At 42.1% G+C, this 124088-nt stretch overlaps 1 protein-coding gene and 1 non-coding gene across 6 annotated transcripts; one reads left to right on the top strand and one right to left on the bottom strand.

Moving 5' to 3' along the window:
• Positions 1-4473: 4473 nt before the first annotated feature.
• Positions 4474-93930, top strand: Erich1 (glutamate rich 1). 5 transcript variants are annotated; one of them, XM_047550175.1, is made up of 6 exons: positions 4474-4588; positions 19095-19241; positions 48905-49054; positions 75581-76045; positions 78810-78914; positions 93653-93930. In XM_047550175.1, the coding sequence occupies exons 1-6, from the start codon at positions 4567-4569 to the stop codon at positions 93715-93717; spliced, it is 954 nt and encodes a 317-aa protein (XP_047406131.1). In that variant the 5' UTR covers positions 4474-4566; the 3' UTR covers positions 93718-93930. The 5 variants fall into 5 exon arrangements, with proteins under 5 accessions (XP_047406131.1, XP_047406128.1, XP_047406129.1 ...); XM_047550172.1 differs by having other exon boundaries at positions 78720-78914; positions 93653-93880; XM_047550173.1 differs by lacking the exon at positions 93653-93930 and adding an exon at positions 82519-82943 and having other exon boundaries at positions 48905-49039; positions 78720-78914.
• LOC124984170 (U6 spliceosomal RNA) lies at positions 84555-84661 on the bottom strand. The gene has a single exon (XR_007108625.1). It is a non-coding gene; the product is annotated as a U6 spliceosomal RNA (small nuclear RNA).
• Positions 93931-124088: the final 30158 nt, after the last annotated feature.

The following is a 124088-nucleotide window of genomic DNA, read 5'->3' as shown; positions in this document are numbered from 1 at the left end:
AGAGGGCCCCCGCAGGTTGGTCGCAACGCACCGCCCCTACTCGCCCTGACGGGTCTCGCTGTCCTGCGCCGAAGTCCCGATTCCCACCTCCCCAGGCCCCAGGCGATTCGCACCTTCCTCAGCGCGGACATCCTCAGGCACTCCTAGTTCAGCAGGTGCGGGGCGACATGACTAGGTGGCCACCCCTCAAGCCAGGCGGCTCGTGCGGCACCGCCGCCGGCTCCTAAGCTCTTAGGTCTGTGGGTCCGCCGTCGGTCCGTGGTCCTCCAGTCCTTCGCCTTCGCCACCGCAGCCGCCGCGCGCTCGGACCGCGCTCCAGCACCGCGCACTGTCGGTCCTCAAGGCCGGCGCCTGCGCACTCGGAGCCCGGGGAGGCACCGGCGCACTGGGGGGCGGCCGGCGCGCGGCTCCATCTGGGGAAGGGCCCGGCGCCCGCGCGCCTCGGGGGAGCGCCCAGGCCGCGGCGCGGCGGCTACCCTGCAGCCTAGTCTCCTGGCGCGCATGGCCCGGGAGCGCGCGCACAGCTCGACTGCAAAGGTGGCAGCACCGCCGGACCCAACTGTTGCGCCGGGAGCCGTGGGTCACCCGGGGACGACGAGGGCGCGGGGCGCGCACTCAGGGCGCTTGAAAGTAAGCCTGGGAACCTACCTACACACGTCCCTCGATACCTGGGAAGGTTCAGCCAGTTCTTGACCGAGATTAGGGACCCGCCTGCGCGGTCGTTAGAACTGGTATGCAGTATGAAGTCTTCACCACCACCACAGGGCTCCTTGGCTGAGAAAGCCAGTGCGGGACAAGACACGTCCTCTAGTGTTTTCAACTCACCTGCGAGAGCATGCGTGGCTGTGGTCACTGTGAAACGGAACTTCCCACTATCCGCCGGCCACTGTGCCTGGTCAGTGTTCCTAGGAAAGAGGGATCCACCCATGGCGCACCAGGACCGCACGAACAGCGCTTTTATTAATAAACGTGGTCCAGGAGCGATAAGCGTCATCAGATGGGGGTCCACTTCGCCTGCTGTGCTTGATAAGGCTGAAGACAGATGGCAGGATTCAGGGGGAAAGAATTCATCCCCTTGGAAGTTGTGCTGACGACCGGCAGCAGCCTGGCAAATTCAGCAACCGTGACAACATAGGGATAGACTCCGGTTAGATGCATGAGATGCCCTTTCGAATGTTTGCACAGAACAGAAAAAGAGACACTCACTAACCACATGGATCTTCCAGTCTAGGTATGGAGTCCTGTTAAAAGTCACAGGAGTAATGTGTAATCATGAATACAACTGATAATCTGGAGGAAAGATAAAGAGTGTTGCTAGTGAATGAAAAGTGTGGTTAATAGTTTGTGATGTCAGGGAAGAACTCTTAGAGCAAGTATTAAGTTAAATCTTCCTCTAGGTTCTCCCCCAAGGAGGTCTTAGGACAAGGACTTGAGTACAGGTACTATATTTGAGAGATGGATCCCCAGAAACTAGGCAGGAAGTAGAGACAGGGAAGAAAAGAAAGCTAATGGAAGATGCATTAGCAGGTTGGTCGTTTCTACAGACAACTAGGCTAAATCCCGCCAGGAATTCTTTAAGGCACAGCGTGGAATGTACCTCAGAATGGGAAGGTGGAATATGTTTTCCGATGAGTTCCATCCTCCAATGATTAAAGGTTACTCTCTCCACCCCCCACAGCCCCATAGCATCAAAGAAAACTACCAGCAAGGTTCTAAGTAAAAGCAAGTAGATGGGGTGAAGCCAGAAATTGGCACCTGTCAGAACTTTAAGGAAGGGATTTAGGCAAGAAAAGAGTGGGTGTGAAAGGGTTCCTGCAGAAGAGCAGGCCTGAAGACCCAGGGAGACAGGACTTGGTGCTTTTTCTTCTAAGTGACCAGTTAGAATAACCAGAACTAAGTGAGTAGGGAAAGAGTAGCATTTTTATAGGACATTCTAAGGTCTTAGAATTGTGTCATATACACAGTGAGATTTAATGTAGGATTTTGAGCAGAGCAATTTTGCAGAAAAAAAGAAATTTTATTTCTCTTTCCAATTTGTATACCTTTTATTTCCGTTTCTTGTCTTATTATATTAGCTAGACTTTCTAATATGGTATTAAAAAGCAGTGGTGAGAGGGAACATTCTAGTTCCTGATCTTAGTGGTAAACCTTCTAGCCTTTTTTTACACTGTAGAGTTTTTATAGATGTTCTTTATCCAGTTGAAGAAGTTACTTTCTCTTTGCTGTTGGCTGTTTTTTTTTTTTTTTTTTTTTAATCATGAACAGGCATTACAGTGTTTCAAAAGTTTTCTCTATACCTGTTAAGATTGTGTGATTTTTCTTTTGTGCCTTGTTGCCATGGTGGATTACAGTGAACTTTTGAATGGCAGTGGAATTTTTAAAAGATCTTTTTGGCTGCAGTGGGAAAAGAAATGATGGGGTGGGAGTGAGAAAACAAGAGTAAGACCAGGGAGATCAATTTTTAAATGCCTGCAGAAATCCCAGTGAGAGATGATGAAAACACAAACTTGGCAGTGAAAGTAAAGGAATGTTCAAGGATAACGTTTGAGATTTTTCTGGATGGGTCGTGTGGGAAGAGAGAAGTGAGGAAGCAATGATGTCTCTGAAGCTGGTGGCAGCTGGGTTTATGGTGCTTCTGGGAACAGTGTTACAGGAGGACCAATAAGTGTACACTGGAGTTGGTGACATGGAGGTCCCTGGGGACTGTAGCTGGAGCAGGTTCAGTGAAGGGATGAGGGAAAAGATGGGCTAGGCCACAAAGTCAATTGAAGAGGTCAAAGGACACTGGCTCTGTGGTCAAGTCTTTCAAGAAGTTTGGGTATGAAAGAGATTGAAGAAGTAGAGCTGGAGGAAACTACATGGTTCCTGGGAAGATTTCGCTGAAACACAGGAAGTCCAGAACAGGCCTGAATGCTGGTGAGAATGACTGAAGTGAGGAACAAGAATCTGAGGGTGACCTGAGGAGGGGCACCATCCCAGCACTATTCCATCTCCCCTCAGCACTCATTTTTCAATATCAATTTGATCAGGCCAAATTGGCACACAAACTTGGGGTTAAAAACCCCTCTAGCCACCAACCACTTTCCTGGCCCTGCTAGAGGGTAGTCTGCATCCAGCGTCTTCACTGTTTCCCCCACAGTTCTCTTTGTGAATATCCATCAAGTTTTTGCCTCTACCATTCTGATAAATCACTGTAGTCAGTCATCGATGGCTTGCCCTTGACAAATCCAACTGTACATGGCCAGGTCTCATCTTGACCTATCGGCATCATTTGGGAAAAATGAGCTCTTCTTTGACTTGACTTTGTGTTAACTCCGTGTTCTTCCCTCTCCTCTGGTCACCCCCTCTTTGGGGCTGCAGCTAGGACCTCCTCATCTCCCCACTTTCCAAAGATTTGGGCCCGGGGGCTGTCCTTGGAAGACACGTCTGCCGCGGTGCTGCTGGTGACCACGAGGGTGTGGGCATCCTGCGCGCATCTGGAATTCCACCTGTCTGAAGCTGCACACCATCACCCAACAAAGATCCCCCAAGGGTTTCACCTCTTCTGGGCAACTCCAACTTTCCAGCTTCCAGGAGGAAAATTTCGGGGTCATCCTAGACTTTTCTGTCACAGCCCACTTGATCGGTCAGGAAACTTCCTTTATTTTGCATCAAACACATCCACAACCCACCTCTTCCCACAACCTCCAAGGACCACTCGGATGCAAGCCAATGGCCTCTTTATTACTGCATTTAACTCGAAGTAGCCTCCGAACGCCTCCCACAGAAACCCACTCTCAGCAGCGCTAACCGCCTCCAGACCCTACACTGCCCACTTCTCTTGGCCGTCGCTCCCCAAGGCTGACTCGAGCCGCCCGCGGCTCCGGGGCAGCCGAGCTCGTGGCGACTCGCCGCGCGGCTTTCACCTTCCCTATCAAGGCGCCTCCTCCGGCCTTGCTTTCCCCGGAGCACTCGTGGCGGGGCTGCGCCGGGTCCCGGCCGCGGTCCGAGGGAGTCCTCCCGCGAGGCGGCTCGCGGAGGTCGCCCGGCATGCAGAACGTGCGGTCCACTCTCGAGAATCTGTCGAGCAGAAGTCGACGAAGAACCGGGTCCTCGCTCGAGTGCAGAGCAGCCGGGAAGGGTTGGCGGACTCAGCAGAGGCGGCGGGCGGCGCCGCACAGAGGCGGTGCTGCAGCGGAGCGCGGGTGGGGCGACCCGGGCCCGGCTCCCTCCGGCCTCGGATGCTGACCCTCCAGCCCACACCTCCCCGGCGCTCGCGCCCCGAGCGGCGCCCAAGTGCCAACCTCGGCGGGCGCGCACCCGCCCGGGCCGAGACCGCGCCTCCTCCGCCCTCCGCGCAGGCTCCGCGGCCAGGCAGCGGGGGCGGGGCCTCAGGCTCGGGCACGCCCTGGACCTTGGAACCAGCCAATCCGAAGACGGAACGCGGATGGCGGACGTACCAGGCAAGCAGCTCGGGCCTGGATTGGACAATCCGCTGGCGTGGGCGGGCCTAGGCTGGCGGACTCCGGAAGCGCCGGCGCGCGTCCGGGCCCCTGGGCAGGCAGCGGGGTCGCAGCCGGTTAGGCCATGTCAGCTCGCCGGAGGCACGGTAGGCGGGCGAAGGGAAGGGGCGGCGAGGGGAAGGGGCGCGATGACGTGGGGAAGGGGCGTGGGGAAGGGGTGGGGGGGGAAGGGGCGTGGGGAAGGGGTGGGGGGGGAGGGAAGGTGGTGAGGGGAAGGGGCGCCGGGACGGGGGGAAGGGGCGTGGGGACGAGGGGAAGGGGCGCCGGGACGAGGGGAAGGGGCGTGGGGACGTGGGGAAGGTGGTGCGGGGAAGGGGCGCCGGGACGTGGGGAAGGGGCGTGGGGAAGGGGTGGTGAAGGGAAGGGGACGCGGGGAAGGTGGTGAGGGGAAGGGGCGCCGGGACGTGGGGAAGGTGGTGCGGGAGGGGCGCCGGGACGAGGGGAAGGGGCGCCGGGACGAGGGGAAGGGGCGCCGGGACGTGGGGAAGGTGGTGCGGGGAAGGGGCGCCGGGACGTGGGGAAGGTGGTGCGGGGAAGGGGACGAGGGGAAGGGGCGCCGGGACGAGGGGAAGGTGGTGCGGGGAAGGGGACGAGGGGAAGGGGCGCCGGGACGAGGGGAAGGGGCGCCGGGACGTGGGGAAGGTGGTGCGGGGAAGGGGACGAGGGGAAGGGGCGCCGGGACGAGGGGAAGGTGGTGCGGGGAAGGGGACGAGGGGACGTGGGGAAGGTGGTGCGGGGAAGGGGACGAGGGGAAGGGGCTCCGGGACGAGGGGAAGGGGCGCCGGGACGTGGGGAAGGTGGTGCGGGGAAGGGGACGAGGGGACGTGGGGAAGGTGGTGCGGGGAAGGGGACGAGGGGAAGGGGCTCCGGGACGAGGGGAAGGGGCGCCGGGACGAGGGGAAGGTGGTGCGGGGAAGGGGCTCCGGGACGAGGGGAAGGGGCGCCGGGACGTGGGGAAGGTGGTGCGGGGAAGGGGACGAGGGGACGTGGGGAAGGTGGTGCGGGGAAGGGGACGAGGGGAAGGGGCTCCGGGACGAGGGGAAGGGGCGCCGGGACGAGGGGAAGGTGGTGCGGGGAAGGGGACGAGGGGAAGGGGCTCCGGGACGAGGGGAAGGGGCGCCGGGACGTGGGGAAGGTGGTGCGGGGAAGGGGACGAGGGGAAGGGGCGCCGGGACGAGGGGAAGGGGCGCCGGGACGTGGGGAAGGTGGTGCGGGGAAGGGGACGAGGGGAAGGTGGTGCGGGGAAGGGGCTCCGGGACGAGGGGAAGGTGGTGCGGGGAAGGGGCGCGGGCGGAAGGGAGCTGGCGGGGAGAGGCGCGGAGGCGCCTGGAGGGGCGTGGCGGAGCGAAGGGCGCGGGTGGCGGCTGTGCGCCTCTGAGCACTGGAGAGACCCCGGGTGCGGGAGCGGAGCGGCCGTCCCGGGACCACCCGGAGAAGCCAAGCGCTCGGGAGGTGAGCCTCCCCTCGGGTGGAGGAGTTGGCGGTGCGCCTGAGTTTCTCCAGGGCTCCGGGAAGAGAGGTTGGTTGTGACGAACTTTTCCCTCTGTGTGGACCTCGGTTTTGCCTTTGAACGCTAGTGGCTATTTGCTTGGAGCCACCATTCTCTCTTCCTGTTCAGGAAACACTAGGGCTTCCCCTTCTCTTGGGTTCCAGTGAGTTCTGACTTTCTACTCGGCTGGCTACAAAAACCAGATCATCTCACATATTAAAAATGACTTAACAGTCTCTGAACAATCAGATGTTAGGCTCCAAAACAGACATTAACATACTTTAATTAGTATCCAAACTATTTTTACAGCTCTCCACTGGGAGAGGTTGGACTGTGCTCCGTTGATTGAATGTTAAGGTTTGCAGAACAGACCTGGAAGCTGTCTCCTGCTTTCTGGGTTGATTCCACACCCCAATCTTCTTGCATTCCTACTTATATTTGTGACATTCTAAATATAAAATTAAATGGTGTTTTCTACACAAATTATTATATCATTTGTAGTACTCCTAGTCAACTTTAAAAACCTTTCTGAAATCCCTAAATTAAAATGAATTTGTTTAATCAGTTCTTAAATCTTTTGAAATAGCCTTCTTTTCTTAGTGAATAAGTGACACAAGCATCAGGTAAATCATATTAAAGAACATTGTGATTTGGAAGGATGGATTAATAAATCCTGAAATTATAAAATGTAAGTGAAAAACAATATTATTTTTCTGCATCACAAGAAGATCACTGAAGAGCTCTTCTGCTGGGAAACACTTAACCTATGAGAAACACTTTTGGGAGATCTGAAGTGAAATAAAATTTCTATGCACTTATAATTTGTTGAAACCTGAAACCAGAGCTGATCTCTTCAGCAGTTTTCCCCTCTTGTGTGGCTTGTGGTGAGTGTTACAATTAGGAAAGTGTATGACTGATGGAGGAGACTAGGCTGGGTGTGGATTTTCATTGACATCTCTCACTGTCCAGCTGCTCTTCAAGAACCTTGGTCCCTGAAGGTGGGAGAGGTGAGGGAGGCTTTGTGTGTTTATGGGAGGAAATGAGCAAGGGTACTGTGCAGCCCAAGTGGTCTTCATTGAGTAGAAGGTAGTAAAACTCTGAACCAGTGTTGTTTATAAAGCCAGCCAGCATCTGCTGAGTGTATCAGCTGCCTCAGACAATAGACCACAAAGGGATCAAAAAAAAAAAAAAAAATCCCATTCCTCTTATGCTGAGACTGGTGCAGTACAAGGTCATACCCTGATTTATGGTAGGGGTCTGAGGGAGCCAGACTGTTCTCTCAGTGGGCGTGGGAATGGACCTTGAAAGCTTGAAATGATTAAGGGATGAGTCATTCTGAAGCAGTGATTCTAAGGTTTTGTTTTTGTTTTTGTTTTCCTGAAAGTAGATTACTTTGGCTAGGAAATGTAATAGAACAATTTCTCCTATTACATTTTAAAGCAGAATTCTGCAGGATTAATGGGAAGGATGTTAAAAAAATTTTTAGATGTATTCTATTTTATGCTGGAAAAATGTCTGAACAGTGGTGGAGGGATGTTTCTTGAGCCTCTGAGCGTTACCATCATTTTTAACAATGAATGAACCTCAACTGAAGAGAATCACATGAAGAGTACCATGTTTGAGATATGATTGGAAGTGACTATGATTCTACTTGGTGAGATTGGGTGAATGTTCAACATAGAACTCAATGCTAACTCTGGTAGGGCTGTGGCAGATGGTCAGAGTCACAGTGGACTGGGAAAGGTTTGAGGACTGCAGCTCCCCTAAGGGCCATGTGCTCCTCAAGGAAGGATCCCAGCTGCAGTCATCTTTTGATCCTACCTCAAAAGCTGCTCAGTTAAGTGGGAATGAATGCCTTGTGTCCCGTTGCCTGTCCAGTTGAGCATTCCTGCCCTTTCCCTACCAGATGACTCCCCAGTGCCTGTCTGGGCACATTTAGTTACTGGGAGTAGAATATGTCATGAAGTAACTTGTAGAAATCTACCTGTTTTACTTCTCCTTGATGGCAGGGTACAGGGTGACCCTGATGGGGCAAAGCTTTTGTTCTGGTCAAGTTAGTAGCTTCTGTGTAGTTAAATGGATTGTCACTCAGTTGCCTGCAGAAAAAGCCCAGCAGTGTTTGTGTTACTGTGATTTCTTTGCTTGGTATGATGTATTACTTTCATCCTGGGAACAGGAATTGTTTCCCTTCCAGAGATCTGTAAGGATTGAGAGTATGCTTAGGAAGTGTTTCCTGTAGGAAGGAAGGAGCTTTATGCAAACAGGGAGTTTAGAGAATGCTGGCAAAATGAGATGCTGTGTTGGATCCTAGTCGTGGAGACACTCTGGTCTGTGGGGGTAGACAGTATTGTGGTTCTGTCTACAGACTAGGGAAAGTGCTGAGTTCCTGAAAGATAACCTTAAAAGTGGGCAAATAAATGAGGGAAGAGACTGGGGCAGCTATGGGAAGGCTAGCTAGTGTGTGGTGAGGTGTTTAAGTGGGAATGGTGACAGCTGGAGGAGAGAGAGGATGGGGGATGGATGTAGAAGGATCTCCCAGAAGAGGCTGGGAGTGGTGATGAGCAAGCTGCTAAGACTTGGAGCAGATTTTCAGGGGCAGCTGCAGATAATTTCTAGGTAGAGCAGAGTCAAAGTTGGGTGTGGGTGGAGACTGTAGAAGTAGAAGAAGCTTGAGAAAAGGGGGTGAAGTGCCATGAGGATTTCCTTCTCTGGCGACCTGTTTATCAGGAACTCAAGGCCAAGCTCATAGTGGGAAATGGACCCTGAGTTCAGTCCACTTGATGCAGGGCCTTAGAGCTAATTCCCAGTAATTATTGGACACCTCACCTGTAAAACAGACAGTAACAGTGGTAAGTTGTGAGGATTCAGTCAAGTAATGTACATCACGTGTGGTCTGTAGAGGCAGCCAGCTGTTACTGTCACTGATTCTGTTTCCTAAGGCATGGGAGGAGACAAGAAGGCCCTGGGGTCTGCTTTGCCTGTAAGGAAAGAACAGTGCAGATAATGAGAGAAGTATTAAGCAGGTGATGCCTGTGTTACTATGCTTAAGGTGAGGGAGATGCTTGTGTTTGAGGTCGAGAGCCGGCGCCCAGAAAGTACAAGGTCCTGCATTAAAGACATAAAGGAGTGTGATTCCATAAAATATGAGGGGTTTGAGGATGCAGACGTAGGCAGCTGTACTGTATCTTCCTCTGGAAAACATGGCAAGGCAGGGTAGGTGCAGAGGTGACAGCTCTTTGCGAGCATTTGTCTTCTGCCTCAGCTTTCTCCTCTGTTGAGCCATAGAACCTGCCTGTGAGAATGAGGTGGGTCTTGCTGGTGTAGAACACTTTTGTCTGTCACAATCCTTTGCTTAGAAGTTAGGATCTGTCTAATGGAAAGACCAATGTTAATAAAACTGGAAAAAAATCATTGGAGTGAAAATTATAGTTTGCCCATCTTTGAATTATAATAAAGACAACTTTCTGAATTACTTTCTGGCTGGCATTTTTTAGCCTGACCTGTTTTGGTGAGAAAATAGCCATGATAACACAAGTGGTTTGCCTAGGGTTCCATTTTGGTCTGTAGCAGTACCCACAACCAGAAAGTGCTGCTTGCTCCTCTGTTAAGGCATTTTACCATCTGTAATGAAAATAATTGCAGCCTCACACAAATTTAAAATGCTTATGAACAGTTCATAAGACAATAAGAATTACAGAAAAACTATGAGGAATGCTTTGGGCAAAATTTGCTTAGAATTGTTTTTTTGTTGTTGTTGTTTTTTAAGTACTACAGTTTGGGTAGAAAACAAAATATCTAATGTATTTCTACTACTTACATGAGGATACCATGTCAGATTGGTCATGATTGAAGATTCTAAAAATGTTCTCGAGTTATTTGCAGTACTATTTTTTAATTATTGTTTCAGAAAACTTGCCAACTCTTGCTTAATTCTTAACTAATTTTTCCATTTATAATTCTATCATGAAACTCATTAAGAATTTATCATTCATCAAATTAATATACTTCACTTATTTCTTATAAAGTGACACAATGCTATTTTCAGTTTATTCCTTTTTCTGCCTCATTATAAGGATAAAATTGAAAAAACAGTGAATGTCATTTTTAATATAATCAGTGAGAAGGCAGGCATGTATTTAATCAGCATTTAAATAATTTTTGCTGAAAAGAGAATTCAAAATATCAGATTTTCAAGAAATTCAATAACCCCAGGAAAATTTAAAGTGCCTTCTCAAACAGAATAAATGTCAGGATGAAAAAGGGAGTGACTGAACTTGGCATTTACTGAGATGAGAACTTTTCATAGTTTAAACTGATAAAAACTAATTTGTTTTTGTTTTATGGTTTTAGTGGTAATGTTTTGGGAGATTTTTCTTTAATACAACACGGTAAGGTGAGGAGGGAATAACATCAAACTGGCCACAATGAAAGTTCTTATTAATGATCATTTCTGTTTTTATATTCAGCAGCAAATTTTCATTCAAATAAATTTTTAAAAACCTGTTTACTCTTGTTCTAAAATCTAATTAAAATCTATTAAGTGAAAACTCTTAAAAAGGTATGTCATAAACCTGTTTGTTCTGTGTTTTTCTCTCAAAACAAAATATGAATAAGTAGCATTTTATTTATTTTTTGCAGTACCGGGGATTGAACCCAGGTATGCTCTACCTCTGAGCTACAACATCCCCACCCCTTTTTATTTTATTTTTTTAACAAGACAAAGTCTCTATTAAGTTGCCTAAGCTTACCTCAAACCTACAGTCTTCCTACTTCACCCTCCCAAGTAGAAGTCACACTTTAAGTTAACATGTTATATTTATGGTCTCTTTTATCTTAATGTAATTTTTGTAGGCTTGTCCAATCAATTGTATAATTTCCCATAAATGTTCACTTTTTTTTTTTAATACCGGGGATTGAACTCAGAAGCACTTGATCACTGAGCCACATCCCCTGTCCTATTTCGTATGTCACTTAGAGACAGGATCTCACTGAGTTGCTTAGCGCCTTGCTTTTGCTGAGGCTGACTTTGAACTTGATCTTCCTGCCTTAGCCTCCGGAGCCACTGGGATTGCAGGCATGCACCACTGTCCCCCTCGAACATTCACTTTTTGAAAGTTGTTCTTTTTGAACTAATTTCTTTCTTCAAATCCCCAAATTAATTGTACATTTTTTTTCCATGAAAGCCTCACTTTTCCACTAGGAATGATAAATGTTTTGAAAGTTTCAGTTAGAGAATCACAAGTAAACGACATTCCTAATGTCTTCCACCACCAGAGTTTTCTAGGTGTCCAGTATCAGTAAAATGAAATGTATAAATATTATTTTAACTGAAGTATATTACATTCACAGTTAACAAGGAGAAAATGTTACTTTTGCAATCTAAAATTTTTAAAAATATTTTTTAAACTTTATTTTTTTATGTGGTGCTAAGAATCAAACCCAGTGCCTCACATGTGCTAGGCAAGCACTCTACCACTGAGCTACAACCCCAACCCTAAAATTTTTTAAGAAAATAAAAATATTCGTGACATTAAATGAAAGTGTAAAATAGGGGGTAGTATTTGGTGGTCTCAAAGATCATGGATGCTTTTAATATTTTTCATTTTACTTTCCTTTTTAAGAAAGGAATATTATAGAAGAAATATTTTTTCCATGAGAGCCTGTCAAATGGTGTGTACACCCATTTTCCCATGATCAGTGAAATCTGTCATTTGTGCAACATGGATGGAAGTCAAGGACATTTGTAAAGTGAAATAAGCCATATACAGAAACACAGATACTACATATTCTCACTCATCTGTGAAATCTCAGAGAAATGGAAGCGAGTAGAATAGTGATCATTGAGACCAGGGAGAGGGAGACAGAAGGAGCTGGATAATGGGTCCCAAAATGCATTTAGGTTCTAGCGTTCTACTGATAGCACGGTGAGGTGACTGTAGTTAGCAGCAATCTCTACTTTACAAAGAACCAGAGAACCCAAATGGGAAGACTCCAAACACACAGAAATGATATGAAGATGGAGACACTGATTATCCTGATTTTATTATTACATATTATGTACATGTATTGAGTTATCACACTGTACCCTGTAAACATACAACTATTACGTGTCAGTTAAGAAGAAAAAATATTACTTAAATAGAAAAAAAAAATTCCTTGAAATGCTGCCATTAACACCTTTGTTGGAATGGAACAAAATCTTTTATGTACCCAATTGTCTGATTTTAAACCAAGTACCTGCACTGAAGAGTTCAAATAAATAGGTTTACCATCAACAACCAAACTTCCATTTCTTTCTGAGGTTACAGTTTTTCCTAAGTGTCTAATTTCCAAAGAATGCTTTACTGAAAGATTTTTATTTGACTTCTCTCTTTAAATTGAAATAGCAAGTGTAGACAGCAGTCCTTTTGAAAATAGTAATAAATTAACTCAGTTCTCATATGGAAAGGAGACTTAATTTCTTTGGTATTGCAACATATTAATTTTAGCTTGGATGTTTTTCTTCACATCTACCTTTTGTTGTGTCCATCATTTCTCAATTCTGATTGCCTGTCCTGCTTGGTAATTATATTTATTTTCCTGCAGGCTATTTTTTTCCTATTGGCATTAAACACCCATTCCCTGCTTTTTTGTTTTCTGGTGATTGCTTTGTGACAGACACTAGATTTCAAGTTAAAACCTGCTTCCACTGCTGGAAGAAGAGCATACTGATGAGGTGTGAGGAAAAGGAGAAGGGGACTGACCTGAAGTGTTAGGGTGCCTATTATGATCAGTAGGCAGTTTTCATTTGGTCCACGTGATAACACATAGCTCAAGTCTTTGGGGGCCTGCAGCAAAAGCTTGCCTCCCAGAACCCGATCTCCCAGCTCTATTTTCATGGAATTTTTTTGTTTAACATACACACACAAACAACAAACAAAAACAACAGTAGCATCAGGTCAAAAGGAACATTTCAACAAGCCAAAAATGACAAATACTTTCTAAAAAAAAAAAATTATACTTAAAATAGCACACACTTATATACAGTGTCCCAGTATCCTGAAAGAAAAAAAAGTTTGTGTTTTGCTTTTAATATTAATCAAAAAGTGAATTGACCACTTGAAGACATTTTGTTTGCTCTCAAAGTTCGTATTTATAGGAAACAGTTAAGCAGTTTACAGGGTATTTATTCATAACTGGAGGTTGGAAGAACACGGGGTTAGGTGGCTGTAAAATATTTTTTGTTTTAAAATAGATGATTATTTTAAATTAATGACATGAACACTGTTAGTGACAAAACAGCAATCTTTTTATTCTTATGATGCATAGATGTTGTTTGTCTGATCAAGGTGCTGTGGTTTCATCTTCCCTTATGAATATCTGAGGACTGTTTACTTACTACGTTAACTATTACAGGAGAAGGGAGAGAAATAGGGTGGAGGATCAAATGCTTTTCCCCCTACCTAGAGGTCAGGTTTTCAAATATTAGATCTAGTGCTACTATATTCCACAAAATCTTATTCCCTGTCTTAATATCTACTCTGCTGTCTCAAATGCTGAGATAAAATGAAATTCATCAATGAATCTGCCAGCAATATTGGTAGAAAGTAATTTATGAGATTTTAATTTTAAACTTTGCTTCTTTAAGTAATTTAAAAAATTAAAATCATTTTCACAAATACTTTTTGCTTTATATTATAGCAGATGAAAGCATTTAGATGTGTTTATTAGTCAATTTATTTTTAGATATCTAGATACTGGGATTAAATTGGGTTAAAATTTATTAGTTAACATTCTTATTAAAGACAAAAGCCCTACTTTAATAACAAGATGTCCATTTGACATGTGCTTGAGATCATATTTGCTTGTGCTTGTTTATAGTACACTTTATGAATAATGCATGGATCAGATGACATATCTGCCAGTATTAAATATGAAAGTCGTGCTTTCACTCCTACTGAAAAGGAATTGTTTAGTAAATGCTCAATTTTTTTGTAATAGTGTTTATAACAAGTAGAATGGACAGGGATGAACGTCACAAACTCATTGCATTCATGGAACAGGTCTGTGCACAGGGCTACAAGGGAAGTGACTAGATACCAGAGAGGTCCTCCTGTGTAACTTGTAAGGGAAAGACGTGTCGTGCTCATGAGGTTGTTAAACACTGGAAATCACGTCAAGACTCTTAAATTTAGCATAGGATAATGAAATTTTTTTTTGACACTGCTCAATTTTAATTTAAAAAGGAAGATCGTCCTTATTTGATTGAACTATAAGAAGATATTTTGATTCTTATGAATTAACACATCTGAATTTACAGGGCATTCTTTCCCACCCTCCACTAACAACTTGGAATTTAGACTTCAAGGACTAGAACTTTGATGCTTAAAATGTACTTGTATCTATCTAAACACTTTAAGTTGTTGCAAGCTCGTCATGGTTGCCTGTTTCCTTGTTCTGTCAGTATTGACATCCTACAGAGGTAGCAGCGTATGCATGTGTGTCTTTTAGGCACTTCAGCATTTTTACTGTTGGTAACATCTGTGCTGTCTGTGTCTACTACTTGTTTCATATTTGCTTTAAGGATGGCCAGGACATTCCTCTGACTCTATTGACTGATTTGTGCAAAATAATTTTATTTTATTTATTTATTTTTTTTTTTTTTTTTGAGACAGGGTCTTGCTAAACTGCGGAGGCTGGCGTTGACCTTGCGATCCTCCTGCCTCAGCCTCCTGAGCCTTTGGGATTACAGGCATGTGCCACCACTTCCAGCTAGTTGGTAATTTTTAAGCAAAGGCCAGGCATGATTAGATTTGTGATCAGAAGGATGAAAGTAGTAGCAATGAGCATCTGAAAATCCCAGGCCTGCTGGCTAAATACCATGCTCCTTGTAGAAGGGGCTGGTTCCCAGATGTGGGATAGAGAGAATGCAGGATGAACTGTGGCATCTTGTGGGGCCAAAAAAAGTCTGTCTGTTTGCAGGAGGGCATGGTTATGCCAGAGGGCACTGGGTCCACACTGAAGGACCTGGTAACCAGCACTGGGATGATTTGAGCAACAAAATATGCAATGATGATACAAGATTTTAACTCTCAGAATAACTGAAACATGAGTCCAAAAGTGAATAAATAATTTAAAAAGTAATAATCCAATAAACAAATGAGAAAGTGGGAACAGCTTCCTTGCAGAAGAAATCCATTTAATACAGAAGAAACAAGGGAAAAAGAAAACCACCATTGGAATGCCACAGCTAATCCTTTTGTGGGTGTTGCAGACAGGACCCACAAATGATGCTAACTTAGTGAATGGAATTGAGGAGAAAATAATGTAGTCTGTTTTAGTCAGCTTTTTCACTGCTGTGACCAAAAGACCTGACAAAAACAATTTTAAGGAGAAAAAGTTTATTTTGGGCCTCACAGTTTCAGAAGTCTTAGTCCATAGATGGTTGACTCCATTGCTCTGGGCAGAAGGCGAGGCAGAATATCATGACAGAAGAGTGTGGTGGAAGAAAGCAACTCAGGACATCACACCAGGAAGCAGGGAGAGTTCTTACCACATTGAAATGTAAACCCCAAAGGCTCATCCCCAATGACCTCTTCCTCTAGCCACACCCTGCCTGCCTACAGTTACCATTCAGTTAATCCCATCAGTGGATTAGCACTGATTATGTTAAGACCTGTAACCCAGTCCTTTCACTTCTAAGCTTTTGCACGACTTGTCTCATACAAGAGCTTTTGGGAGACACCTCATGTCCAAACCATACTGTAGTCTCACCAAGAAGCACCAAGATGTTTGCTCATTATAAAGGGAAAAACAGTAACTTTGCAGGAAGAAATCTAGCAGATATCCCACACCTGGTGAACAAGGTTAACATAAGCAGAGATGAGACAGGGCAATGTCTGAAACCCTCCCTTGAAAAGAATTCTCTGTCTGTGATGGTATTACCTGAAGTTAATAACCTCAATCTAATCATAAGAAGACATCAGACAAACGCAAATTAGGAAGATCCTACAAAATAACTGATGACACTCTTCAAAAAAGTATTAAGGTCATGAAGAGGAAGGAAAGTGGGAGGAACTGATGCCAATTTGATGAAAGTGAGGTGATGAGGTGTAGGGTCCACAACAGGCCAGACCTTAGGGGTCTCTTGGCATGTCCTAGATCATCCAGATCTGGATCTATTCTTGTCCTTGAGGAAGGAACCGCCTGTCCTGAACCTCTAGACAGATACAGCTACCTGCAGCATCATGCAGGTGAAAATGGTAGACGTAAAATAAGCTGAGAATCTGAAGGCCTTGGATCCCATGGTCTTTGCAAGCTGTGCTAGCAAATTGTTGCTTGACTTTTAGGTTCTGTAGGACATATGGTTGAGATTACAACACATCTGTCCTGAGAGAATTGCCTATATTATAGAAGACAGTGATTGTGATTTCCTATAGGGATTTTAAGATTGTCATGAATTTTACTTTTAAAATTTTTATGATGTTGATATATGTTTATTTAATATTTTAATTTGGAATATTTCATAGTTTTATTGGAAAACTGCCATAAATTAGGCTGCAAATATAATTTATTTTGGATAATAAATTGAATTCAATGAAAATACTCTCTACTATTTGTTCTATAGTGTTTTCTTATGGTTTTTGTTTGTCAGTCCAGAAATCTGTGCCAAAAAGCCTTGGTAGACAAATCAGGTCAGATGTTGCATGTTTTCGTCCTCATACTGTTGTGTTTTACAGTTTTTAAGCATCAGCTTTCTTGTTTAAGCAAACTTTTGGTTCAGTGTTCCCAGTGGTAATCTGTGTGTCATGGAGGCTTGAACTGCTTGTTCTTTGGATTGTTATCTGTTTTTATATTGCATCCTTCTGCTCTAGGCAGCTGCTCAGCCACGGTGTTGCTTGGCATTGCTGGGCCATGGCATTTTCATAATTTCAGGCATGCATAGACACATACATTGTGCACATGCAGGAAGTTGTAGCATAGATATGGTTTCAGCTAGATGTCTTTATTAACTGGTGCCGTTCTGGCAAGTCTTTTAAGCTCTAAGCTTCCCTGTCCTCCTCCATTGTAAACCCAATGCCTTTTTACAATTTTATCTTAGAATTTGTTCTAGTTCATGAAAATTCTTATTCATTGATAGTCTGTAAATTAAGTATACTTTGATTTTTATTTTCTCTAGAAATTACTACTGTCATTATTTGGAATAGGACATTTTCTTCTTTGCCACTTAAAGGAAATATACATGACAGTTTTATTACATGGCGTTCTGAACCTTCCTTTTGATTATACTTCTGAGCACTGTAGTATATTTTTTAAACTATTGCACAGACCTCCTGCCTCTTCCTTATGACTCTTCAGCTTGGGTGATCACATTTCATGTGGGTTGTTAAACATACAGCCTTTCTGCACTGGACTCTGCTCAACCTCAATAGATTGTATGGGGAATCACACTTCAGCAAGTTTCTATATGCTAATGATGATTTCATATAATATTTTTTAAAAGTGACTGGGCATGGTGGCACACACCTGTAATCCCAGCAGCTTGGGAGGCTGAGGCAGGAGGATAGCAAGTTCAAAGCCAGCCTCAGCAAAAGCGAGGCACTAAGCAACTCAGACAGTCTCTAAATAAAATACAAAATAGGGCTGGGGATGTGGCTCAGGGGTTAAGTGCCCCTAAGTTCAATCCCGAGTACCAAAAAAAAAAAAAAAAAAAAAAAAAAAAGTATGGGCAATCTCTTGTTGCCAAGACCTCCTCATCAGTTCTGGGTTCTTAAGAGATCATTATCATTAAATTCACATTTTCCACCTAAACAGAGGTTTTTTCACTTCAACTGAAAGGAACCCTCTTACTCATCAGGATCCACTGAGCTATAGATTATCAGCCATTCTGTTCATGATGTCAGTACTCACCTGTTCCCCTCACTCAGCAGTTTGTTTTAATAGATGATACAAAAAAACACCAGAAGTTCTTGTTATCACGGTGCAAAGAGCCCTTTTGTTTTTTAAACCCACATTGTATTCTTTACAGCTGAAACACATGTTGAAGGAGTTAGTTCTAACATGTTATCTGAGAAGATGGTGAAATTAGGAAGGATTGATGTTTTTAAGGAGTGTTCTTGTGTAGAACTAAGGAAATCCCCTCTACTTCACCCGTAAGCCATTCTCATTTTCTCTCTTAGGACTTCATTTTGCACCTCATTACCCGTCCACTCTGCTGTGCACATGGACACACCAATGTGAGGCACTCCGACTTCTGCCACAGAATTTGTGGTGATTCTGAAGCTACTTTTTTTTTTTTTTTTTTTTTTTTTTTTTAGTTTCTAAATTTAATGAGGTTAAAAAAGAACTCCTTTTATTAACCTTTCTTTCTTACCTTTTCCAGTATACTGTTTTGAAGTCATACCTGTTTATAAACCACAATTAAGTCAAGATGTAAATATTTATTCATTAGGACAATTCCATCCCACCTCCAATTAAAGCAGAATGTAAACTAAAATAAAGTGAAGAATTTTCACATACATGGTAGAACCATGTGAACTTTATAAAATTGTTCCTTGATTATGATTGTCAACCTGCTTCATTCAAAGAAGAGAAACACATGGTGGGAGAGGGTGATGCACAAAGATCCCATCTGGTCTCCTCAGAGGTGGTCTGCTTCACACCTGACTCTAGAAACTGTGAATTTCATGTGAACTAACCAGTCTAGAAGGTACCTAGTTCCCAGAGCCAAACCCCACTTCGTCATGGTTCAGGGGCTGCCCTGTAGGAAAGATTCAACCGAAGATGGAAGTTACTGGAAGAGCAGTCTAACCCTATGTGCATTTAACCTGGAGTATGCCTGGCCTCCCTGATGGCCTGTGAGATGTGCCCTGCAGGGGAACAGCAGGAAGCAAAATGGATATCTTTTTGAGGGGCAGGGCATGGGGGTCATCTCCAGGGCATGTCTGGGTGGTGGCTTGAGGTTCTGTGTCTAGGTGTTCCCTGGTGTCCAATGATCAGTGTGGGGAGCCAGTTGCTTGACTCTCAGGTGGTGAGGATTTCTTTTTATTTCAAATGAAAGCCATTTGTGATTTAAATAACATAGTAAAGTGTTCATTTATTTTATTAATTGCTTGCCTTTATAGTGTTTGTTGAAAAGGTGCTGAAGAGACTTTTTCCTAATGTTCCAAGTGGCGAAGAAAAGGAGACACCCCAGATTTTCCCCTTGGAAAAACCACCCAGGAAGACAACGTCTGAGAAGGTGAAACGCAAGCGTATTCATCTTTTGACAGGTGAGATTGTTTGTAAACAAGGATGGATTAGATACTCAGGTTTTCCCCAGTGATCTGTACTTACACTGGAAAATGTATCCTCTTAGCCTGGGGCTTCTCTTTAGTGACCAAGTTTTGCAAAAGTCTTGACAGCAGTGGTCAATGGGACAGATGTCATTCTACACACACTTTGGTGAGTTGAGAATCAACTTGTAAAGGGAAGCCAGTTTTAGTACTCCCTAGCCATACACTAAGCTATAATATATTGAATTCATTTGGATGTTCTTTTCTGGATGAAGAGATTGGACTGTAGAAGGTTTGGGCTCAACCAGAATAAGAACAGCAGCCTCTACCTCTGTCACCTATCCCCAGTCATTGTACTGATCCTAGATGGCCTTTGCTGTCATTTAGCTTCTGCCCATTTAGAGACAGTGCTTGATGTTCCTTGCACATTGGTCTTTAGCAGATGTTTGTCCCACTGACAGCCCTATCTGAGGTCACTTGGTCAGTAGGAGTGCCTACAATGAGAGTCCTACCAACTTTAGTTTCCTAGCAATGTAACAAATGTTAACTAAATGGGAAACTATGAGATAAAAATGAATAGACCACATGATATACAGACACACATGGGTAGAGCTGCTTTCTTTCCCATAAATGCATAGATGTTAGCCCAAACCAAACTTGGGTTCCTGAGTTTCCTTTTTTTTGGTGAGAAATTTTTTTTAATGTTAGTCATTAAGAGTTTTATTTTTAGATACAGTCTTTGCATAGGTAAATGACAGTTTTGCACTTATATGAAAATGTTAATTATTATTCCATTAAATTTCAGGTACTTAAGATACCTTATTTGAATTAAAAATTCAAATAAGTATTTCTATTTTATGAAAAGTGAGCTTAGGATGTAGGGAACATTTAGGGTAATACCAATTTTTGGGTGGGGCTATGTTTCAGGTTAGTGTACAAAAATCTTTATTAAGAGACATGAATATTCATAAGAATAAATGCAGAAAAATATGTAGAAAATACATGAGTGTACATTTTTACCATATTTGTTTAATATAAGCCATAAAAGTAATTTTTCACCTCTGAATCAATTGCACAGGTAAATCACGTATATACATCTATAAGAATATCTTAATAATTACTGAGTTTCCATTTTTAAGATGGGTTCCCTATCTCTTTAGTAATAGTTTCTCACTAGGTATTTGTCATCCACATGATTCTGTTTCTGAAAGCTGTTTGATCTGTTAGTTCAGTTAAATAACCTTGAGAAAAGAAATTCAATTTAATTTCAGTGTTTATATCATATAATACTCAGTTGAATCTCAACAGGCAGGCCCAGCAATACCAGAGTCAGCCTCTTGCCCCACAGGTCAGATCCCCAACTTCCTTAGAATACGTTTTGCCAAGAAATAACATTATTCTTTGTGATTAGATTTCCATGTAAGCTCAGTAAGCCTATTTAATTTATAATATAATGAATGCCTGTGGTACCATTCTGCTTTTGGGTACCAGTTGATGTAAAGATGGATGAGAAGGTTGAATGTCCATTGTCACTGTTGAGAATTTAGTTGTTATTCTGATTCTGGATTCCATCAATGGAAGCATTCCCCACTCCTAAGACTGTTTTGGGTTTTTCTTTTGGCCTTCGTAGAGGAATTTGACACTAAGTTTATAAATCTGGGTCTGTTCTTATCCCAGATATTCAGTGGCCCTTTTAGACTAGAAACATGTGTTGTTGTATTGTTTCCTTGATAATTTTCTCTCCTTCATTTTCTATCTTTTCTAGTATAATATTCTAGAAAAGTATATACCTGATATTCAGATGTTGTAACTGCCACAGATCACATCTTTTTCTTATGTCTTTTATTTTTTATGACTTGGTCATTTTCATCTATTGTCTGGGAGATTTTTCTCAGCCTTTGTCTTTTACCCTTCCTGCTGTGTGTTTTTTTTTTTCTGTCATCCCATTTCAGTGTTTTGGAGCGGAGTAGGAGGAGAGGACTAGAGTTGCCAGCATTCATTATGGATAGACTCAGTTTCCCCATTTATATCATGGTGTTTACATATGGCACCTCAATTGTGCCTAGGGTTCAGCCACCCAGGGACCTAATGTCTACTCTGCAGACACTCTTCCTCTGTCTGGCCCTGGGGAAGCTGTCAGGAGCTTGTGGGGAGGGGGTGTTCTCAGCAGCCCTCCTGCCTGACTCCCTGGGATACCTCCAGAGAATATCTCCTTACGTTTGATGTGCTCCGCTGCCACTCCTTTCTGGCTTCTAATCCATATTGCTTTTATCTGGTCTTGCACATGCCCTATGAGGGTCCAGATCCTTTACCTTTCCTTCAGTAAGGCCACAGGAAGAGGTATAGTAAATATATCTGTTCCTCTTGTACCTTGATTTTTATCCTTTCCATATATAATTATTAGACTTAATAACTTCATTCATGTCCACTTGCTGTACTGAACTGCGTTCCCAGAACTCCTTCCCTAAGAGGCCAGTACGCCTGAGAATCAGAACTAGCAGTGAGGCCGTGGTCATCTCTGTCTCTGGCTCTGAGGGCAGCCAGCTCACAGGCAGCGCTCTCTCACTAACCTGCTGCCTCACCCAGTTGGCATGGGCAGTTCCAGTCTGTGACTGTGCAGCCTCCCCCCTCTTTGAGCTTGATTCCAGGGCCAGGTCACCAGTGAGCAGGATGCCACACATGACCAACAAGAGCAATAAGAATGAGTCTTCAACTATCTGCTAAATAAAATAAGCCAATCCCCCCAAGAGACCAGATGTTCTCTCTGATATGTGGATGCTAACACAAAATAAAGGGGCGAGGGGTGGGAATAGAAGTTCATTGGATTGGACAAAGGGGAATGAAGGGAAGGGAGGGGGTGAAAATAGGAAAGACAGAATGAATCGGACATAACTTTGCTACTTAGGATATGAATACATGTTAGTGTAACTCCACATCATGTCCAACCACAAGAATGGGAGGTCATACTCCATGTATGAATGTCAAAATCCATTCTACTATCATGTGTAACTATAAAGAACAAAGAAAAGAAAGAATGAAACTCTAGGCTTACATTCCCAAATTCCAGCTTCTTACCCAATCTGTGTAAGGGGCTACTTCAGTGGGTCTTGGCACTTTTTTGTTTGTACCATTGTAACTGCCTTCCAGTCAGGAGCTGAGCCCTGTCTATCTTCACATCCTGCCGTCCAGTCAGTTCTCTTCTCCCCATCTCCAAACCGTTATTGTAATCAGTCACCAAAGATTTGTGTTTGAATTTCACGTTAATGGAATAACACAGTATTTTCTGGTCTCTGTCTGGATTCTGTCAATTACCATGTACAGTTTATTTGTGGTTTTGCATTTCATTATGTTGTATTAATAAATTGAGTTCCATTGTTTTGCTCTCCCACAATTTATTCATGTTTCTTCTGATGGACTTCTGGATTGTTTGTAGTTCTATACTGTTAAGAATAAGTTACTTTGAATGTCCTTGTTCTGGTTGAGCACCTCTACCAAAAATCTGGAATCCAGAATGCTTACATCTGAAATGTTTTAACTTCAAGTGTGAAACTACAAGTAGAAAATGCTACACCTTGAGGGCTAGGTTATGGCAAGTCGTAGAGCACTTGCCTAGCATGTGTGAGGCGCTGGGTTCAATTCTCAGCACCACTATAAATAAATGAATAAAATAAAGGTCTGTCAACATCTAAAACAGATTAGAGAAAAAGAAAATGCCACACCTGATGTTATAAGACAATTCACAGTTAAAATGCAGGCTGACTAAGAATATTGTACAAAATTACCATCAGTCTATGTCTATCAGGATTATATGAAACATAAATCAACTTTGTGTTTAGATTCACGTCTCCTCCCCCCCCCCAGATGTCTAATTAAGTCTATGCAAATATTCCACAATCTAAAACAACAAAAATCTTAAATCCAAAACACTTCTGCTACCAAATATCTCAGATAAGAGAAACTCAATCTGTACACTTTTTTCCAGTGGTCATGTTTTTCTACCCTTGGAAAAAGGATAGGAGTAGAACTATGTGGTCATGAAGTAGATGTGTGCTTGAACTTTCTATGAAATTGCCTAAGAGTTCTCTGAAGTGATTGTACTACTTGACATTCCCACCAGCAACGCATGAAAGTTCCATCATCCTTGCCAGGATAAACCTAGAATCTAACAAGTGCTCTGTCACTGAGCTGTACCCCAGCTCTTGTGAGTCTTTTCTATTCAAGCCATTCCGACACATGGGAAGTGATATCTTACTCTTTTAATTTTCATTTTCCTATTCATTCCTGCTTTTTGTTACCTTTTTATTTGTGCTATTATCTGTTTATATTTGTTCTGTTAATGTCTTTTCATATTTTACCCATTTAAAAAATCAGATTGTCTTTTTATTTTTTAATTTTTTGATTTTTTTACATAAATTCAGCAACAAAACAGATATATCTTTTTTTTATTGTAAACAAATGGGATACATTTTGATTCTCTGTACATGGAGTAAAGGCATACCATTCGTGTAATCATAAATTTACACAGGTCAATGTTGTTTGATTCATTCTGCCATTTATTCCCCCTTACCCCCACCCCATCTACCCCTCTTTTCCCTCTATACAGTCCTTTCTTCCTCCTTTCTTGCCCCCCTCCCTAACCCTAACCCTAAACCTAACCCTAACCCTACTGCTAACCCCTCCCACCCCCATTATATGTCATCATCCGCTTATCAGTGAGATCATTGGTCCTTTGGTTTTTTGAGATTGACTTATCTCACTTAGCATGATACTCTCCAATTTCATCCATTTGCCTGCAAATGTCATAATTTTATCATTCTTTATGGCAGAGTAATATTCCATTGTATATATATATATATATATATACCACAGTTTCTTTAACCATTCATCAATTGAAGGACATCTAGGGTGGTTCCACAATCGGGCTATGGTGAATTGAGCAGCTATGAACATTGATGTGGCTGTATCTCTGTAGTATACTGATTTTAAGTCCTTTGGGTATAGACCAAGGAGTGGGATACTGGGTCAAATGGTGGTTCCATTTCAAGCTTTCTGAGGAATCTCCATACTGCTTTCCAGAGTGGTTGCACTAATTTGCAACCCCACCAGCAATGTATGAGTGTACCTTTTTCCCCACATCCTCGCCAACACCTATTGTTGCTTGTGTTCTTGATAATCGCCATACTAATTGGGGTGAGATGGAATCTTAGGGTAGTTTTGATTTGCATTTCTCTTATTACTAGAGATGTTGAACATTTTTTCATATATCTGTTGATTGCTTGTACATCTTCTGTGAAGTGTCTGTTTATTTCCTTAGCCCATTTGTTGATTGGGTTATTTGTATTCTTGGTGTAGAGTTTCGTGAGTTCTCTATATATTCTGGAAATTAGTGCTCTATCTGAAGTATGAGTGGCAAAGATTTTCTCCCACTCCTCTCTCTTCGCATTGCTGATAGTTTCCTTTGCTGAGACAAAGCTATTTAGTTTGAATCTATCCCAGTTATTGATTCTTGCTTTTATTTCCTGTGCTATGGGAGTTCTGTTAAGGAAGTCTGATCCTAAGCCGACACGTTAAATATTTGGACCTACTTTTTCTTCCATAAGATGCAGGTTCTCTGGTCTGATTTCACGGTCCTTGATCTGTTTTGAGTTGATTTTTGTGCAGGGTGAGAGATAGGGGTTTAATTTCATTCTGTTGCATATGGTTTTCCAATTTTCCCAGCACCATTTGTTGAAGAGGCTATCTTTTCTCCATTGCATAGTTTTGGCCCCTTTGTCTAGTATGAGAAAATTGTATTTATTTGAGTTTGTGTCCATGTCCTCTATTCTGTACCATTGATCTACCTGTCTGTTTTGGTACCAATACCATGCCGTTTTTGTTACTATTGCTTTGTAGTAGAGTTGAAGATCTGGTATTGCAATACCCCCTGTTTCATTCTTCCTGCTAAGGATGACTTTAGCTATTATGGGTTTCTTATTCTTCCAGATGAATTTCATAATTGCTTGCTCTATTTCTGTAAGGTACTTCATTGGGATTTTAATTGGAATTGCATTGAATCTGTATAGCACTTTTGGTAGTATGGCCATTTTGACAATATTAATTCTTCCTATCCAAGAACATGGGAGATCTTTCCATCTTCTAAGGTTTTCTTGAATTTCTTTCTTTAGTGTTCTGTAGTTCTCATTGTAGAGGTCTTTCACCTCTTTTGTGAGATTGATTCCCAAGTATTTTATTTTTTTCGAGGCTATTGTGAATGGGGTAGTTTTCCTAACTTCTCTTTCTGAAGATTCATCACTTATGTATAAAAATGCATTGGATTTATGAGCATTGATCTTATAACCTGCTACTTTACTGAATTCACTTATGAGTTCTAAGTTTCCTGGTGGAATTTCCAGGTTCCTCTAAAAATATATTCATGTCATCAGCGAACAGGGATAGTTCTTCTTTTCCTATTCGTATCCCTTTAATTTCTTTGGTCTGTCTAATTGCTCTGGCTAGAGTTTCAAGGGCGATGTTGAATAGAAGTGGTGAAAGAGGGCATCCCTGCCTTGTTCCAGTTTTTAGGGGTATGCTCTCAGTGTTTCACCATTTAGAATGATATTGGCAATGGGCTTAGAGTAGATGGCCTTTACAATGTTAAGAAATGTTCCCACTATCCCTATTTTTTCTAGTATTTTGAGCATGAAGGGATGCTGTATTTTATTGAATGCTTTTTCTGCATCTATTGAAATAATCATGTAATTCTTAAGTCTGTTGATGTGGTGAATGACATTTATTGATTTCCAGATGTTGAACCAACCTTGCATCCCTGTGATAAAACCCACTTGATCATGGTGCACTATCTTTTTAATATATTTTTGTGTGCGATTTGCTAAGATTTTGTTGAGAATGTTTGCGTCGATGTTCATTAAGGATATTGGTCTGAAATTTTCTTTCCTCAATGTGTCTCTGTCTGGTTTAGGTACCAAGTTGATATTGGCTTCATAGAACGAGTTTGGGAGGGTTCCCTCCTCTTCTATTTCATGGAATAGTTTGAGGAGTATTGGAATGAGCTGTTCTTTAAAGGTTTTGTAGAACTCGGCTGAGAACCCATCTGGTCCCGGACTTTTCTTTGTTGGTAGGCTTTTGATGACCTCTTCTATTTCATTGCTTCAAATTTATTTATTTAAGTTGTGTATGTCCTCCTCGTTCAGTTTAGGTAATTCATATATCTCTAGAAACTTGTTGATGTCTTCGAGGTTTTCTGTTTTGTTGGAATATAGATTTTCAAAATAGCTTCTAATTATGTTTTGTATTTCACTCCTGTCTGTTGTGATATTTCCTTGTTCATTCTGAATTTTAGTAATTCAAGTTTTCTCCCTCTTTCTCTTTGTTAGTGTGACTAAGGGTTTATCAATTTTGTTTATTTTTTCAAAGAACCAACTATTTATTTTGTTAATTTTTCCAATTGTTTCTTTTGTTTCAATTTCATTGATTTCGGCTCTGATTTTAACTATTTCCTTTCTTCTGCTACTTTTGGTGTTGGTCTGCTCTTCTTTTTCTAGGACTTTGAGCTGTAGTGTTAAGTCGTTTATTTGTTGATTTTTACTTCTTTTTTTGAATGCGCCACATGAAATAAATCTTCCTCTAAGTACTGCTTTCATAGTGTCCCAGAGATTTTGATATGATGTGTCTTTGTTCTCGTTTACTTCTAAGAATTTTTTTATTTCCCTCCTGATGTCTTCTGTTATCCATTCATCATATAATAGTGTATTATTTAATCTCCAAGTGTTGGAGAAGTTTCTGTTTTTTATTCTGTCATTTATTTCTAATTTCAGTCCATTATGATCTGATAGAATACAAGGTATTATCTCTATCTTCTTGTATTTGCTAACAGTAGCTTTGTGGCATAAAATATGGTATATTTTAGAGAAGGATCCATGTGCTGCTGAGAAGAAAGTGTATTCGTTCTTTGTTGGATGGTATATTCTATAAATGTCTGTTAAGTCCAAATTGTCGATTGTGTTATTGAGATCTATGGTTTCTTTATTCAATTTTTGTTTGAAAGATCTATCCAGTGCTGAGAGAGGTGTGTTGAAATCTCCTAGTATTATTGTATTGTGGTCTATTTGATTTCTGGAATTGAGAAGGATTTGTTTGACGTACATGGATGAGCCAATGTTCGGGACATAGATATTTATGATTGTTATATCTTCCTGATTTATGCTTCCCTTAATCAGTATGTAATGTCCTTCTTTATCCCTTCTGACTAGTTTTGACTTGAAGTCCACATTATTTGATATGAGGATGGATACTCCAGCTTTTTTGCTGTGTCCATGTGCATGGTATGTTTTTTCCCATCCTTTCACCTTTAGTCTGTGGGTATCTCTTTCTATGAGATGAGTCTCTTGCAGGCAGCATATTGTTGGATTTTTGTTTTTAATCCAATCTGCCAGTCTATGTCTTTTGATTGATGAGTTCAGGCCATTAACATTCAAGGTTATTATTGTGATATGATTTGTGTTCCCAGTCATTTGACTCATTTTTGTTTTTTGACATGATTTGGTTTCTTCTTTATTTGGCTATTCCTCTAGGCTAGTTCCTCCTGTTGCTGATTTGCATTGTTGTTTTTCATCTCTTCCTCATGATATATTTTGCTGAGAATGTTCTGTAATGCTGGCTTTCTTTTTGTAAATTCTTTTAGCTTTTGTTTATCATGGAAGGATTTTATTTCGTTGTCAAATCTGAAAGTAAGTTTTGCTGGGTACAAGATTCTTGGTTGGCTTCCTTTTTTTTCAGGGCTTGGTAAATGTTGTTCCAGGCCCTTCTAGCTTTTAGGGTCTGGATTGAAAAATCTGCTGATATTCTTATTGGTTTACCCCTGAATGTAATTTGATTCTTTTCTCTTGCGGCCTTTAAAATTCTATCTTTATTTTGTATGTTAGGTATTTTCGTAATAATGTGCCTTGGTATGGGTCTGTTGTAATTTTGTGTATTTGGAGTCCTATAAGCCTCTTATATCTGGTTTTCCATTTCATTCTTCAGATTTGGGAAATTTTCTGATATTATTTCATTGAATAGATTGTTCATTCCTTTGGTTTCTTTCCCTAAGCCTTCCTCAATCCCAGTAATTCTTAAATTTGACCTTTTCATGATGTCCCATAATTCTTGTAGATTCTGTTCATGATTTCTTACCATCTTCTCTATTTGGTCAACTTTGTTTTCAAGATTAAATATTTTGTTTTCAACATTGACAAATTTCTAGAGACATATGCTCCTCCCAAACTGAACCAGAAGGACATACACAATTTAAACAGATCAATATCAAGCAATGAAATAGAAGAAGCCATTAAAAATCTACCATCCAGGAAAAGCCCAGGACCAGACGGATTCTCAGCCAAGTTCTACAAGACCTTCAAAGAAGAACTCATTCCAATACTTCTCAAACTATTCCAGGAAATAGAAAAGGAGGGTACCCTACCGAACTCATTCTATGAAGCTAATATCACCCTCCTACCCAAACCAGGAAAAGACACATCAAGGAAAGAAAATTTTAGACCAATATCCTTGATGAATATAGATGCAAAGATCCTTAACAAAATATTGGCAAACCGTATCCAAAAACATATTAAGAAAATCATGCATCACGATCAAGTGGGGACCATCCCTGGAATGCAAGGATGGTTCAACAGCCGTAAATCAATAAATGTAATCCATCATGTCAGTAGACTTAAGGATAAGAATCACACGGTTATTTCCATTGACGCAGAAAAAGCGTTCGACAAAATACAACACCCCTTCATGCTCAAAACACTAGAAAAAATAGGGATAGTAGGAACATACCTGAACATTGTAAAGGCCATCTATGCTAAACCCATGGCCAACATCATTCTTAATGGAGAAAAACTGAAACCATTCCCTTTAAAAACGGGAACAAGACAGATATGTCCTCTTTCACCACTTCTATTCAACATTGTCCTTGAAACTCTAGCCATAGCAATTAGGCAGACCAAAGAAATTAAAGGGATATAAATAGGAAAAGAGGAACTTAAGCTGTCACTATTTGCAGATGACATGATTCTACATTTAGAGGATCCAAAAAACTCCTCCAGAAAACTTCTAGACCTCATCAATGAACTCAGCAAAATAGCAGGCTCTAAAATCAACATGCATAAATCTAAAGCATTTTTATATGCAAGTGACGAAACAGCTGAAAGGGAAATGAGGAAAACAACCCCATTTGCAATAGCCTCAAAAAAAATAAAATACTTGGGAATCAATCTAACCAAAGAGGTAAAAGATCTCTTCAATGAAAACTACAAAACATTGAAGAAAGAAATTGAGAAAGACCTTAGAAGATGGAAAGATCTCCCATGTTCTTGGATAGGAAGAATTAATATTGTCAAAATGGCCATACTACCAAAAGTGCTATACAGATTCAATGCAATTCCAATTAAAATCCCAATGATGTACCTTACAGAAATAGAGCAAGCAATCATGAAATTCATCTGGAAGAATAAGAAACCCAGAATAGCTAAAGCAATCCTTAGCAGGAAGAATGAAACAGGGGGTATTGCAATACCAGATCTTCAACTCTACTACAAAGCAATAGTAACAAAAACAGAATGGTATTGGCACCAAAATAGACAGGTAGATCAGTGGTACAGAATAGAGGACATGGACACAAACTCAAATAAATACAATTTTCTCATACTAGACAAAGGGGCCAAAAATATGCAATGGAGAAAAGATAGCCTCTTCAACAAATGGTGCTGGGAAAACTGGAAAACCATATGCAATAGAATGAAATTAAACCCCTATCTCTCACCCTACACAAAACTCAACTCACAATTGATCAAGGACCTCGGAATCAGACCAGAGACCCTGCATCTTATAGAAGAAAAAGTAGGTTCAAATCTTCACCTTGTTGGCTTAGGATCAGACTTCCTTAACAGGATTCCCATAGCACAAGAAATAAAAGCAAGAATCAATAACTGGGATAGATTCAAACTAAATAGCTTTCTCTCAGCAAAGGAAACTATCAGCAATGCGAAGAGAGAGCCTACGGAGTGGGAGAATATCTTTGCCACTCATACTTCAGATAGAGCACTAATTTCCAGAATATATAAAGAACTCAAAAAACTCTACACCAAGAATACAAATAACCCAATCAACAAATGAACAGACGCTTCACAGAAGATCTACAAGCAATCAACAAACATATGAAAAAATGTTCACCCTCTTTAGTAATAAGAGAAATGCAAATCAAAACTACCCTAAGATTCCATCTCACCCCAATTAGAATGGCGATTATCAAGAACACAAGCAACAATAGGTGTTGGCAAGGATGTGGGAAAAAAGATACACTCATACATTGCTGGTGGGGTTGCAAATTAGTGCAGCCACTCTGGAAAGCATTGTGGAGATTCCTTAGAAAACTTGGAATGGACCTACCATTTGACCCAGCTATCCCACTCCTTGGCCCATACCCAAAGGACTTAAAATCAGCATACTACAGAGATACAGACACAACAATGTTCATAGCTGCTCAATTCACCATAGCCCGATTGTGGAACCACCCTAGATGTCCTTCAACTGATGAATGGATAAAGAAACCATGGTATATATATACAATGGAATATTACTCAGCTATAAAGAATAATAAAATTATGGCATTTGCAGGCAAATGGATGAAATTGGAGAATATCGTGTTAAATGAGATAAGCCAATCTCAAAAATCCAAAAGACAAATGATCTCACTGATAAGCGGATGATGACACATAATGGGAGGTAAGAGGGGGGCAAGAATGGAGGGAGAAGGGATTCTGTAGAGGGAATAGAGAAGTGGGAGGGGTGGGGGTAGGGAAAAATAACGGGATGAATCAAACATCATTACCCAATGTAAATGTGTGATTATGCAAATGTTATGGTGTTACTCCATGTACAAACAGAAACAACATGTATCCCATTTGTTTACAATAAAAATAAGTTAAAAATATATATATATATTTTGTCTTCAATGTCTGAGGTTCTGTGTTCCAGGTGTTCTGTCCAATTGGTTATGCTTTCTATGGAGTTTTTAACTTGGTTTATTGTTTCCTTCATTTCCAGGATTTCTGTTTGTTTGTTTTTTTTCAGTATCTCTAACTCTTTATTGAAATGATCTCTTGCTTCCCGTATTTTTTCTTTTAACTGTTGGTTGGTGCCATCATTTAATTCCTGCATTTGCTCTTTCATCTCCTCCTTCAATGCCTGCATTTGTTCTTTCATCTCCTCGTTTGCTTCCCTGACTGTTTTAATTGTGTACATTCTGAACTCCCTTTCTGACATTTCTTCTGCTGTGCTATCATTGGGTTTTATTGATATAGTATCTAGGTTTGTTTGGGACTTTTTCTTCCCTGTTTTCTCATATTAGTCAATTATCATTGGGACTCTGAGATATTGCAGATTTCCTCTTTGGCTTATAGTGTCCCTGTAGATTTCCGGTATATCACCTCCCAGCCTTTAGTAGCCTGAAGTCTTGGAGGAACTTGATAACGCAGTGCTTCCGAAGAAAGCTGCCCCTAGCCCGCTACTGGTTCCAGGTTTGGAGGCTGGCTCTGTGTGGAAAGGCTCTCACCGGGCGGCCTGCTCCAAGAAGCTGGCTGCGGAAGGAGCCTGCCGCCAGAGGGTGCAGGGCTGCTTGGGGAAGACTCTGGCTGCCCTGCCCTGGTCCCAGAAGCCACCTGCAGGCCGGGGCCCACTGCTGGGTCCAGGGATTGGAGCTGGCTCTGTGCGGGAAGGCTCTCACTGGGCGGCCTGCTACAAGAAGCTGGTTGTGGAAGGAGCCTGCCACCAGAGGGTGCAGGGCTGCTTGGGGAAGACTCTAGCTGCCCTGCCCTGCTCCGAGAAGCTGCCCCTGTCCAGGCCTGCCGCCCGGGCCAAACTTCACCCGGTGGGAGAGACTCACCCCGCAGCTCTATGTTAGTCCGAGTCTCTCATTGCCTTCCCTTCTTGAATCCTGGGTTCTGGAGCGACGGGAGATGCAGTCACCCTCTAGTCCACCATCTTGGATCCTCCAAAACAGATATCTGACAGTTCTGGAGGCTGGAAAGTTGAAGATGAAGTTGCTGGCAGGTTAGGTTTCTGGTGAGAGGCACAGTCTCCTTCTGATGTGGTGCTTTATTGCTGGGTCCTTTGGAGGGGAGGAATGATGTGCCCTCACACAGCAGAAGGATGTCCAGGCAAGAGAGCCGAGGCTGTGTGAAGCTCTTTCATTCAAGAGCGTCTTTTTATTATTAATTTTAATAAGTCTTTACACATCTTGAATACAAGTTCTTTGCCATGTATAATTATTATGAATATTTTTTCCAGTGGTTGCTTACTCATTTTTAATCAACATTTTGAAGAGCAAAAAGTGTTAATTTTTATAAAGTTTGATTTATCAATTTTTTCTCATTTATCATCTGTGCTTTTTGCATCCCCTCTAAGAAATTTTTTTGTCCACCTCCAGGTAATGGAGATAGTCTTCTGTTTCTTTCCAAGAATATTTATCACTCAGGTTTCCCACCTCAAATCAGTTATGGAGTCTGCAGGTAGATAGACTTGTGACTTTTTCTTTTTCCGCTCATAGTAATATCCAGTTTTTCCAGTGCTTTTAAAATAACAACAACTTCCTAGGAGTAAATATATGAGATTATCTTCATGAAATTCAAGCATCTGTCCCAAAATTGAAGGACATGAGTTCACATGTATGTATTTTAAAATCAGACTATCAAGTTGCACAGAGAAACTCTTACAAATTATCTGGGCATCATGGTGTAAGCCTGTAATCCCAGCAACTTGGAAGGCTGAGACAGGAGGATCATAAGTTCAAAGATAGCCTTAGCAACTTAGACCCTATCTTAAAATTTAATAACAGGGGCGAGAGGGGGTTTAGCTCAGTGGTCAGGGTCCCCAGGTTGAGTCCACAGTACCCCCACTCAAAAAAAGGAAACTCTTAAAACTTTGTTTGCATTTGTATTATCATAGATTACTTTGGAGAGATTTAACTGCATCCATTATATTGCATACAGTATTGTTGACTCTTGCACTTGACTCTCAGGATTTACGACTGGAGGTTGCCCGGTCTCCACAGCATGACTGGACGTTTAAGGAATGTTTACTATATTTCACTGGGCATTTCTAACTATTTTACTGGAAAGGTTTTTATATTTTATCATCTGCCATCTCACCAGAAATGGAAACCTCTAATGGAGGAATATTTAACCCTGACCGATTAGCTGGTTAATTGAGCAAATGATAGTCTGCAGTAGGCTTGGTAGCAGCCAGTCCCATGGCCTGTCTTACTCTCTCAATATTCAGTAGATATGAGGTGTCCTCCAAAAGCCCATGAGTGAGACCATGCAAGAATTTTCAAAGTTGAAATTATATTTTAAGAGGTATAACCTAATCGGTGTGTTAATCCAGTGATATGGATTCCCTGGTTGGTAACTGTAGGCAGGTAGAATGTGGCTGGAGGAGATGGATCACTGGAGGCAAGTGTTGGGGATTTATATTTTGTACCTGGTGAGTGGAGCCTTCTTTCTCTGCTTCCTCTCTGTCATGTCCTGAGTTGCTTTTCTCCTCTACACCCTCTGCCATGATGTTCCACCTCACCTGGGGCCCAGTACTTTATAGTCATCTGTCTGTGGACTAAGATGTCTGGAACCATGAGCCAGAATAAACTTTTTCTCCTCTAATCGTTCTTGTCAGGTCTTTGGGTCACAGTAACAACAAAAAAAACAAAACAAAACAAAAAAAACTAACTTAAAACAAGCAGCAAACAAGGATTACATTTTGTCTTTAAGAACAAACACTTCAAACTTTGAGCATTTAGATATTTGTGCTTTCTAGGAAATATTATTATGAAGAGGGAAGTGCCTTTGAAATGGTTTGGCTCTGCAGTTGTGTGTGCTGGCATTGTGTGACAAAGCTGGTAGATAAGAGTTCGAAACTCAAGTGGGAATATTTTGTGAGATGATAAAATTCTGGATATGGCACCATTTGCCATATTAGTCATTCCATTTTAAATGTTCACTATTTCAGTAAAAAGTGGCTCAGAAATCCATACTGCTTGGCAGATATTATTCCACTGCTAAGCACTTTGAATTAACAATTACTGCACATGAGGTAACTGTAATGAAATTGTAGTGTGAAAGCTGGGTAAGTGAAGATTGATCATGAGTTTGTGGGTTGTGTATGTGCACATGTACACCTGCAGGGATGTGTGCACTTGCACATGTGCATGTGTGTGCATGTACACATTTGCAATTGTGTATGTGCTAAGAAGTTGGACACCAGCATTCATTCAAATCTAATGAAAATCAGAAGGAAAACGAAAGCAATTCTCCTTCTCCACTGAAAGCCTATTTTGATGAATTCCATGGAAAGGTGGAGAGGTGACTGTGATGTAGTGTGCCCTGGGGCAGAAGTGCTTGACTGTTGTAAGAGGATCTTGTTTGAAGGCTGGAGACATCCCTTCATGCCTTCTTGGCACAGTTTTGGAGGGATTTATACCTCAATTTTATCTCTGCAGAAGAAATTGCTGTGTTCTATGGTCACATATTTCTGTAGATCTAAGTACTTGAAATATAAGGATACCAAGAAAGAAGAAATGTTGCTAGGACATGCATGTTGGGCCTAATGTCTCTAGTGCCATCCACCAGACTGAATTCCCTACAGTAGCATCTCCACTTATCCCACACAGATACGAAATACTGTTTGTCATCTTCCCTCTGGGAATAATTAACTTAAAATATTTCATATTAAGATAATTGTAGTTATATTGTAGAGTACAATTAAATGTGCAGTATTTGAGCTAAATTTTAGAACTAATACAGACATATTATGCTTGGAACTTGTGGTTCTCTATACAGGATGCCTCCTGACAGAACCTCCCCATCATTAAAAACATGCAGCTAAGGAGCCCTCAAATGCTACTTTTGCCTCACAAGTTGACACAATTTTCCATAAGTACATATATATACTTGTCATTGAGAACTCAGAAAAATGAATTTCTTATCAATTACTGATAGAAATGTCACTTAGTACAGCCTTGCTGGAGGGTAGTTTCATAGCATTATTAAAATATTAGAGTTTGTATCTTTGATCCAATAATTCCTCTCCACATGTTAAATTGACTTGTATCCACAACCTCCAAATGTTGGAGTACCCCAAAACTCACTCCTCAGATTTCTTCTCTCAACCGTACCCTCTTACCAGGGAATTTAATGGACTTTTGTGCCTCCTATATATGTGCATACCTGGGGCTCCTAAACTGAGCTCTGCAAGCTTTCTGCAAACTCGGGGATTTTTGTACTGGAGTAATTTGTAAAGCAGGATACAAAGACTGCTTTCCCACTTTTGTATCTCAGGGAAGTGGTGTCCTCTTCCACTTGCTCAAGCCCAAACTAGTAGTCCCCTTCTCTGTGTGTGCGCATGCATTCTGTCTCTGACCACCTGCCTTAACCCTTACCTAGCCCTTCTGTACCTCTCTCTAGCATCTACTGCCATCAGCATATCCCAAATTGACCCCTTGTCACAGAAAACCTGTGTTGCTGACTGCCATATTTTCCCTATCTCACAGAGGTCCAACTGTTTGAATTGCTGAGAGCATGTGCCTTGGCAGACCCAGACTTCTATAGGGATGAGAGGAGATGCAGGAAGAGAGGTCAGGAAACTAAATGGCAAAGATGGGACAGGCTGCTATCTGATTCCCTCCCCAACTCTCCGGTTTGCATTAAAATCACTCAACTCTCAGGTGTGGGGTAATGATGATATGTAGCTGGATTGGCAAGGAACATAAGGGAAACAGCTGGCACTACAAGGAACCAGAACAAGGCAGATGCCAGAAAGTGTTGCCTCTGGGTTTACAGATTTATAGGAGGCTTTGGGAAATCACAGTCCTTGTTATTTGAAATCTGAGCCAATTTTATTAATTCTCCAGGGGGCGGAATTGTCTTTTTTGTTATTGTTACTAGGGATCAAACCTAGGGGCACTCTACCACTGAGCTATATCCCCAACTCTTTTTATTTTTTATTTTTGAATGAGACCTAAGTTGGCACCTCAAACTTGTGATCCTCCTTCCTCAACCTCCCAAATAGCTGGACTTACAGGGGTGTGCCATCTTGTGCTAGGTTACTTTTATTTGAGCTGAAAATTAGAAATATAAATCTCTGATCCAAGATGGCGGCCTAGAGAGAGACTGCACCCCCAGTCGCTCCAGAACCCAGGAGTTAAGAAGGGGAGGCACTGAGAGACTCGGACTGAAATAGAGCCACAGGTGAGTCTGCCCACTGGGTAAAGTTCGGCCCGGGTGGCAGGCCCAGATAGAGGTGGCTTATCGGAGCCGGGCAGGGCAGCTAGAGTCATCCACAGGCAGCCCTGCGCACTCCTGCGGTGGGCCCCGCCCACACAGCCAGCTTCTCCAGGTTCTCGGAACGGAACTGGCCCGCTAGTGAGAGCCTTTCTGACCAGAACAAGCTCCGAGTCCCGGAGCCACTGCAGCGCAACGTACTCCGGCACACAAGCAGCTTCAGGGACCAGGATAGGGCAGCCAGAGACCTCCCCAAGTAGCCTGGACCCCTGCGGTGGGAGGTGCCTTTCAAGGCTAGCTTCTCAGACCAGACCTCCCAGTGAGAGGTTTTCTACATAGAACCAGCCACAAGTCCCCGAACCAACGGAGAGCTTCGATCCGCAAGCAGCCTCTGGAATCAGGGCAGGGCAGCCGGAGAACTCTTCAGGCAGCTCTGCCCACTCCGGTCGCAGGCTCTCTTCACAGGGCGATCCAAGATGGCGGCCTAGAGGGTGACTGCACCCCCAGTCGCTCCAGAACCCAGGAGTTAAGAAGGGGAGGCACTGAGAGACTCGGACTGAAATAGAGCCACGGGTGAGTCTGCCCACTGGGTAAAGCTCGGCCCGGGTGGCAGGCCCAGATAGAGGTGGCTTATCGGAGCAGGGCAGGACAGCTAGAGTCTTCCCAAGATAGCCTTCCACACTCCGGCAGTGGGCTCCTCCCACACGGCCAGCTGCATGGTGCAGGCCCACAGTGAGAGCATTTCCACACAGAACCAGTTCCAAACCGTGGAACCAGTAGGGGGCTAGGGGCAGTTTTCTTCGGATGCGCTGCTTTATCAGATTCCTCCAAGACATCAGGCTACTGAAGGCTGGGAGGTGATACACTGGAAATCTACCGGGACACTATAAACCAATAGCGGAAAACTGCAATATCTCAGGGTCCCACTGACAGCTGACCAATATGAGAAAACAAGGGAAGAAAATGTCCCAAACAAACCTAGATACTACATCAATAAAACCCAATGACAGCACAGCAGAAGAAATGTCAGAAAGGGAGTTCAGAATGTATGTAATTAAAACGATCAGGAAAGCTAATGAGGAGATGAAAGAGCAAATGCAGGCATTGAAGGAGGAGATGAAAGAGCAAATGCAGGCATTAAATGATCGCACCAATCAACAGTTAAAAGAGCAAATACGGGAAGCAAGAGATCATTTCAATAAAGAGTTAGAGATACTGAAAAAAAAAAACAAACTGAAATACTTGAAATGAAGGAAACAATAAACCAAGTTAAAAACTCCATAGAAAGCATAACCAATAGGATAGAACACCTGGAAGACAGAACCTCAGACATTGAAGACAAATTATTTAACCTTGAAAGCAAAGTTGGCCAAACAGAAAAGATGGTAAGAAATCATGAACAGAATCTACAAGAATTATGGGATATCATGAAAAGGCCAAATTTAAGAATTATTGGGATTGAGGAAGGCTTAGAGAAACAAACCAAAGGAATGAACAATCTATTCAATGAAATAATAACAGAAAATTTCCCAAATCTGAAGAATGAAATGGAAAACCAGATATAAGAGGCTTATAGAACTCCAAACATACAAAATTACAACAGACCCACACCAAGGCACATTATTATGAAAATACCTAACATACAAAATAAAGACAGAATTTTAAAGGCTGCGAGAGAAAAGAATCAAATTATTCAGAGGGAAACCAATAAGAATATCAGCAGATTTTTCAATCCAGACCCTAAAAGCTAGAAGGGCCTGGAACAACATATACCAAGCACTGAAAGAAAACGGATGCCAACCAAGAATCTTATACCCAGCAAAACTTACCTTCAAATTTGACGATGAAATAAGATCCTTCCATGATAAACAAAAGCTAAAGGAATTTACAAAAAGAAAGCCAGCATTACAGAACATTCTCAGCAAAATATTCCATGAGGAAGAGATGAAAAACAACGATGCAAATCAGCAACAGGAGGCGCTAGCCTAAAGGAATAGCCAAATAAAGGAGAAACCAAATCATGTCAAAAACAAATATGAGTCAATTGACCGGGAATACAAATCATATCACAATAATAACCCTGAATGTCAATGGCCTGAATTCATCAATCAAAAGACACAGACTGGCAGATTGGATTAAAAACAAAAATCCAACAATATGCTGCCTGCAAGAGACTCATCTCATAGAAAGAGATACCCACAGACTAAAGGTGAAAGGATGGGGAAAAACATACCATGCACACAGACACAGCAAAAAAGCTGGAGTATCCATCCTCATTTCAGATAATGTGGACTTCAAACCAAAACTAGTCAGAAGGGATAAAGAAGGACATTACATGCTGCTTAAGGGAAGCATAAATCAGCAAGACTTAACAATCATAAATATCTATGCCCCGAACATTGGCTCATCCACGTACGTCAAACAAATCCTTCTCAATTCCAGAAATCAAATAGACCACAACACAATAATACTAGGCGATTTTAACACACCTCTCTCACCACTGGATAGATCGTCCAAACAAAAATTGAATAAAGGAACTATAGATCTCAACAACACAATCAACAATTTAGACTTAACGGACATATATAGAATATACCATCCAACAAAGAACGAATACACTTTCTTCTCAGCAGCACATGGATCCTTCTCTAAAATAGACCATATTTTATGCCACAAAGCTACTGTTAGCAAATACAAGAAGATAGAGATACTACCTTGTACTCTATCAGATCATAATGGATTGAAATTAGAAATAAATGACAGAATAAAAAACAGAAACTTCTCCAATACCTGGAGATTAAATAATACACTATTATATGATGAATGGATAACAGAAGACATCAGGAGGGAAATAAAAAAATTCTTAGAAGTAAACGAGAACAAAGACACATCATATCAAAATCTCTGGGACACTATGAAAGCAGTACTTAGAGGAAGATTTATTTCATGGGGTGCATTCAAAAAAAGAAGTAGAAATCAACAAATAAATGACTTAACACTACAGCTCAAAGCCCTAGAAAAAGAAGAGCAGACCAATACCAAAAGTAGTAGAAGACAGGAAATAGTTAAAATCAGAGCCGAAATCAACGAAATTGAAACAAAAGAAACAATTGGAAAAATTAACAAAATAAATAGTTGGTTCTTTGAAAAAATAAACAAAATTGATAAACCCTTAGCCACACTAACAAAGAGAAAGAGGGAGAAAACTCAAATTCCTAAAATTCGGAATGAACAAGGAAACATCACAACAGACACGAGTGAAATACAAAACATAATTAGAAGCTATTTCGAAAATCTATATTCCAACAAAACAGAAAACCTCGAAGACATCAACAGATTTCTAGAGACATATGAATTACCTAAACTGAACGAGGAGGACATACACAACTTAAATAAACCAATTTCAAGCAATGAAATAGAAGAGGTCATCAAAAGCCTACCAACAAAGAAAAGTCCGGGACCAGATGGGTTCTCAGCCGAGTTCTACAAAACCTTTAAAGAAGAGCTCATTCCAATACTCCTCAAACTATTCCATGAAATAGAAGAGGAGGGAACCCTCCCAAACTCGTTCTATGAAGCCAATATCACCCTGATACCTAAACCAGACAGAGACACATCGAGAAAAGAAAATTTCAGACCAATATCCTTAATGAACATCGATGCAAAAATTCTCAACAAAATTTTAGCAAATCGCATACAAATATATATTAAAAAGATAGTGCACCACGATCAAGTGGGTTTTATCCCAGGGATGCAAGGTTGGTTCAACATTCGGAAATCAATAAATGTCATTCACCATATCAACAGACTTAAAGTTAAGAATCACATGATTATTTCAATAGATGCAGAAAAAGCATTCGATAAAATACAGCATCCCTTCATGCTCAAAACACTAGAAAAAATTGGGGTAGTGGGAACATTCCTTAACATTATAAAGGCAATCTACGCTAAGCCCATGGCTAATATCATTCTAAATGGTGAAAAACTGAAAGCGTTCCCCCTAAAAACTGGAACAAGGCAGGGATGCCCTCTTTCACCGCTTCTATTCAACATCGTCCTTGAGACTCTAGCCAGAGCAATCAGACAAACCAAAGAAATTAAAGGGATACGAATAGGAAAAGAAGAACTCAAACTATCCCTGTTCGCTGATGACATGATTATATATTTAGAGGAACCTGGAAATTCCACCAGAAAACTTTTAGAACTCATAAGTGAATTCAGTAAAGTAGCAGGTTACAAGATCAATGCTCATAAATCCAATGCATTTTTATACATAAGTGATGAATCTTCAGAAAGAGAAGTTAGGAAAACTACCCCATTCACAATAGCCTCGAAAAAAATAAAATACTTGGGAATCAATCTCACAAAAGAGGTGAAAGACCTCTACAATGAGAACTACAGAACACTAAAGAAAGAAATTCAAGAAAACCTTAGAAAATGGAAAGATCTCCCATGTTCCTGGATAGGCAGAATTAATATTGTCAAAATGGCTATACTACCTAAAGTGCTATACAGATTCAATGCAATTCCAATTAAAATCCCAATGATGTACCTTGCAGAAATAGAGCAAGCAATTATGAAATTCATCTGGAAGAATAAAAAACCTAGAATAGCTAAAGCAATCCTCAGTAGCAAGAGCGAAGCAGGGGGTATTGCAATACCAGATCTTCAACTCTACTACAAAGCAATAGTAACAAAAACGGCATGGTATTGGTACCAAAATAGACAGGTGGATCAATGGTACAGAATAGAGGACATGGACACAAACCCAAATAAATACAATTTTCTCATACTAGACAAAGGGGCCAAAAATATGCAATGGAGGAAAGATAGCCTCTTCAACAAATGGTGCTGGGAAAACTGGAAAACCATATGCAATAGAATGAAATTAAACCCCTATCTCTCACCCTACACAAAACTCAACTCAAAATGGATCAAGGACCTCGGAATCAGACCAGAGACCCTGCATCTTATAGAAGAAAAAGTAGGTCCAAATATTTAACGTGTCGGCTTAGGATCAGACTTCCTTAACAGGACTCCCATAGCACAAGAAATAAAAGCAAGAATCAACAACTGGGATAGATTCAAACTAAAAAGCTTTCTCTCAGCAAAGGAAACTATCAGAAATGTGAAGAGAGAGCCTATGGAGTGGGAGAATATCTTTGCCAACCATACCTCAGATAGAGCGCTAATTTCCAGAATCTATAAAGAACTCAAAAAACTCTACACGAAGAATACAAATAATCCAATCAACAAATGGGCTAAGGAAATGAACAGACACTTCACAGAAGATGTACAAATAATCAACAGATATATGAAGAAATGTTCAACATCCCTAGTAATAAGGGAAATGCAAATCAAAACTACCCTAAGATTTCATCTCACCCCAATTAGAATGGCGATTATCAAGAATACAAGCAACAATAGGTGTTGGCGAGGATGTGGTGAAAAAGGAACACTCATACATTGCTGGTGGGGTTGCAAATTAGTGCAGCCACTCTGGAAAGCAGTGTGGAGATTCCTCAGAAAGCTTGGAATGGAAACACCATTTGACCCAGCTATCCCACTCCTTGGCCTATACCCAAAGGACTTAAAATCAGCATACTACAGAGATACAGCCACATCAATGTTCATTGCTGCTCAATTCACCATAGCCAGATTGTGGAACCACCCTAGATGCCCTTCAGTTGATGAATGGATAAAGAAACTGTGGCATATTTATACAATGGAATATTACTCCGCAATGAAGAATGATAAAATTATGGCATTTGTAGGCAAATGGACGAAATTGGAGAATATCATGCTAAGTGAGATAAGCCAATCTCAAAAAACTAAAGGACGAATGATCTCGCTGATAAGCGGATGAGGACATATAATGGGGGGTGGGAGGGGTTAGCATTAGGTTTAGGGTTAGGTTTAGGGTTAGGGATAAGGAGAGCGGTAAGAATGAAGGAAAGAAGGACTGTATAGAGGGAAAAGAGGGGTGGGAGGGGTGGGGGGGAAGGGAAAAAAAATAAACATCATTGCCCTATGTAAACGTATGATTACACAAATGGTATGCCTTGACTCTATGTACAAATAGAGAAACAACGTATCCCATTTGTATACAATTAAAAAAAATAAATATATAAAAAAATAAAAAAAAAAAGAAATATAAATCTCCAATAGTTGAAGATGGTTAAATGAACTGTACTGCACTCATGAAATGAAATGCTATTTACCCATTAAAGCCAAAGTGTTAAAGATGTGTTGTGGATATTGCCTGTGTCCTTAATACAGGAAAAAGATGAATTACAACCATATGAACAATTTAGTTTAAAATATTCAGTATAGGGGAAAATGAAGTAGACTTTTTAATAGTTTATATCTTATTGATGGAACTATGGGAAACTTTTATTTTCTTCCTTAGTAAATGACCAGGCTTACTGTAACATTTTCAACGTTTATTGTTGTTATTATTGTCTTTTAAGATACTAAAACTGGAAAACCCAGAACTGCTTTTGTTAAAATTGGTTTGAAAAATCCCTGCTAACCCTTGTGACCATTACTAAGAAGTGGAGAAACAAAGTGTGGTATGTTCATTTAATAGAATGTTACAAGCTCTTTAAAGCAATGAATTAGTTCCACAAACCTCACTATTAAGGACAATTTGAATGGAAAAATAACTGCAGAATATGTGGACTGTAAGAGCTTCATTTTCCTACAAACACACAGGACCATACTCCTCAGCCTTTAGGAACTCTGACCAGAATTGGGTGTAGCCAGAATCACTTCAGGAAGCTCCAACACCTTTGCATAATGAGTCTGTCCCCTGGGGTTGGTGTCCCTCCCCTGCTGTTAGATTAAGTCAGGTCACCTGGCTCTAAAAATCACCATATCTGCTCATTTGTCTGTCCTCCCTCTGTCCCTTCAGAAGGTTATTTCTGTGGAATGGAGGTCTTGTCTATCATAGTCTTTATAACACCCCTGGTCTCCCCCTTAGAAAGGTGTGACTTCCTGAGTGTGTTCAACAGACTACAGCTGAGCTTGTCCCAGACCTGGGCAAAGCCCAGGAACCACAGCACCCAGGTGAGGTGCCCTCTGAACTAGCTGTAGCACCACCAGCAGTGAGAGCCCCAGTGTCCCTCTCACCTGTGCTGCGACTGCTCCTGCCTCATCGGTACCCTATCTGGTAGCCGTCCTTAATGCTGAGCCACACACCAGGCATAGCCACATCATCCACTCAGAGCTATCATTTAGGGGAGGGATGATTATTCCAGAAATGGAGAAGCTGAGGCTCACACTACCATACCAGTTGGGATAAACCCTGCCCTAACCCAGCTGTGACATTATAGCTTGTACTCATCTTGAATGCAGGGAAGGTTTTTGCCTTGTGAAAATGATGCGGCAGGTTCTGGATTTATAAATTCTGATCAGTTGACTAGAACAATTGATTCCTGGGGACCAGGGGCCTCAGATCCATCACAATATTACAGAAGTAACACTGAGAATAACCAATCAGGCAATGATTTATTTAGTAAGCATATTGGGTGATGATTGCAGATTGTAGAATAGCAATGGACACGTCCTGCCAAGATTAAGCTCACATTCTACTGGGAGTACATGATAAAAATCTGCAAATAACCACAGAATATGAAAAAATACAATAAAGCTGTGCACAGCACATGGTTGACTGCAGATGTTTCCAGAGTGTCTGCTAAGAGGAATTTGTAAAGAGATGGCATAGTGCAGGAGGCAGTTACAGAGACACAATTTGAATAAAGCAACCACAGTGGAGAACATCAAGGTACACAACTCATGGGGACCTAGTGAGAACTGTTCTTAACAGAGGCACCAGCTTGCACAGGTTTATTGTTAGGGAGAGTGTGGTATACTGTATCAAATGAAGGACGTGCAACGAGACAGATGGAGCTAGAGAATGAGCAAGACTTATCACTTGGGTCAGGGGACAGTGAGACCCTGACTTATAGTTGTTAGGTGACAAACCACTAAGGTCTTCCCTTTGCTCAGGATGGTTAATCATTGACAATAGCCTATGCCCACATTTAGCTATTTAAGGTGAAAAATTTAAGATTAATATTTTCGACAACTTCTGATCCTGGAATGATGGCTAGGTCATTGGACATTCAGATACAGAGCGTTTCTATCAGGCAGCATACTCTGCTAGACTCCAGTCTATAGAGCATGGTGGGGCTTGGGAAGCAGTGGGTTGTAGATTACTTTACAATTTTGTTGTGGCCCCTGCTATCTGAGAAAAAATGAATTGAGCTACACTATCTAAAGGTCCTTCAGCCAAACTCCACAGGGATCCAGAATCTAAGTTTGAATAGGAAAACATAAAGGTACTGGAAGAAACTATTGGAGAATTCCTTCCCCATAGAGTTTCGCACACAACCTTAAGGCATAAAAATAAAGATTGTTAAGTATACTTTTTAAAATTCAAAATTGTATGTTGCCAAAAGTGCCATGAAGGAAGAAAACAATGAACTAGAAAATATGTCAGTATTAGTACTGACAAAGAGTTCATTTCCTTAATATATGAAGAGCTCATGTGTTAATAAGAAAATGACTCCTGGTTCAGAAGAACATTGGACAAAGCAGGGTCAGAGGCAATTTAGAGACAGATCTACAAATCTCTCAGCACTGAAAAAAAGATACTCTACCTCTGATTATAATAGAAACAAATCTAGAGTGTGCTGGAATCCCATTTTCATCTGTCCCTGTTGTCATGGATCAGAACATTTGTTCATGCCCTGGGTCAGGAGCGGGCAGGTGAGCTGACCTGACTATCTGAAGCCTGAACATGCACCATGGACATTTTCTGCTCCAAATGCACACACCTGGGATCCAGCAGTTTTACTTTAGCCAGTTTTCCTGTGGAGTAACTCATGTGCAGGTTATTCATTGTACTGTTGTTCAGAATAAAGAGGAATTTGGAAAGTAAATTTCCACTGGTGGAAGGATAGTGAAATGCTTTTTGGCACATTTGTCCTCTGGAAGCATATCCAGTCACCTAAAGGGATCTGAGCCTCGTCGTTACTTATAGAAGGTTTATGAGGCAGTGAGACAGTTTACTTCTGGGAAGAAAGGAATGGTATATGTTTGTTTATTTGTTTCAGTTAACTCTGATAGCTGCGAGAATCCACAATACTCAGAAGCATTTGATGCCTTCGGGAGGGAGTCACCCCAGAGCAGAGGTGGGAGGGAGACTTATCAGACTTGTGTTTTCCCCCCTGAACTGAACTGTTGTACTATCAAGTAAATGTCAGGAATAAAATCTTACAAAGGGACCAAGGAAAGACATTATCATATCTACAAAGCAGACATTTTACCACCCACAGACCCTCACAAAGAAAACAATCCAGTGTGTTTCAGTAAAAACAAAAGTGAACCTAGATCAGGAGGTAGGGATGATAGGGAAAAGAAGAGAGGTCAAAAACTGGTGGAAGGTCTGGTAATGTAATTGACTGTTGACTATGGTAAGGAGGTGATTATTTTTGTGTGTTTTGTAAAACATGGAAGCCACTGTGACTAAGAGGAGAGCCTTATGGGATTTGGAGAAGATTGGCCAGTTGAGCTCTCTCTGGGGAGCTGGGCTTGACCTTGACCAGGGCAAATTGGAAGGCTCTGTGTCTGATGAAAGTTCTGGTGGGTAAACTGGTGGGTAGACATCTGTGTAACTCTTCTCATTTTGGTTTTTTTTTTTTATTTTTAAATTTTTTAAGTTATAGATGGATACGATACCTTTATTTTATTTATTTTTTTTTGTGGTGTTGAAGATTGAACCCATTGCCTTACATGTGCTAGGCAAGCACTCTACCACTGAGCTACAACTCCAGCCCCCTCATTTTATTAATTTTAGTGGTAAGTCAAGAGCAAGGGTCATTGTAGAGAGGATAACAAAGATGGCTTTCATGTGGCACCAAGGACATAAAGATGCCTGGCCCAGCACCTCATCTGGGTGGAGGTGAAAGTTGTAAGCTGCCAAAAGTGAGAGAGGAGGTAAGGGTTCCATGGTATCCAGCACTCCTATTTGCTTGGTGGACAGGGGGAAAGGAACTATGTTCTGTGAACATAGGCAGAGGAGGTTTTCCACTAAACCAGAACTGGAAAGAAGGGGTGGTGGTGGGTTGGGAATAGTGGAAGAGGAAGAATCAATGGGTTGTGTTCAAGTAAGCTGTGGGATTAAATCAGGCCAAGTGGCAGTATCATAGATAACCCATTGAGCTGCTCAGAGTGTATCCCTTCTTACATTTAGGGACTTCCAACCTCACCAGCTCTCTTGTGTATTTTCCTAGGGATAGGGCGCTGTTGACTTTCATCAAGCAGAGAATTCACCCCTCTTGCCTTCTCCATGTCTCCATCACTCCCCTGGAAGATTAGCAGTCCCCAAAAACTGAGCTCAGTTGTTGAATACTGCACATATCTGTTTATGGAGTGGAATGGCTAACATTTGGAAGGGTGAAAGTCATTATAACAAATCATTTTTCCCAAAAAAAGAATATAGAGAATTAGAACTAGATGTTACTATAGATTACCTGGTCACATTTGCAAACATAGGAGCAGACCAAGACCTTGGGTAACAGTTGCCTACCTTTCCTGGATGCCTCAGATGGTGACAATGTTGTAATTCACAGCTTAAAAACCTAACTCATAAAGTCAGCATGTGGCTTCTCAGAAGACTCTGTCTCCCTAGCATGTTGTATTTCAAATTCTTTTTCTTAGATTTGTTGTAATTTTCCATTGCATGAATCATCTACTGCTTCACTTCCATGACACCTCCCATACTCATCCTAATAATTAAGTGAACAATGACATTTCTAAGTTCTATTTAACTTTCTTATTAAGACAGATTTCGCTGATTAAAAGGTTCCAAAAATATTCTGTGAAAAATGATCAAATGTTGATGTTATCCAGTAGAGATAGTATACTTGGAAGCATGTCTTCCATCTGCCCTTGATTCTAGCAGAGAATGACATAGTAATTAATCAACGGTGATGAATCAGATTAACTAGAAGTCTGGCAATTTAGCTTCAAGAGTGTGAAATACATTGATGGAAGACGTATTTGAAAATGTTTCAAAGTTTTTGCTTTTAATATTTTATACTTAAATATCTTGAAATCAAAAAAAATCTTGAAACCATATATTCTATTATATGTCTCAGTGATTTTGCTTAATCTTTGTTATTGTTTGTTTTAAAATAAAATGCTCGTCCTGTGAAACACTAATTGGGATATCCATGCATGTTTGCCACTCATAAGAGAGTCACTTTGCCATATTTTAAATGAAAATGTGAGCATTAAGAAGATTGATACAGTTGGTTCTTCAACATTGAAGAGTGTGAGAGAAAGCAGCCCTCTTACAGGTACCTTTCTAGATGGTACATATAAAAAGCCAGCAAAAGACTGATATCCTTCAAACCAACAATTTCATTTCTAGAAATTTATCTGAAGGAACTAAATGGCCAGATGTGCAAAAGAACATGCAGTAGGGATAGTCATAGCAACCGTGCAAGATGGGCCTCAGTCTACCTCCATGTGCAGAATAAGAGAACAGTTAAATTATAATCTATATAAATGTGTAATACATATAGCATGATCCCATGAAGATATATATGTGACTGTGTGTTTCTGTGTTTATGTATTTATGCAAGTGTGTGTCTGTGTGGGGGTGTTGGTGTGTCTGGGTATCTGTGTGTATCTATATGCATCTGTGTGTGTCTGTGCACATGTCTATCTGTGTGAATGCACATACGTGTCTATGCATGCTTGTCTATGTCTGTGGGTGTATACAGACAGTGTGTATGTGTTATCAGCACATATGGAGAAAAAGTTTAGAATAACTGCACCAAAATGTTGAAAGTTTCATTACATGATAACAAATGGTATGTTTTGTGGACTATTTATATTTTCTGTTTCATATTCATGGATTAGTTTTATTTTTTTAATCTTATGAAAACTCAGAAGTTCACAAGTAACTTAATGTGTCTTTTTTTTTTTTTTTTTTTTTTTTTTTTGCGGTGCTGGGGATTGAACTCAGGGCCTTAGTGCTTGCGAGGGGAGCACTCTACCAACTGAGCTATCTCCCCAGCCCTTAATGTGTCTTTAGATAATCATAGAGGTTCCTTTCTCCTGGCTACATATATAACAGACTCACTTTTCTGGTGAAATTCCTGGTTTATTAAAATCAGTGTTTATGACAATGGTTAGATTTTATTGAGTTATTTGATATTTTATCTCCATTGAATTTTTTTGGAGAAACAGTTCTCATGTTTTCAGGACAAATAAATGTGTTGTTACATCATGTATTATTTACCAGTGCACATTAGTTCCCTTTCTTCTTTACAGATGGTGACGTTAAGAGACAGTCTGAACAACGGCGCTATACAGTTAGTTTGCCTCCTGAGGGGTACGCTCCCTGTTTGCCAGAGCCCAGCGGCTGCACGGATTCTGACAGTGCCTCCAGTGGTGCGAATGCAGAAGGTGAAATACTGGGTGGTAAGAAAGGGGAACATCTTTGCAGACAAATCTTTATATTCTAATATCACAAATTAATCATCTAAATTGATAATTAGAGGAATATGGGTAAACATATCATTGTATAACCAACCACATGGTGTACTGAAACATATTTTACAACTATTAAGATGATTATAGGCCAGGCACAGTAGCACATGCCTATAATCCCAGCAACTCAGGCAGAAATGTCACAAGTTCAAAACCAGCCTCAACAACTTAGCAAGACCCTGTCTCAAAATAAAATATAAAATAATGACTGGGGATATGGCTCAGTAGTTAAGCACCTCCGGATTCAACCCCAGTATAAAAAAAGAAGATTATAAAAGAACTGGTAATTGGGGGCTGGGGTTGTAGCTCAAGTGGTAGAGTGCTTACCTCGCATGTATGAGGAACTGGGTTCAATCCTCAGCACCTCATATAAATAAATAAAAATCTATTGACAATGAAAAATTATTAAAAAATTAAAAAGAACTGGTAATAATAGAAAGAAATACTTAGAATGGAGGAATTTGGAAGTCTGGTATTACATCAAAATGTTAACAGTAGTTGTCTTGATTGATACACTTTTTTTCTTATTTTCCAAGCTTTTTAAAATTTCTGAAAAGTTTATTATCAAGGAATTAAATTATATTGTATCTCTTTTGGAAAAAGATTCATCTATTACAATTACATTTGTTCCATTGTTGTTAATAATGAAAGAAAATCAAGTGTCCATGTATTTAATGGAATTCACTGTTGGAATTAAGGGATGATATTGCATTTTACATTTGTACTTTAAAAGTGAAATGGTGGGCTGGAGTTGTGACTTAGTCATAGAGCACTTGTCTGGCATGTGTAAGGCACTGGGTTCAATTCTCAGCACCATATATAAATAAATTTTTTAAAAAGTGAAATGGTTATTTTTCCCATTTAACCATTTGAAAACTTAAGAGGAATTTAGAGTCTTCAGTTAAAAAAATTTTCCCTAGATGACTTTAGCAAGTATAAACTAAGAAAGTCTATGCTATAAACCTTGATTAATTAAGAAAATGCAGTTTTCTAGTACATTAATCTTTCTGGCTTCCTAAAGGATCAGAGACCATAAAACCGAGAAGCGGGATAACTGAGGTATATGCATACATTTTTTTTTTCAAGCTTTGTTGAAAATCTTCGAAATATAATTATTAGGTAATTTCTTCAACTAGAAAGTTTAACTGTGTTCTTATGGACATAAATTACTCTGGTGAGTAAATTCATTATGTACTTAATGTGTTGAATGAGAAAATATGTTGGGTTCAATCACATGCTGTTGTATGCAGTTGGTTCTTATCCACACATTTTTGTGTGCAATTATTTCACTCATGTCTTTGTATACAGTTAGTTCGTTTACCTGGCAATGTATGCAGCTGGCTCATATGCTGTTGAACATTGTTAGCACTCCTGTGCTATTGTACACAGTTGGCTCTCATCCTTGTGCCATTGTATACAGTTGGCTTCCATTTGTATGCTGGGGTGTACATTTAGCTCTCACTTACTTGCTACTGCATACATTTAATTATGCTGTTGTCCACAATTGTCTCATTTGCATGCTGTTGTACAGCTGACTCTCACTTACCTGCTTTCATATATAGTTGGTTTTCATACCCTTGTACACAGTTGTACAAATTGTAACTCAGTTATGCCCTGTTGTATGCATTTGATTTACTTATTGCTTTTGTACATAGTTGGCTTTCACTTGTGCTCTGCTGTATGCAGGTGGCCATTTACTGATGTCCCTGTAGGCAGCCTGTGTAAGGGATTCTGGTTGAGAAAGCCTCTCTTTGCTGTAAACAAACAGCACCTCCCAAACTGGTTGTTGGGACTAAGCTAGGACAAACTTCTAGAAAATGGAGTGATGTTAGTACTAAGTAGAAAAATATTTCTCTTACATAAACTTTCTTCATGATCAGGTGTCCTGGTCCCTCAAGTAATTACTTTCTTCCCATGATCTATCTAGCCTATTGCCACCTCCTCCAGGCAGTTTTCTGGGAACATTATGGACTGGTGAGAATTGCTCTAAAAAGAACAGAAGAGGACTGAGTAATTAGGATTCAAACATTTAAATAGCAGTGGCACCCAGGCACATTTAATGGTAACATTATTGAATTTTTGAATCTATTATTACAAGTAACATTTTTAGAAGTTGTTGTTCAAAATATTTCTTTTAATTCTTTTTCTCCTCTGTTTTCTGGTTCCTGGGAGCTATAAATATAGGCTTTTCTGTTTTCAGAAGGAATGGAGGGTGATGGTCACTGCCGGGGGGGTCTGGGGGACAAGGGCAAGAGGGCTAGCAGCAGGCCCAGCCCCTGCCAGTTACTTCCTTAGATTGGACCTTAGAGGACTTAGCAGCAGGTCCAGCACCTGCCAGTTACTTCCTTAGATGGGACCTTAGAGGGCTAGCAGCAGGCCCAGCACCTGCCAGTTACTTCCTTAGATGGGACCTTAGAGGGCTTAGCAGCAGGCCCAGCACCTGCCAGTTACTTCCTTAGATGGGACCTTTTGCACCTGCCGGACCTGAATCCCAACTTTGTGTTTGCCCTCACCATGCAGCACCGTCCTCAGAAGGCCTTTTGGAACATGGATGGTTGCTGTCTGCTGTATGGAATAGCTCCTGTTAATAGGTCCTGTTAATTTAATAAGTCAGCATGAACTGAAGCCATTAACACAGTTTTTCAGAACAGTTTTAAACAACTTATTAATTAAAGTTGGGCTGGGAAGTTGATATTTTGAATGCTTATAACTCATCTCCAAATGTTTTGATTTGCTTTTTCTTATTATTTGTTTATTTATATGTTTTTAAATTATAAACCCCATGAAGTAGGCCACTTAAGAACATTTGAAAAGACAAGATTCAAGCAAAGGTATGAATCAGCACTGTTTACTTATGTTACCCATGTCCTCCAAAATGAAAGAATATTCACAGAATCCTGTGCTGTGCTGCATCAGGCTAGAGCAGGGTGCCAACGGAGGCCTGCTGCCTTCTGGAGCCTTGAGGCCTTGAGGGACTTGATAGGAGCCTGCAGCAGGAAGAGTGAGGGCCCAGCATGTACAGTTCTTTCTGACCACCTCCCAGGGTCATGTGGGAATAAGATAGAAACATCAAAGGGGAGAGAAAGAAGATGTTTTGAATTTCTTCAGTTAAAATTTTAAGCAAAGAGAACATGAGGACTAAAGCTGGAAAAGAAAATGTCAGATTGTCCCTACTTTTCAAAGAAAGACTTCCAATTGTTGATTTTATTTGGATTGCCAAATCAACTAATCATCTGGATGGTAACTTCTTAAGACTATGAGAGATAAGACCTGGCTTATGTTTGCCTTTGCTGCTACCATTTCTGGCCCCTGCCAATTTCTCCACATATTTGCGCTCAGGATTCTGCCCAAACCTGTTCTGTAAGTACCAGTCCATGGGCAGCTTAGAATGATTGTCCTCAAGACCCCCACCACCCAGGTGCAGCATTGAATCTGTCCTTCACATTCACATCTGGATTCCTCATGGGCTACTCCTCCATTGCCTCCAGGAAGCCTTCTTTGAACCCTTAGTCTGAGCCTCTCATGATAACATTTGCCATAGGCCTGTATTTGGATCTAGCAGTCCTGAGCTCCATGAGACTGTACTGTGTCCTTTGTCTCATTGTCTCTGGTTCCTGGCCTAGAGCCTTGTGAAAAGTCAGAATTCAGTACTTATTAACTGTATTAAACTTGTTCCAGAGCTTGAGTGTATCTGTGACAAAGACAGGACTGTGCTCAGAAGCCAGAACAAGACCCAGATATCAGTAATTCATTCCACTCTGCCTCCTGTCTTTCAAAGATTCCAGATTCTTTCAGTTTATCATTTGTTAGATGGGAAGAATTATAGGAAAGGGAAGTGACATTGTTAAACCTGAATTCCAGTCTTAAAATGCATAATTTTATGCAAATGTGATTTGCTTTGAGAACTCTCCCCACCTGGACTGTGGGTTAAATTGCAGCAGAACTGTAGGTAAATGAAGGTTCCTGCTCTTTCCTCTTCCACAGGGCACAATTTCTCTTCATGTTTCAAGTTCTCCAGAAGCCTGTGAACCCTTGGCTACTAGTTCCAGAACAATCCTCTCTACAGATTATACCAACAGAAAGCCTTCCTTTTAGCAGATTTTCTGTGGGAAATGCACACCAACCTTCTTTAGCATGTTAACTCATTTATTTGGCAGGAACACTGCTTTGCTCATTGTCTTGGAACATCCATAGGATGCTGCCCTACATGAAGTTATGTAATCTATTGCAGTGATATTAAAATTCCTCTGGGGTGGTAATGTTTGTCCTCAGAATATACTGAATCACATCATCTCTGGGTGAATCACCTTACAGGATTTGGGGACTCTGGATGATGTCTAGTAGATAACACTAGGAAGAAGCTACAGAGTAGAAAGTGCCCTAGTCTTACTATACTCCAGAAGCATGTCCCTGAGCTGCTTAATTTCTAGAAGGAAGTATCTCTTATCCCCACCATTCCTAAATGGTTACACCAGCCAGAAAAGTGCACATGGGTAAACTGTCAAGTTTTCGTCCAAAGTTCAACTCTGTGTTGGTGAAAAAGGAGCAGGGCTGCCAGTATTTGAGAGTTCAGTTCAAGGAAAATGTGAATCATTAAATTCATTAGGTTTTGGAAATGTTTTCTTTGTATCAAGTCAGAGCACAGGAAAGCCATATACCTGGTTTTTATTACTGTATCTTTCCATAAAAAAAAATATCTTGGAGTTTCATTTTTATATTCATCTTTTATTGTAGATTAATTATTGTTTGTTTTTCTTTGCTAATTATAAAACTATCTATTAAGATCTTATTACTTAACTGAGTGCAGTGGCGTGCACCTGTAATCCCCGCAGATCAGGAGGCTGAGGCAGGAGAATCTCGAGTTCAAAGCCAACCTCAGCAAAAGCAAGGTGCTAAGCAACTCAGTGGGATCCTGTCTCTAAATAAAATAAAAAAATCAAGCTGGGAATGTGGCTCAGTGATCAAGTGCTCCTGAGTTCAATCCCTGCTACCCCCAAAAAAAGGAGATCTGATTACTGAGCATTGTACAATCACTAATATTTACATAAAAATTCAGAACAATGTTTGGATTTTATGAACTGGTATACTGCTACTTATTGGATATGAGACATGTTAGTTGTTGATTCCCTTTATTCTTTGGCTGCCAGGAAGCTCAGCCTTCAGCTTTTCATTGTTTTCATTCATTTGCAGTTGTTTTCCTGGACCTCTGTTTTCTGATAGTTGCCATTGAATTATGTAACTCATTCTTCTTAGATTAATTCCTTAAGACATTAAGTTTTCTGAGCTACATCTTTCCTTTTTTGGAAGTATACAGAATTATTGGTGTTCAATAATAGTTCTCTTTATTAAATGCCTTTTAGATGTTTATGTTAGGCCCCAGTGATATGAACATGGCAAACAGGAACCTTGCCTTCCAGATGGTCATACTGGTTGGGGTGGTTCATAATGGAAGCCATCATGGTAGAGGCTGGTGAGCTGTCTAAAGAAGAGGTGATACTGAGGGAACAGAAGGAGGGAGCCTGTGAGCTCAGCCTGAAGAAGGCAGAGCAGAGCCTGAATGCTGACTCAATGTACGCGTCAGCCAGCTGGTGGAAGCAGGACCACACAGAGGACTCACAAGCAAAGGTGTCAAGAAAACCTGTGTTGGTAGAGTGACAAGCTGTGTGTGCTCCACATGGAGGAGGCTAGGTTTGTCCTTTGCCCATTGTGAGTCCAAGGAATAGCAAGAACTTATCTGTGGTCCACACCTTTTCACTCTGGGAAATGAATGAGGAGCTCAGTACGTGATAGAGGAAACACAGAACTGCTTTGAAGGGGTTTCCAAGGTAGGGGCTGTTAGTCTTGGTGACATTTTGCTAGTACAAGATGAGGGAAAGCCAGGCACGGTGTAGCACACCTACAATCCCCATGGCTGAGGAGGCTGAGAGTTCAGAGCCAGCCTCAGCAACTTAGCAAGGCCCTGAGCAACTCTGCAAGGCAAACTTATTTAGAAACTCTGTTTCTAAATAAAATATAAAAAGGGCTAGGGATGTGGCTCAGTGGGTGCAAGCCCTGATACCAAAATAAATAAATAAGATGAGGGAGAGTTTGGGTGGCACCAGGGGTCTGGCTTTTAAGCAGAGAAGACAGGGCAGCAGCTGTTGTGGGTGTCTCCTTATGTGGGTGGTAGGCAAGTGGTTCTGGTCTTGAGGCGAAAGTCCCTGTGGGACATGGTGGTGTTTGGTCTTGAAGGAAGCCCCCACAGAGAACATCGTGTCTGTGTGTTTCCAAGTCTGTGCATGGTCCTACCTGGCCTGGTATCTGACACAAAGCAAGACACAGGAGAAACAATATCTTTAAAAACTAGAGGAGAAGCTGTTGAAAGTCTTTTGTAAACTCTCTGGAGCTCCAGTCATTAAGCAATTCGCATTCCACATGGGGAATGCTTTGTCTGTATTTAGTTACGGCAGGTTGGCCTCCTATACTCTAACTAGACTTGAGCTCCCTCCTCAAGATCTCCATTGAGTTTGAAAATCTGTGTCTTCCCCCTCCAGCTTTATCAAGTGTAGTCATACCGTGTTTCCTCCCCATACTCCAAATTACTGTGTCAAACTGTGAGGTGCTCATACCCAGTGCAGCTCTGAGCCATGGCAACTCCCATCTCTGTGTCTGCTTTCAGTGGCAGAGGTTAGGCATGTACTTGTGTCTGAACACACATTGGAACATGGTCAGAAACAGATGGGTATGTTTGTTCCCACACCCCAATCTTGACATGCCTCATCAAGACCATCAGAATGTATATCTTTTTGTACTTAAACTATCACAGTGAGTCAAGTCAAGAAGAGGAATTTTGAAAACAGAACTAGATGCTGCATTTCCACTGCATGAATTCCGTGTTTCATAACACTGGTTTTCTGTTGGTGTGAAACTGTTATGTGTCATTCCAATAACTGATGCATTTTATTTTGTAACTGAAATAACTTCACATTTCCTCTGTAGATTTCTTGCCTTCTCCAACGAAGTCTAATTTTAAGCTCTGTGGACCTCCATTATTTCATCACTTCTCCCAGTATGAACATTCTGTGTTCAGTCAACCTTGTGTCACATTCATTTTATGACAAATTTGCCTTTCACATTTGTATCTTTATGGCTCAGTTACTGTTTCTATGCTGCTTCCTTTGCCCCATGTTTGTTAAACACATATGATAGCTAGACTGAGAATTCAGCTTTGCAACAGATAGCAACAAGCTTTGATGCCCTTCCGTCTCCTTAGAAACAGAACCATAACTACGATCTTTAATTTCAACGCTAGCTTCCCAGTGGACCCTCAGCAGGTGTGGGCCTGGGTCCTTGCATGCACATTGCTGAGAACATTGGTGCCCTGAGCTGGACCCTCAGCAGGTGTGGGCCTTGCATGCACATTGCTGAGAACATTGGTGCCCTGAGCTGGCAGCATCTGGAGCACATCCACGTGGTTCGCAGGCCCCCATCAGGACCACCACTTCAATATCCTTTTCCCCAATTAAAGTGAATACTTGTATCAGCTGTTTCTTCCTTTCCCTTTACCAATTTCACACGTCCTTCCATTCACTGATTGACAAGCATGTGTCATTTGAAAGAAAGTAAACTGAGGCATATTTGTTGGGGCGGCCAGCTTGATGACCAGCCTGGTGGGGAATGCCACAGGGGTGAGCTTACTCACTGGACCTGTTCACCGCAGTGGCTGCAGAGGCTGATCTCATAATGTAAAGGGCACAAGCCCCGCCTATGGCTAATGCCAGAACAAGCCCTGGAACTTCTCCAGAAATCCCACATTTACAAATTACACAGAAATGGAAACTTCAGTTTTTGTTTTGTTTTGAACTGAAAATCAAGCAAGTATTTAGGAAAGAGGGCCCTTCCTTTTATATATTCTGACCTTTGAGTGTAGGGAGGTTTCATTGTTGTTTTCCCTACAATAGAGAATATTTTGTTTTTCTTTACTACAAAAATGTTAATCAAAGAAAAGTCAAGCACTGCAGAGTTTACACAGAAAGTGAAATATCACCTCAGGACTCGAGAAAGATGTTCTCATATGCATCTTATTGAAATCTCACCCCATGCATATTACATGCAGGTTTCATGTGGCTCATGCCATATTGTGTGTGCTGTCTTATAGACTGCTTTTAATGTATTATGGAGGGTTTTCCTTTTCAGTGTATATAGATATATCATTTTTCCAAGAAGGATTATTTTAAGAATAACTTGGTTTATAACTAGTTTTCCTTCCGCCATTGATCAACCTCCATAAGTTTCTGTAGTGCTCTGCTAGCTCCTTTGTATATAAACACCATTGTACAGTCATCAGTGTGTATATATCATTACATTGTACAATGTGTTTGATCAGCTCCTGAAGACAAATTCTTAGAAGTGGAAGTAGGTTACCAGATTTTAAGTTATTAGAGTCTTTTAAACAGCCATCCCAATTTATATTCCTAAAATGTGAATTCAGCTTTTAGCCAATTGTTTAGATAGCATGTCCCTTCTATTTTCATGTGAGAAAATTGTCCCAGGGAAATTCTAGTTCTAACAACTATAAACTGACAGCTTTTCCATGAAGAAACTTAAAATTTCTTTATGGCAAAAGACACTATAAACAAAGTTGAAAAACAAACAAAACAAAATATTTGCATATTACATGGTAGATAAAGCTAATTTCCTCAAAATAGAGACATTATTATAAATCAGTAAGAAAAATTATCACCCCTATAGAATGAACCAAACTGAAACGGCAATGCCTGATAGAACTAATAAGAAAAATTTTGTGGGGCTACAGTTGTGACTCAGTGGTAGAGCACTTGCCTAGCATGTGTGAGGCACTGGGTTCAATCCTCAGAACCACATAAAAATAAATAAATAAAATAAAGGTATTGTGTCCATCTACAACCAAAAAATTAGCAGTTGTAATAAACATATAAAGCATCATTATGTGGTACCTTATTTTTATATATTTCATACAAAACATTTGATCCATTTGAAATATATTTTGTGTGGGAGAACGTGACATAGATCCTCCTTATTTATTTATTTATTTATTTATGTATTTATATATTTATGTATTTGTTTTGGTACCCAGGATTGAACCCAGGGGCACTTAACCACTGAGCTACATCTCTAGCCCTATTTTGTATTTTATTTAGAGACAGAGTCTCACTGAGTTGCTTAGCACCTCGCTGTTGCTGAAGCTGGCTTATTCCTCCTGTCTCAGCCTCCTGAGCCACTGGGATTACAGGCATGTGCCACCACACCCAGCTATGATCCTCTTTAAAAAAAAAAATAAAAAGAAGAAGAAGGAGAAGAAGGAGGAGGAGGAAACAGAACAAAATATCATTTACCTAAATCCAGCACCTTCTGCTACATTATCTGTTGATTTTCTTCAGTGAATCTAGAAAACATCTTTATAGTACATTAATTCTCCTTTTCCTTGTGTCTTGTTCTTGACTCTCTGCATCTTTTCTCTTGCTTTGCACCAGCTGCCCTCTTGGCATCAGGGGGTGAATGGTCCCCCCTGGCAGTGATCTGCTCATGCAGTCAAAGGCAACGTCATATCCCAGCTGGTGGCACTCAGGTGCCACAGAGCCAGAACTATGCCAGGGTGAGGCATGTGCCCCATAGGAACCAGGGTGCCACCTACCTGCCTGCTGAAGTTAGAATTCCCAAGTTGTCTTCTCACTCTCTTAACTTTGTTTTTCTCATAAGAGCTCCATTATCTTCAGAATTGCCATCTTTACCAATCTGTAAATCAGTTAGTTATTATTATCTTAAATAACTGTCTACATTTTTGTTTGGCACTTTCCAATAGTAATCTCTGTATTTCCTGATGGTGCCCACCCTTCTTATTATCATAACAGATTTATGAACCTCATGGACTCCAATGTGGGGAGACTGAAGATCCTGAGTTACTAGACACTATGTCTACAATTTCAGCAGCAGCCAACAACTCCCTGAGCTACTCAGCCTAGTGCTTACCTCAAGGCCTGTCACCAGGGATGGCTTCCACTTCTTCTGTCATAATGGACATCGCAGAATAAATTAAGCTTTTTTTCCTCCTGCAAGACTGGTCTGCTTGCCATAGTTCCTCCAGTATCTACATCCCCATGCCTGTGAGATGCACCTGCCTGTCAGCACTTCCTGTAAGCTCTACCTCAAAGAGTGTGCCAGATGCCCGTGTGAGGACATACAGCCAGGCTTGCTCTCCTTGCTCTGGAACACACTCCTTGCTTTGGCATATCAGCCACCACCCTTCAGGCTGGTATACTGCCCTGGTTAACCACACTCTTGTGGAGAGTTGGGAAAGATGAGAATAAGCCATTCCTAGATTCTTTATTCTATTTCTGAAAATATTGCAAGGAACCTGTTCAGACTCACTAAAAGCCCTGCATATCTTGTGTTCCCTTGTGCCCATCAGCCTTTTCTCCCTGGGGCAGCACATCTTTCCTTCCATTCTGTTTCATAGTTTTAGGTGGCTTTTTCCACCCCCCGACACTATGTCTAATACCTAAATAATTTAATAACAGCATACACCCATAATAACATACACACATACATCTCACTCTCAGGTTCTGGCTGTCCTGCCTCCCAGCAGTATTCTTGTGGTAGGAATGGTCCCTCATGGAGCATCCCTGGTGCTGCCATGGCAGAGGAGGCAGGATGGCCAGTCAGCTCAACCTTTAGCAGAGCAAGCACAGGAGGCCCAACTGAGACAGGGAAAAGGGAAAAGGGTCCAGGTCCTACACCTGCAGATCTCAGGACACTGAGGCAGAACTGACTACGACCCCCTTGCCCTTGCTATGGCCTCCTGACCTGGGTCTTCTCCCTGTGAGGCCCAGCACACCCACTCAGTGCCAGTAGGCCTGTGGTGAGGCTCATCATCTCTGCTTCTATCTCTTCAGGTTTCTTCTGTCATTCCTGTGACTTCATCACCAGGCCCCTGGGCACCGGATCAGCTCGCACCACCCCTGTGCCTCCCTTGGGCTCCCAGGACCCCCTGCCTCTCAGTTACTGCCACGTTAGTCCTTTTTACCCTAGCTCTGCACGGCTCAATGAAGCCTTTGGGGTTTCCTTCACCATCATCTGATCTCAGCAGAGAGTCTAGTTTGTCCTTCTAGACTTGCTGCCCCAGACTGCAGCCTTCTTGGAAGAACTCCCCACAACGCACACCTCAGCCAACCAGCAGCATGTGACTGCTGCCCACCCTATGCCTCCTGCTTCCCCAGCCTTTGCTCAGCATCCACTCTGGAGAAACCTCAGCCTTCCCAAATCAACTCCTCTTACCCATCTTCCCCACAAAGATGTGTCTTCTCTCCTCTTTATGTGCTATTTGTGTGATCCTTCTTCAGACCTCAGTTTCCCTATCTACCTTATGGAGTCAATAATCCTGGACTAACAAACATGTTTGTTGTGCCAATCAAATGGCTGTACTGCAAAACTTGCATAAATGTAAGAGTGGTCAACTTTTCCTTCCCTGAGGTGCCCTGGCCCACAGTGCCTGCTAGAGCATATCTTAAGTCAGCATTTGCTAAACTAAGTTGAATGATTATTCGTACAAATAGCATTTAAGGCAGGTGTCTTGTGATTCATAATCACAAGAGTGTTTGACTGCATGACATGGTCTTTGTGCTCAGATTAAACCACAAAGGCATTGGATCCAAGTCATTTGTATGAAAGCTATTGTGGTTATTATTCCAATAGCAAGCACCAGCTGAAACAGGTATTAATTTCCAACCTGTTGAAAGCATGAACTAAATGCTCAGTTCCCATATGCATTCCGTAAGAGTTAGACACCTATACTTTAAATGTGTTTTGACAGAATCAGGCTTTCATTCTAAGGCAGATAGTTTCCAGATATTATTGATGCTGTCTTGGCTACTGTTCAGCTTGTATCTTCGCTAACACACGAGAGCTTGAGACATGGCTCTGAACATTCTGAAGTGACTGCTGCAATGGGTTGCTCAATTTCAGCTCCTTTGACTAATAAGGTACAGCCAGGTCCAGTAGAGCCCTGGACTGGTTAAGGCCGTGCTCCTATGTTCACACTTGCTGAGGGTGTGGCAGTCAGAGACAGCAGTTTTTCATTCTTGTACTAACGTGTTAAAGTGAGACAGAAGATTTAACTCCACCAGAGCCTGTCCTTCCTTGTTGTTAGGTGGGATGGCTGTGATGGACTGCAGATGGAGACATCCCCCATTTAATCACTCACCTCCACAGCCTCACACCTGTCAACAAGGCGAGGTAAAAGACTAGACCTGTTTCATATGGTCGTGTGTTTCTGTCTTCAGCATCTCATTGGCACACTCACATGGTACCCATATTCTCCCTTGTCTCAGTGAAGCTAACTAGTACAGCATTAGGTGTTGTTTGATTAAAGGCTATGCGACTGGGGAGAGGAGTATGGGGATCCTCAAAAACTAGGAATGGAACCCCCATATGATCCAGATATATTATTTGTCCAAGAGAATTAAAATCAGCATTCTATAATGATACAACCACTTCAGTGTTTATAGCAGCACGGCTCACAATAGCCAAATTTTGGAATCAGCCCAGATGCCTGTCGACAGATGAGTAGATAAAGAAAATGTGGTGTATATACACAATGGAGTTGTATTTAGCCATATAGAAGAAGTGAGTCTCAGCAAAAGCAAGGAACTTAGCAACTCAGTGAGACCCTGTCTCTAAATAAAATGCAAAATAGGGCTGTAGATGTGGCTCAGTGGCAGTGGTCTAGTGCCCCTGAGTTCAATCCCTGGTACCCAAAAAAAAAAAAAACGCAGAGTAGAGGAGAGGAAGGAGATTGAGGGAGAGGGAGGAGGGATGGGAAAGGGGAGGAAATGCAGAATGAATTTAACAAAATCACAATATGTGCATATAGAAATATACCACGGGGAATTTCACCTCTTTGTGTGTGGAAAGCATCAATAAGAATAGAAAATGAATGAGCAAGGGGAGGATCAATGGAGTAGAATGGGGGGATGAGGGAGAGATGGGGAAGGGAAGGAGGAACAAGGACTGAAATAGAGTGGGTCAGATTCTATGTATGTATGTATGATCTTATCGGGATGAACCCAACTACTATGTACAACTATAATGCTCTATGAAAAGAAGATTGGGTATTAATAATGGGAATTAACAAATGGAATGATATCCAATTAAAAAGCTTCTACACAGTGAAGGAAACAAGAATGTGAAGAGAGAACCTACAGAATGGGAGAAAAATCTTTAGTAGCAGACAGAGGATTAATATCTAGACTGTATAAAGAACTTAAAAAACTTAATACCAAAAAAAAAAAAAAAGCCCAATTAATAAACGTGCAATGAACTAAACAGATACATTGTGGAAGAAAATACAAATGATCAACAAATATGTGAAAAAATTGTTCAGCATTTTTAGAAATTAGGAAAATTCAAATCAAAACTACACTGAGCCAGACTCAGTGACTCACACCTGTAATCCCAGTGGCTCAGAAGGCTGAGGCAGGAGAATAGGGAGTTCAAAGCCCGCCTCAGCAACAGGGAGGCACTAAGCAACTCAGTGAGACTCTGTCTCTAAATAAAATACAAAAATAGGACTGAGGATGTGGCTCAGTTTTTAAGTGCCCCTGAGTTAAATCCCTGGTATAAACCCCCCCCCCCAAAAAAAAAATTATACTGAGATTTCCTCTCCCTCTAGGTAGAATGGCAGCTATCAAGAATACAAATAACAATAAATGCACTGTTTGTGGATTGTATATTAGTCCAACCACTATGGAAATCAGTATGGAAGTTCCTCAAAGAAGCAGAAATGGAACCACCATGTAACCCGACTATATCGCTCCTTGATATTTATCCTAAAGAATCAAAGTCAACATATTATAGTGATACATGCATACCCATGTTTATAGCAACACAATTCACATAGCCAAATCTATGAAACCAGCCCAGGTGTCCGTTAGTGGATAAAGAAATGGATAAAGAAAATGTGGTATATCTTCACAATGGAGTTTTATTCAGCCATAAGAAGAATGAAATTGGGGCTGGGGCTGTAGCTCAGTGGCAGAGTGCTTGCCCAGCACGTGTCAGGCACTGGATTTGATCCTTAGCACCACATTTAAAAAATAAAATAAAGGCATGATGTCCGTCTACAACTACAAAAAAATTTTTAAAGAATGAAATTATTTAATTTGTAGGAAAATGAATGGAACTTGAGAACATTATGTTAAAGGAAATAAGCCAAACTCAGAAAGTCAAGGGCCATAAATTTTCTCTCATATGTGGAAGCTAGCGAAGAAAAAGGAAAATAAAGGTTGGGAAAGATCTCATGAAAATAGAAGTGAGATCAGTAGAGTAGATGAAAGGGCCACGGAGAGGGAAGACAGGAAAGAGGGAAAATACTGGGGACACATACATTGGTGAAATTATATCATTAAAATGTGTGCGTGTACAAATAATAGCAACAGATTCCATCATTATGAACAATTATAATGCACCAATAAAAAATATCTGAGAAAAACAAATTGCAAACAAGTATATATGCATGTTGTATGTAAATATAGAAATATCACACTGAATTTTATTTCTTAAAAAATTTTAAAAATATTTTTTTAGTTGTAAATAGACACAATGCCTTTATTTTATTTATTTATTTATTTTATGTGGTGTTGAGGATCAAACCCATTGCCTCACACATGCTAGGCAGGTGCTCTGCCACTGAGCCACAACCCCAGCCCCTGAATTCTATTATTAATAGAATTAATGTACAATTAATAAAAATGGTCACAAACAATAGATTGTGTGGGTACAGGATGTCAGATGTTAATTTTGAAATAACTTATCAGTGGACTCTGATAACAAACATACTTTTTTAAACCTGCTGAGGCAAGGAGGAAGGAAGGAGAAAGGGATAGAGTCAAAAGGACACATTTGTTCTGATTGCTGCCTGTTTTCTTAAATCACAGTTACCTGTTCTAAAGCAGGAAAATGGAGAAGTATTGTTAGCACATACTCATAAAATATTTGGATTAGAGTAATATTTACACATTAGCAAACATATCATTTCTAGATCTCACTGGAGTGATTTATGAGTATTTTTATTTGATGCTGGTTAACGTGTATTCAACTTATAGGGGTTCCACAACGAGACAATTGTGAGAAGTCAGGAGGTTATTTTTAAAATAATATGCAAATTGCCTAAAGCTAAAGAGAGACTTAGGTATGGAAAAATGATTGTAGTAATAATCCTAATTTTGAAGGAAGAAAGATCTATAGGATGTTAGAAAATGCCTACATAGTCCAGAGGGAAAAACGGAGGTCTTAAGGAAAGAATGAGAATTAATCTGGGTTTCTCAGAGCCCATCACATTCTCCACGGCAAAACTTTAAAACCCCTGAACAAAGTGAGGTTTAAGTTTATCTTCAATTTAAAAGTCATGGGTCCAAGTCAAACGAGAACACTCCTACAACACTTCTCAGTGTCAGAGCCCTTCACACACAAGGCCTCATTTGGATGTGTGGTCATCGAGCCTGGTCATCCACAGAACTGCTAGTAATCTGAGCAAACAAAGTCCTTTGACAAAGAGGCCTGTCCTGTGGCTACTGACAGCAGGAGTCTGGGAGTCCACAGAGTGAAAGGGGAGAACATACCAGAATCCAGATGTTTTCCCATCTCACTTACCTATCAGCCATCTGGATCTTCTTTTTCTGATCTGCATAACAAGGGTTTTGAGCTAAGAGAGAGAGAAAGAAGTAAAAGAACAAGGAGAGAGGAAACCGAAGGGTGGGAGCTGAGCAGAAGCACATGACAGGCACAAAACAAGGCAGCAGGCCAGACAGTGAGGGACCTGGTGAAGCTTAGAGCCCCTAGGACAGAACCCATGAAGGTTTCTTTCCCGATTATATCTCCATCTCCTAGCAAGTACTAGGGGCAAGAGAATGCTCACTGAAGAATGGCTGCCTCACAGCAAATCACCTTCTGCAGACCTAAAGTAAGTGCTTCTGTGGTCTGGGAGCACCGTCTGGCTCTGAGGGTGGTTTCCCTCAACCACTGATTCACATTTTGTTACACAGGACTTACGTTATTCCCTCAGGCCTACCTAATTCTCACATGTTCTAGGGATACACATTTGTTGACTGGTTGCATGTGATTTCCCATGCAATTTATACAAAGCTTTATCTCTGTCTGTTCCTTATTCTCATAATTATTCATGAAATATGAGAGGAAAATTTTTCTGACATGGGAAAAGTTTATATGGTTATTATATCAACATGGACACAGTATAGAAATAGAACTGTGGTAGAAGGTTTCACATAAAACTGCTGAATCCTGAAACAGGGAAACAGTATGAGTCTGTGAGTTTTCTATGTAAATTCCATTGCATTTACATTTTCAGTCAGTCCTTAAATTTCAGGGTAATCACAGTCTACTCAGAAACACCAGTGTTCACAGTTAGCAGTTGGGCAGTGAGTTAGACAAGTTGATAAGTCCCTTCCCCCTGCAGAGCACTGACAATATTCTGATGACTTTGTACTCCGCTTCCACCAGGTGGTTCTCTTGCCCACCTTGGTCCGTGACTCCTGGGTTCCTAGTAATCCTGGGACTCTGCATGTTTTAGGTTGTAGAAGCCACTGCTGTGTGACCTAGATCAATTCCTTCACTGCTCAAGGACTCTCAGTAGAATCATGGGGACCCAGTGTTCCTATCTAAATTAATCTCATGAGTCTAGTAAGAGAGTGACTGCTGATCTGTAATTTAGGTGGGTCACAGGTAGCTACTACTTTGAGCTCCAAAAGACAATTGGCTTGTATTTATGAAGAAGATAAACAAGCAGTTTTTGCTTTTGACTTTCAGAATGCAAGGGATTATCCTGTCACCATGTCTATTTCTTTGGAATCTAAGCTATTTATTGAGAAACTTATGTCAGAAGTTGGAGATATGGGCAGCCCCCTTCAGATTTCTCGCCCTGTGGGAGCTCTCTCTCTCCTCATTTGAATAAAGCCTACTCTTTTATGCAAAATGAAGAAGAGGAAGAGGAGAAGGAAGAAGTAGGTGTTGGAAGACCCTTATTCATGGAGAGGTGGTAGGTCAGCACTAGAAAAAACAGTTTCTACCAGTAAGTATCAACTGTTATCAGTGACATGGACCGTGTGCTGTGGGAACACAAAGGATATGGCAATTGGGAGAGTTTAGAAAGGGCATGAAATTTGAGTTGGTGCTCGGTAGGTAACAAATTGTTGCTAGTAAACAAAAGGAAGGTTTGGTTTTAGACAGGTAGAGCAAATAATTATGAAAGATCTGGTTTGGTTTGGATGAAAAAAATGTTAGAGTCAAACTTGTCATTGTCTTTTTCATTAGGAGTTCATTCTGCATAAGCTATATTCTCCTTTTTAAAATAGTTCATGTATGTGTAGCCATTGCCTAAGAGACGATTTAACATTAAAGGAGAAAATAAGTGGAACTTGACACTAATTTCATTGCCTGCATGTTGTATGTTATTGTTAGTATACAATACTGTTTTTCGAAAGAAATGTTGAATGATGGCTCTTATCTAAATTAACTAGAAACTGTTCAAACTAAGTAACATCACAACATTAGACTTGGGAACCCTTATGGGAATATGCTCTTTAGAGAAATACTTTCTAAGTCACTGTTTTAGAGGTGAGAAGGTAGCAGTCATAAATTTAGAACAGTTAGATTTTCCTACAGTAAACCGTGTCTGACATCTGTATGAAAATCAAAAAGTGGAACATGAGAGTCCAACACAAGCACAAAGTATTAAAACAGTCTTTCTTCAGACTAATTAGTCATGTCTTTTCCCCAGAACAAGACGAAAAATGCAGTCTGTCAACCTAACATCTAATACTAGGAGCATTAGGGCACCCTTTATGCCTAATTGTTGATGACAATATAAAGGCCCCATGAAATCCAGCCACACCCTTATAGAAATGGGTTCCTCTTGGAACTGTTCTAGAGAGTTGAGAGCACAGGCCTGAGCAGTTCTAGTCCTGAGGGCTTGGTCACCATCACCTCTGAGTACGCCAGGTCCCTGGCACCATTGCCTGCTCTGCTCCAGCACTGCACAGAGAGCCAGCATGGCACCCAGTCACCTGTACCCGAGAGGCTGTCCTGGTTGGACTTCCGTGACTGGGCTCGTCTCCACGGTTCTGCATTTGTGTGCCTTTAGGTTCTTCGCCAGTGCCCTTTGCTGAGGTATTTATGCCTCAGTGTAGGTTCTGGGTGGTCTGTGACCACTGCAGAGTTTCATCACACCATTCTCCTTGGTTAGTGTCTTTGGGGAGGAGAGAGGGGACTGGCTTGTCCTGCTTTGCTCTTGAACTTGGGAAAGAATTCTCCAATTGGGCACCCTCGCTGCTGAGTGGCTGGGAGTCTGCACTTAACCTTTGTTTCCTTTTTCCTTTTTCAAGGCTGTGTTTACTCTATTAACCCACTTATACCTTCATATTTATTGAATGATTTGAATAGATTTTCTTCATTTATACTATTTTAATTACTTTCTAACTTTCCTTTTCTTTAACTTGAAAACAAATTAACTTCATCTAATTTTAATTTCGATTTAATGGCTTGCTTCATAATATTCTATTCAGATGTTTAGCACTTCATTGCCCTCTTTTAAATCATTTATTGCTTATAAAGTTTTTATAATTCTGTCGGTCATTTTATGGAATATTACCATAGAAAATTAACAAATGTAAACGTGAATGTTTTATAGAAGACCTATCAGAGTGTTTTATCAGTGAGGCCTGCCGGTCCACTCTGCTATTATGTGCCTATTAGTTTTCAAGACTCAAATAAACAAATAGGACAGGTGAACACATTTCCTGAATACATGTAATTTCAACCTATTAGAAACTAACCTAGAAAAGTTAGAGATTATTTCAGTATCACAATCTTTCTGGAAGAAATGGAGGAACCAATTTTTTTTTTTTTAATTTGTTCTAATAAGTTATACATGACAATGCATTTTGATACATCGTACATAATTGGAGTATAACTTCTCAGTCTTCTGGTTCTACGTGTTGTGGAATCACACTGGTTGTGTAGTCATACATGTACGTAGGATAATAATGTCCAATTCATTCTCTTATCCTTCCTACTCCCATACCCCCTCCCCTCCCTTCACTCCCCTTTACCTAATCCAAAATACCTCTATTTTTCTCTCTCCCCCACCTTATTGTGAATTAGCTCCCACATATCAGAGAAAACATTCAGCCTTTGGTTTGGGGGGATTGTCTTATTTCGCTTAGCATGATATTCTCTAGCTCCATCCATTTACCAACAGATGCCATCATTTCATTCTTCTTCAACACTGAGTAATCTTCCATTGTGTATATATATACACCACATTTTCTTGATCCATTCATCTATCGAAAGGCATCTAGGTTGGTTCCATAGTTTGACTATTGTGAATTGAGCTACTATTAGACATTGATGTGCGTCACTGTGTCACTGTAGTATGCTGATTTTAAGTTCTTTGGGTATAAACCAAGGAGTGGGATCAAATGGTGGTTCCATTCCAAGGTTTCTGAGGAATCTCCATACCACTTTCTGTATGGTTGCAGTCCCACCAACAATGTATGAGTGTACCTGTTTCCCCACATTCATGCCAACATTTATTGTTACTTGTATTATTGATAATTGCCATTCTGATTGGAGTGAGATGAAATCTTAGTTTTGATTTGCATTTCTCTAATTGCTAGAGATATTGAACATTTTTTCATATATTCGTTGATTGATTATATTTTTTTGTGAAGTGTCTGAGAGGAACTAATCTTTTTAAAAATAAATGTATATTTGACTACATACATATTAAGTATTCATTTGTTTGTTCTTTCCAGAAACCCAGAGTGCTGGGGACTTGAACCCAGGCCTCCAGCATGAGAGGCTGGCACTCTACGAGGTGTGCTATATGGTCTGCACTCATATTAAGTATTCATAAAATAAATATTTAGCTTATCAACAGATATGTACATTTTCACTTATGAGAACAAAATCAATCTTTCCTGTGATGGTTTCTGATTACTACCAGGCATTTAAAATCATGAAAAGCATGAAAAAGTCAGTGTCTAGACTGTGTTTTGACCCAACTCCTTTTTTCATAATATTAAGATTCCATATATTTTTTCAATATCTTTGGGAACTGAAAGCTAAATCGTATCTGGTAACCCGAGCCTGTTGTAATGTAACATGCTACATCTATGGGAATTAGAATGTTCTAAAAACTAGCTATTTTGGGTATCTATTCCTACTCCAGCATTTCATCAGCATGTAAGTGCTGAATAATATCTAAGAGAATATTGACAAATTTAGATTATTTTTAAAATCAGCATGTCTGAAAGGTATGTTTTAGGAATAGTAACTTTTCAAACTGTGTGCTTCTCAGATTGTAGTCAGACCTCTGTATAAATTACCATTCCTGCTTTTCATGTGTCCATTTTCCTATGGCTTTTATTTTCCTGGTGGGAAGAATTGAATCATAAACTTAGACACACTGTGAGCCGGTGTTTGGAGTAAGTCACTTGAGAAGGGAGCCAGGAGATGTAAATCAGTGTTAGGCTGCTTCACAAGGTCCATATGTCTGAGGGCTGGGTCTCAGTAGAAGGAAGAACTAGGAAGGGGCTTCAAAGTTGTTTAAATAAAGCTACAGTTGTCCTTTTTTCTCTGACTCTGGTGTCTGCGGTGACCTTCCTGGCATCTAAAAAGCTGGGCCTTCTTTACTTTTCTTTCCTTCATGACTTCTTGAGCCCATTGGCAAAACCTAGGAAGCTGGGAGAGGAGGGTAGTTCAGTGGTAGAGTGCTTGCCTAGCAGGTGCAAGACGTGGGTTCAACCCCAGCATGGATGGGTGGGAGTGGGGAGAGTTAAAACAAGCACTCGGGAAGCTGCAGGGCAGTCAGGAGTGCTGCCCTACAGAGTGGGTGGAGACAAGGGACTCTCTGGGGCCAGAATACGGCCCTTTCAGCCCGACCTCTGTTTGGAGCTGCATGACTCAACCTACTCAGGCCTCTAGCCAGGAGCATGCAGCACAACCCATAGAGCTGAGGCCTTGGTCACCTCATCCCAAACTGGTGCTAGAACCTAGTTCACTGACCTACATACCTGGAGCCAAACATCTCCCTGTTACACACCCCTATTCCAACATGATGAAAGCATCCTAACCACCCTATCTACCCATCTTTCACTCTCAAAAAGACTCCATACGGTATCGCCCTTGATGTTGTCCAGTGTGGACAGTAAATTACCCAAGTACCTTGTGATCTTCCCCATGGACAGGCAGGAGAGCAATGGAACGATTATCATTGAGTGGAGCTGGGGGAGGTAGGGATCAGGTGTGTGGAAGAGGGGAAGGCGGAGGAAATGGTGCCCACGTTGACTCGAGAAGCTGATCAGGAGCGAGGCTGGTGGGATAATGGCCACCTGTGGGGAAGGGTTGGGAGGGATTCCAGACAGAGCTGGACGCAGCTGGACTGAGAAAGGATAAAGCTGAAGTCTTGACAAGGCAGAGGAGCTCACACTCATGTAAAAACAACTTGAGTTTTTCTCTAGATCATTGGGCATCAAACTTTTTATTTCTTTTTGCTTTTTTCCCCTCCCTTCCATGTGTCTATCCATCCATCCTCCAGAGTCCAACTGGGAAATCACTGAGAACTGATAGAGAACAACTTAAAAGTTTAATAAGGCAGTTCTTTACAAACCAATGCAGGTGTGGTAGTACACACCTGTAATACCAGTGATGGGAGGGTGAGGCAGGATGATCACAAGTTCAAGGTCAGCCTGGGTAACCTAGCAAGAACCTGTCTTAAACGTTTGTACAGAAGGGCTGGGGATATAGCTCAGTGGTAGAGCACCCCTAGCTTCACTCCCCAGTACGCAAAAAAAGTACTCCAAGCTGGCAAGTTGAGGGTGAGCATGAGGATTGTAACAGTGGCTCACTTTATGCTTTGAATATCATTCTTGCTGCTTTGGCTTTGCAACTAAATTTTAAAATGGACACGTTTCTTTCTTTTCCTCTTCCTCTCTCCCTGCTCCTCCCTAATCTCTCCCCATCCCTAATCTCAGGGGAAGCAGGATTACCTTTCTTCCCCAACATAGGCAGTTACCTGTCCCTGAGCACGCACCCACCATAGGAACCAAGTAATCCAGACTTCAGGCTTGGTACCGGAAGATCCCAGAAATGACTGTCTCCCAAATTAACAAGTGAATTACAACTCCAACAGAGAACACGTGGAATGCAGCCTTTGAATCACCTCTTTTAAAGCCCCCTGTTCCTGCTGAGGGCAGAATCACAGCCTCTGGGACAGGAGTTCCCTGTGCTTCTCCTTTGCTAGCAAAGCAATAAACCTCTTTCCTTTTTCTCAACACCGTGTCCTCATTGTTGGATTGACATGGGGGACAAGGACCAAGCTTCCAGCAATACTGGGTGGGATGGAGGGTCACTCTTGCTGTGTAGGGTCATCTCCTCATCTTTCATGGTCAGGATATGTAGCATGTTGTCTATTCTCATTTTCTGGACCATCCCTGTGGCCTCCAAGTCAGTATTTACTCATCAAGAAGTGAAAACACTGAGGTAAGCATTTCTTTAAGAATGGAAATTTAATTAATTTATGTAAATCATAAAATGATATCTTTCATTTCTATTTATTTTATCCTCTCTACTGCACTGTTTTTGAACAGACTTTGGTGTTTAATCAAATGTTTTTGCCTTTCCGTACTCACTTGATCTTGCTCAGTACAAGTGTTCTTATCATTTTGTCCTCGTAGAAGGAGAAATACCACTTCTTAGCTTAGAAATAGACTCATTGGACTTTAACCTACAGATTACAGTGGAGTCACTTTTGCTTGCATTCTTTTATCCTGGAAGCTGAGTATTTCTGAGATGTTACTTTTGAAGAGCAATGTGTGTAATTTGCTGTTTGAGTATGAGTTCTAAGTTCTAGGATCTGAACTCTACAATGATTTTACTCTTTTTAAAAGAGTATTAAAATAATAATAAGAGTAAAATAATAGAAATTTCTAAGAATAATTTTTTAAATAATAAAAATAAACAAGTGCTGTTTTCCTTTTCAAAAGCACCCACACACATTTATTTATATGAGAAATTCTGATAAACATTGTTCCTAGAGCACTTTTGCCTTGTCCACTTTTTGAAGTCTGTCTTATAGTCTTTTTAAAATAAGTAATTAGTGTAATCATTCTCAATAGGACAACAGTTTATATTACAGTCTGACCGCTTAAAAAGAGAAAGGAGCCACAAAGGATGAAGTTGACAGTGCGCTTGGTGGCCCAGAGGAGCTTGCCCACCAGAGGAGGAGCCTGGAGAGCATCCCAGGCCCTGCTTCCAGCTGGTCTCCTTAGTGGGTGTAAAGGCTCTGCTCCTGATCCCCACTGGGCTTCCTTTGGCGTTATGAAACACTTATGGATTCTTTAACCAAATTAATGAAGTAAACTATGTTTTTCTTTAAAAAAGACACCCACAAAATTTTTTTTTTTACTCTTTTAAACTGAACCTGGGGAATTAAAATTACATAGACCATCTCAAGGGTCAACTATTCAGAGATGTTTAGACTCAGGATTGATTTTCCAACTGCACTTAGCAGGTCCCTGACACCAATTCCCACACTTGCAGATGAAATGGAAAAATACCGTATTCAAAAATCTGCTGGTGAGCTGGGGCAGTAGCTCAGTGGCAGAGTGCTTGCCTAGCATGCATGAGGCATTGGGTTCAATCTTTAGCACTGCATAAAAAAATAATAAATAAAATAAAGACATGCTGCCCATCTACAACTACAAAAAAAAAAAAATTTCCTGGTGATTGAAGGAAAGCAATGACATATACTGCTTTTGTGCTAGACCATAATTCTTCATCATGATTTTATGAGTAGTTTTGGCTTTATGCTGAGTTTGAGGTAGCAGTAGGTTTCATAGATACGGTTGCTAAGTATATCAGGAGAAAACTGGGAACTCTCATTCAAAAATAGCAGTGGAATTAGTCACCATTCCCACCACATGATGTGTGATCTGACAGTGTCACAAAGCTGGAGGGTTCTTCTATGTCAGATGAGAGAGATGAGTTCAGTGCTTGTTAAAATATGTGTTTCATGTATTTAAGCTTGATGTGCCTGCTTAGTCAACTTGATGGAAGTTAGGGTACACACAATGACTTGTGTCATATAGGCAGTGGAGAAGCACTGTGCATTGTGACCACAAGTTTGTCCCTCAGCACTTGGCCAGGTGGCTCCCTTTTGAGGTTATTGAGAAACTTAGGTGGATTGTGAGACCTGCTTTGAAGAAGTTAACATGGGAGACAAATTAGACTTATTCTTTCTAATTTCAGAAGGGAAATTAGTACAAACACAGTAGAAATGATAGGAAAACAGGTTTTTGTCCAATCTACTAATATCTGACTTTTATACAATATTTCACAAATTTCATGTACATTAATTTTTTTTTTTTTTTTTTTTTGGTGATGCTGGGGATTGAGTGCTTGTGAGGCAAGCACTCTACCAACTAAGCTATATCCCCAGTCCTACAATTATCACTTAATCTTGATCTCTCACAAGAATCTGTCATGGGGTAGGATGTGGCTCAGAAAAATTGAACAAGAACTTCCTAAAAATGAGTTTTCTGAAACTCAAACCACTGCAAAGTGCAGTAGCAAACTTTGCAGTAGACCTGTCCAAGCAGGGCCTGGAGAGGCATGAGTGGCCTTCACAGGATATGGTATGGACTGGCTCCGTGTACTTGATGACCTTCAAGGGTGCAAAGATGCACAGGATTTCAAATCATGTTTTCTTCATTTCCATATATGCTCTTGATTGTTGGTGCCTAAATCTATAAACCATCCCCGACTCCAGTTACTCATCTGAGACCATCCTTATGCTAGCAGTGAATGATATATCCACATTTTTCTTCCTTACTGGTGTTTCTTCGTGACACTGTGTGCCATTTTGATCACTGTACCCCACCCCCATCCAATGGTGTGTCCCTCCCTCCTCTCTACTCCTGGCATCCGTATCAGGTGATGCGCTGCTCCCACCAGCACAAGAGACTACGGTCCTTTCTTTCCCATTCAGTAGTGTCACAGTGGCAGTTTGCAGTCAGCCATACTGTAAATATTTATCAGGATATTGGCAAATGGTACATCTCAGGACTTTTCTACCAAAAAAGCTGACTCTTAATCATTCATCAGCACAGCATTGGCCAATTTCACTTACATACCAAATTCTGCTACCTGAAGCCCAGACTCAGTCTTCTTTTCAAATATGAGCTGTTGTTGAATCAGATAGGCAAGTTTCCATTATTTATAATTTATTCTTGTACACAAGTAACTCCCAGAAGGTACTAAAGTAAAATGAAAACACCAGCAAAATAGGATTTTATTGAACCATAAAGAAGGAAATTATGTCATTTTCAGGAAAATAGATGGAACTTGAAAGCATTGTGTTAAGTGAAATAAGCCAGACCCAGAAAGTGAAGGGTACTGTATTTTCTCTCATGTGGAAGCTAGAGAGAAAAGGGACTGGGGTGGGGGTGGGGCAGGGAGAATTTCATTAAAATGGAAAGGAGACCCATAGAGTAGAGGAAGGGGGGAAGAAGGAGAAAAGGTACTAGAGACTGAAACTGACATATTATGTTCATTTACAAATCTACAAAAATGAATTCCACTGTTATGTATGATTATAATGTATCAATCAGTAATTTAAAAGGGCCAAAATAAGTTTGGAAAACTCCAATTCAAATTTAATTGAACTCTGATGTGGGGGGGGGTCCTAAAAAGGGTTCTAGATTGAATTACTTTTTATCTTTCTTAGATAGGGGAGTTGAGAAGATGACCAAAGCAGAAAAGAGCTTTAAAATAGACTGCTTGTTTTCTAATTTTTCCAAATAAAAGTTGAATGAATTTTTTAAAAATGTAAACAGTTTAAAAATTCATAAATTTTTTTCCCAAGGCCATAAGAATGAAATTTTTATACCCAATAAAACATCAACTCTTCTATCCCTAAAAACATTCTAGATGTCATAATTGTAACAGCTGTGTATGTCTATATGTGCCTTTGTTTTAGGGGGGAAATATGTAGACTGCTCAGTCCCAGGATCTTTGGTAACATAATTAGTGTGAGGAAAGGTTGAGAATCAGAAGTAAATAGTTGAGATTCCTTTTCTACTAAAATTACAAAATCCCAATGGAACATTTATTTAACCTAATAGTGTTGTGTTGTGTTGTGTTTTGTTTTGGTACTAGGGATTAAACCCAGGGGCCCTTCACCACTGAACTATTTTTTATTTTGAAACAGGATCTCCCTGAACTGCCCAGGCTATCGTTGAATCTGCAGTTCTCCTGCCTTAGCCTTAAGTCACCAGTATTACGGGTGTGCACCTCCAGGCCAGCTAACCTGGTGTGTTGGTTATGGTTCAAGTATACTGAAAATTGTTGTATGTGAATTTTTTTAAACAGATCAGGATCATCATGGTCAATCAAAAAGGAGAAGAATTAGAAAGCATAAATCAAAGAAAAATTTTAAAAATCCTAATAATGTTCATATAGAACTAGCAGAATCAGAGAAACAGCAGAATCTATTACAAGAATTACAGCCACAGCCCACAGATGGCCTCATAATGAGCAAAAATAAGAAAAGGAAGCTAAAAAAGAAGCAGCAAATTAGAAGGAAGAAAGCAGCTGGCTTAGTAACCAAGGCTTCTGGTGTCAGCTTCATGTACCAGCCTGAGGAGAGCAGCAGTGAGCAGGAAGACCTGAGGCATACTGCTGAAGGAGTCCAAGACAGCAAGGAGGCCACCTCAGTAGAGGCCAGCGGGGAAGATGATGCGGCCACCACCCAGGAAGATATTGAGATTAACAGTCGAAAAGCAGAGGGCATCCTGAACTTTCTGAAGTCAACACAAGAAATTTATTTTTATGATGGTATGCTTTTTCCTGCTTTCCTTTGAATAAAAAAAAATAGTAAAATATTTAAACATTTCCAATGTAAAATATTCAAAGTAAATTATTAGTTTCAAGGGGAAACTCAGAACATTTGTGTTCTTTCCACCAGAGAGCAGAACTAGCACATTAGAATCACACAGAGCACCAGCACAGCCAGTGCAGGGGGCTCAGTTCTAGACATGGGTGGGCTCATGCTCTTCACTCCTCCAGAATCAGGTTTTGGAAGCATTGACATTAACTAGTGTTTTCTAAATAAAGATAAATCCAGTTTGGAGATTTTGATTTTCTGTTTGTTCATAAGCTATTAGAAAAGTAAAAGAAGCACAGCTCTCTCCTTAGGACACATTTGTCTACTCTTTCAAATGTAAATTACTGATTTATTTTCAATAAACTTTTTTTTTTTTTTTTTTGAGGTTCTGGGGGTTGAACCCAGAACCCAGGGCCTTGTGCTGGTGAGGCCAGCACTCTACCAACTGAGCTATCTCCCCAGCCCGATGAACATTTTTGGGTAAACATTTGTATTGATAGAATATTTGAAAAATAAAAATAGTTTTATTCCCAAGATAACAATTGCTTCTATTTGCATAAGACTTTCTTAACAACAGAACTCAGGACTAAAAAGAAGCCCACACAACAGTGTGGTCAGACCCAGAACAAAGGCACTCCAAACCAGTTATTTTCCTATTTAGTTGATACTGCTAGGAGGTCTGGGGGTTGTGGTAAATTTAGTAGATCCAAATGCCTGGAAGACATTTGACAGTGTTCTTACAAATCAAGAAGTATTGACCATATAATAATGTGAGCAGTGACTGATTTAAACAATGATGAAAAATACCATTAAATAGAAGAGTTTTAACCAGGAAGCTGGTTGCAGGTGACATTCACCCTTTCCTCTTCAGCCTGTTTGTCAGTAACTTAATAGTTAATATGCTGCAGAGTTAGAAGTAGGATTCTAGAGATTTCAGTAGGTTTTTCATTGTGTATATGATAGAGGAGCTTGTGGCAGACCAGTAGTTGGGCCAAGAAGAAGAAGTAGAAAAGCCAGGTTAAAATTTTAAAAATCTGTCGAAATAGTACAAAAACTTCTGAGTAAACCAACTCTAAGAAGACAAAATCCCAGATACCACCTGGGGAGGTGAGCCAACATTCATAACCACCTTTTCCTTCAGGTAGTTGCCACTTCTTGGGTGTGGGGCACTGGGTGAGGGTTTGGGAGAAGGATCCAGTGTAGCCCTAAGAGGCATAAAAACCAGTAGAGTGTTTGTCAAAGTAGAGAGTTCAGCAACTAGTGAGAAAAGAGGCCAGAGAATAGAACCCAACACTGATAGTTTCCCTGAAAACCTTTCCCAAATTCTGAAGCTGGAGGTGGAAGGTAAGAAGCCAGTGACATAGAGGACCTCTGGGTAATCTCGAGAATTTGAGCACACGAGAATTCACTCCATGCTTGAGTGTGGCTCCACAGGCTGTGGAGCCCCCTTTCTGGGGGAAAATATTACCCAAGACCTCTGTGATTTTTCACTGAGCATTTACCAGCATGCCAAGAGACAGGACCATATAATGAAAAAACACACCCAGAGAGTAGTAGAGAGGATGATAGTGATGCTGTCAGAAGACCAAAAATAACTTTAATTAAGATGTTCAAGTAAAAAGATGAAAAACATGGAACAATAATAACACAATCAAATGGAAATTCTAGACCTGAGAAATATAACAACTGAAATTCATAATTAAAAGGTGAGTTTAAACAACAGATTAGATTCAGCATAAAAGAGAATTAGCAACTGGAGGGAGAGGTCAAAGAAAGTCCCCAAGATGAGGGTGTCAGGATGGAAAACATAAAAAAGACTAACCCACATGGACATAATGAGGTCTGACACCCATGTAGCTGGAGTCCAAGGTAGAGAAGGAAGGACCAAGCAGGAGCTGTATCTAGAGAGGATAGTGGGATTTTCCAAAATGATAAAAGACACAGAGAATGAGGAAATTCTTTGGACTCAAGCAAGATTAATGGAAACACTACACCTAAGCACATTGTAGTCCAACTGCTGAATCTCAGTGATAAAATCTCAGAAATAACCAGAGGAAGGACACATCATCCTCATAAGAACAACACCTAAACCAACTATGTACCTTCAGCAGAAAAAAGAGAAGCTAGATCCTGTGCAGGGCTGGGGCTATAGCTCAGTTGGTAGCGTGCTTGCCTCACAAGCCCAAGGCTCTGGGTTCAATCCCCAGCACCAAAAAAAAAAAAAAAAAAAAGAAAAAGAAAAGAAAAAAAGTAGAATGAAATAGATCCTGTGCAAATGGTTTTCCTTGGTTAACATAAATGGTCAGTGGTCTTGCTCTGTTTTTTAAAGACATATGGCATGGCCGTGGAGAACTTAGTTTCATTTCGTACTTGGAAGGTGTTTTTTTTTTTAAAAATCAGACATAAAAACAGATCCAGGTTTCCATTGTTCTTAAAACAGTGGCCTTCTCTTAACTTTGTTCATTTGTCAGAGTTCTCTGATTCTCTCTCCTGGTAGCTTCCTATATTCCAGAGTCTCATTCTAGGTGTAATGTATGTTTGAGGCTTCTTTAAGATAAAAATCTGTCTTGAGTTTACAGAAACAAAACTAAAACTGTGTTTCTTAGCGATGCTGACTTCTTCCAGGTGTTTCCCGAGCCGTAGATTCTGCTATTTCCACAGAGAGTGTTAAAGAGCTGCTCACCTGTCTTGAGTCTAACAGCATGCCTCCCTCAGATGTGTTCATTCTGGATCACATGAGAACACTGCTACTTCTGCACGACACTGAGCGATTGAGGCGAGCTCTGGAAATGCTCCCAGAACACTGCATGATGCCCCCTGGTAAGTACCGCACTGTTTTATTCATTATACTGCTCCAATACACTTGTCAAGGTTTTCCTCTGAAAACCCACCAAAACAGCAACAGATCAGAAAATATAACAACTCATGTATGACTTGGAAGAATAGAATCCCATGGAGAAATAGACTTTTCATACCTCTGCTTCATGTAAAAGTATTTCTCACACGCAGAAACATACATCCATCTACTTTTGCAGACTTGTAAGCTATCAATTCTTAGATCCTGTTTTTCTAAGTTGAAATAAAAGTGGAAGAATTCATTTCTTCCCTTTTTCCTTCTCCTCTGCTGTATTTGAAGAAGGTAAATTTTTCTATCCACCAAAGATTTTGGTCCCTTATTGCACCCCAACGGTGAGAAAGGGTGTTGGGTTATTTGGTGATTTTTTTTCCTTTGTCTACTTCTCCAATGTTTTTTGGGACCCACTGCATGCAAACTATCATGTGCTTAGACCAACTATGCTCATGTCTCCCCAGTGCTATGTGTGGGGACATAGGCCATGGTGGGTATATTTAAACCATAGAAATCTCCAGATAGTGAGAGCAAAGCACATACCCCCACACACCCAATGCTGAGGAGGCTCTGGGCAGTTACTCAGTGAACGAGCAAGAGGAACTACACGTTGCTGTGAGGAGTTATGGGACAGGATGACACCAGCTTCCATGATCAGAGACAGCTGAAATCAAGACTCATATCCTGTAGGCCAGCCAGCAAGTCAAGCTACGGAACAATAGAGCAATCCCAGGAGGGCAGTCAAGCAAGTGGCAGGGACAATACACGTGGGCTGAGGGGTAGAAGAGGTCACTCTAGGTCGGAATAGCAGTAAAGCCACCTCATGTGTATGAGTTCCTTCTTTGTAGAGGAACAGAGTCTCTCACACCCTCCTGTGTGGGGTCACAGGTCATAGCGGTCAACACTGAAGAAGGCAGATAAAGGCTCTGCTCTTAGGGACTTGTATCCTAGTGGGAAAGACAAAATGAGTCAGATAATTAAATAAAATACCTAGCAGTTCTCATAGGTAAGAGGCTAATATGAAGAAGGAAGACACAGAGCAGGAGGCAGATATTCTTGTAGCCAAGGGTAGACTGAGCCTGGAATAGCCCCACGTGTTAGAAGCAGAAAGGAGCCATGGGTCAGGAATGGTGAGGAGGCCCACCCAGGACACAGGGTGGAGCAGAGGACAAGTGGGGAGGTGACCAGCCTTGGGGTTGTGGTAATGTGTCAGTCTTTATTCAGAGAGAAACAGGAAGTTTCTAGAAGACTTAGTGTCAGGTCTCTGGGCTACTGGAATGAGGGAGCAGGAGCCAAAACCAGGGGTGAGGGATGCTGTGATAATGGCCCTGGGGAGAGCTGACCACAACATGGGCCAGAGTGAAGAAGCTCAAAGGACAGGTGTGGTCAATGTCCAGATAAATCATGTAGGGAGAGCCAGTGGGATCTGCTGACTGACTGGGTATGGGATGTGGGAGGACAGATGGGTGTTTTGGCCTTAGCCTATGGGAAAAACAAGTGGCAAGGAAGAAGTAGCAGGTTTCGTATGAGGTGGCCCTGTCAGGAGACCCAGGTGGGGACATCCAGGTGAGGCTGGTGCTCACCTGGACAGAGCAGAGGGGCAGCAGTGGCAAAGACTCCCTTAGTGAGGGATGAGGGAGTCAGAAGAGACAGGGCACAAAGATGACCTGCCAGGGGAGTTGGCTGCAAGGGAAGACAGGAGTGAGACTAAAGGAGGCAGGTGGGAGGAACGGCAGGCTTTTGACTGCCCAGGGACCCACGTGCACAGAGGGAAGGAGGCCAAGAGGAGTGCGCCTTTGGGAGTGGGAGCGTGTGTGTAAAGCAGCAGAACTTGGCATGTTCACGTAAGACCAAGGCCCTTGGCTCACAGGCCAGCCCTCCTGTGATTCTGGTTGACTGTCAGGCCTGCTATTAAGTCTTTAACATACGTAAAATCTAACAAACATAAATTTCTGTTGTAAAGTTGTATCTCAAATATAAATGGGCAGTTTTATTGAGTTAAACTAATATGAAATTTTTATGAGATGAAAGTAAACAACTTAAAATTTGAAATTTCCATTCTTTAAATCTGTTTCTTATACTCAAGACTCTTGTGCAGCCTCCTGAAGTGCATGGCGTCTGGGTGGTTGCTGGGGAGTCAGAGATCTCCAGTGTTAAAATCACCGGGCAGGTTTTTGTCCACGGCACATTTTCTCTGTTCGGTGGATTCCCCTTGAGCAGGTGGTAGGAGGAACTTCGTTTTTCTATTTTGAGCTATTTTGTAAAATAAAATTTTATAAATGATCAAACTTTGTTTTCAAAAATCAGATTTGTCTGATGCTGATTTGGCCTCTACAACTCTTTAGAATTAAGTTTTCTTTCTCATAAAACTAGTTCATGAAATCTAATGAGTATCTTATCTCTAGGGATAACATTTAACATCAGGTACGAAATGTTTTCTGCCTGTCATGTGTCCTACTTCACTCAAGTAGGGTATGGCCATTTCCAAGCCCAGTTCATGTGCTTTTGCAGCACTGGGACAGGCCAGTGCTCAGTGACAGAACGGCTCTCAAGCTTGCATGTAACACTGTCACAGAGACACTTTACAAGTCAGAGCTGCCATTAGCTGAGCTGCTATCACAGGCAGGCACTGAGACATACTGAAGGAATTTCTGCATTCGATCCTCCTTTAGTCCTCAGTGTGGAAGTGAGGTTTTACCACCCAGACTGTGAGGAATCCTTGCAGAGGTCAGGCACCTTGCTCTTGGTCAGAAGATCTTCAGCCTTGGGAGGATCTTGAAGTGGCTCCTATAAAGTGGGCAGGTTGGACCCTCTCTCCTTAAAGCACCAGGTCTCGGGATCCAATCTAGTTTGTAAGTAAAGCATCCACATCAGCAGTAGTGGACAACTCCAAGGGCAACCCAGGCCCTGACTAACACCAGGGAGGTTCCTCCTTGTACCCATACCCTCAGGGTTTGTGCAGCCTCTGTGACTGATGACTTTAGAAGTGGTAAAAGTATCATAAACTAGATTCTAGAGTTTCTGCAAATTGTGAAGCCTAACATTCAAAGAAAATCTTTATCAGAGCTACAGTTCTCCCAGGAAGCAATAGAAGGACCCGCAGGTGATTTCTTGCTTGGTCTCCTTGACCATTTGCTCTAGCTATCCTGGTATATAATATCAGGCTTCATGAAAGTGAATTCTGTACAAACCATCTTGTCTCCCTTAGGATTCTACTTCTAATTTTCTCTTACTTGTTCACTTTTGATATGAACTTCTTTCTCCTTATGATTTCAATTTGCATATGGTTTTATTTCACACTGGATTCTAACCCTGTAATACTGTGATAGCATGACATTTGGGTCCAATAGAACTTGAGGGCCCCAGTAGAACACAGACATTCAGAACCAATTCTGTGTTTGTTGCATAATGTGTGATTTATAGGTTGTGTACCAAGGTTGCATTTAATCAGATTATTTCAGGATTTATTTTAGGCCTAAAGGCTAATAACTACACAGTAATAATTAATGATTTATCTTTTTGCTTCAGCTCTATTTTATACTTTATTTTGTTTTGTTTTTGTTTTTTGCCTTCCAGACCATGCCAGAGTAATCTCAGCTTTCTTTAATTACTGGATCACACACATCTTTCCTGAGAAAGACATTGAATGAAATCAGTGTACCACTTTAAGAAGAGCTAGTATTTAACCAGAAATGAAAAGACAATACAAAATGGCTAAGAGTTAATTCTCATATACAAAGAAGAGTAAATTCTTGGTATTTTCTTTGTAACTCAAGTACTAAGAACTCCAAAGACATTTTTGCCATATTATTTATTCCTGTGCTTGTATAGAATGGTAAGATGACTTTTGAGACTTTAAATGAGAAATTGGGGTAAAATTGAAATTTCTTATTTGCAGTTACATATGTCTTGAGTTACTTCATAAAACTTGATTGTCTTTCTAGTTCCTATAAAAATTGAAAATGAGCATATTATTAAATAAACTATATAGATTGAAGTTCTATTTTTCAAAAGTTTCACATCACTTTGTATCTGAAAATCTTGGTTTTAGGAATGACTTGTAGGTATTAAAAAACTGGTTTGAGTAATTTGATCATAGAGGATTATTCTTTTTTTCTTTCTTCTCTGAGTTGAGAGTTAAGAACCTGTTTTTCCTGTTTTACCTTTCTTTTTGTCATAGGAAGAGTAACCAGTTTTTAGTTGCTGAGTTTTAAAACCATCGGTCAATTGGTGTGACATTTTACCAGGCATCACTCTGTCCATAAAGATCACAGTTTTACTGTGGTAAAGTACGCATGACATGCATATCACCTTGGTCATTGCTAGGTGGATTATCGGGGTCCCTTGAGTCCCTTTGCCAGGTCGTGCATCGTCAGCACTGTCTTTCCTGTTTATGGCTAGAACATTCCTCAGTGTCTGTACATAGGCGTGTCTTATGGATCCACTTATCTTTTTTTTTTTTTAACATTTTTATTATATTTTCTTTCTTTTATTGTAAACAAATGGGATGCATGTTGATTCTCTGTACATGGAGTAGAGGCATACCATTTGTGTGATCATACATGTACATAGGGTAATGTTGTTTGATTCATTGTTATTTTTTTCCCTTCCTCCCCACCCCTCCCACCCCTCTTTTCCCTCTATACAGTCCTTCCTTCCTCCATTCTTGCCCCCCTCTCTAACCCTTACCCTAAACCTAACCCTAACCCTAACACTAACCCTTCCAACCCCCCATTATGTGTTATCATCCGCTTATCAGCAAGATCATTCATCCTTTAGTTTTTTGAGATTGGCTTATCTCACTTAGCATGATATTCTCCAATTTCATCCATTTGCCTGCAAATGTCATAATTTTATCATTCTTTATGGCGGAGTAATATTCCATTGTATATATATACCACAATTTCTTTATCCATTCGTCAGTTAAAGGACATCTAGGTTGGTTCCACAATCTGGCTATGGTGAATTGAGCAGCAATGAACATTGATGTGGCTGTATCTCTGGAGTATGCTGATTTTAAGTCCTTTTAGGCCAAGGAGTGGGATAGCTGGGTCAAATGGTGGTTCCATTCCAAGCTTTCTGAGGAATCTCCATACTGCTTTCCAGAGTGGCTGCACTAATTTGCAACCCCACCAGCAATGTATGAGTGTACCTATTTCCCCACATCCTTGCCAACACCTATTGTTGCTTGTGTTCTTGATAATCGCCATTCTAATTGGCGTGAGATGGAATCTTAGGGTAGTTTTGATTTGCATTTCTCTTATTACTAGAGATGTTGAACATTTTTCATATATCTGTTGATTGCTTGTACATCTTCTTCTGTGAAGCGTCTGTTCATATCCTTAGCCCATTTGTGTTGATTGGGTTATTTGTATTCTTGGTGTAGAGTTTTTTGAGTTCTTTATAGATTCTGGAAATTAGCGCTTTATCTGAAGTATGAGTGGCAAAGATATTCTCCCACTCTGTAGGCTCTCTCTTCACATTGCTGATAGTTTCCTTTGCTGAGAGAAAGCTTTTTAGTTTGAATCTATCCCAGTTATTGATTCTTGCTTTTATTTCTTGTGCTATGGGAATCCTGTTAAGGAAGTCTGATCCTAAGCCGACATGTTGAAAAAAATATGGAACGCTTCACGAATTTGCATGTCATCCTTGCGTAGGGGCCATGCTAATCTTCTCTGTATCATTCCAATTTTAGTATATGTGCTGCCGAAGCGAGCACTCCATTTATCTTTTGATGGACACTTAGGTTGTCTCCTCCTTTAGCCTATTATGAAAAATGCTGCTAAGGACATTCATATACAAGATTCTATATGAACATTTGTTTTCATTTTTTTTTAATTCATTTTTATTGTAAACAAATGGGATACATGTTGTTTCTGTTTGTACATGGAGTGACAGCATACCATTTGCGTAATCATGCATTTACATAGGGTAATGATGTTTGATTCATTCTGTTATTTTTTCCTTCCCCCCACCCCTCTTTTCCCTCTATACAGTCCCTCCTTCCTCCATTCTTAGCCCTCTCCCACTCCCCATTATGTGTCATCATCCACTTATCAGTGAGATCATTTGTCTTTTGGATTTTTGAGATTGGCTTATCTCGCTATTTTCATGCTTTTGGGAGTAAAATTGTGGATCAGATGGTAACTCTGTTTTTAATGTTTTGAGGAATTGCCGGACTTTTTCACATCAAGTGCACCATTTTACATTCCTGCGGCAGTGTAAAAGGGGGTCAAGTTCTCCACGTGCTGCCCAACACTGGTAATTTTTCAGTTTCTTGATAATCACCATCCTAATGAATGTGAAGTAATATCTCATGGTGGTTTTGATTTTCATGACCCTAATGACTAAGGATGTTGAACGTCTTTTCCTGTGCCATTGGCCATCTGTATATCTTCTTTGGAGAAACGTCTGTTCAAGCCATTGTACATTTGTAATTTGGGTTGTTTGGCCTCTGCTGTTGCATTATAGGAGTTCTTTATATATTCTGGATAGTAATCTTTTATCAGATGTATATTTTGGAAATATTTTCTTCTGTTTCTATAGCTTACTTTTTCACTGTCTTGGTATTATCCTTTGATGTACTAAAGTTTTTAATTTCCATGAAATCCAACTTAACTATTCTCCTTTTTGCCTATGATTCTGGTGTCATATCTAAGAAATCACAGCTAAACTCAGTGTCATAAAGATTTTATGTTTTTTTTTAAAGTTTTATAATTTTAATTCTTATGTGTAGCTCTTTGATCCATTTTGTTAATTTTTGTATATAGACAGTAAGGATCCAACTTCATTCTTGCATGTGGACTTCCAGCTTCCCATTGTTGAAGAGACTATCCCCCGGTGAATGCTGTCAGCACTCTTGTAAAAATCAACTGATGATATTTGTGGGGGTTTATTTCTGGGCTCTTTGCTCATCCCATTGGTCTATATGTCTGTTTTTGTGCCAATATAATACTGTCTTTTTAAAAATATTTTTATTAGTTTTTGATGGATCTTTATTGTATTTACTTATTTATATGTGGTGTTGAGAATCAAACCAAGTGCCTCACGTGTGCTAGGCAAGTACTCTACCACTGAACCACAACCCCAGCCCACAATACCATCTTGATTACTGTATATGTCTAGTAAATTCTGAAATCATGAAGTTTAAATCCTCCAACTTATCTTTTTCAAGATTATTTTGCTCTTCAGGATTCCTTAAGATTCCATATAGATTTAGACTGGGTGTTTTTGGTTTCTGATGGAGACATCCATCTCCCCTCAAAAGTGAATCTAGGTTGATGTTCTCCACCTCTTCTCTGAGGGCATGGTATCTTCAGGCCATCTTTGTGATCTACTCTTTTCTAAAGAGTGGCCAGGACTCAGACCTGACCCATGATAAATTTTCCCTCTTCTGCTGGTGGTAATCTGTAGGTTGCATGTATCATGAAAAAAATAGCTTGAGGTCTGAGTACTGAGTAAATTCAAGGAGTAGCCATGGTTCATTAGTAGCTGCTGAATCCATCACCACCCAGGGGGCCAAACCTCAGAGCTGATATATGGACAGAGAAGAAAGGAAGCCTTGGGATCACCCTTCCTTCACCACCACCAGGGTCCCCAAAGAATGTCCCTTTTGGAAGCAGATGGAAATAGAGTATCTTTTCTGGTTCTGGAGATGGGTCACCTTGCAGCAAGTGGCCAACCTGCACCCCCAAAAGAACAGAAAACAAATAAATCTTGTCTCTAATATGTCAGTATAAACACAATAATCTGCTTATCCCACTGTGATCAAAATCAGATAGTAATTAGATCAATTTATCCTGTATAGTAGTGCAAAATATGCATGCAACCATGTAATTTGTTTTCTGTAAACTTTATCAGTTAAGACAAAGAAAAAGAAGATCTCAAGGAATGTGAGGAATTTTATTAGATTGCTAATAATAAATTATAACTGTGGCAAAAAGAAAAAACCTTCAGTATTTTCCAACCCTGTCAATGTTTGATTGAATCCTGTGATCTTATTGCTGTTTGTGCAACTTGATGTGGTGAGAGCAAGCACAAGTGTGTCCCTCACTGTCCCAGAGCAGGCCAGTGCTAAGCTTGTGTGCACCCAGCTTGGTCCACTTTGAGTTCAGTTCTGTCCACCTCTTACATGTAGCCAGACCATCTCTGGAGAGTGTCTTCTTGTTCCTAGCACTGCATTCTTTTGAGAACTTGATGAATGAATCTGACTCTTTCCAAAGTGAGAAATACACATATAACCACCCAAATGTCCTGTATGCTTTAAAGAGGTGATGCATTCCCCAAACAGATTCAGCAGTGTATTTTATGCTGCTGCTTAACAAATTACCAAAGCATAATGCTTAAGACAGTACCATTCACCACCTCAGAGTATCCTTGCTTCATAATCTAGGCATGGCTAGGTTGAGTGGTCTGCTGGGGATATTATGGGGCTGTTGGAAGATTCCACTCCAGCGATGGCAGGACTGAGTTCTGTTTCCTTTCTGGCTGTCAGCCAGAGACATTCTCAGCAATCCGAGGCCACCAAGTTCTAACCTCATGGACCCCACCTGTCTGGTAGCTGACCTTAAGGACAGCAGAGGAATACCTCTGTCTAAACCTCTATAAAGTACTCACCTGATGTGATGAGGGAGTAACTGTGAGACTGTGGTTCTGAGTAAGGTCCTTGAGCTCAGCCCAGCCCTACTGAACTCTGGAGGGTAACACCCAGAGTTCATCCCAGGCCATGTTGGCTGCCAGTGGCCACCCTGGGATGAAGGCTGTCAGGCCCTAAAGAGTTTGTACTTGATGTAGAATCACACAGGTCATGTAGTCTTATATGTACATAGGGTAATGATGCCTGATTCATTCTACTATCCTTTCCCCATGTTTCCTCCCCTCCCTTCAGTCCCCTCTACCTAATGTACAGCAACTCTGTTCTTCCCTAGCCATCCCCCTTATTGTGAATTAGCATTCACATATCAGAGAAAACACTTAGCCTTTGGTTTTTGGGGGGATTGACTTATTTCGCTTAGCATGATATTTTCCAGCTCCATCCATTTACCGGCAAATGCCATCATTTCATTCTTTAAGGCTGAGTAGGGGGACCAAGATGGCAGACTAGAGGGTGACTGTGACTTCTGTCGCTCCAGAACTCAAGATTCAGGAAGGGGAGGTATTGAGAGACTCTGACCAACTCTGAACCGCTGGGTGAGTCCCTCCCACTGGGTGAAGCTCGGCCCAGGCAGCAAGCCCGGACAGTGGGCAGCTTCTCGGACCAGGGCAGGGCAGCGAGAGACTTCCTCGAGCAGCCTGGCTCCCTCCGGCAGCAGGGCAGATCCACAGCCAGCTTCTCAGAGCAGGCCCGCCCAGTGAGAGGCTTTCCGCGCACAGCCAGCTCCCACCCCTGGGACCCAGCGGTGGGCCAGGGGCAGCTTTCTTCGGGAGCACTGCGTTATCAAGTTCCTCCAAGACTTCAGGCTATTGAAGGCTGGGAGGTGATATACTGGAAATCTACAGGGACACTATAAGCCAATAGAGGAAATCTGCAATATCTCAGAGTCCCACTGATTTCTGACCAATATGAGAAAACAAGGGAAGAAAATGTCCCAAACAAACCTAGATGCTATATCACTAAAACCCAATGACAGCATGGTAGAAGGCTGAGTAATATTTTGTTGTGTGTATATACCACATTTTCTTTATCCATTTATCTGCTGAAGGACAACTAGGTTGGTTCCATAGGGTAGCTATGTGTTGAACTGCTAAAAACATTGCTGTGGCTGCCTACTCTAGTATGCTGATTTTAAGTCCTTTGGGTATAAACTGAGGAGTGGGATAACTGGGTCAAATGGTGGTTCCATTCTGAGGAATCTCCATAATGGCTGCATCAATCTGCAGTCCCACCAGCAATGTATGAATGTACCTATTTCCCCACATCCTTGCCAACATTTATTGTTGCTTGTATTCTTGATAATTGCCATTCGGACAGGAGTGAGATGAAATCTTAGTTTTGATTTGCATTTCTCTAATTGCTAGAGATACTGAACATTTTTTCATATATTTGTTGATCAATTGTATATCTTCTTCTGTGAAGTGTCTGCTCAGTACCTTAGCCCGTTTATTGATTGCATTATTTGGGGGGTTTTGGGAGTTAAGTTTTTTGAGTTCTTTAGCTCTGTCTGAGGTGCATGTGGTAAAGGTTTTCTTCCATTTTGTAGGGTCTCTCTTCACATTATTGATTGTTTCCTTTGCTGAAAATAGCTTTTTAGTTTGAATCTGTTTGATTTATTGATTCTTGATTTTACTTCTTGTACTTTAGGAGTCTTGTTAAGAAAATCAGATCCTAGGCCGACATGGTGAAGATTTGGACCTACTTTTTCTTCTATTAGGCCCAGGGTCTCTGTTCTAGTGCCCAAGTCTTTGATCCACTTTGAATTGAGTTTCGTGCAGGGTGAGAGATAATGGTTAATTTCATTTTGTTACATGTGGACTTTCAGTTTTCCTCACACCATTTGTTGAATGAGCTATCTTTTCTCCAGTGAATGTTTTTGGTGCCTTTGTAAAATATCTGAGACTGGGAACTTTATGATGAATAGAAGTCTATTTATTTCCCAGTATTAAAGTCTAAAAATCCAGGATTGGACAACCCCATTGGTGCAGCCTGTTGTGAGACCCTCCTGGCTGCACCATCTCTTGGTGGATGGTAGTAGTTCTCATGGGTGGTGTGCCTTTGTACATTGGGGAGGCTGTTTGGGGGACCAACTGGCATTTAGAGGCAGGGGAAGGATGGTTCAACTTGGTAGCTGCCCTTGATACCATGGACTGTTTAGACAGAGCACCTGTTTGTGACGGGCTTGAGCGCAGCACCAGCTGGCGTACACAGAGACAGGCAGCTCCACAGTTGTTGTGGATGCTGGTGGTTCAGGGCAGTCTGCTGGGCATCACAGTGCTTCCTTCTGTATAGTACCCCAAATCTAGGAGAGCTACCCAAGACCCGTGGATTCCAAGGACAGTACTAAATCCTATGTAAGCTCTTTCATTCCTTCATGCCCTGCAACACTTCCACATAGTGCCAAGATTAATCTGTCCTCCCATGTTTCCTGCCATGGTGCTTCTCTTATATCCTCTACTTAGTGCCATTCTGAAGTAAAATGAGACTTATTTGAACACAAGCACCATGATACTGTGACTATTCTGTGGGTAGAGTATGCAGTTTGGATGTGATAGACAAAGGGATGATTCATGTTCCGGGAAGAATGGTGCTCTGTGAAGGGGCCATGGGGATCAGGGAACAAGGAGACCAGGAGCAGCTAAATAACTAGAAAGGATGAGTGGTCTCACAAAGAAGTGAGGTGCTGGGTTCCATGGCCTGCGCCATGGACCTGTGGCCCAAGGATTCATTCTTCTCAGCCCTGGAGGCACAGTCCAAAGTCAAGGTATGGGAGAGCCTGGTCTCTCTGAGGCCTCTCTCCTTGGCTTGTGGACAGTACCTTCTTCCCGGGTTCCCCATCATGCCCCTTCCTCCTGTAGGATGCCACTCAGATGGATTAGGGCTCTCCCTCTTGACCTGGTTGAATCATCATTATCTCCTGGAAAACCCAATCCAAATAGTCCCCTTGGGGCATGGGGGCGGTGGTCAGGGTGTCAATACATGGATCTGGGAAACACAATTCAGTCCAAAGCACTTGCAGAGAATAAAAAGGAAGAGACAAACATGAAAGAATGGGGCCTCAGAAGATGGAGAGAGTTCTGGGAAGAAAGGTCTGGTCAAGGAAAGAGGCTATGAAGAAGCCCCACACCAGGTCTGGACAATGGTGCCTCTTTCCACCCTGTGGGCTCACTGTACCTTTCTCAGGACACTCCACCAATAGCACAGCCAGTTACCTTCTCAGGGTCAGGTGGAGGCCAGGCACAGTCTGGCTGTGATGAGAGAGCCCTGTCCTATGAGCCCCAAGAACATAGCACCTGAGCAACCCTCCTTCCATCACTGACTTCCTGTCTCCCAGCCATGTGTGTCTGAAGATTCATCCATGGGAAATGGCAGCTCTTTGTGCATTACCAGCCTCGAGGTGGAAGAGTAGACATGGGCAAAGCACAGGTCACACTGTGGTGTCTTCATGAGGTCCACTCTCCATGGCTGGTCACGTCTGTACTCTGTGCAGTCGACAATGACAGTGCCTCTCATCTGTGTCTTGCTGCCTCCTACAGCTGTACCATGACTTAATGGGCTGCTCCCAGTTCAGTAACAGAGGGAACTCTGCCAGACGGTCTTTTTCTTTCCAAGGATTCCCTTGTCCTTTATTTGCGTTGAGTGTTTTGTTGTTGTTGTTGTTGTGTTTTGTTTTAAGATCTGTCAGCAGTTTTCTGTGGATTCCAGGGAGCATCGCATTGTGAACATGTGTTGGAATTGGGATGCCCCAGTTCTGTTCCCAGTGTCCATCCGACTGCTTTTCTCTTAAGCAATGACCCTCCCCTGTGTTCAAGGGGACTGTCTATGACCGAGACCTCCATGTGCTTCCCTGGCTATGTTGTCCGAAGACAATGACTGGACCCATCAGACCACGCATGGGAGGTCCAAGAAGGGCTTACACCCAGTCTCCATGAGGATCTGGGAGGTAGACTTCCTGGGCAACTGCTTCCTCATTGCCACCAGGCTCGGATGTTCTTCCTTGCAACTGCTGTGGCCCTTCTCAGGACCCGGGCTTTGTGTTCCCCTGGTACTGGCTGCTGTTACCAACAAGGTGGTAGGACCCAACTTGCCCCCACATCGCCCATCACCCCCACACACCCAGTCTCCCTTTAGTGTCCAGTGAAAGGCAGGCTGCGTTTATTAAGCTCTTGCTGCGTATTCAGCCCTTTGGCAACTAGGAGATGCTCAGGATGCCCAAGATTGTGGGTGATCCTGGACTTTGGATTCTTCATGAACTTTGCTTTCACATTCTACTTTCTTTAAGGATTGTTAGAAAAATATATCGAGTGCAGAAAAGCTTTCACTCTGATGTAAAGTGTTGATGTCTTTGTTTCTTTATGACCTTACTATCAATGAAAGGAGAAAACTGCCATGAAAGATAAACATTTGAGGTATAAAATAAACAAAATGTGTGACTTGACCAAAATATGTACCCCGAAGACCACACGTGTGTAGACACTTGCCTCTTGGACAGTGAGGATCCTGGACACAAAGGAGCCCCTTAGGCTTCTGCATTTCTTTCAGCTCCCTCACTTAGGCCCAGAAGCTCTGTAACTGCTCTCTCCTTTGGTTTTCTTGAGCACCGCTTCTGTTCTGTACACCCCTAGACCTGGCCTCAGCCGCAGTGCTGCTGTCCGTGCCCGGGCCTGCTCTCACTCCCAAGTCTTGCTCACTACCCAGGCTGCCCTCACTCTCCCAAGGTATTTTATCTGATGGCAGCAAAGCTTCCTCCTGAAACTTTTATCTTCTTTTGTTGCCAGCATGTACCCCTCCTCCTCATTTCTTTCCTTTCCCTTTTGCCTAGCCATTTCCCTCTCTTGGCTCTACTGGGTCATGTAGTCTGCCTTTCTCCATGGACTTCCCTCCCTAGTGCCTCCAGGGCTCAGGATCCCTTTCAACATCAGCTCAAGTTGGTGCTCTCGTCTCTGCCCTGCAGCCAGGTGAGGTCACCCGGCTGTTTTGCAACTAACCTTCCCAGTCTTCCACCCCCATGGCTCCTGCCTGAGTTCCTGGCCAAGGGTCCAAGGCTAGTGCAGCATTTTACCCCAGGTTCCCGCCCAGCATGTGGCAGTCACTTGATCATGTGTCCAGTCATAAACTCATAATATGCAACCTGAGTCGACAGGAAAGGCCTCCCAGCACCCAAGTCCACGTGCAAATACGACAGCTGGGAATTAGCACCTGTGTAGAAAGCGTGATCCACTGATTGCTAACAGTTGTCCAATAGCTAAGAGCGACTCCACTCGCTGTTTGTTACATCATAGAATTTTGGCTTTGCCTTTGCCTAACAAAAAGACCTCACTAAAATATTTCTTTGTCAAATAAAAGACTTTCTGCTCCCAAATGAGCCCTTCACTGTGCTTCCAGCCACCACTCCTGGGGCCAGACTCAATGAAGGTGCTCCCGAAACCTTGGTCCCTGTCCCTGCTGCCAATCCAATAACCACGACAAAGTTTTGAGAAAACGGAAAAAGAAGTTTTATTGCTTTACTAGCAAAGGAGAAACACAAGGGACTCCGGTCCCAGAGGCTGTGATTCTGCCCATCAAAGGGAACAGTACGTTTTTAAAGTCACCAGTCAAAGGCTACATTCCACATGTTCTGCAACTGGATTTGTAATTTACTTTTTAATTTAGCAGATGGTCATTACTGAGTCTTCAGTGCCATCCCCAAGCCTGAATTACTTGGCTCCTACGGTGGGTGTGTACTCAAGAACTCATAACTCCACCTAGGATGAGGTAGAGAGGTAATCCTGTTTCCCCAGGATTAGAGAGGAGGAGGGAGAGAGGAAGAGAAAGAAACATCCATTTTAAAAATAAGTCACAGTGGCAGAGCATCAAGGGCTGTCTGTATTCAAAGCATAAAGTGAACCACTGTTTACAGAGACCCAGGTGCACATGTCCAAGGACACTTGACTCCCTCACCCCATGCCCACCTCCTCCTACCAGCCCTCCTAAGTGCCCAGCCCAGAAAGATATCTTTCCACCTTATTCTTTTAGAAAGAAAACCATCATAATCGTCTTGTTGCTTTTCCGTCTCAGTTCTGTGGACGCTGTTCCCTCTGAAGGACACTCCTGTCTTGAAACACCAGCTCCATTATTGCTGAGAGTGATCAAGAGGAATGTCGAAGCACACCAGCACAGCCTCTGCTAGTGCCAGGAGGGGCCAACAGGAGTGTCAGGAATGAAGCATTCAATGCATTACGTGAGGACAGTGGACTGTCAGCTATCATTTCAGTTAGCTATATGTCTTGTGACCAATATACCTGACAAGAATAACTTACAGAAGGAAAAGTTTATCTTGGCTCATAATTTCAGAGGTTCACGTTATGGGGCACAACTTAAGAACAGACCCATCACCACTGAGAAGTCCAAATTTGAGAGTCTATTAAGACGGCCAGCTGACTGTCTCACACAATGCCCAAAAAAAATGGCTATTGGGAGAACAGCCCTGACCGTGGCTATTGGGAGAACAGCCCTGACCATAGGATTGTAGGGGTTCTTATACCAAAAATTACATTAATCATAAGTGTCTGTTGCTATGATTCAAAATTACACATTAACATCATGAGATCATCAGCAGAGGGGGAAGTGGGTCAAAATGACCCTTACCTAGGTACAAACTAAAGAATGGTTACTAACATCCACACAATCACTGTTCACATGGTACATTGTTTAGGAGCAATAGGAGTCAAAAGAGAGAAATTCTTTACTACATAGGAATTATCACTCTGTATTGTTAAACATGTCACACCAAGTAACTGATGATGGGGACAGAGGTGGGGTGTTCCCATGTGAGAAACTTATTTCCTACATAACATGGAGTCTCAGAGCAAAATGGAGTCTGCCCAGTCATTTTCCTTAGAGTCTGGCCTATAACGTTCTCATGGAGCCAGATCTGTCAGCCCATCACAGTTCAGTTCATGGTTAGCCAACTCCATAGCTCTGGGCCTGAGGTGTGGTAGGGGGGAAGGACATCGTGAGGAAGGGCATGGCAGAGGAAAACTGCTCAGACATGAGAATCAGGAAACAGAGAGTTCTGCTTACCAGGGACAAAGTATAAACCCCAAAGGCACGCCCCCAGGGACCCACCTTCTACAGACCTACCTGACTACTGTCACCACCCAGTTAATCCGTATCACTGGATTAATCCACTGATTATGTTAAGGCTCTCATAATCCAATCATTTCACCTCTAATCGCTCTTCCAATGCCCCACACATGAACTTTTGGGGGATACCTTATATCTAAATCATACCAACTACTTACCTTTTTTATATATCAAAACCCAGTGAGGAGATACTTTGACAGGCATAAGCCTATGGCTGATGACAATGAGGAAAATAGGAAACAAGAGCTCAGAGCTTGGAAGCTGTGGTACTGAGCAGACCTAAGAAGCAGACCAGACCAGCAGAGCCAAGAGCCCCATGATGACCTCAGAACAGTTTCTGCTGTGGACAGAATGTTTGTGCACCCTCACACCCAGATAATTCTAGGCGGACAGAAGCCCTTCCCCCAGTGAGATGGTATTAGAAGGTGGGGCTTAGGGTGCTGGTTAGGTATGGGCAGAGTGATGGACGTAGGACCGTGGGATTGGACATAAGAGACGAGACAGCTGTCTTCCCCTTACACCTGTGAATATATAGTAGGAACCTAGCAAGGCCCTCAACAGAAGCCAACTATGTTGACACCTGGTCTTGGGCTTCAGCCTTCAGACCTGTGAGAAATGAGTGAATGTCCAGTGTTTGAATGCCAGTCTAGGGCATTTGTTACTGCAGCTCTACAGGATTGAGACAACCAGAAGCTCAAACTTTGCAACACCATATTCTCTAGAAGAAAGATGAACAACAAGGCTAAATGACCATTGGAAGCATTCTGTTCCCTGGACCCTTCCCAAGCTCTGTGCAGCCCAGGACTTTGCCTTCTTTCCCAACAAAAGATGAAGCTTTGTTCTCTGCTGAAGACATAATAGAGGTTCCCTGGGAGGGCCCACTACTGACAGTGGGACTATCAGGTACACGCTCCCTCTTCCCTTGCCTGGCCAAGAGATTATCCCTGCCTGGGTTTCCCAGCCAGTTCCCCATCTCTGACAGCCTGGTCTCTTCAAGTTGCTGTCATTACAACCTCATGCTTTACTGCTTGACATTCACCTGTCAATCATACCATACCCCATGAAGTCAAGGAGTGTTCTGCCTGAAATTGTATCCTTTCTAGTCTTGGTACTATAGCCCAGCATTTGACACATAGTAGGACTTGGTAAATACTTGTTGAGTAAGTGAAGGCCTGGGCTTCAGCACAAGTCATGTGGAAGGTGGAAGGGCAAGGGGCTTACATGATATTGTAGACCAGAAATGAGATAAGACAATCCAGAGCCAAAGGTAGCAAACTAGGATGGGACTCAAAACAACTCCTTGGGGGGGCGGGGGGAGTCCAGGAAAGTTTAGGAAGATGTTGATAAGGATGTTGGTATGTACTCCTCTGAACAAAGGGCAGACAAATGAAGGCATCTGGAGAAGATTTGAGAACGATTATAGTCAACTTAAGTTTAGGTCTAGCCTGTGACTACAATTCCATTTTTAGGTACAAAGTCAGGGAAATTCTCATGCAGGTCCTTAAGTCTCTGAGTAGGGAGAAATTCGTTTTAGCATCTTTTGTGGTTGCCAGAAACAGATGCTACCTGGTGTCCCTCCCAGGGAAAGTGGGTGAGTCAGTGGTTTGGCATTGGGGACTGTGGGAAGCAGCACTTCAGACAGGCAAGTAGCACTGGGGAGGATTCCTAAAACAGCATGTTGGAGGAAAGCAAGAAGCATGTTAGGATGTATCACATAGAACATTTTCATGAATTAAAATTTTACACACAAAAAACAATAATAGAACTTTTACATGAACATATTTAAATAAAAAGATGCAGTTCACCATGCATGACTGTAGCAAAGGGGGAGAATGGGAGTAGGGAATGAATGAATGAAGATCATTACAGCAAGCAGAGCAAAGGCCATGCAGAGAACAAGGGTGATGATGAATGAGAACATAAGCTGCACAAGTAACTCATCAAGAGGATACCAGGCAATGAGGGAGAACGGCACCTACCTATCCAATCTCTAAGCCAGCCATACCCCTAGACATCCAGCCAGTATCTACCCACCCACCCAACCAACCATACATCTGTCCAGACATGCAGCCAGCTGCTCTGCTACTGCAATTTATGTTCTCTTTTTCTTCTTCTCTCCCTGCTCCTCCCTAATCTCTCCCCATCCCTAATCTCAGGGGAAGCAGGATTACCTTTCTTCCCCAACATAGGCAGTTACCTGTCCCTGAGCACGCACCCACCTTAGGAACCAAGTAATCCAGACTTCAGGCTTGGTACCGGAAGATCCCAGAAATGACTGTCTCCCAAATTAACAAGTGAATTACAACTCCAACAGAGAACACGTGGAATGTAGCCTTTGAATCACCTCTTTTAAAGCCCCTTGTTCCTGCTGACGGGCAGAATCAGAGCCTCTGGGACAGGAGTCCCCTGTGCTTCTCCTTTGCTAGCAAAGCAACAAACCTTTTTTCTTTGTTCTCAAAACCATGTTATTGGATTGGCATCGGGGACAAGGACCTAGCTTTCAGCAATAGCTAGGGGAGATCTGATTAGATCATCCCTCCTCCTCAGGAGGAACTTGCCCTTCAGACACCTTGGCTTCTACCTCTTGACTCTAGGACCATAAGGCATGAATGTCTGCTATTGCAGCCACCCTGCCAAAGTGTTGTGACAGCAGCTGGAGCTGTTAGCACTCCTCTTCATGGGCTGCAGAGGCAGTCTTGGTGCTTCTGGCTTCTCTAGGGTCTGCTTCTCAGAGATTGAGCAGAGCACCCCTGGGTTTGTCATCTTCTTGCAGGGAACAAACTGTCATGGCCTCCCTGGCCTCCTAACAGGAGGAAGAACCTCCTCCTTAGAAGGACTGAAGGTGCAGTGTTGATGGAGTGGGTAGTGCTGATGTAGTGTGCTGGTGGAGAATTGTTTTCTTCTTGTTTAAGACCACTAACTCAAAAGAAAAGCCATGGTAGAAATTTAGATTTTAAAAAGTAACAGGAATTGTGTTTTTATCCCACATATAAAATTGTAGAACACTCAGCTTAACTCTTGCATTGGTCAGGGTTTTCCAGAGAAACAGGACCAATAGTCTGTATCCACAGAGAAAAACATGTTTATAAGGAACTGGCTCATGTGATTGTGGAGGCTGGCAGCAGGCTAGGGACCAGGGGAGCTGATGTGCAGTCAAGTCCAAAGGCAGCTTCTGGGGAAGGAAGTCTCTCTTGCTTGGGGAAGTCAGGCTTTGTTCTTGTCAGGCCTTCAGCTGATTGATTGAAACCTACCCACAGATGGGAGGCAGTCTGCTTCATTCAGCGTCTACTGATTTAGAAGTTAATCTTATCCAAAAACACTCCTCACAGAACCATCCAGAATAATGTCTGAACAAATATATGGGCACCCTATTGCCCTGTCAGATTGACCCATAAATTCACCATCATGCTGCATTTCCTAGAAATGGTGGAGAGCTAAGCATTCATTCAGTAAAGATGCACAGTATTGTCAGCTAAGGGATAGGAGAGTGGAAGGCAGAAAGGAAAAGAGAAAGGGAAGAATCAAGTGGGGAAGGCAGAGGGCAGAGAAGAGAGGGAGATGGACAGGCACTGCATCCCTTCAAGGGTCTATCTCACTGGAGAACTCTAGGGCAGATGATGTGGATTCATTCCACTCTGCAATGTTGACCTGTTGCCCAGGTCTGCCACAGGGTAGCCGTGGTTCACTTTGTCGACAGTCACATTCCCTTGAAGGGAATGGCCACAATGGTTGCTCGAGTTGTAGTTGTTTTTGGCGAGCGGGGGTCAACCAAGATTCAGTGGTATGTTTTGAGCAAGTGGAGGTCAACAAAATCCAGAGGAAATGAAGTCAAGATGTTCCCTTTAAACACCTTTCATACCTGTTACCAGAAAGTAGATTTTTAGAAAGCTGTGACCTGGTTATGTACTATCACTTCATGGACATCTGCACAAGGAATGGGGTCCTGAATCCGCCTGCTCCTGGGGTGTTTGTGGATAATGGGTTGTGCAAGTAGTGACGCTACGTGTGAGGTGTGCTCAGCACTGAAGTCCCACAGGATGTCTGACAGGGCACCTGGGGGTGGGGCGGCCTGCAATTGACTGAGCAAAGACAAAGAGGCTCTGCCCAGCCTTCCACAGCTACCTCTGCTTCCTCCTGTTTTGTTGTCAGCCTTGCCTTGGCAAGGTTGCAACGCCAAGGTGAATGCCTGAGCTTACTCAGGAGAGGGAGTGTGTGTGTTCACTGCAGGGATGACCCATGAAGCTCAGGAGAAAATAAGGCATTAACCCTTGGAGAGGGAGAGAGGGAATGCTTCTCCCATATCATGGGATGTGTAGGGAAAGAGGATTCATCATCAGTGATTGGCAATGTAAATTGATATTCAAAATCAGATAGCATGGGCAGGGGAGGTAGCTCAGTTGGTAGAGTGCTTGCCTTGCAAGCACAAGGCCTTGGGTTCGATCCCCAGCACTGCAAAAAAAAAAAAAAAAAAAAAAATCAGATATAGCATTCCATATAGGACAATAAAAATTTTTTAAAGTCCTAATAAAATATTTTAAGGTAACTTGTGGTTTTTTAATAAATGTTCATATTAATTCATTATAGTTATTCATAATATTGGGGTTTATTTTGACATAATCATATAAGCATGAAATGTAAATTGCTCCACTTCAGTTTCCAGTGCTTTCCATTTGCTTCCCTCCTCCCTTCCTCCCTTCCTCATCTTATATTCTACTGGTCTTCCTCCTATCATAGTTTGTTTAAATTGATGATTTATACTATACATAAAGGTGAAATTATATATACACAATGGAATTTTACTCTACCATAAATAAGAATGAAATGATGGTATTTGCTGGTGCATGGATGAAACTGGAGAACATCATTAAGTTAAATAAGCCAGACTCAGAAAGTCAAGAACTGACTGTTTTTTCTCATATGTGGAAGCTAGACCAAAATAAGAAAAAGAGTGGGGGAAACCACATGAAAATTGGAGATCAGTGGAGCAGAGGAAGGTAGTTGAGGGGGCAGGAGGAGGAATGGGAAAAGAAGGGAACTGTGGGACTTGGGGATCTTTTGTGGAGACTTCAGATGGCGGAGGGGTTGCAACATCCGAGCTGAGGGCTGAGGAACAGTAAGGAAAACAGTACCTTCTAGTCACACTGTTCAGGGTGTTTTGACTTTTCAAGCAAAGTGTTAAGGCAGCCAGTGTCATTATAAAATGATTAAGGCATTTTTCACATTGAAAATATTGTCTCAAAAGGGATCAAAGTCCTAAATGTATGGTCTGAAACTACTAGAAAAAAACATAGGGGAAACACTTCAAGACTTCAGTATAGGTAATGATATTTGGCTCTGACCCCAAAGGACAGGAAACAAAAAACAAAGACAAATAGGGTTACATCAAACTAAGTTGTTTCTGCACAGGAAACAATCAACAGAGTAAAGAGACATACCAATTATACATTAATCAATTGTTTAAGGAATTAATATCTAGAATAAATAAAGAACTCAAAAAACTTAACAAAAACAAGTAATCCAATTTAAAAATGGAGACAAATGATCTCAATACACACTTATCTAAATATATACAAATAGCCAACAAATAAGTTTAAAATGTTCAATATCATTAGCCATCAGGGAAATGTACATCAAATAAGACTCTCTAGAATGCATCTTAGCCAGCTTGCCTGGGTGCCTGAGCATGTTGAAAAAACTCCCTTGGCCCCCTTGTGCAAGAAGTGTGCCCACTGGTCTCTTTTTTTTTTTTTTTATTGTAAACAAATGGGACACATGTTGTTTCTCTGTACGTGGAGTAAAGGCATACCATTTGTGTGATCATACATGTACATAGGGTAATGTTGTTTGATTCATTCTGTTATTTTTTTTCCGTCCCCCCACCCTCCCACCCCTCTTTTCCCTCTATACGGTCCTTCCTTCCTCCATTCTTGCCACCCTCCTTAACCCTAACCCTAAACCTAACCCTAACCCTGATGCTAACACCTCCCACCCCCCATTATATGTCCTCATCCGCTTATCAGCGAGATCATTCGTCCTTTAGTTTTTTGAGATTGGCTTATCTCACTTAGCATGATATTCTCCAATTTCATCCATTTGCCTGCAAATGTCATAATTTTATCATTCTTTATGGCGGAGTAATATTCCATTGTATATATATGCCACAATTTCTTTATCTACTCATCAGTTGAAGGACATCTAGGTTGGTTCCACAATCTGGCTAAGGTGAATTGAGCAGCAATGAACATTGATATGACTGTATCTCTGTAGTATGCTGATTTTAAGTCCTTTGGGTATAGGCCAAGGAGTGGGATACTGGGTCAAATGGTGGTTCCATTCCAAGCTTTCTGAGGAATCTCCATACTGCTTTCCAGAGTGGCTGCACTAATTTGCAACCCCACCAGCAATGTATGAGTGTACCTATTTCCCCACATCCTTGCCAACACCTATTGTTGCTTGTGTTCTTGATAATCGCCATTCTAATTGGGGTAAGATGGAATCTTAGGGTAGTTTTGATTTGCATTTCTCTTATTACTAGAGATGTTGAACATTTTTTCATATATCTGTTGATTGCTTGTACATCTTCTTCTGTGAAGTATCTGTTCTTTTCCTTAGCCCATTTGTGTTGATTGGGTTATTTGTATTCTTGGTGTAGAGTTTTTTGAGTTCTTTATAGATTCTGGAAATTAGCGCTCTATCTGAAGTATGAGTGGCAAAGATTTTCTCCCACTCCGTAGGCTCTCTCTTCACATTGCTGATAGTTTCCTTTGCTGAGAGAAAGCTTTTTAGTTTGAATCTGTCCCAGTTGTTGATTCTTGCTTTTATTTCTTGTGCTATGGGGAATCCTTTTAAGGAAGTCTCATCCTAAGCCAACAAGTTGAAGATTTGGACCTACTTTTTCTTCTATAAGATGCAGAGTCTCTGGTCTGATTCTGAGGTCCTTGATCCATTTTGAGTTGAGTTTTGTGCAGGGTGAGAGATAGGGGTTTAGTTTCATTCTGTTGCATATGGTTTTCAGTTTTCCCAGCACCATTTGTTGAAGAGGCTATCTTTTATCCATTGCATATTTGTGGCCCCTTTGTCTAGTATGAGAAAATTGTATTTATTTGGTTTTGTGTCCATGTCCTCTATTCTGTACCATTGATCTACCTGTCTATTTTGGTACCAATACCATGCCGTTTTTGTTACTATTGCTTTGTAGTTGAGTTGAAGATCTGGTATTGCAATACCCCCTGCTTATCTCTTTCTACTGAGAATGCTTTAGCTATTCTGGGTTTTTTATTCTTCCAGATGAATTTCATAATTGCTTGCTCTATTTCTGTAAGGTGCATCATTGGGGTTTTAATTGGAATTCCATTGAATCTGTATAGTACTTTAGGTAGTATGGCCATTTTGACAATATTAATTCTTCCTATCCAAGAACATGGGAGATCTTTCCATCTTCTAAGGTTTTCTTGAATTTCTTTCTTTAGTGTTCTGTAGTTCTCATTGTAGAGGTCTTTCACCTCTTTTGTGAGATTGATTCCCAAGTATTTTATTTTTTTTTTTTTGATGCTATTATGAATGGGGTAGTTTTCCTAACTTCTCTTTCTGAAGATTCATCACTTATGTATAAAAATGCATTGGATTTATGAGCATTGATCTTGTAACAAGGAGGATCTACACAACTTAAATAAATAAATTTCAAGCAATGAAATAGAAGAGGTCATCAAAAGCCTACCAACAAAGAAAAGTCCGGGACCAGATGGGTTCTCAGCCGAGTTCTTCAAAACCTTTAAAGAAGAGCTCATTCCAATACTCCTCAAAATATTCCATGAAATAGAAGAGGAGGGAACCCTCCCAAACTCATTCTATGAAGCCGATATCACCCTGATACCTAAACCAGACAGAGACGCATCGAGGAAAGAAAATTTCAGATCAATGTCCTTAATGAACATTGACGCAAAAATTCTCAACAAAATTTTAGCAAATCACATACAAAAATATATTAAAAAGATAGTGCACCAAGATCAAGTGGGTTTTATCCCAGGTATGCAAGGTTGGTTCAACATCCGGAAATCAATAATGTCATTCACCATATCAACAGACTTAAAGTTAAGAATCACATGATTATTTCGATAGATGCAGAAAAAGCATTCGATAAAATACAGCATCCCTTTATGCTCAAAACACTGGAAAAAATAGGGGGTAGTGGGAACATTCCTTAACATTGTAAAGGCCATCTATGCTAAGCCCATGGCTAATATCATTCTAAATGGTGAAAAACTGAAAGCATTCCCCCTAAAAACTGGAACAAGACAGGGATGCCCTCTTTCACCACTTCTATTCAACATTGTCCTCGAAACTCTAGCCAGAGCAATTAGACAGACCAAAGAAATTAAAGGGATATGAATTGGAAAAGAAGAACTCAAACTATCCCTGTTCGCTGATGACATGATTATATATTTAGAGGAACCTGGAGATTCCACCAGAAAACTTTTAGAACCCACTGGTCTCTTAAGGGAATTTTTGATTTTACTTTCTTGGACTGAGATAGGTGTGGTCTTGCCAGCTCCTGAGATGCCCTCAGGCCATATTTCTCATTGTGTCTAGGGTCAGTCTTTAGCATTTCTTTGGTGGCAGTAATGTCTTTAACAACTGTAACTTCCTTAGCCCATTTTACTCTCGCCTTTCAAGACCAAGTTTTTCAAATCTTTCTGTTGTTTTCTGTTCCTGATCATCACAAAGTCCATTGCTTTTAAAATCAGCCTCATAGAAAGTCTCAGGACAGTAGCAAAACGTAGACAACTTCTCAGCCAGAACATAACACAATGGTCTCTAGTCTGATTACCAGCAGTCCTCCTTTTCCTCTAACACCTCGTGAGCCCTGTCTTCATTGTCTACAGTCCTGTTGGCATTCTGGTCTTCTGAGCTCCCACCAGAGGGGGTCTAAAGCATTTCCGGCTTGCACTGCTGCACACCTCAAAATTCCTCCAGCAAGTTCCAAAAACCGCCAGAAGTCTTCTGAACCACAAGGTCAGGTTAGTTAGAGCAATGATGCCACCCTCTGTACCAATTTCTATCTTAGTCAGCTTTTTCACTGCTGTGACTAAAACACCTGACCAGCAATTATAGGGAAGGAAAAGTTTATTTGAGGGCCTCATGGTTTCAGAATTCTCAGTTCATAGAAGGCTGGCCTCATTTTTTGGGACTACAGGTGAGACAGAACGTCATGGCAGAAGAGTGTGGTGAAGGGAAGCAGCTCACATCATGATCAGCAGGCAGAGAGACTCCACTTTCCAGATACAAAATACATGCCCAAAGCCATGCCCCCAGTGACCTACTGAAGCCAGAATTGAGGACAGGCAGTTAGTGTAGAATCTATGAGTGAAGGCCATCTGAGATGGGGAAGTTAGAGACCACCCCTGGGAGATTGGAATGTGTCTCCAGAGCCCTTTTGATCACCAAGGTTACCCGCCTATACTACCCCTCCCCAAAAAAGCTGCAGGCAGGGAATTGCTAATTAATGCCCCCTGGGCCACCACCTGCCTGAATCCTCCCTGTGGCCCTTTCCCCTGCCATCTGCTTCTCATCTTTTTTGCCATGTCACCAGCAACTTCTGGGCCTATTCATGTAGACAGGAAGGAGAGAGATAAGCGGGGAGAGAACAGGAGAACAAAGGAGAACCTAATCTATAAAAGATGCAGGGCACGTTCACTTCTTGGGACTCTAGAACATCAGCCATGGCCCGCCCCCTCTCCCTCCTGGACAAGTCTGTTACTACCCTTAAATAAAACCTGCTTAATATGCTTGCCTTGGCATGCTTCTCTGGTTGTTATACTTCAACATCTGAGGAAGCAGAACCCATCACCGATAAATGGTATCAATACCCCCTCTAGCCACACCCACCCACCTTCAGTTAATCCCTATCAGGAGGAGATTAATTCACTGATTGGGTTAAGGCTGTCATAAGCCAATCATTTTCTCCTAAAACTTCTTGCATTGTCTCACACATGAGCTTTTGGGGGATACCTCACATCTAAACTATAACAGAATGGCTATTGGTTTTTTAGGAAAAAAAAAAAAAAAAAGTGGTGAGGATGTGGATAAAAAGGAACCCTGTGCACTGTTAGTGAGAATGTAAGTTAGCATAGCCTTTATGGAGAACAGCATGGAGGTTCCTCCAACTAAAAATCAATCTACCATGTAATCCAGCAGTCCCATTTCTAAGTGTATATCCAAGGGAAATTAAATCAATATATGAAGCGACACCTATATACCCATATTTGTTGCAGCTATTCACAATAGCTAAAATATGAAATCTACCTAATTCCCTCAATGGATGAATGGTGGATATAAGAAAAATGTGGCTCAGCTCAGGTCCCAAGGCAGCTCAGACCCTTACATCCAGGGGAGCAGGCACTCTGGGTGCCCAGTCTGAGTCGCGGTCCAGCGACAGACCCAGAAAGCCACTCCCCGTGCAGGAACTCACACCAGAGATTTTATTAGGCGGACGTCTAGTCTGCTTGGGGCTGGAAAGAAAGGAAAAAAGAGAAAGAATGGCGCAGGAGCTTCTCCTAAATATTGGAATTCCACGGGCTAACAGGGGACCAATAACAGAAGGAGACTTGCAGGCTGACTGATGAACCAACAGCTAGCTAGGATGTTCTCAGACTGACAAGCTAGGTTGTAAGTTGGGAGGTGGGGAAATGGCCGCAGCATAAAGGGCGGGGAAGCAGCTTCATCCCGTAGTAGAGAAAACGTGGCGCATGTCACAGCAGAATATCATTCAGCACAAAGAATGAGAGCCTGTCATGTTCAGCAGCATGGTCGGAACCAGAGGGCACCACGTTAAGAGGAATCAGCCAGACACAAAGGCAGACGCACGTTGTCTTTCTCCTACGTGGACCTGGAGGTGGAGAGCCTACAGAGTGGGATGAGATCTTCACCACACACGCCTCAGATAGAGCACTCATCTCCAGACATGTAAACAAAAACAGAAACCCAGTCAATAAGTGGGCTAAGGAACTGAGCAGACACTTCACAGAAGAAGAAATACAGTTGATCAACAAATATAAGAAAAAATGCTCAACATCTCTAGCAATTAGAGAAATGCAAATCAAAACTACTCTAAGATTTCATCTCACCCCAGTCAGAATGGCAATTATCAAGAATACAAGCAACAATAAATGTTGGTGAGGATGTGGGGAAAATGTGCACCCATATATTGCTGGTGGGACTGCAGATTGGTGTGACCACTCTAGAAAACAGTATGGAAATTCCTCAGAAAACTTGGAATGGAGCAACCATTTGACCCAGCTATTGCCACTCCTTGGTTTATGCCCAAAGGACTTTAAAATCAGCATATAGCAGTCACTCAGTCACATCAGTGTTCATAGCAGCTCAATTCACAGTAGCTAAACTATGGAACCAACCTAGGTGCCCTTCAACAGATAAATGGATAAAAAATAAATGTGGTACATATGTGTATATATGTATGATGGAGTATTACTCAGCCTTAAAGAAGAATGCAGTTATGACATTTTCCAGTAAAGGGATGGAGCTGGAAAATATATGCTAAGCAAAATAAGCCAATCCCAAAAAGCCAAAAGTCAAATGTTTTCTGTGATATGTGGATGCTAATTCACAATGGTGGATGGGTGGCTAGGGAAGAATAGAGGTACTTTATATTAGGTAGATGGGATTGAAGTGCGGGGAGGGGCATGGGGATAGAAAGAATAATACAATGAATCAGACATTATTACCCTGTGTACATTTATAACTATATGACTGGTAGGATTCTACATCATTATAACCAGAAGAATGAGAAATTGTTCTCGATTAGATATGACATATCAAAGTACATTCTACTGTCAGGTATAACTAATTAAAACAAAATTTAAAAATTAAAAAATTTTTTCAAAAATAAAAAGAACATAGAATTCAGTGTTTGCTTGTAATCATGCATCTTTGTTGCCAGTGCCATGGTCATGGTGAGTTTCTGTGAAATAGTCACAGGTCCAACATGATAATGTCCCTAGACTTAGGGTCCTTCCAGCATAGGAGATCTGAGACCAGAGATGGCTGTAGTGATCCCCCTCTCTCAGAGCAGCACACGTAAGCCACCACCCAGAACAAAGCACAGCCTGGTGAGCATGTTGGACGGCTGCCAGGGCTGTGGGCCTCAGCTTCCATTCTGCAATGGGACTAGTCCCAACCTTGCAGAACTCTGATGGGGACTAACTGAGTTACCTGCATGAACTTCTGAGGCTCATGCTAGAAGAAGCTAAGTCTGCATGGAGCGTTGACATAGGAATGCCTGGTTTTCCCAGCAAGGCAGAGTGTTCAGAGTCTTGGATACAGACTTTTTGTGACCTCTGAGGAACCCTGGACCGTTGATGCTGACAGCAAGTGCTGAAGAGGTAGGATACTGAATTAATTTATTGTCTATGTTCTTTATTGCTAATAGCATGTAACACATTGCTAATAGCATGTTCCTTTCTCACTTTTCTTGATAAACAGGCATAGATGAGAGCTCACCTAGTATATGCAGGGTCCTGGGTTTCATCCCCTACACCACAAACAAACAAACAAAAAATTAAAAACAAAGCAGTAACAAATAAAAAACAGGCATAGATGAAATGGAGAAGCCTAGGGACCCTGATTTTTCCTGACAGAGTGAGTCCTTTGTGAAGACTAGAACTGCAGCCTGCCTGCTAAGGCCTGAACCTCTGGGTCTGCGTCAGACCAGCCTCAGGGCTGGCCCGTGCACCGGACCTGAACAGGTTGTACCTCTAAGAGGTATGTCTGTCTAGGAGTGTACGTGAGACCCTTCCCATACCATTTTCATACCTCAGAATGAAAAGCACTATCCAAAACCAATTTCTCTTTTGTATTTCATTAAATACCAATTTAGGCAAATTTCTTAATTTTAGTTTTTGTGAAACCTGTATTTCAAGGCTTTCCTTTTTACTCTCAATAAGATGTATTTTTTAATCTTTGGAGAATTGCCCTGAATACATAAGCTTGCTGCAGTCAGGGGAAATATTCTAATTTTTTCTTCTTTTAATTAAAACATTTGAAATGCTATATCAATTTTGTTCGGAGTCATTCTAGCTTGTAATGTGGTAAAGCTTACTCCTGTGAACACGGACATCTCTTGGTTGAGTTTCATGATAGTCAATGAAAGTCTTAAGCATCTGCTGAAAGTGAATGAGCCATGATCATGTTTACAATGGTGTCATTTTGGAACAGCTAATACCAAACTATTGGAGGAAAAATTTTAGTAGTTGCTGCTTTAATTAAACTATTTACATTTTCCCGTTAAACTTCACGTTGGAATGACTGTTGCTGGAGACAGTGAGGCCTGGTGCCAAGGAGTTGGGGTCAATGTGTCTCACCCACAAGAACTCACCTCCTGGGAGTGGCATCCAGCTGGGGCATGTGGTAATTCAAATAAGCACAAAGTTACATTTCACAGGAAAAGAACCAGTAGAAGCCAAGTTAGAATTTGATAATGAATAGGGCCAAAACTATAATAAAACCACCATGATCTGAACATTCTAGATATTTTGATCTACCAACCCTCAGGTTCTGCATTGTTCCGTGGCTTGCCTGCCCCTGGAATTGGGACCTGAAGACAGAGGGTCAGAGAAAAAAGTGCCCTGAGATTCGTGGGAAACCTTCTGTGGCATCCACAGAAGAACACAGGTCTCAAGTTCCTAGGAGAAACCGGAGACTGGGAGTTGGGTCTCTTGTCAGGGGGTGTCCTGAGACCAGGGTGCCACCCTGTTTTTGTACCAGCATCAGGTGAACTTCCTGTCCAAGAGCTAGACCTGCCTCCTTCCTCTGAGGGTAAGGGTGGGTGAAAGTTGGACTCTTCTGCTCTGCTGGGTAGGGCATTTGCCTCTGACTCAGGCCTTTGGCAAAGAATTGGTTCTCAGATAACACAGAGGAGAGACAGGGTAGATACTGGCCAGCAGGAAGACTCAGTCCAGGTTTCCTGCAGCTCCATCAGCTCCTGCCTCAAGGAAAGCCAGTCACGTGCTGCCAGCCTCCTGACAAGGTGCTGCACTTGCTCAGATGTGCTGGACAACAGTCTGTCTTGGAGATAGGGCTCAACACTGTGTCCATACAGATGGACTTCCCTTTCCCACCTTGCTCCTGAAACTGAGCTCCTGGGACCAGGAGCCCAGAATAGATACCCAGGCCCACATGATATTCCCTGCTGGCATCCAGCCACCAGAACATTCAGAGAGCACCAATATTCATGACCAGCAGTCATCTCCAGTTCAAATACCTGTTAGATGCAGTTTTTGAAATCCCTCCTGGGAGGCTCCCAAAACATAACCATATTGTGCTTGCTCTCAGATGGTACCGGAAGGGAGGCACAGAAGGCAAGCTCCCCTGGGTTTAGTACCCAATACTGCAAAATAAATAAGGGAGGATAAAGGGAATGCATATGTAGAGGCATGTGCTTTTCTTGCACATCTGAGTCACCATCATGATGGAGGATGCACTGATGGTCACCCACCCACATCTGTAGTGACCACAGTGGCAGCAGCCCAAGGAGGAGCAGCTCAGGGTTTTTTGAAATAGCGAACACTGTTGGTAAAGTCTCAACAAAATTCATCAGTCAGTCCTGATTCATCAAACTGGACAGAGTGCAGAGGGCATTGGGAATGTAGTTTTCAAAGATCTGGGAGGGGATGGAATTCCTAGGAGGGGACCACAAGGCAAGGTGGAGGTGTTTGGGATGAGCCTGGAAAAACCAGAGCAGAGTCAAAGGTAGTGTAATGGGACGGCAGGGACTCCAGGAGGAGGGCATTTGGGCCAAAGCGAGGAGGGATGAAATCTATAGCTCCCTGGACAGGATTAAAACCAGCTCAAATGTGACACCTTTCTTCTTGTAGAACTAACCAAACATCATTGAGCAACAGTTGAGTAATTTTTGGAAAAAGGTCTTGTAGATGTGAAACAAGAGGGAACTTTTAAGAAATACTTCAGGGTACAAGCTATTAACCTTCACTAAGCTAATGAAGCCATCAGAGTTATAATTGTATGTAATGTAACTTTGCTTCACATCAGTTTTCTCAAGATTACTACTTCAGGGACATGCAGAATCCCTTCATTTTCATTTATAATTTTGATAAAGATACTCTGCCAAGGTAGTTTATATTTAGCCACTCGGGCATCTGAGACAGCTGACTTTCTTTTAGGGGGTGAACATTGTTCCTCACAGCAGTAATTAGAGGCAGGTCCATGCCAAGCTGAAGATTTTTCCTTCTCAAGAATTAATTAAAAGAAATTTGAAAAATGAACCCATGGTCAAGTTCCAAAAAAATCACCCACCATTTTCCACCAGTGTCTATCTAAATGTGAAATTATGGAGCATAGTAAATGCTCAGTCCTCTGCTTTCACTTGTCAGAGGAAATGAGAAGATGTGTTGGCGTATTCGGAAATAGGGTCTTGAGAGCCCTGGAAATGCTGATTTGGGTTTGTTCTCTTAAAGGCAGAGTCCAGGAAAACCCCATGCGAGGCTGAAAAAGTGAAATGAGTTCTGGAGTGCTTGTCACATTCCATATCTTCCTTCAAATCCATTGACCCTAGAAATGCTTGTTTTCAAGTCTCAGTTGAAACAAAAAAGGAATTTTTTTTAAAGAAAAATAACAATTTCTGGTATTTTAAAATGTGGACTGTTTCAGTCTTTTATTGGCTTCTGTCAAAATCACCTTGGAACAATTTCAGTTCCAATTGCACCCAAAGTGAGAAAAACATCCAATTTACTCCAGAAACCAGTGCTTATGACGTGCTTTTGGGGAGCGCCATCTGTCTGTGAGCTCAGTCAGCAGCGCTGGAAAGTGGCTCCTCACACAGAGGCCTGGGATCTGGGTGGAGGCAGGCCCTGCGTTCAGTGGTCACCTGTCCTGCAGCCTTTCATCATGCTGCTGTGTCTTCACTACAAGAAGATGAAAGTGGATGTGTATAATATGTACCAGCACCAAACTAAGACTGTGAATCAGCAGTTTAATGTAGCTGAGAATGAGTGTGTTGCCTTACACACATGAGATGAGGGTAAATAACCCTTTCTAGCAAAATCTCATCAAAGCATTTTCCTTGACTTTGGTCGTTTTTCCCAGGTTGCAAGCAGGCAAACACTGAATAGAAAGAGGCACCACTGGTACATCTAGGACACCTCTGTGTGCTGCTCTGCAGGGCTGGAGGAAAAGGAAAGGCATCTGGTACCCTAGCCGTTTAGGCTTTCCTGGCAGCTTTTGTGAGAGCAGACCATGGGGAAATTAGCATGGCTGCTCACCTGAGGCTGAGGGAGCCTGCATCTGGCCCACTGCAGTTTGCTTGTCACTGACTTCAGAGAGGAGTCAGGAGGCTGCTCACCTGAGGCTGAGGGAGCCTGCAGCTGGCCCATTGCAGTTTGCTTGTCACTGACTTCAGAGAGGAGTCAGGAGGCTGCTCACCTGAGGCTGAGGGAGCCTGCAGCTGGCCCATTGTAGTTTGCTTGTCACTGACTTCAGAGAGGAGTCAGGAGGAGAAAGTTTCTGACAAAACATAGATAATCATATCTTTGGTTCTTGAAGTAGTGTACTGCCCAAGAATCTCTTGTTTAGCCCACAGTTCTGCCGTGTACTTCTGTATGTCTCAGGACGTTGGTGTGTTCTCTGTCAGCTGCTTCCTCTGTGGGATGGGGATGACAGAGCTCGGTCTCATAAGACGATGCCTCTCATCAAGCAACAGGGCTGGCGTTTGGCCAACCTCAGTGGTGCTTATTCTGTAATTCTTGGGAGCCTTAGTGAGAAATATCAGCTCAGTAATTCAGGAATTTAACTAGGGTCAGACAGCTAGAAAATATCAGACTGAGATGCAAAAGTGGGGTTACTTCCAGCCTCAATACTCTTGATCACCATTGCTGGACATCGAACTGCTCTGCAATGTCATCCCTAATGACAGATTGGCCATTTGGTACCTTGTGGTACAACCAGAGGCTCTGAACAAAGTTCTTAGAGCAAAGTGCTCTTCAATTCATCACTCATTTATTTAGCTACCAGGTCTCCTTGGAACATATTTTATCACTTACAGATGGAAATTTGCAGCCTGAAAGGAGTGAGCAGCCTCTCCAAGGTCACAGAGGCACCAGCTCATGGGAGTGAGCAGGGCAGACCCAGCTTCATGTGGTCCAAGATATACAGCCTGGTGCATCTGCCCTGCCCATTGTCTGGGAACAACAAGTAGAAAGGCCCAGGAACAGAACTTTGGGGACATTTTCAGCCTATTGGTCTCAGATAGACAAACCAAGTACCGTGAGGTAACTCATGTCGGATCATGTCCACAGTGTCAGAGAACAGAAGGGTGTGTATCCTTCAATTAGAATGGCTGAGGTATGGCCATCTCTGGATCTAGCAGGTGGTACAAATAGTGCCTGGAAGGATGGCAATCATTGAAATGCAAACACACCCAGGAAAAAAGGACATCGTTAAAGTTGCCCCTCCAGGTGCAAGCTGCATGTCAGGTAGGGCAGCTGAAGAGGAAGCAGGCATCCAGGACTGACTTCTGAGAGGACGTCTACAGGACAGTGAGATGAGCAGAAGAGACCAGGCTGACCACTCTGGCTTGCTTCTATGGTAGTAACAAGCTTACAGTGCATCAGGGTTCCTCAAGTTGGTGTCTGACACATCAAGAAGGATGAAATTGCTGTGGGTATAAGCAGGTTAGGTGAGCATGCTAAACATGCTTCTTAAGGAAACTACAATTAACAGAAGACGGATTTGACAAGAATTCAGTTACATGTGGTCAGTGTTAACTGTTTGCAAAAAGATGTTCTTGGAAATTTCCATCCTAAGGCAATTTCATTACATGTAAACAAAGCCTTAGGAACCTAAGAAATCTGAAATAATGGTACAGGTAAAGCACAAGAAACACAACATAAGGACTGTCTACACCCAGGGCTTGGGCTAATTGGCAGCAGTGGCTCTGCTCTTCCTCAGAAGAAGGCACCCTACCTCTTTAGTGGTGTTCACACAGCCTGACCACTGCCACAGTCACAGAACATCTCACTTCAAGGCTTCTGAAAAAGGCTGCTAGGTTGATCTATGATTTTCTTCAGTCTACCAGTTCCTCACCAAATTCTGCTGCTCCAGAAACCCTGTTACTCAGAATGCCGTTTTTTTTTTTTTTTTTAATATAGGTGCCCACACATCTGCCAAATTCCAGCGGCAGCAGTGAGATGTGCCCTACCTCCCACATAACACTAGGCAGTCAGGTCTGCTATTGAGGACACTGCACGCATGTTCAGCTATCCATGCAGCCTCATGGCTAAGGGCTGGGTGCAAAACCCACTGCTCCACTGCTGAGTAGCCTCCAGCATGTTTCCATGGCAATAACTGCTGGCCGCTCAATAAACCCACTCTTCCTCTCACACACAGCAAGACCTCCCAGCCTCGCAGACTGTCCTAACCAATGGGACAGAATGATTCTACCCATACAGCTTCTCTGCACATGCCCTTGGATGTCGCTGTCTGCAGATGGCAGAGAGCAGAGCCATAGAAAGAGCCTGGACTCCTGAATTCCTGTGCTGGCCAGTGCCATCAGGAACAGAACACCGTCCCTCAACTGCTCTATGAGCAAGAAATCATTCTCCATGTTTTCAGCTAATATACACATTGTGATCTGCTTACTAAACTGGTTGATTGAGCTGAGGACCCAGGAACTCAGTACCAAGAAGTGGTGAGCTGCCTCAGCAAAACTTGAAATACACGTTGGGAACATCACACAGTGTTAGCAGAGAGAGATGGCCAGCTGGAAAGAACTAGTTCAGGAGGCAGCACGACCTTTGATAAAGCTATACCCTGTACTCACTTAGAAGGCAGATAAGGCCCACCAAGTCTGTGGCTCCACAGGAGAAATGGGGCACACTGAGTGTTTGAAGGCTGTTGCTGTCAGTACTTTCCATGTTTTTCCATAAAATGCAGAACTCAGGAAGGATTGGCTGGTCTTCAAGCAGAGTCTGGAGTTCAGGGTCCAAAGACTGAAGCCCTACAGGGTGGGAGAAGCCAGCAACCTTTGTACCCTAGGGAGTATGATTGGAGACTGAAAGACTTCCTGACACGGGATTTGAGACCTGTCAGTACAAGGGATTGGTGCTCCGGGGTGTAGATCAGGTTGAGGATGTGACCTTCCATCAAGCCTAGTGTTTCACCCATGTCCAGGTCTTCAACTGACAGAAAGAGGTAAGGAAGGACCACAGAGAGCAGACAAGGAAGCGATCCATTAAGACAGGCAAAAAAGGACTCTGGTATAGTCTCCAGCAACAGGAGCTCACTGAAGAGAGCTCCAAAGCCCAGAATGCTTTTAGAGTCTGGATTAAACCCTAAACCAGAAATGGACTGTGATGGCCACCCAGACACTCCAAGGTGGATGTTTCCTGGTGCTAAGTACAGATGTCAGGGAGCATGGCAGACCTGCAGTACTTAGGGATGACCCCACTGCTGAGGGCAGGTGCTTCATGTTCCTGCTGGGAGGCTGTATTGCCACTGCAGATTGTACCCCTTTATTTGGACTGGGAGTTTTTATTGCAAAATCCTATGCTGCCACATGTTTTTTTATTTGATGGGATGGGTGCTGAGGGGAAGTAGCATTTGTTTAGTATGGTATATCTCATGAAAAAAATATTTCTGGGTTTGATGCAGCCCAGAAAATATTATGCCGATGTCCTGAATTTTGAACTAAATGCAGTACTATAAAGGGAACTTCAGTCTGGTCTCCCTTGGAGAGGCTTGTGTGTTTTCTATGGAGGAAGATAGATAAGGTATTCAGTGACCAGGATGGTAGATGGCTAAGAGTGCTCACTATTCCCCAAGTTGGAATTCCCAGCTTCCAGGGGCACCCAGATGAACTCTATTTCCCAGCCTCCTTTGTAGCCCTAGTGGTCATGTGTCCCAGGTCCTCAAGTAGGTTACAGGCAGACCTGGAGCCCTGGTCAGGATGGATCTGTGGACAGCAGGATGGATCTGTCGGAGAGCAGGGCTGTGTTCAGAAGGTACACGTGTTCAGCCCAGGGCTGTGCATTCAGCATGGAGGATGTCCATAGAATGCCCCTTCAGTGTTCTTAAATACTCTTCCTTTTCTATGTCAGCTGCAGGTGATGCCTGGACTTGTTGGTGGGGTGAGGGGATGTCTCTGAGCAGAGTGCCAACCTCAAATTGTTTGTCACCAGAGAAAGGAATCAGTTCTTTGCTTTTGAAGCTGGAGGGGAGAATTGGGAGTAGAGTAAGAACAGCACCTGTGGTAAGAGCTGGTAAGCTATCAGCCTGAAGTGCTAGAAAAGAGCTCGCTACCTCTCAGGGAGCTGAGTGTGCACGACGGCTGCTAACACCCATCCTCTGAGCTCAGGAGAGCTTGGTACTCATGATATTCAGGAAGGGTGTCCGGTTATTAGGGCAGCACCATACCAAGGCAGTAACAAAGTATCACAAATAGGAATCTGTTTTCTCACCGTCCTGGAAGGTACAGATGGAGGTTGTCAGTGTCAGCTTTCTCTGAGGCCGCCCTCCTTGACTGGTGGATGCCATCTTCTCCCTGTGTCCCCATAGGGCCTTTTCTGGGTGTCTTTCTTCTTGGAAGGACACCAGTTTTATTGGATCAGAGATCACTCTGATGGCCCTTGCTTTACCTTGATGACCTCTGCACAGACCCCATCTCCAAATAAAGTCACATTCTAGGGTATTGGGGTTAGGACTTCAACATGTCTCTTAAGGGTGGGACACAATTCAACCATAAGAGTAAGAAAATAAGTTCTTGAACTTGGGGTTGGGGGACCTGGATGTTAGAAGACTTGCCATGAAGAAGGCAGAGCACAGGACTGTCAAGTGCTCAACTCACTCTGCTGCTACATTTGTCCTTTTATACATTGCTCAACGTCCTAGCACACAGGGGCTGCATTCCCTCCTTTTACAGTCCTAGAAGTCAGGAACCATGAAGCAGAGATTTAAGCTCAGGGCAGCCCAAGGTCAAAACCATAGACCCCAGATGATGGCCTTGGGGAGGAGGAGTTCCCTTTAGGTAAACTGAAGGGTATATACAGTGGTATCTGCCATTTCCCTCTAGTCATAACGTATAGGAGAGTATGGTTTATTATTCTGACTTTGAAAATATGGCTATAATGGTTAATTAGAATTGTCAACCTGATTGGATTAAGAGATGGCATGGTTAAGCGACTTCTGGGTGTGTCAATGAGAGGTGTCTAGGAATGCTTGGAATGTGGGTGGGATAGTGAACAGGAGACCCTCCCTAAGTAGGGGCAGTGCCACCCAATAGGATGGCGGCTTGGATGAATAAAACCTGGAAGAACAAGGAAGTAGATGCAGATGCAAGTTTGGTTCTTCTTGATTAGATTCTTAATCACTGTTCAAGCACCTGAGGATATCGGTCAGACTCTTGCCTCTTCACTCTTCCAAAGCAGACTCTGCCAGTGATTCTCCAGGTAGTTTCTGTTAGGGTAGCTGGCGCAAATATCCACAAGAGACACAGCTCTGAGTTCAAGCAAAGGTTTATTGACAGAGTCTGCCAGGCTGCCCCTCTGCAAGGTGTAGCAGCCTGCAGGGAAAAACGTCTAAACTGTGTAGCCATGTACAATGGAGTAGTTAAAAATAACCCATCTGGCCCTGTGACTGTTTCTTGACATCTTTGCTGTGGTTTCGGTTAGTTAGGGACTCTTTTGGGGTGTGCCTACCTGGAAGGTCACGCCTGGGTGGGCAGGTGCTGATTTTCAAAATAGAGTTACTTTGGCTAAAGACCTAACGGTTTCCAGAAGCCTTGGTCTCAGACGCGGTTAACACTGTTGATCCTTCTTGTTCTGGGGCTTCTGCCTCTTGGATGCACAGCTACTGGTTCTTCCAGCTCTGTAGCCTACACATGGCCATTGTGGACTATCCAGCTTCTGGTCGTGTAAGCCAATCTAATAATCCCCTGTTTATATCATACTTCCTGTTGATCCTGTTCCTCTAGAGAACCCTGACTAATACCCTGGCAATCCTTCAACAGTTTGGTCTGAGGAAAGTGCTTAGCCTGGGCCAAGAGCCAGTGTTTCAAGGCTAAAGTAACTAGCTCATATTTCAGAAAGTATCTCATAGAAACATCACATGGGTACACGCTTTGTTAGTTTGAAGTTTACCTTTTAGAAATTTGCACTGTACCTCTCATTGATATGAGCAGGGTAATGAGTAGTACATGCTGGGTTTTCAGAATTCAGCCACATTCAATTTTGGGTCTCTCCTGTGATATTTATTCCAAGAGGCTTTACAACTATGATATCCTGAGTTTCTAACCTCTTCAAGTCAGGATTGGGTAGGTGAAATTTTCTCTTCTTGTGCACCAAACTCAGTGACTAGAAGCCTGCTAATGAGCTCTCTTAATTTGGCAAATATTTTGAAAAGCCATCCTAGTCCTGTCCAAATTCTAGAGGTTGCTTACCATAAGGTAAGGGTGAGCACAGACTCAGGTTTGTTTATTCTGCAGGCAGGGAGATGCAGGGGTAGGTGGAGAATGGTATTCAACACAGTCTGTCCAGGGAACGCTGTTTGGGGAGAAGTCTCCCAGCTTCTACCTGGCTTGCAATCAGTTTGCATCTTTCACTGTCCTGGAGACTTGTTGGATTCTTCAGCCTGTGCCCTGGCATCCAGTGTGGCAGGAGGCTAGCTCATGGTTTCTCCCTGGCTTCGAGTCATTCTTCCCAATCACAGGTGGCTGTCCAGTAACAAAAGTTCCTCAGAGGGGGCCCCCACCTGTGGCCCCAGTTCCAGCTGGGGACACATGAGGTAGGTGCCAGTACCTGCATCCAGTGCAGCACACATGCACCTAAGCATCTGACATATCCTGTGTGATTGCTGACCCCTCCAGATAGTAACCTGGAGAAGCTGGACACTTGTTGTAAGGGGCTTGGTGGCCAGAACTGGAAGGGGCATCTGGCTTATTAAGCACCCAGAGCCAGGTCTACCAACTGTCCATGCAGGAACCACATCAGGATAGGGAGATGTGTGTGAAGCCAATTGGGCAGCTGCATTGAGAGCTGGGGCCTGCAGCTGTACCACTTGCTACCTGTGATCCTGGAAGCAGCAAGAGCGGTGGGAGGATGAACCAGCATCACAGGAAAAGCTGGCAGTTGGCTGGGGCCTAAGCCTCAGTCACTATTGCTGACATGAAGGGGCACTCTTGAGCTGAGGGAGCGGCATCTGGAGCAAAGGCCTAGCTGGTCCTGGTGCACTTTGCTCTGCCTGCATTCTTACACCTTGAGAAATGCCCTGCGTAGCTAGAATAATTGCTGGCATGGAACAGATGATTCTGTATGTTTCCCTACATTATTTTGTTACTTAAAACTTGGACCTTGTGCCCGATGCCAATCCAATAATGAGGATACCGTTTTGAGAAAAAGGAAAGAGGTTTGTTACTTTGCTAGCAAAGGAGAAAGCACAGGGAACTCCTGTCCAGAGGCTGTGATTCTGCCTGTCAGCAGAACAGGGGCTTTAAAAGAGGGTGATTCAAAGGCTGCATTCCACGTGTTCTCTGTTGGAGTTGTAATTCACTTGTTAATTTGGGAGACAGTCATTTCTGGGATCTTCCGGTACAAAGCCTGAAGTCTGGATTATTTGGTTCCTAAGGTGGGTGCGTGCTCAGGGACAGATAACTGCATAGGTTGGGGAAGAAAGGTAATCCTGCTTCCCCTAAGATTAGGGATGGGGAGAGATTAGGGAGGAGCAGGGAGAGAGGAAGAGAAAGAAACACGTCCATTTAAAAATTAATTGCAGTGGCAGAGCAGCCAGGATCATATTCACAGCACAAAGTGGACCACAGTTAAAGTTTGAAGCAAGTTGTAAATCAGGGCCAATGTTCTCAGAAGTAATGGTTGGTGGTGTTCACAGCATTGCTCTTCCTGTCCTTGAGGCAACTGGGCTTTTCCTGGGTGTTTCTATTGTCTCCTCTCTTCTCTCTCCTCTTCTGTCATCTTGCACCTCAGAGATGAGGGCTGTCCTGGAAACCTTGGGGGTCCCACACCCTGGCCCTTCCCTACTAGCATTTCTGTTAGTACACCAAAGAATGAATGTGTCCTGACTTATTTACAGCAAGCACTTAATAGCTCCCCTACCCAGAATGGAGTGATGAAGTGACATTTAATCTCAGTGAGTGGCCATGGGGGACATTATTGTTCAGACTTCCTGTCATCCTTTACGTCTCTACCCCTCTGGCTAAGCCAACTATCAGGTGGGGCTGCAGTTTTACAAGCCACGTCTAACCTGGTGGATTTGGAGGCACTTGTAAAAATGACATTAGCAAAGGGGCCCTGTAAGCAACTCTACTTTGCTTATTGGTGAAGGCAGTACTGACAAAACCCTCTCAAATATTCTGCTCAGAGTGACTCAGGACACTTGCTCCTCACCTACACCACACTGCACTGTAAACAGTTTCTACCTATTTGTGCCCCATGATGGATATCAGGTCTGGAGGATCCGCCTGGGCAGGCAAGCTGTGAACCCAGTAGTGAAGGCGTAACCATGTCCACTTGATGCTTTGAATATAATTCTTGCTGCCTTGGCACTACAACTTATGGTGCTGAAACAACTGGACTTCCACATGCAGGAGAGAGAGAGAGAGTGAGTTCGGCACAGACTTTATACCCTTCACAAATGAGCTAAAAATGGGTGATAGATTTAGGGGTGAAATACAAAACTATGAAGCTAGTAGGAAGTTGCATGGGAGGATGTGTAGGTGACCTGGGGCATGGTGATCAGGTTTTCTATATGCAAAGGCACTGTCCACCAAAAGAACAGTTGCTAGCCAGGCATCATTAAAATTATAAACTTCTACTCTGTGAAAGACACTGACAAGAGATTGAAAGGTAAGCCACAGGCTGGGAGAAAACCTTTGAAAAATCTGTCTAATAAGAGACTTGTACACAAAATATACAAAGAACTCTTAAGAGTCAACAATAGGAAAACAACTTGATTTAAAAATGGACAAAGGACCTTAGCAGACACCTCACCAAAGAAGATTTACAGATGGCAAATAATCATGTGAAAAGATGCTCCACATCATGTTATCAGGGAATTGCAGATTGAAACAAAAATGAAGCACCACTACACCAAAATGGCCAAAATCCAGAACACTTAAAGCACCAAATGCCAATGAGGATGCGGAGCAGCAGGAGCACTCACATTGCTGGTGAGTGAAAAATGGCACAGCCACCTTGAACAATTCGGTGGTACCTTAGAAAGCTAAACATACTCTTTCCAAACCATCCAAACGAATTAAAAACTATGCACATGCATCATTGGTATGTGGATATTCATAGAAGCTTTATTCATAATTGCCAGAACTCCAAAACAACCATGACGTCCTTCAGTGGGTGAATGGATAAACTGTTACAGCCACACCATGCTAAAAAGAAATGAGCTATTGAGCATTAAAATACATGGAGAAATTCTAAATGCATATTACTGTATGAAAGAAGCCAATCTGAAGAGTCTACTGCATGACGTTTTGGCAAAGGCAGAACCAAGACAGTAAAGAGATGAGTGGTTTCCAGGGTTTGGGGCAAGGAGGCATGAGTAGGCAGAGCCCAGAGGATCTTTAGGGCGACTACTCTATGCTATGGTATGGTAATGGGGGTTCATGTTATTTGACCTTTATCCAAACCCACAGAATGCACACAACCAAGAGGGACCCTCATATAAACCCGGACTTCAGTAATAATGATGTGTCAATATTTGCTCATCAGTTGCAACAAATGAACCACACCTAGGAGATACTAACAATAGGAAACCAGAGGTGGAAGGGGAGGCAGTGGGAAATCTACTTTCTGCTCAGTTTTTTTTTTTTTAATAAACCTAAACTGCTCTAAACAATAAAGTCTGTTATTTTTAATGAAATATTCAAAATCATTGCATACATAGAGTCTCATCTCAGTTATGTGTATATACCAAATATTGGAAAATATACCAAACTGTTAATTATGGTTACCTCTGATAATGGATTATTTTGATTTTCTCCTTTATATTTTACTGAACTTTCTTATTTTTCTGAAATAAGAATATGATTCTTTAATCATTTAAAAAAAGTTATTCATTTTGTTTTGTTTAATAAGATACAGTGTCTCAAGTGTAGTTATACTTCAGGGACATTAGAACAGAATTTCAAAGTTGCCACTGTCTTAGAATGTCCAAAGGCCACGTTTTCAGTTATCCATAGAACACCAGGACACAGCCCCCATGAAACCGACGCTGAAACAAGAATAGACGTCAGATTCACGTCTCTGGCTCGGAGCAGAGGCTGTCTTCATAAGATAATGAGAGAGTATGTTGTGATTGGTTGGACTCTGTGAATAAGATCCAAGGTGAGATCTGCAGCCCCTCCGTCTGATGGGAACAGGTTCTGGGGGGTTGGTCAGTAGAGACAGTGCTGCATCATTCTGCCTGCTTGTGGGTCCCTGCAGAAGCCGCATTCCATGCATTCTCCAGGAGTCAGAACTCTGTGGGTTAAATGGTTTGTTGTTGCTTTTAATTTTTTGGGTGGGGTGGGAGGGTTTTGGTCAAGTGCTATCTTGGGAGTTTTGCTTTTGGGTTCATTACATCTTTCAATTTCCCTAAGTGACTCCATCTTCTCCAGGAGGCTCGACATGCAGGCAGAGTGAATGCCTCTCAGCCCTCCAAATGCTCTGTAATGTTGGTGCCTGTGAAGCTGGGTGATCATGCTGAAGGGGCTTCAGAGAGGAAGAGGGCTTGAGGCTTCTGGATGTGGTTCTAGGTGGGTGCAGTCAGTGAATGCAGGTGGCCTGGTAGTGCAGGTAAAATTGATCTGCAAGTCTGATTTCAGAATAGCCTCAGGCGGTGCCACAGACTGCTGGGTGGAGTAGGGGACAGAAGCCAGTGGAGGCTCCAGTACAGAATCCAAGTGGCCTGAGTCATCTGGGTCCTTGGGGTTGGAAACAACTGGAGCCCATTCAGGAAGTAGGCCTGGCTCCACCAAACCACTTGCTCTGTGGCTTCCTTTTTGGGAGTCTCAAGTAATGAGGAGGTTGACTGGTTCTGTGGTTTTCAGATTGCTTTCCTAGTCATAGAATCTTACGTTTATATGAAACTTAATTATACAGAAGACCAACTGAGAAGAAAGGTCAAAAGGAGATCCTATTTTAGGTGGGCGTGACCCCCGAGTCCTGGCACCCTGCAGCCTGGCAAGTAGTCTGGGCAAACTGTTTAAATCTCCTACTACTACCCTGATACCAAGAGACACTGTACGAGAAGAAAACGGGCCATATCCCTCGTGAAAATAGATGCAAAAATTCCTAACAATATTAGCAAATAGAAGTCAATAATATATAAACACAATCACACTCCAATAAGCAAGTAAGATTCATGCCACAATAAACACAGAAATTCATTGTATTTCTATATACCTGAAATGAAAACAGACACTGAAACTAAAACTAGAATACCATTTATAGTCACTAAAAAAGTAAGTTTGAGTGTAACACGTCATGTAAAGGCCCAGTGTGCTGACATAGTGCACTTATGGAAGGAGCAGAGATATGTCTCAGTGATGGTTTGGAAGACTCAACGGAGTAAAGAGGTCAGTTCTTCCCAAACTAAGATACAAGTTTAACAAAACTCCTATCAAAATCCCAGCCATATTTTGAGTTATAGGTCAAATTATTCTAAAATTTATATGGAAAGGAAAGGAACTAGAAAAGCTAAAAACAATTTTGAAAAACATGAAGTGGAGGGAAAGATTCCATCCACTCTCCAGACTTACTTTGTATCTGCAGGAGTCAGGAGGGTGTCATATTTGTGGAGGGTTATGTACCCATAGATGAGTGAGTCAGAAGAGAGCCAGAAATACTGACTTCTGAGAAGAGGCAGTTCAGTTCAAGGAGGAAGGACAGCCCTTCAACCAGTAACACTGGGACAACCTGCCATCCCTAAGAGAAAGTGGACCTCAGCCTGAGCCTCACACATCATCAACAAAATCAACTCAAGGTGAGCCATGCATTTAAATGTAAAACACAAAACCCCAAGATGGTAGAAAAATAGAGGAGAAGATCTTCAGGATCTGAGATAAGGCAAAGAACTGTCATACTTGAAAATAATAGCACAGAGGAAAACAATTGCAAATTGGACTTTACCAAAATTTTTAAATTTGCTCTGTGAAAGACTGCCAAGAAGATGAAAAGCCCAGGGTAGGGGATGAGAGCTCACAAACTGCCTATGCAACAAGACTGGCATCTTGAACATAGACTGCTCAGAATTCAACATGGGAAAAACAAAGCCAACAATCCAATCAGAAAATGGGCACAAGTTTGGAAGGTGTGCCTCACCAAGCATTTACAAAAATGCTCACATCAGTAGTCCCAGGGGAATGCAAGTTAAAATCACGGTGTGAGTTACTACGCCAGACCACAGTGTGGCTGTAGTGTAGAGCAACAACCACAGCTGGTGTGATGGAGGTAGCCAGAGGGTGCATTCCTGACTGGTGAGTACAAGATAGTGCAGCCCCTCTGAATATTGGGTAGTTTTTTTAAAAACTAAACATGCAGCTTGCCTGTGTGTTGTTGAAGTTTTCTGAAGGAGCTGCCTGTTTGAAAGATCTGCAGACTCACCTCAGCAGAGTAGAACATGGTGATTGTGGAGAGGTGGAAAGTTATAGGGAGCCGGAAGCACCTCAGGCTGTCTTAGGTCCTTTAATAGCCGTTTGTTTTCAACTTTTAAATCTGATCTGACATTCTCGCCAAAGTATTGCTAAGCTGAGCAACTCTACCCTCCACCGACCCTTTCTGATGTTATACAGTAACATCTGAACCCTATAGGGGAGCACCTCTAGGTGATGACCACTCCCACAGAGCCCGCTGACCATAAGATGTGGTGGGTTCTCATGGCCTCCTAAGGACCTAGGACTATGGATACCCCAAGCATGGCTGTCCAAAACTTTCCAGAGGTTTTAGATGGAGGTTTTGGTAGCGAGAAAGGTGAGGAGAGGCTGGTCCAGAGTCTTCCCAGGTGATGGACCCCAGTGAGGAAGAGCAGGGACAGCACAGGGACAGCGAGATGCAGGAGGGCCACATGTGTTCATCAGCTGCTCTCCAGCAGAGGTAGAATCCAGGGCAGGCATGCCTGGCCTTTCAGCCCCCAGCCTGTATCTTTGTCCTAGTCTAATTTTTCTTTCCTCTTCATCCTTACAAAGCCAGGTCAGTTCCAATCTTAGTCCTGCATCCCATGTTCAGGATAACATCTCCTTTCTCCAAAATCATGGACTGACCAATAGAGTATTAGAGCCACAAGACAATCTGGAGACAGCCGGTGTTGGAGAAGTGGGTTTCACTGCTCTGTGGTGGAGGTA

Source organism: Sciurus carolinensis, chromosome 4 (assembly GCF_902686445.1).
Source record: "Sciurus carolinensis chromosome 4, mSciCar1.2, whole genome shotgun sequence".
NCBI classification, from domain to species: domain Eukaryota; kingdom Metazoa; phylum Chordata; class Mammalia; order Rodentia; family Sciuridae; genus Sciurus; species Sciurus carolinensis.
Note: the sequence above shows the minus strand (reverse complement) of the source record. Positions and strands in the feature narration are given on the sequence as shown.

What these genes read in the sequence shown, in the direction of transcription:
- Erich1 (XM_047550171.1), top strand. Translation starts at nt 4,567, where the DNA reads ATGTCAGCTCGCCGGAGGCACG. An exon ending in GTCAGCTCGCCGGAGGCACG is followed by an intron (nt 4,589 to 19,094) that starts GTAGGCGGGCGA and finishes TTGCCTTTATAG; the next exon opens with TGTTTGTTGAAAAGGTGCTG. An exon ending in AGAAATTTATTTTTATGATG is followed by an intron (nt 76,046 to 78,719) that starts GTATGCTTTTTC and finishes GACTTCTTCCAG; the next exon opens with GTGTTTCCCGAGCCGTAGAT.